At 38.9% G+C, this 144179-nt stretch overlaps 5 protein-coding genes across 9 annotated transcripts in view; 3 read left to right on the top strand and 2 right to left on the bottom strand.

Annotated features, from left to right (window-relative positions):
* Positions 1-5780, top strand: part of WASHC3 (WASH complex subunit 3) — a 16829-nt gene extending 11049 nt beyond the window's left edge. For 4 of the 5 annotated variants that reach the window (XM_080363623.1, XM_080363624.1, XM_080363621.1 and 1 more), the window contains 2 exons: positions 621-685; positions 4008-5780. In XM_080363623.1, coding sequence (XP_080219749.1) covers positions 621-685; positions 4008-4092 — 150 coding nt within the window. In that variant the 3' untranslated portion in view covers positions 4093-5780. Of the gene's footprint in view, positions 1-620; positions 686-1546; positions 1716-4007 lie in introns of those variants that run through there. The other variant, XM_080363622.1, reaches the window with a different exon arrangement.
* A 25377-nt stretch (positions 5781-31157) lies between these two features.
* Positions 31158-46631, bottom strand: DRAM1 (DNA damage regulated autophagy modulator 1; the record flags this gene model as incomplete). The annotated part of the gene is made up of 7 exons (XM_080362302.1): positions 31158-31202; positions 33599-33691; positions 35054-35112; positions 36157-36334; positions 40058-40200; positions 40287-40354; positions 46474-46631. 7 exons carry the CDS (start codon positions 46629-46631, stop codon positions 31158-31160), a joined length of 744 nt encoding a protein of 247 aa, XP_080218428.1.
* An 11935-nt stretch (positions 46632-58566) lies between these two features.
* On the top strand, positions 58567-105178 carry GNPTAB (N-acetylglucosamine-1-phosphate transferase subunits alpha and beta; the record flags this gene model as incomplete). Its single annotated transcript, XM_080354478.1, has 21 exons — positions 58567-58683; positions 63618-63703; positions 69371-69490; positions 71417-71458; positions 72023-72228; positions 72892-72956; positions 73226-73360; positions 82502-82663; positions 84419-84598; positions 85689-85859; positions 87516-87639; positions 88409-88612; positions 89860-90968; positions 92163-92362; positions 92626-92845; positions 93900-94013; positions 96601-96686; positions 98408-98506; positions 102177-102344; positions 103379-103469; positions 104620-105178. 21 exons carry the CDS (start codon positions 58567-58569, stop codon positions 104695-104697), a joined length of 3777 nt encoding a protein of 1258 aa, XP_080210604.1. The 3' UTR covers positions 104698-105178.
* A 4246-nt stretch (positions 105179-109424) lies between these two features.
* On the top strand, positions 109425-119235 carry SYCP3 (synaptonemal complex protein 3; the record flags this gene model as incomplete). Its single annotated transcript, XM_080344106.1, has 8 exons — positions 109425-109663; positions 110733-110808; positions 111836-111870; positions 114190-114307; positions 115143-115242; positions 116065-116163; positions 118938-119042; positions 119182-119235. Exons 1-8 carry the CDS (start codon positions 109534-109536, stop codon positions 119233-119235), a joined length of 717 nt encoding a protein of 238 aa, XP_080200232.1. The 5' UTR covers positions 109425-109533.
* On the bottom strand, positions 119217-141680 carry CHPT1 (choline phosphotransferase 1; the record flags this gene model as incomplete). Its single annotated transcript, XM_080344090.1, has 9 exons — positions 119217-119261; positions 122574-122684; positions 123213-123338; positions 125420-125578; positions 125962-126093; positions 127699-127783; positions 131257-131398; positions 132445-132592; positions 141438-141680. The coding sequence occupies 9 exons, from the start codon at positions 141678-141680 to the stop codon at positions 119217-119219; spliced, it is 1191 nt and encodes a 396-aa protein (XP_080200216.1).
* Between the last annotated feature and the right edge of the window lie 2499 nt (positions 141681-144179).

Genomic DNA, 144179 nt, shown 5'->3' with positions numbered 1-144179 from the left:
TTTTAACGCGTACATAGTTGGCTAAAATCTGTCCACAAGTCATAGAAGATTCGAGCCTGACTGTACAAGCACTTGCATTCAGAGGAATCACTTTTAAGTTGTGCTTCTGTTCTCATGTCCTGTTTTCCTTTTTCTGCATACTTTTTAAAGACTTTTTCAGTATTTAGCACTACCTTAAGGTATCCTTCTGGAGCTCTAGCAGGAGCACTTGCTGGTGTTCCTCCCTCTTTGGCTATACCTTTAGCGTGTCCGAGTCTTCATCTTTCTAGCACAACTGTTCTCTGCTGCCTTTGTGCTGCTTTGTGCTTTCTTCACAGTCTCATCCATATACATAAATTCAGCTTCCTGGTTTTGTCTGCATGAATTAAAAACATACTGTGCATTCCTGATTCCCTGTTCTCTCCCTGCAACTTTCTCTAGATATTTCGCCGTAAATATAAGGATTAAAAGGGCCTTTGATCTCAATCATTTCTTGCCTCTAGGTTCATACTGATGGCAATTGCTCCGGCTCAACAAGTGACATGCATAAATGTGTATGAAAGTGTAGCCTAAAAGAACCTGTGGATTTTAGTTCGCCTGTTTGTGTCTGGTAGTTTCATATTATTCTTCCTCCTACACAGGGTGTTCCTGTAATGGCAATACGCAACAAAATGATTTCTGAAGGGCTAAATCCAGATCTTCTTGAGTAAGTAATTTGTAACTTTCAGTAGGGCTGGAATGCAACCATGTGCTTAAAAAACTTGGGAAAAAAAGTGTTTAGAAAAGCTTGTTTGTGTTATTGTGAATCTAAATTATCAGCATTAAAATGGGTTTTGAAGTCTTCTGTGGAAGGCGTTTTTAGCATTTTATAGGTCTGAAGAGACCCATCAGTGCTGAGGGAAGAGGGATGCAGTCCCAAGCCTCAGCTCTTTTTTCAGTATTGTCTAGTTCAAGGCAAGGCCAGGGAATTACAGAGACTGGTACATAAATAGGTAGGTACTGCGCCCTCCCGAACCAAAAGCTGCAGGACTTTACCATTCAGACTTGAGAGGAATAGGAAAGGCTTCTTCCAAGCCAGGCAGTGATGGTGCAGTTGAAGGAAAAGGATGTAGCAATGACAAGGTAACCTTTGACAATGTGCATTTAGTGATGAGGAATTGAATAGTACAGCAGTAGCCATTTTCACTGTACTGTTTAGAGTAGGAGGTTTTTCCCAGATGTTTTCTTCCAACGCTTCAATAACAAAATGTCTTTGTTGTGGAATAATAAGAACAAAATGTATTTTGCTGGATGCATGAGAGACAAGGTAGTTGTCTTCAGGTTCCAGTAGATGGAGCATACAAATTGACTTCAACATGAAGTCAGCAGTTCGAAATTGTGACTTTCGATTGGGCTAACCTGATGTGAAGACTACTAAGAATAGATGCTGATTTTCAAAGCTACTTTTCTGGCCTTAAGCATGAGTTTTAAGCTGATTTTACATTTGACACGTAATTTAGTTTTACTGCAGTATTTCACAGAATTTGTTAAACTGATGAAAATATGAACTTTCATTCTTACATTGCAGCCACTAAACTGTCTGAAACACTTGTGCATCCTCTTCAGAAACTGTCAATGTATTAGAAAGCCCGCTACTCCTTTCCAGTGAAGTCTTCTTACGTTTTTGGAAAGGCTTATTCTGAAACTAGCAACTTGTTTAATAAAATGAATATAGGAAAACCGAAGTATCGTCATATGTTGAGTCTCTATCTCCGAGGTACTTCCTGGTGTCTAAATAAGCCTAAAGCAGTTATCCATCATTTGATATTTCTACTGATCAAATAAGAAATGATAGAAAGAACACAAGTAAGAACCTGTGCAAGTCTGAGACAGGGTTATCAAACATGGTTTTACTGTATGTGTTAAATGTGTTGTATTTCTTAATGTGCATTTTTAGTCCATACCTTTCTGTAAATGCTGTTGTTTCTTTGTGTTTGGGTGGTTTTTTATAGTAGATAAAAAGAAGAAAAAAATTTCAAAAGCTTTTTAAAAAAAGTACCTGCTTTTGAATTCTTCATTTTGGGTTAAGACAGAAACATTATTACTATGGATTTGGGCTCACATAATATGTTTGGGGTTTTGTCTCAAAGTTCATCTTCAAAGATTCTGTGCAACACAGAACTGTGTGAAGGCAGATTTTCTTTAAAACATTATCGATTTGAAAACTGTATAGAAAATATACTAGGTTAAAAAAGCTAATGATGTGGCAATGGAGATAATGCCTCTTTGAAGAATTGGTATTATTTTAACTAGTTTTTTAATATTTTAAGGATTACGGGGTGACTTTTCTTTTATTCTTACTGCTTTCTTGTCTGTATATCAGAGACTTCTTTTTTAAAATGTATTTTGCCATTCACGCCATATTTCTTGGGTCTTCAGATTACTGAGGCCTGCTTGCTCAGTCCCAGTGGAAACTGGGAAAATATAGATATTGCTGTATGTTCAGTCTCTCTACTGCAGACTCTTCCAGCTACTTGCCAGTGACTGAGCATCATTTTTCTGTGGCTGCAGAGATGGTAATTCTAATAATACAGAGGTCTTTATACTCTGTTCCTTTGACTGTTCTACTTCTGTTATTGCTCCTTTCTCATCTTTTTACAGAATGTGAAAACTGCCTATTCTATCAAGCTCCTAATTTATCTATTTTTAACTTTTGATTCTTATGCTTCCTCTCTTGCCTGTCTACAGTTCCAGGAGAGCTTGTCCTGCCCTCATGAACTGAAGGAATTTTTTACCGTCTTCCTCTCCTTACTACTGGAGAGTTTTTGCGCTGGTCTCTCCAGATCACATGTCTTTGCACGGCTCTTCTGTTTTGTCATTACCACAGCAACAAGCAATAATATTGTGAAGTGGTATTTGCATGAGAAAGCAAATGCTTTCTTAATTTATTTTGGAGGTGTGCAGTGGGGGAAAGGGCAAAGGCTCTCTTACAGTTCTTTAAGGCACTTCTCCTTTTTGCACCCAGAATGTTTAGAAGCACTATAAAGGTGCATTAGGGATCTCCAAAAGAGGAATTATAATAAGCAGAACTGAAGTTAGAAAAGAAATTCTGTGGCATGATGAAAAAGGGTAGCCCTAAGATAAATAACAATGGGACAAATAATACAATTGGCAGCTTAGTTTAACACGTACTATTTTACCAAAAAGAGCAGTTAAGTATCATACAGAAAGCTGGTTTCTGTGCAGATCATTCTTCCCCTTCCCCAAATACAATTGCATGTATATCTTTTACCTTGGTTTCAGAATTTACTAGTCTTGCTTGTATTGTCCAACTCATGACATACTAAGGAGGGAGACTCCGGGGAGAGCCATCATCTTCAATCAGTAGTGTTAGTTACTCTTTAGATGGCTTGCTTCTCTCCCACTTCTTTCCCAATAGATTCCCTGTGCAAATGTTTTGACACGACGTTAAGATCCATCTTAAATATTCTCTTCAAAACTAAACACAAGAGATCTGATCATTTATAGTCAATAAAAATCCCAGTGTTCTAGCCAAATTCCACTCTGAGTAATTCTTTTTTGCTTCTCTAAATTATCCCTGCAGTTTTAGTTGGATACAATATTGTTCATTTCCTGTCTTTTTTTTTTTTCATGTACTATTTACACTGGTTAATGGTGTACAGCATGTTCCTTTCAGCCCTAGAACCTCTGAAGTTTGAAAAAAATTTAATTAATCGATGTTGCCTGCATTCAGCTCCACTTCTTAGTGATCTGTCATTATTTCCAATAACCTCAAAGGTGTGCATTCAGACTGATGTCTGCAGAGTTTTGATGCCCAGTGAGTTACAGTTTCTAGTGTTTATCTTTCAGTTTTAAGTGAAGCAATACCAACAAGGTGTGAGTTTGTAAATAGTTAACATGTTAAATGCTCTGGATATAAACAGCACACAACTTCAGTGAAAGGGCATTATTAGCATTATGTGCTACATTGCTTGTGTTCTCAGCCGCCTTCCAGGATTTATAACATACAATATTATTGTTGTCTGCAGGACCCCAGATGCCCCTGTGCCTGCCTGGGGAGATGATGGGAAAGCAGAAGACAGTTCTGATAGTGAATCTTCATTTAGTGACTAAAGAGACTGATTTTGGAAACCTCTGTTCAGTGCTAATGTGTTTGAAGCTTTAGCAGACAATGGTCTGGTGTGGGTCACATGGGTGACGTGATTTATCTGACAGCATTTTTAAGAACTCAGATTCTCCATGTTCTCTCCCAGAAAATTCGAACACGCAGCGTATTTCAATGTGAACCTTTCTACCATGAAAATTAATTGTGAGATCCTTGCAAATTTTGTGCTGCATCATTTCAGATTCCTTTCTGATTCTTCCGATTCTGAAGTTACTTTGTAAAACTCTGAAAATTCCACACCTCTAAACCTCCAGGTCGTAAGACTGCATTGTGATCATTACTGGATTTTCTGTGTAACACTTTTAACCTTATTTGCTGTCTTTTGGTTCCATAATGTACAGGAAAAGTAGCTTTTCAAAATGAAATTGTTTAATCTGATGAACTGCATTATTTTCTAATATACTATATTCTCAAATGACTCAAAAATAATTACACAGAAGTCAGATATCTTATGGTGATTGCAAATTAGTAACACTGTTTTGAAAGAAACTAAAATGCTAGTGAAAAATATATTAAAAATCAATCTAGATCTGTTTTCAAAGTATATACCGCTATTCAATTTTATGTTAGAGTCTGTACAAAGTTGTTAAAGAAATTCCTGATCTGTAGAAGAGTTGATCTCTCAAATTGAGGTTACAGTGGTGTATAAAGCTACACATATTGCAAGATTGGTTTGAAAACGACACTGTGAAAGAAGCAAGTGTCTGGGAGATTATGAGTAGAATACCAGATTCTCACTGCTTGTTCCCTGTCAGGTAGGTCAGTAGAAGCCACTTTTTGATTGTTATTGGGGTTATTCCAAAGGAACTGGGGCTGAGCAGTTTGCGTAGGATAAGAAATCATCTCCAAGTTTGTGGCTTTGCTGATAATTTCAGCAAAGAAGCCAAAATTCAGCTTGACTAATGATAAAACTACCTTGCTACCTCTTGAGGTGTGCATTGGGAGACAATATGAGGAAATCCACTTGGAGTCTGAGTGGCTCTGGAGACTTCCCTCCAAAGTACTTAATCTACTCCGTGAGTCAAAAGTGACTTTATATTCAAGAATCTTCTTTAACATAATTTGTTTCACATGAAATTCTTCACTATCTATTTGAATTCCGCAGATTATTGTGATTATACCAGAATGCTGTGGGTAAGGCAATCATTCGCTTTCTGGTATTTGACATTCTGCCTGAGACCAAAAAAAGACTTAAAACTGAAGCTCCAAGTATATAAATTTGTTAACTTTTATGACCAAGTCATTATCTTCTCTCTTAGTTATTTATGCTACTTTAGTAGGTTAGCTGCCTTTTTTTTTTCCCCCTGTAATTTAAGCATGGCTCCCATTTGAGTCTAGCAGGCATATTTAAGCTCTTCATAACCTGTAAATCAGAGTAATACCTGAACCCCTTTGAAAGCATATAGGCACTAACAAATGTCTAGAGATGGCATTTCAATGATGAGTGAATTACTATTGATCACTTAAAGAAAAGCATTTTATATTTAACACTTGGTAAAATTAGACAAATACTAACCTATTAGCAATAAGTATTTCGCAAGTAAATGTTATAATGTTATTTCAGAGCGCATATATTAAAACACTGATGACTTCTTGATATCTATATTTGAAAACTCGTTGAAGCAGTCTGTATAATTAAAGCTATGTTTTGTAAACTAAAGTTGTGGTTCTATTTTATTCCCATAGGTTGTTTTAAACAAGACAATGAAAATTCTTCTAAAGTCTCTGCAGTTCATGTTTACCCAAAACTGGTTATGCTAAAGTTGTGTCAATCTGCTAGTTGAAGGTGAGAGTTTTGAAAAGTGAGGATTGGAGTTTAACCTAAGCCGTGTTCACACTCTGACTGGACGAGAACTGAACATCCCATAGCTGCTATTCTAACACCAGCATTTAAGGAAGACTGAAATGAATGAGGACTGGATTTTCCATACTCTTGAACTGATATTGACCTATGTAAAGGAAGTAGCACGAGTTGACTTGAGACACAGTAGTTAATTCTTTTTTTAAAGAAATAAACCAGGTTACCAAAACACATGTAAGCAGGTAGGACTTCCATTGCTCATTGTTTTGAAGAAGCTTTTTGTATAATTTTAGTCTGAAAAACCTAAAATCAAGTGTCTTCATACCACTACAGATCTTTCTTTTTATGTGGAAAGCCCCTAGCCTACTGCACTTGTTAAAATGAGGGATAATTAATTGCTAATTATATATGTCACAGAATAACAATTTCATTAGTAGGCATTTAATTGCTTAAGACTTGGAGGTTTTTTTCAGAGTAGTGTTTTATTTTGGAGTAGTGCAATCTTGGAAGGCTTGCAGAAACATTTCAAGAAGTTGTCTCCTCTCCTGCTTGAGTGGTGGGACGTTGCACAGTAAAAATCCAAGTGTTTCAACTGTGAGGAACCAGGGAGAAAAAGAAAAAACCTTCCCTTTTTACCTTCAGTGCACCAGCAGCCATAACACTTCCACTGCCGTTGGAACATCTGACCGAATTAAGCTCCGCTGTTGCTGCCAGTCTCATCTGCTACACACATCCCTGTGCACTTAGGTCATAGCCAAGTTCAATCTGAGATGTTTCAGCCTCAGACACATGCTGACACAAGAAGCTATTAAGTACGGGAAGGTTGGTTTGAGACTGAATTATGTAGGTCATTGGGTGAGGACAGATGTAGCCTGAAACACCCAGTTTGATTTGGATCTTTTAAAAGAAGTTAAGCCAGTGTCTTCACCTTAAACAAGTGGATTATTTTCTCATTCAGTGTATTTCCCATTTTTAGGTAAATGGGTGGAAAGGAAATTTCTGAACAAACATTCACTTTGCAGATAGTTGTGGGGTTTTTTTTGGCATCAGACTTCATAACTGGTACCCTATGCCTGAAGGAACAAAATGTTAAATGATAGTATTCTCTGATTTAGGTAATACACTTTTTGTTTATCAGGCTCTTGTATCTCCTAGTATACAAGCTTGTACTTGAAAGCTGTCTACTCCATCGGAGGACATGCTGTTCCCTCTACACTAGATATCCCTTTTATTGCTTTCTGTCCTGGTCTGTGGCATCAGAAGTTGTAGTAAAGTGGATGCTAGGCCTGGGACCAGTCTTTTACTGGGAAGAGCACTTATCTGAGTGCTGGAAAGGGTGGGTCAGAAGAAAGGTATCTTGGAATAATTTTTCATGTTTATATGAGCAGTTCTTTTTATAGGTGATTACCATGAACTGTTTAATACTTTACACTTTATGACACTTGTAGTAGTCAGAACTTGAGTACACTTGAATTACTCTGCTGTGAAGAATGGGACAGTGGAAAAAACTTGTAAGACTCATTTTAAATGATAACACTCGTAAGAACTGGGATTATCCTTTTTGTTTTCAGATGAATGATCTCTAGTGTCCAGCTGAATATGGGCTCCAAACAGATTCCATAATCCTTTTGTGGTTTCTTGTAGTGCCGTTTACAGCATTTTTCGGGGGCACGGGGAATTGTTCCACAGTGAGGGTTAAGCTGTTCACAAGTAACATCTTACGGTGTTGATTTCTCTATACGGCTTCCAAACAGCTCTCTGAAAAGGAACACTTTTATATGTGGAGATGATCATTTGATCTTCTAGATCCCGTTCACCTACTTTTAAAGTAGAGTAGAAGTAGGGAGGGGAATAAACAGAGAATATGAGTGTATTTTTCTCAGTTGTTTCATCATGCGCTTTTTCTTCAGTGCAGTGCTTTTAGGGAACTGCCAAATAATAACAACAGTGATTTTTTCCAAGAAACCTTGAACAACATTGTCTCGTTTGCCCAGCATGATGCCTGGCATCATCAAAAGCAAAGGGTGAAATAGGCGGCAGCCAGTATTGTTGTAATAGTGGATTAGGTGAAAAATGGTTCATAATGCTTTATCACGTGTTCGGTGTGGTTTAGGGAACCGATGTCAAAAGCTTGCCTGCCTACACAGAAGTATGTGTCAAGAAGACAATTTCAAAGCATCTGAATATAGTAAAAATATCAGGGGTGGGGTGGTGATTATTAGTATTTTTCTTACTGTAACTTCTCTTTGCCTCCGACTTGGCTTTCATGTAAGCCTCCTCTTCTGTTGTAGATGTGAGGCTTTGTTATTGTTCTTCCAGACTTCTGTCATCCTTGCTCTTTAAACATTGTTGGCTTGACCTATTACCATAGTTTAAAACCATGCAAGTCTATCTTTTGAGCTCTTCCATTTTATAAGATGAATCTGCAGTGCCTTCTGCATAACATTTTAATCGTGGAAAGTGTTTCAGCCTGATTTACTGTGAAAACACCACTGCTTTGTGCGTGTGTCTGTCCTTAGTTTTCCTCAGCTCTCAGAACCTACTGCCCATTTTCAGTCATTTTCAGTAGGAGAGAGAGGAAGACGCCTCAAAAACCAGGGTCACTGTGCATTTGATGAAACTAAGCAACTGGGTAAAAAGAGAGATAGTGTAATAGTATCTGAGTTGAAGAAAGGCTGCACCCCTGGCTGAAGCCCTCTTAGACCCCAAATGGTCAATGTCAGAGTTACGAAGTACCCGTTTATGCTTTTCCTCTAAGGTTAGGCCCTCGCATCCCCCAGTAGCCTTTAGGCCTCTCTAGTTACAGCCCTATCTCTCTTTATTCAGGCAACGGGTCAATCAGGAGAACAGCACAATACTGATAGATTGCCAGTGAGATTATAACCAGTGGCAACCGGTCTGCCCAGCCGCTAGAACCTGAGGTTCACTAAGCATGGTTTCCATTGTCTCTGACAGATTTTCATGAGCTTAAGGGCTTGGTCTGAAGCTCTGCTATAGGAAAGGTAGACATAGAACTGGCATCTTAGAAATGACAGCCAGTCAGGCACATGCTCGAGCTCCCTAGGAAATCAAATTCTGTTCATTTCCCTGAACTTCTTGCTCTAAGTATACAGTTACCAGAAAATATTTCAAAATGTGACTGGCTTGGATGAAGAGAGATGCCATGCTTTTGTGACAACTGAAGCTTTGGCAGAGGGGACAGGAACAATAGGACAGTTCTCTTCGGGAATTACTTACATTGTGCTCACAAGTGGACCGTGCTGTGCTAGTGTTGTGTAAGGCAGTCCTCAGAAAATCAGGTGGGAATACAAACTTTCCTTTTGCCATATAAACAGGGTGGGTTGCATAACCAAACTTATCTTTCTCCTGTTCTGGACATTCTTTGCCATTTCAATTATTATGTCTATATCATCATACATATCGGCACACACTGCACTAGCTGCTTTTTTTTCCAGGACCTGCCTCTCCTGGGCATCCATCCCTTTACTCCATCACACGCTGTTTCCCTGCACAGGATTTCCAGGCCTCACGATGAACCTCAGCCCCCAGCAGCACCAAGTACAGCTGCCCATCGTCAGGCCCCAGCTGGCTGCAGCACAGCGTGCTGCTAATCCCCCCTCTCCCGGGGACTGAATTGCTCAATCTTGCCCAATTATTTGGCACTGGATTCTGTCATCAGATGCCTTCACTAGGGCAGCGTGATAAGTACTGGACGTGCTGTCAGTAGGAGGGTTTCACAGACTGTATACAATGGGGCTCTGCTGACTCAATAACCTGACTCTAGGAGCCGTGAGCCCCACTTTACACTGAGAGGGCTTTCTTTTTACTTTTTTAAAAGAATTTATATTTTTTTTGTTCTTGTTGGCTTTTAGTATGTCTCTGATGGGCACCTTACCTGCCATTTTATTCACACACTGAGCACACAATCAAGCTATAGCCACAATTAGTGTCACACGGTCAGTTCAGGTACTGTCCGTGCAACTTTGAATGCCGTACTTTGGCCATTTTTCAGCATGCATCCTTATCATGTGAGACTCCTTATCACACAGGAATCACCTGCCAAGTGAGACAAACTTATGATCAGCAGTCATTTTGCTCATCGCTTCCAGGTGTCGTGTCTGTCAGTTGCAAGCAGTTGTCCACCAATGCAGTTTATATCCTTTCTCTCTTACTTAGCTAGGAGATAGGATTTCTGATTTTAGGTTTGCATAGCAGACTCACTTCAGTGCCAGTCTTCACTTAATAGTTTTGCTTGATCTGTTTTTCTCTAGCCTGCATATGAAAACAAAGTGAACTATGGAGAAAAAGCATTCATTGATGGTTGACTTGGTTACGAGCAGTCTTGATCCTTAGATTTTGAAAGTTTTTATTATAAAAACTCTTCCACTACACAAAAAAATGCATCCACATGTACGCATTCTCATGTACACATTCTCACGTACATACTTCTAACTTCACAACATGTTTATATTTTTCGTTCCAATTTGCAACACTTCATTTGTTCCTGAGCAATGCACATTCTTTATTTATGTCCAAGACTCAAGTAAACAGAACTCCTTCAAACATCTTTCTGAATTGGAGGAGGGATAACAGTGAAAAAAAGCAAAACAATTAAATTCTCTCCTACTTAAATGAAAATTTTACTGAGGTTTGTTTTGTTACACAGTGTTATAGTGAAAACAGATGATATTTGAAACTTGGCTTTGACGCAATCCTCTCTTCAGCCTCCACAGGCAACCAGACATTCCCTCTCTGCTCATCACTTCCAACAGCTCTTTAGTGCAAAATATTTCCGTGTTTATCCTCCAGACAAATTATAATTGCTGATCTTAAGTCATTTGTGTACTAAGAAAATGATGTGTTGTCAACCCCAAATCCCACTCTTCCTTATAAATCATTTACTTCTTAAAGAAGTAAATGAAAACAAGAGGGAAATAACTGCATTTATTTTATTTTAAAATATGAGTATGGCTTCAGTGGAATCGGGTCATCTGTGGAAAGTGCAGTGAGCAGTATGTGTGATTAGCCTATGTAATCTGACGGACCCCAGAGCGCTCTGGTAGCTTGTGTATTGCCCAGGCAGAGGGACCTGAGGTTCAGCAGGGCTGCTGACACTAGAAGAGCAGATGTTGGATATACCTCCCCTAAACTGTGTTCTTTACAAAATGACTGTGAACCATTTATCAAAATGTTTAGCTTGTTTTGATAGCTGGACTAAATTGTAAACAAATGGTAACCATATGTTATTTATGGCAGAATAATTTTGCTTTTTTTGGTCTTATGACAGCATTTATACAGTATTTTATGCAACCTTAGTGACCTACATAAGGTTTTGGTCTACAAGTTATACTCATTTTCTGAAAAACCAAACAATTAACAAAATAGATCATGGTAGGATTTGTTTTTAACCATAGCAGCTAGTAATTTGATGGGGAAAAACCCACTAAGCTTCTTTGGTGTTTTCAGAGATCAGAAATTCTCTATTCTGCTGTCCCAAGGGCCTTTAAAAATATTCAGGCTTCTTTCTGAAGTTCATCAAGTCATAGAGTGATAACAATACACATTACCACCCCTAATTTCAACTAAGGTCCCCTAATTCCTGCCATCACAAACCATTTCCTGGCTTCTCCTCACCTTGCTCTGAAGTGTTTTTTGCTTTGGCTTATGAGGTTTTGTTACTCAAGATTTGGGAAGAAAGGGGAACATTGTGATGAAACCTTCTTCTATAAAATCACTGAAATCATTACACCGCAGTTACAGCTCTGGTCTATTTGCCTTTAGGCACAAGCCAAGATCAGATGGTTCTAGATTAGCAAAGAAGAAATGGGGAAGGGAAAGCCACATAAAAGCTTTTCTCCTCCTTAGCACTTCCATTCCAGAGTCCCAGAGGGGAATCACAAATACATTAAGTCAGCCTTACAAGAATCGTTCTGTAACAACACACAGTGAAAAAACAAACAAACAACCCCACTAGGCCATGCAATATCTGAATTATTTCATAGTAATGTTGGAAAAGTAGTAGCTGAATAATTTTGTAGCTTGATTGTTGTTTCAGGACAGTTTTGTAAAGTTGCATGAGAGGGAACAGAAACCTCTTGGTTAGGATTTGTAAATAGAAAACATCCTAAGGTTGCTGTCCCTTTCCTCTTCTTCTGGATTATTACTCTAAGGAAGCCACCTGTAATTCTCTTTGTAAATGGTCTGTGCTGCATGTGAAAAAAAGGAAGGAAGGAAAGAGAAAAAAAACCCAAAACAAAAAATCCCAAACACAAATGACAACAAAATTTGCTGAACAGAACACAGAAAAGTAAGTATTTTTTTAAATGCTTAATTTTCCAGGAGTGATGTCTCCAGTTTTTGGTTCTCTGGTGTGTGGAGAGGGGAAAGTTACAGCTGCTTTAAGCACTATCATCTCCATTCTACTGCCAAGATTACCTACTTACATGTGAAGTGCAAATATAAGAAACACCAGTGATAGTATCTCTCAGGGTTGCTCTAAGATTTTTCTATGTTATATGCACAAGATTTTTCAGTGAAAGGCAAATTATTTGATAATAAACAAAGGCTTTCTTTTCCCCGTAGTTAAATCGGTCACTGACTTTAAACAAAGGAGTCTGAGTTAAGAGTCCCTTTCACTTCTTCTACCCAGATTAGCGTCTTGACTTACGGGCTGTCATATTCTTCATTCCTTCTAAACCCTTTCTGCATAACATTCATTTGCAAAAACAATCCCATGGCAATAGCAGGAATAATATTTAGCTCTCTAAACCAGAGCCTTGATCCATGTTTCCCAAAAGTATGTCAGCTTTGAGTGCAACTGGTCAAGACGCCACTTGAAATTCCTGCCTGCTGTCTTACACCATGATGGTGAATCTGAGCTGGTTGCAGCAGCTGTAAGTCAATTTTCAGCTCATTTTCCTTTCGTAGGAATGACTGGAGCTCCCGGGAAGACTGACCTTCTGCTCCTTTTGCTTCCTCTAGCTCCTTCACGATGCCTCGCTGACTTACCCAGTCCTCTCTTTCCATGCTTCTCCTCATCTCCTGCATCTGTTTCTTGCAAAACAGCACAGAAGTATTTATAAGAATTTCGGAGTCACTTTTAGACCTTCCACGTTTCAACCATTGGGGTGAAATGTTCCAGAGCAGGTGCCCTTCTTGGGATCATTTCTTTCTGAAAAGTTGCATACAAAACGTCTTCTTGAGAAAGTTAGGGAGAAAAAGTCAGTTGGTGGGTTTTTTTCTGTATTTTAAAAAAATGGTATTTTTGAGAAGCTTCAGTATCCTCACATTTAGATCAGAGGGGAAGCCTTTGTCAGGGAGCAGCAAGGGCCGGTTCCCTGCCCCTGAGGGAGGGCGAGCTGGGGGCGGTGGCTGGTGGCGAGGCAGGAGCAGGTCGCAGAGCTGGCCACCATGGGCACAGTCCCACAGCCCCCAGGCGAGCTGAGCAGAGGGCGTCCAGTTTGACCAAGAGTCCAGATCACCAGACAAGGTCCATAGTGATGAGATACGTTTGAGGTTAAGGTGGAGTTTGCAGTTCAAGATCAGGTCCAGAGACGAACACCCTGATCACTACACAGCCCAGTGATCACCAAGCATGTTCGTAGTGTGGAGGCAAGTCTGAAGTTAAGCTAGCAAATGAGATCTGAGGGTTTTCCCAAAGAGCTCCAAGACTAGTGATTGGCCTTCTCGATTATCTCTCTCCTCCCAGTGAGGTCCAGCCCCACCAGAAATTTACAACCTTCACTAAAATCTTTGCAAGCCCCATTTCCCCCTTGTGCCGAGTGGGGACGATGCCTGTAACAGCACCCAGCCCAGCACCACCACACGCCAGCGTGGGAAGGACACAGGACATGCACAGCAGCCCACAGCAGGGATTTCCCTGACCATTTCGGCTGCAACATTTTCTGCTGAGCTTCTCTCAGCCTAAAAGCATCAGAGAGACATGCAGAAACCATGAAAATAATGGCTGCCCTGCACCACTGTCCAGGAAAGATAATGAAACAGGAGGCTCCCTATGGAAATACAGAGCATAACTACAAGAATGCCAGTACACTTGCAGGGGCAGCTCAGATTGTGCTGTTGCACAGGTAGCTTTAAAGCTGACAATTTACAGCTTGCACGTTTGCGGGAAAAGAACACATGACAGTTGCAAAACTCAGTTCTGGCCTGAGATTTTAATACGTATAAGCAGCAGAGACTAAGAGAAAAGGGTTGACTCATTCTTCTTGTGTGGGGAGGGATAGTGTGGAAAAGATACCAAATAACACCTAATAAAAAATAGGCAGTGGTGCATAGAAATTAGATGTTGGGAAGAGGTCCGGTAGAACTTTATTTTTTGGCACTAATAGCACACACCAAAAGGCTCTCTGAATACTGGAGGGGTTTATTGAAAGAAAACTGAAAACTCCAATAGTAATAAAAGGAAATAGTTTTCTGACAGAGCAGTAAAAAGGTGCAGCAACATATGCCCTGATAAACATACCCAGTTGCCACAGGCACCTATAACGCATCCTTTAAACATGTTTTTTTGGCTGGAGAAGTGGAAAGAAGGGCAAATCTAGGATTAAAGAAAATTGCATCCCACTTCAAATGTCTAGAGAATGCCTGAATGGTATAAATTGTGTATCTTGGCCATCCCAAAATATATAGGCAAGCACTTGAGGAAATGAGTTAGAACTGCATTCCCTCAGAGTCAAAAATCCCTTGCAGCCTTCAGTGAAGTTGTATTTTTCCATCTAACATGGTTAGTGACTTGTATTCCTAATGAGAAAAAAAGATAATAGCGAGTAATAAAACACAGAAGTGGTGACGTATGTCCCATAAAGTAGCAGGTTTTCTCCAATTAGTTAGGTGGAACCATAGAGATACTGAAAGTTAGTTTTTCCCTAAAAAACAAGCAATCTAGTAAAATAACATCCAGTATGGCTCTGCGTCATTCATTTGAGCTCTAGGGGGGCCGTAGCTTAAATTCCACAAACGCAAAAATGTTCTTCTGTGTTTGTGTTTATATTTTATGTTCAGCAACTGAATTCAATTTATCTGACAAAGTGAATGTTTGAATGGAACGATCTGGAAAGAACATTTTTAACCAGTTTTCTGATTTTGAAAGGCTTCAGTGTACTTGGAAGGAGGTATAACTGATTTGTATGAAACAGTGATTTTTGTCACGTTCCCTTTGGAATATTATGAATCTTTATGGCCAGTCAGAAATACGTGCGTAGAGCTGCTAGGATTGCCTTAATGAAAATATGATGTATTTTGTTCTTTTTATGTGATTCTGTGAGATGTTTTGGCTTTCTTTTTGATCCCAATCCTGTCTTAAATTTAAAAACAGGAGTGGAGAGACTCTTGCTTCTTCTACACGGGTAGCTTTAGATTAATTCATGCTTAATCCAGGAGTATTTTATCACCAAAAAAGGAACTGATCAAGAGAGTTCATAATTTGTCTTATATTTAAAACATGCAAATAGGAAATATCATGTTACATGATTTTGCCTATTTGAAAAGCTGTCTTTCAAGTCTTTGTCAACATCATTAGTATGAGATTGTTAACATCTGCTTTTTGACTTCCCTAGCATCCTCGCAGTAAAAAGACTTGTCGTTGCAAAAGGACGGATTGAATTGCATGCTAGATGTCATTTCTGGTTGACAAAGTTCTACCAAGCGCCGCGTTTGTTCCTTTTCTTCTCTATGATGTACATGATTTGTACACATGGGAGAGAAAGACTCAAGGAAAAAGCAGGACTATGTAAGAGTGTGTTGCAGGTATGAAATTCCTTAGACCAGCACAAAAAATATTCTTTAAGGTCCCCAATAGGTATGAGTAGTGCAGAAAGTGTGAGCTCCCATTGAGAAAACCTTTGCCCCACACATGTGGCCAAAGGGTGGCTGCTCCAAAAATTTGCTTGGCATCACCTGATTTAAAACAGCAAGTATAATAATGCTTAAACTGTTGCAAAAACATAGACATCCTACCTAAGTAGAAATTATCACCTCTGACTGCTGCAATACACTTAGCTGAATATATGACAAAATGTGAAATTCTAAGTATCATGGGAGGCAGGAGCTTTTCTGCTGTCAGATCATTGTAAGGTACTTTAAAAAGATTTAATATGTTAAAATTTCAGTTTTGTTTTCCTTAGATGTCCTGACTTGGCAGCATTCAGTTCCAAAAATGTCTGGTTTTGGTACAAATGACTCACAAATAAAAACTTTTACTGTAGAAGCTTTAAAGCTGGCGCAGTTTTCCACAAAGCAAAATCATAAGGAACTTATTCTCAAAGTGGTAACACAAATACTAGTGTAAAAACACAGGCGGAGAGTGGGATGGGAGAGAGTAAATCACCTTAGTGCAGAAAGCTAAATTTAAAAGGTGTTTGGTTTTTTGATTTTGTTTTCTTTATTGCTTCTTTTAAAAGCAAACAGTCCAGAAGTGCTCAAAAATAAAATTCAATCCAAACTATTTCAATATTTAAAATATTTGCATTCCTTCATTACGGTTTGAATCCTAGATACAAACCTTGGATCAAGGACACCTGTGGTGAGCGGTGCCAACAGAAATGTGGCAGACTAGCCAGTAAGAAGGCTTTAGCGATAGGAAGAGAATCACATTTTTCTGCTTTATGATAATAAATGAGGACTGAAAACAAGCCACCGTATAATTTCAGATTTTCCACATTTCAGACCCTTCTAGACAGTTTATGGGTCCTGCACTCTGTTTTCTGCTAAAAATAACAATAATTGCCTCCCACTGATTTTGATCCACCAAAGGCAGGAAAAGCCGGAGTTCTGCAAGCAGAGGCTGCAGGCACTTGCCAGAGTTTGAGCTGCCATTTGGTCTAACTTGTTGAGAACAGAGCTGTCCCTGAGATTTATATTGCAGTCGTGCCGCTTAACCAAACTAAGCCTTGTCAGCAAGACACCGAAAACTGAGCGAGCAGGAGCAAGAATGGGAGGTTATAGGAGAAATATTCTCTTGTATGCCCAGATTATTGCAGCAATGAACTGAAGTCTGGATGAGGACAGCAGCAAAGACAACAGGCTTTATTTTCTTGGTGAACCATGACAGGGGGATTTTGTCCCCCTTGTGCTCAGCTTTCGCAGATATCACGAACCTTTCTGCCAGCCGGTGTCTGCCCCAGCCACCATTCTATAGGAGCCCACTGGAGACAAACCCACGTTGGCTCCTGCCTGTCTGTCTCACAGCGGGCTGCCCGCTTCTCTGCTTCTCATCAGCTGCTGCTGCTGGCCGGTCGTGTTTTCTGCTTCTTTAAAACCACAGCTGAAGCCTTGTTTTGGTGAGCTAAGATAAGGTAAATGTAGTGTGGTTCCATCCTTCCTGCCTCTGGTAGGCTGGCCAGATGTGGAAACACCTGTCGTCCTTCATATGCCAGCAAACCTTCGGAAAATAACCGCACTGCGCACTAACTTGAAAAAAAGGCAAGTATTCAGAGAGAAAATTCTCTTTCCAGTCAAATTGAGTGAATTACTCAAACTTTCATTTGATTTTAGCTTTTATATTTACTGATCTGCCAGTATATTAACATTTTGGAAATACACTATGTGAACTTTCACTCATGTTTTTAAAGAAATTATGTAGACAGTGCAAAACAAAGCCTGTTTTCTCCAGGTAAAGCATTAGTCACTCTTGAAAAGCTTGTCTTATTCCTAAATTTCCTACATGCCATTTGCAATAGCCGATTGCATAAAAAGGACAGAAAAATACACTTCCTAAATGACATGCTGTAGATTAAACTCAGAGTCATACCTAAATGACTGCAGAAAGAATATGTTTTTCTGAAAAAAATAATTGAGAGAAATATTTTTCCAAGTCAGTAATAATTTAAAAAGTTAAAGCGATGAACTATTGTCAACCTTCAGATTTTGTCCTTGTGTACCTGGAGCCTGGGGCATCGGTGATTCTGAGGATGGCTGTAGATGACCAGTGGTCCACAATCTCTGCTTGGGAATCACTTTTCCAAACTGTTACTGAAATTATGACAACTTATAGCTCCAATTTGGCTTCTATATGAAAGGCAGAAATACGACATCACTGTGCAATTGTTCACGTGTTGTTTAGTTTTTTGTTTTGGCTTGGTTTGTTTTTTTGTGTGTGAGTCCAAGGACAACTGACATTCTGGTTATTTCCCTGATGGAGTGTGAATGAGCGCAGTGTCTGCAGCTAAGGCCAGGTATCAATTTATTCAGATATGGAAATATGGATGGACTTGACTTTCCTTTGAAACCTGAAGAATGCTAAATCAGCATTGTGACAGCTGTGCCTCTGCTCACGTTTTAAACAAACTTTGTTTTGGATTCCTGGGCCTGAGTGTTTTGGATTCCTGGGCCTGACTGCTTCTTAGCTTTATATTTATTTTAAACTTCAAAGTTCATCTAACAAGATAGGTGCTTCTTCCTCTTTTTTCTCCATTTTGTAATAAATAAACAAATCTCAGCATCATACAAAGTTCATGGAGTTTACAGATTGATTTTCTTCATTTGGTTGGCCTGCCTCCACAAAACAAATAAATACTTTATTTTTAAGATCTTGGGTTTAGGTGTATTCTTTTAGAATACACCTAGCCTGCCCAGGCTGTTACCATTTGTTCCTCAAAAAGCCCAGAGTAATTCCTGTAAATACAGCTTTCCGCTTTCATCTCATGAGATGTAGCCTGGTGTATGGATAGATAAAGATGGTGGTATTGCCCTAAACTCCTTCATTTCCAGGCAAGACTTTCCTCAGCTTTAATAATTAATAAGAATACTAAGACAGTGCTTTTTCTATTCTAATCTAATTGAGTTCTGGTGACCAAGGGTGTAGATTTTCCTAAGAAGTTTTTCACCTATCTTTGCTTACTTCTTTGCAAATTGCTGCAAGAACAAAAGGTTTGGTATTGAATGCCGTTAGGTTACGTGTGATACAACCAGGGAGAATTTCTTTATTGCCACTTCCATCCTTGTGCAATAGGACTGGAAGATCTGTTTTCTGAATGAAGGTGTTAGTTACCTCTTTCAGAGGTGACACCTCTGCCTGCACAGCAAATGTACTCCCTTCTGAGACTGCAAGAAAGCTTATGTGCTGAGTAAAAGAGAAAGGCAGCTGTACTCTTTGGGGTGCTCTCCCAAATAAAGGCAAGTGCTTTGAATCCCACCTACTCAGCAGCCTCCAAGGGCTTCATCCTCATGGATATTGAAGCCTTGCTGCCCCGAATAGCTCCAGAAGACAGGATCTAGCAGCTTTGCTCAAGAGTTTTGCCTAATCTAATTTAATAACAGCATTAGGCTGGGGAGTTCATTTTAGCCATCAAATCTGACGAATGCTTGATTTATGGCTATCTGTTCTCTAGTTTTCTGCCTCCGTGTAGTATAGAATAATTTAAAATAAAGGACTGGTTTAAAAAAACAAAACAAAACACGAAAACACACACACAAAAAAAACCCACACACAAAAAAACATTTGGAGACCACTTCATGAAAACCAAGAACAAACGTCTACTGATTAGATTACAACAGATGGAGGAGTATCAGCCATTCAAAAGGATGTTATGCAAAGGTACCTTTGAAACTTTCCATCCAGCAGTTCTTATTGCTTAATCTGGTACATGATCCAAATCACATTTGCATAGTTCTGATTGCTACCTAATGAGGTAAGGTATGTCTTTTGACACTATTCCAACAGCCAGGTCAAAGATGAGGTCAGATTTGCAGACTGGACAGATGAAGACAGTTGTCCAAGGCTTCTACACCTGCAGCCTGATGAATGCTAAAAATGAACCTGCCAAGCATTTCAACACTGCTGCCATAAAGGTACCAGCAAGCTCTTTTGCGAAGACTGTGGTTTTTGGCAGAGTGTAAGTGAGCACAGAATTTATGTTACCTTTGGCTCTGGGTTTTCTTACAAATGAATATGTTTTTATCAGTCTTGCTTTACATGAAGCACCATTTCTGGGTAAGAGATTGAAAATGATGACAAATGGAGTGGCAGCTGTAATCTACTTATTAACCCAGTGTGTCAAGGTGGATAGTTCAGGGTGAATAGTGCCATCCAACCTCATCTCTGTGATACCCTTAATGTTATATCATTGTATAGCACAGATAGATAATTCTCTTCAGGAGAAGCTCATATTTATGTGCTGTTTCACAGCACTGCACCGAACTCATGGACAGCCATTCAAATGTACCTGAGTTCAACTATAAACACGTATGTATTTGCAGAACTGAAGACAAAATTTAGTTAATGCATTCAACTGCTGGACAGGTGGTGACAAACAGGAGATGCCAATTATACAGACCAGCCCCACCAGGAACATGTGTGCACTATTTCAGTAGTCAATAGATAAAAGTGATACCAGTGACCACTGCTGTTTACCTGCCTCATAAGTTACTGTCAACCAAAAATAGTAAGTACGGTCTTTTTTTCTGAAAATGGCTCTGAAAGGCCTTTTTAAGGTATTAAACCTTGAGCAGATAAGCATAACAGGAACAGAATGTGATTTAAATCCAAGCAGAGTGGAAAGATTCCACAGGACTTTGGTGGTGTTGAATGAGTTGTCTCATAACCAGCCTTCATAACACAGCAGCTCCCATGTAGTGTGGTTAGGAGACCTCATTTTCCTCCTGAGGCCAAATTTAAGTACCCCCAGTATCTAGTCCTTCTCTCCAGTTAATCTGAAAAGGGCGACTGCTGTATAGCCCACTGCTCAGTGTGGCTCTTCTTCTCTCATAATTGAACCATTATCACCCATAAGGAACCCATTAATGTGGAAGAGGTTTTGAAACCAAAGCCTTTCTTTTCAGAGCCCTGATCTAGGACTGCTTTAAGGGTATATGCCAGCTCAAGAATCAGATTCATTTTGGTTCTGGGAATCAAACCACAGCCTCTGAAAAACAATGGAATTCACGTCTCATTCCAGAAAGTTAAGCAACAGCCTCAGCTTTTTGCTAAACGAAGGTTAATAAGGTTTGATGTAACATCAGAGGAGCAAATTCAGATCTAATAACAATACTTGTTTTTTGAACACTTTAGCCTTAACACAAACGATTTCTCACTTCATTATTTTCCTTCCTAGGGCCTTCATTTGGAATATCTGACAGGCAGATGTCCTGCTTAACAGCAGACCCCTCATATTCTGCCAGTTTCCAGCTATGTTTAAGTATTTACTGACTGAGAACATTTCAGCCATCAGGCAAAGAATCCTCACTTTTTGTGTGGCTGCAATATGATCTACAGAAGGACACTCTGTCTTAAGGCTACCTGGGCAGTAGTGTGATGGGCTTGCTCACTTCTACCTTCTTTGAAACAGCACTGTCCCTGTTTAGAAGTAGATGTTAGGAAATAACAAGCTGTATACAAAGCAGCATGTTATGCACAGAGTTGAGTGGCAGAGGAAAACTGTAGTTTACAGTGCACCAGCAGAAGAATTATCAGGAACAATATGGAGAATCAAAAGCAGCAGCAGACCTGAAATGGTCTCAAGGGAATGGACATTTCAGAATACGATTGGATTTGTATCTCAAGTTTAAGAGGATTCATTACAAAAGCCTTTGCTCCCATCGCTATAAATGTAGGTGCAAGAAGCAGCCAGGTACTCTGACCTTTATAAGCAGCCAGGAAATACCATAAGCCTAAATCATTCCAGTTTGTTCTCGGATCTTAAACTGGAGTTCTGATAAGGCACGGTAGCAAAATGGGTGGGGAATATATGACGCCAATTGGTATCCTTTAAAAAGAAGTGGGTTTAAAAACAAAGTAAAAATACACTGGGGTGGGGGAAAAAGTGACAAAAATGGCTAGGTTTCCTAATGGGAGATTGCACTGGAATTCATGTCCTGTTTACAATATCTGCTGTAAATTTCAGCCTCTGTAGCTTCCTGTTAGTGTCCTGCACAGTCCTAGTGTAGCTGTGCACAGCTGAAACAAAGCTGAGCTCTGTGTGCCTGCTCATGCACAGCATTGGGAGGAACAACATAAGCTGTCAATGAAATTGTTTTAAGAACAGGTTTTGTGATTATACTTTACTTGCTAGTGGATCAGCTGGTCTCTGTTTAGATTTGTGCAAATCTGAGATGAGTAAGTTGGTTAAAAAAATATTTTCAAATCCTAGGTAGTTAAAGGCACTGAAGTGGCCATAAATAAATGTTGAAGAGTAAAACTAGATGTTGAAAAACAGACTCCCCAGAAAGGCTGGACAAGAGCCTACAAAAGCCTTCAAAAGAATTTTCTTCAAAACACTATGAAAGTTAACAGGAAACGCTCTATAGGAGACCTCATGATAATTACAAAGATGTTTGGCACTTTCTGAATAATGTGTTTCCCTGTTTAAAGAAAATGATACTGATAATTCACAATAGCCCAAAAATAAATTATCAAGGCAGCGATAAACATATGCTAAGAAATGAGTTCAGATTAGCAGTATTTTATCTTAAACGGTGGTTTAGCAGTAGGCTAACTGAACTACGCCCTGTGCGGGGTAGCTCTGAGATGAGAATTAATTCCCTAGGTTTAGTTGGATGAAGTACAACAGCATATTTGATTGATCCTAACACAGCCCGGTAGAAACACAGATAAGACGAGCCTTCTCCTCCCTCTTCTGCTGGACTGTCTATGCTCCATCTTGTCAACAGATGTCTTAAGACTTCATTACATATTATTTGGTGAGTAGCCACTTACCTTGTGCCTCTTCCCATTGCACCAGCATAGTTCTCTGCCCTTTCCTCCTCCCCATATCAGTATTGGTCTATTAGACTCACCAGAGGTTTATAGTTCTGTATCTTTTCTATTTCCAATCTCATTGTTTTTCTTTCCTGTTTTTGTTTGTTAGTTTTGGTTTTGTTTTGAGTGATGAGCATGTGGCTCCTGACTTAGGTTTCTGTTTTCCCATCTTGTGATGTGAAGGGTTCTTGTGCATTGACTCCCTGAGATGTATTTCAGCCATCACTTAGCGGCTGGGAGTGGGGAACCCATCACAAGGAAGCAAACCCTCACTGCAGCCACAGTGACACTTTTCAGAGTCTCCCACATGGCACTGGAGACAGGAGCAGATCACCACAAAGATGTTTTCCTTGTAGCTCATTCCTCAGTATTTCAGAGGCTCTATTCCTCTTCTAATTCTGTCATTTTACTGGCAGAAAACTCTCCTGTGTTCCCTGCAGGACTGCCAAACAAGCTGGTGTCTTCCCACCAGCAGCTACATGGGGACCTTCACAAGCAAGCATGATCTCCTGTTATCCTAAATTCTATACCAAAAATCCACAGATGGGAGAAATTCTTCTGACTCTGACTAATCTTTTGCAATCTGTGAGCAGGTACCTCCTCTCCAGGTCCTGTGACTGAAGTTGCAACATAACTTTGCTCCTAAGAAACCTACCAAGATATTGATCCTCAGAATCGGGAAATGGGAGAAAAAAGTGCTTCCTGCTCCCTCTTTGTAATCTGCTGTCATTGAATGTAATTTATCATGTATTCGCTATAGGATAATAAAGAGTTCTTTATGTTTTTCTTCATTTCCACTGAGGCCAGCAACAAAAAAGCACGTTCATTTCCACAGGCTTTGAGGCAAATTCCCATAGTCCTTTTCTTTCCCCTCTTACCTGGGGACTCTCCACTTTCTTACCTATTCTTTCAGTTTCTAGACTTTAGACATGTTTCTGAGTCTTCACGTCTTGAGAGTAACTGACAAAACTGCCAAAAACACAGGGGAACTGCTGATTCTGTCATAAGGTCACATAATTTAGTATTACAGATGATAACCCATCTGCAGCTCCCCTTGAAGAATACTGGGAGATCAAAAATTCCCATTTTGCTATGCCATTTAACTCCTACTGTGATTTATGTGATGCTTTCAATTGCCCATCCATGATATTGCCAGGATTTTTGTTTCCGAGATTTCTATTTTTCTAAAACCCGAAGGTATGAGCAAAGGCAGTGTTTCTATTCTTTCTAGAAATCTGGGAGAGACTTATCTGTCCCCAGCCCTGAGCTGAATGCTTGATGCACGGCGCTTTCTGCTCGCCGAATTTAACTGGGTGGTTTGAGAGTCAACCCCCTTTCATCCTTCAACCCATACTCAAAAAGCCTCAGTGGTCTGTAGGACTGTGGTTTTACTCCAGATACTGTTTTTTATTTGTCCGCTTGTGTGTTTTCCCATATAGAATTTTTATCTGACAGTGCAATGAACAGATGCCAACCCCGTCTTTCTTTAGTTTCCTCTCACTCCTTTTTAGTCCTAACATTGTTAAATATTTTTGCAACCAGAAGGTATTTTTGGAGTGAATATACTGCCATGACTTTCTGTTTTCAATGGCAACGCTCCGTTCTGGCTTCCATGAGCAGACACAAGATGCCATGTAAAACTGCAAGTTGATTTAAAAAAAATCTGATTATATAATGTTGTACCATTCCTTTTGGTTGAAATTCCAGGAAAGTAGCAATAGGGATTTTATATTGTCTACCCTAAACAGCAAGCATGTTTTAAATTCAATTCAAGACTAAAAAGCTACACTGATACAACAATAATGTTCAAATTTTAAAGCTGTTTGGCAAGGGGAGGTACTGAAAAAAAGTCAGCTTCACCCTTTGACAGCACTGGCAATCATCCTTTAAAATCTGCCATAATACTATAATTACCTTAAATATTTGGTTTAAACACTTTCAAGCGGAGCAGCCATGCCAGCTGTAGGCAGGATCTCAGTTGGCAGTTGATTTTGGTCGGCAGTCAGGTCAGAGAGCACCCATGACTTACTACCTGCATACGTTTAATTCCCCAGACATCCAATTGAGACCACAAAATGGAGGAAAGTAAGGCTAATTTGTTGACTGTCATGAAGAAAGATGATTTCTGGAACAGAACCAGACAAACCACATCCTAATACCAACATACTAGGAGAGCCATTTGCCAACACAATTTGTGTGAATTGAGTATTAGGTAACACAGAAGGACGGAGGACAAAGGGAGAAATAAGAAATGGCGCCATCTCCGTGCCCTTAAAACCAAGAGGAAGGCATGCCAATGGAAAGCTTCCATGCTCCTGAGAAAACCCGTGCTTGCTCAAGCCTGGCTCCTGGTTCCTCAGTGGCTTCTAAGACTGGTACAGCTACTTGGGGGCTTCTGAGATCTTGCCACAGCGCCACGCAATAGCTTTTGCACTGCATTTTGAATTGAATATTGTTAAGAGGCTTAATCAGAACTACATCCTTTTGCAATCTGTGGGTTTGGTTCTGATACCTCAGGTCTAAACGCTTCACTTTGAACACTCCATTTCCATTTCTTCAATAAGAAAACAAGTTGGGTTTATGGAGCAAGAGAAGAACAAGTACAGAGTCTTAGAACTTGATGTCTCTTTCAAACTGCTTACAGAGAAATTACTTATTTTCCAGATTCATCCCCAAGTTTATTCTGCTGGCTCCAGAAGCTGCCCAAGAAACATCCCTATGCCCCATGAACAATGTACGCACTTGCTGAACAGGGCAAGAAACACTAACACTTACAGCCAGTAAAAGGCTTATAATCTGATTTTAGTTCATTAAAGGTAAGAAGATAATTTTTTCTTCAAGTGCGGGTTCTAATCTCCTATTGAATTTGGATCTTCAAAGATTAAATAGCTGTCCAAAAGAACAGAATAATATTGCATCAGGAGGAATTTTTGAACATTACAGCTTTGCTTTAAGATCAAGAGTTTTGGTCGAAGTCACTTCTAAGCAGTAAAGACAACAAGATTTTATATATAATCCCAGCAAAAGTCCAAATCTGTATGAAATTCTATTTACAACTTTTTAAATGAAAAAAGCCCACCAGTTATTTTACTATAAAAAACTATCCTAGGGAAAAGATTAACAATTGCATAAAACAATATTTATGCTAACTCCCGAATAATAGTTTTTTCTTTGCCAGACACCTGTATGAATTAAATCTAGCATAGATTACTAGAAAAAACAGAGCCAACCTAGAAAGGGTGGGATATGACAAAGCCCAGCTGCCTAAGCCCTTTTTACAGATCATGTGATTGGAGCATAGTACAAGTTTTTGAACTCTCTGCATATTGGATGTTAAAAGCAGCAGGTTGATTTGAACAAAACAAATTCCTTTGAATTGTACTATTGCTCAAGAATTGCTTCACCCTCAGACAGAGAATAAATAGTTCCAGATTTTAGCTAAAATGACCAAAGATAAAAAAGAGCCTTTATATACGTGCTGTGACCACCTTACCAGTTGATGTTAATCTGTGCTGCCACCACTCTCCTTCTTCCAATTGCCACTGCAAAGTATTATGGAATAATTCAAACCAAAAGAAAAAGATACATGAAAATAATTGAATGTTTTTCAACTATTTGATGCAGTGAAAGAGGAAGGAAAGATACCTCTTTGCAAGGAGATCTGTCAGATGCTGATATCTCTAATAAAAGTATTGCTATAGAAAGACTGTTCCTGCAGATCTTCTGATGAAAGTCTAGATCTTCATCAGAAAAACCTTCTTTTAAATGTACCTTCCATTCACAATGAATTTTGTGAGTGTGTGGTGGCAGAGGAGTCATGTTATGGAGTAATAAGGTTCAACCATCTTAAAGATGTCTGTTAATAACAAACTCTTCATACTTTGTTAAAGCACTTTCTATATTTATTAAAAAAAAATCCATGCAACATTAGCTGAGAGTTTTTAGAGGAATATGCATGCTCAGTGTAGCTTATATAAGACCGAGAGTGCTGAATATGTATAACTCCAGGTGAAACAATAGATATTCAGAGGCCTGGATTATTGCTACACGTCAGAGAAGACATGCAAAAACTGCTAACCAAGTGTTTGGTTAAGCAAGGAAATAACTGAAACCAAAATTATTATATGTAAACTAAAATGGATTTTAAACAGATAATGTAGCTGCCTTTGAATTTTTTTCTACAAGCTAACGTCACTGTTTCTGAATGGCTACAATTCTGAAATGTTAAAATCCTGTTCTTTTTATATTGTTGTCTCACAAAAATAAGGTCTATATTGTCTTCTGATGCTCCATTGCAACCTCTGAAAAGTCTGTTGTAGCTACTGAGTAACATGGACCTTCTTTGTAATAGCGCAGGAAAAACTTCCCAAGGGAAGTGGCTTAATAATGCCAGCTGAATTGCAGCTTGTGCCAGTGCTAACTTTGATTTAGGGAAATTAATTTGAATATTGAAGTTGCTATGAAACGACATGTTGCAGTAGCAAAACATATTTACTCAGATTAAGGCAAGAAAGGATGGCAAGGAAACTTAGATCTGACTTGTTTTCCACAAAGGCGTAATAAAAAAATCATTTAACTGGGTCTCCAGATGACTATTAAAACCAGTTAAAGCTACCTACAAAACTATTGTACTCACTAGCCTGAGCAGGGAAAACAAACACTGATCATGTGGTCTGCTAGTGCCATCTATTGTGTACAGGGAAAAATACAGACAGCAAATGTAAAAGTTGCCTTTTTGATCTTTAAAATCAGATAAATACTCTTTCTGCATTACAGTACCAATTAGAAAACAGCCAAAGCTCACTTCTGTTTCTTGTAAAATACAGCAATCATTATAATTTATGTATATTATAGAAACATGCAGGACTCTAACCACCGTCAATCTTCATCATGCCAAGACTGTTCATATGTGCATGTATGAACCACATAAGCACACACACACAATTGTAGTGAAAGACAAACCCATGTGTGGTATTTTTAGTCAAAGATAAAGAAATCTTTTAAATTAAAACCTACTCCAATTCCTTACATTATGTCAAATTTCTCCCAGATAATGAAGATTACCCCTTCTTAAAATCCAAACACCATGCTGCCTTTCACCATTTATTGTATGAGAACAACTCTTCCAGCTTCTTCCAGAGAGAATACTGGTAGTAGGTGTAAACCTCTAGGTTCAGCTCAACACCAAACACTTGGAAGTCTTCAAGCAATCCCTCCAAAACCTAAAAGCTTGTAAGAATGTAATGTCAATATCGAGGCAAAGACTCTACAGAGCAGTTTAAAATACCCAGCTACTGAATTCTACCTATTCATCACACTGAAATGTCCAAAACTTACTGACATATATTACTATAATCCCCCTAGTCTACTTGACACCAAACAATCAACATCTTGCCACTCAGATAGTTTCATTACTATCAAACATAGGCTGCTGCCAGAGATAAGGCAGGACGCCAAGCAGATCAGAAATAAAAATCTGGAATATTTTGTGAGAAAAAGCAAAGGTGCAATATATGGTGATCCCTGGCTCAGCACATCATGAGAGAGAAGAGCAGAGACAGTAACAGCATCCTAAGTCATAGTGGGTTTTAGGTATTTTGAGTTGACTGTGTTTCATCCTTACATGATTTGGAACTGTGATAGGGACTGCAATGGTAGTATTTCATCAGATCAAACTGCACAACCTAGAAAATCGAGACTCTGTATTTTGGGAAGGGGTATAGAAATGATTTAGCATAATCACTAAAAATAACAATAACTGTCATGTGATTTACTGTTGTTTATGCAAAAGAAGTTTCTCAATCGCTCACGATGTGCTGACAAATTGAAAACATCATGTGGAGTAGATGCTGCAAAATTTCCTAGCATAGCTCCCAAGAAGAAATAGATATTTCTCATTGCTAAGTGTTAGAGGGAAAAAAAAGGGCCTGTTTCACAAAGCAACAGAAGTGTGCTGTGACATCAACTGTACTAACCTGTAGCGATCACTTAACTGTAAAAAATTAAATATCGTTATTTAACAAGAGTCATCCACAGCTGAAATGGGGCAACTGGCTAGAAGAATTTTTTTCTACAATTGCTTGCAACCTTTCAGCTCATATTTCAACTGAAAAAAAGAATTAGGATCTTGATTGAAAAGCTGCCTAGAGCCAGAGAATAATCCAAGTGTTTCCAATAGTTGTTCACTGCACAAATGAAAAGGTAACGATCCAGTGTCTTCATCTGCATCTTGATGCACGTTTTTGGCCTAACAACTTAAATAAAAGGCAAACTGTTGGTGACACATTCTTTTGGTCATGAATGTAACTCATATAAAAATGTACCATAATAAAGCTCAGAGAAATGAGAAGGATTTCATTCAGTAGTTCTTCAGTACTTGAATTAACATGTTTATTTCACCAAACAAGATTATCTTGATTCAGCCACTTTCTCTGAAAAAAACAAATCAGTTTTGTTTTATTTTTTTCTCTTTAGGACACTGTAAGCACTGTAAAGGTTGGGGGGCTGGATATGATTCTTTTGACGAGGACAGAGTTACTAAAAGATTAAATAAGTGTGAATTTGTTTCAGAAGCCTTGTATTTGGATTACGATTTAATGTTTTCTCAGTGTTCTCCCACTTTGAAACTTGTGAAAATTATTGTGGTGATTTCCTGTTTAAATCAGAACAATAAAAATATGGTTTTTTCCCATTTTAGTGTACTCAGATTCACTGTAAAAACACGCTAATATATGTTAAGGCTAAACTTCAAGTTAATGTAATTTCTTTTATCCATTTCAAGGGTTTAGTAAATTGGTGAGCTGAAATCTGATATCATTTGAAAGAACAACTTCAAGCTCCTTATACGTTAAGAAAGCTAGGAATAAAAAGCAATAAAAGAACAATACACAATGCACTTAGAAATATAGTCCTTTCTTAACATGGCCTTCAAGATAACAGGATGATACTTTTTGTGGTTGGCATTTCTCTTCTGATCTTCATTTGAAGAAACGTGTGCCCCTTGCAGGATACTTAACCAGCAAAACATACATCCTGCATTTAGTCAGTACTAGATTTGATTTTTAACATGATTGTAAATGTAAATCTTGACAAGATAACCTAAATACTGTGGAAAGGAAATCTGCCAGTGAAAAATATTCGTAATATTCTTCTTTGGAAGAATTTATAAAGAAAACATGGACTCTTTAGGTTGTGAAACAGCTGAATTTAATACAGTTTAAAATACACATTAAAGGAAATATCAACAGATGACTAGTCTTAAGACATCACTCTCCAAAATACACTTTTTTTTTTTCCTCATGGAATAATAGCATCTGAAAATCATCAATATTTCCACATTAACTGTGACAGAGCATGGCAAATATAATTTTCGGAGAACTTGATTGACAGCCAAGTGGTTAATGCACTAAATGGAGGTAGTGAATCAGTCCACTAAAGACCCTTTTGCCTCCAGATACCTGTAACATCTGACTTCTCAATTAGTTCCTTTCCAAGTCGTCATTACAGAAATAAGTTTATAGCAGCAAATATGCCATATCTTCACTACAGGAGCTCTCCGAGACTTTTTTTTCAGTTTTATATACATGTAATATTCATACACATGTAACTGAACACCTGAGAACTACCAGTGCCTCTTCTTGTTTCCCATTTACCCTAAATGACTTTTTGGAAGACCTCTTCATTCCACCGTTGTAGGTTAAAACACAGGCGGGAAAACTTCTGCTTTGTAGTAACCACATTGCAGTACGATTTCTCTTCAGTAGATTGTGCAGAAATGTAAATTTAGTTTCTAGTCCCACTTCAGTTTTAAGCTTCCTATGGCCAGCAGTACATAAAAGGGGGGAAAAGGGTAGATTGCTACAATATACATTGCAGTCAATGATTAGAAAACATTTTTTCAAGCAATATACTTCAAACTTCTCCTAGGATTTGTATTTGTTTACAGTGCCCACAATTAGAAACAAGTAGCATGGAGTTGCCATCTACTAACTGTAAATTTCTACTCTTGAAACAAAGACACCCACTTCTGCTCACACCTTCCTCCACGGTTCTTGCAACTTAACAGGTAGGAGGAATTCAGCCTTAGTGTTTTCCACTGTCTTTAGACTTTCCTAATTGTTTGCAGAATGTACTTTCTCAAGTTTAAAACTGATGTTGCTAATCAGATTATAACAAGTAAAAAAGTATGGATATGTCCAAAAGGGAAGAGCTGAGGAGATCAAAAGTCTTGGAATGACTTTGAAGTGCTTCTACAGATTGCTTCTATTTCAGTATTTTTAAATATCAAACAGTATAAAAATTACAAAATATTGCTAAAAGGTAGCAGGAATATTGCTGCGAGTTTTTAAAATGTTCTAGTGGATGCTGTTACAAACATTACTAAGTTAATGCAATGAGTTCTTTACACAACTTTGAAAATCCCTGTCCCTCTGCAACATTTCTTATAAGTAAAAAGAAACCTAGAATATTCATATATATAAAAAACATAAATTTCTCCACTATCAGGAGTCTTCGTGTATTTCTGTTGATATCCTCAAAGAAACTCTCTAAAAGAAAAATAAAACAATATCAGCTTAAGTTCTCTAATGCAATACAAGGAGATAAATATATAATGTGAAAAGTTAAAAAAAAAAAAAGGAAGGCTTATTTTTCTTAGACTCTGGCGGTTGTTTTTTTCTGAATTAATAGTTTAGCTTTATGTGAGCGCTGGTTAGGACAAAGACGACAAAATCTTTAAAATCTTTGTCATTGTCAAACATTAACATTGGATTTCAAGCTATTTTATATCTGTGAATTTAAAATGTCTGCATTTCTATTTAGGTAAATTCCATCACTTTCTCTAATTTATTGTGTTCACAATATTTATATATAGTTAAATTCTCAGTGTTCAGCACTTCAGGATCTGTGATCTGAAGTGGACTTATCAACTAATTTAGTCGCTCTGAGGACTACAGCATCGTCTGCAAATATGCATCTCCAAGGGAAGAGTTTGACTTTTGATAAAACAAATAGCATCATATATGGAGACATCAGAGAGCAACGGACTGGCAAGAAATACCATTACCCCAAATCTCCCAAAATGGTAAATTTAATGCTGCATGCATTCCTGAATGATACTTCAATGTTTTTGTAAGGTTTAGAAGGCAACTATACGCCCTTAAGAGAATGCATTGTGTAATATTGGACAATTACTTTAAAAAAAAAAAGTGTTTTGTTCTGCAGAACCTAGCTTTTGCCTTTTTGTTGTTGTTGTTGTTTTTCCTTTTAATAAGGCAGGGATGTCACACTCATTTTCACCGGGGGCCACATCAGTCTTGTGGTTGCCTTGGAAGGACCAAATGTAATTTTAGGACCGTATATAGGTAGGAGCAGTTACATTTATACAGTCCTAAAATTACATTTGGCCCTTCAAAGGGAACCGTGAGGCTGACGTGGTCCCCAGAGAAAATGAGTCTGACACCCCTGTAATAAGGGAAAGCCATTACAGACATGGTCTCTTCAGTACTGTTAGTCCAAAGAAAAAGGTATATAAATGTTTGCTATCAGATAGTAAAACATATGTTAACTCTGAAACCTCAGTTGAAAATTGATTTCTGTATATGCTTATGAAAGTTATGTACAGATTATATATAAGTATTGAGCACTTCCAAGCTGAACAAGAACGTGAGTAAAGATGCAAGTAAATTAATTGCAAAGTTTTACATGATCTGATACCAAACTTCAGTTATATGTGAGATAACTTAGAGGGTTCTCACTATTTTTCCTCCCTTCCCACCTCCATGAATTCTGGATATGGTTTCCAGCAATTTGTCACAGCACCAATTGTCTCACATATGCGATCTTGATTATTAGTTCTACAGTTAAACAAGTGCTTGGATCTAGTTTTTGACTTTCTGGGACTCGTGTGAGGCAAAGGTGTATATGAAAGATCTACATATGGCACACGACACCTACAGTACCTACAAGTGAGTTAGTTCATCTTTGTAATTATGGTATAAAGCAGCAGTTCTCAGTTTTTTCTGCCTTAGGCTCTCTACTCCAGTCCTGCAAAGATCCAACTACTTCAGGGTGAAAACAAACATCCAGAAGTCTGAGAAGGATAAGGAGAGCGAGACCCTCCTAATACCTACAGTAATATCCAGAAGGTTTTGTCCTCAAATGTCTGCAAGTCACTTGCCCCAAGCAATGTTGTTTTTATTTTTTTACAAGGTCTTTTGTCACAGTCAAGCCTCACACATTGGTATTTTCAGCAAAAAAACCCCATGAAACATTGCAGCTAGAACATACTGTGTAAACAACAAGAGTTGGCAAAGCAGAGCTTGGCAAAGTAATTTCAAGGCATGCCTTTTGCAAATTGTAAAAAAGTGTTTTCTTTTTAACTAACCTAATATTTTGTCTTCCTTAAAGTCAGGCTTGATACATCACGATGTTCAGCTACTCAGACCAGGAGGTTTTGATGTCAATACTTTCCAAAAAGTATTTTATGTTCTTTGCATTGTGAGGCAACATACATCAAAATGTGTAGTTTTTATAAAGAAAGGAAAAATCTATGGTTGAAATGTGTTGGATTATTGTGTAAAAGCCCTCAGGTAGAAAGAAATGAAGTTTTAGTTGCATCATTTATTTTGGTATTACGTCACCTTTAGAGGGGCGTTCTCTACAAAAAGATGGAAAAAGTAGAGGATATTAATTTACTGAGTGATTTTAAAGAGCAGATACCTATTCAACTCACAAACTGATTCATAAAACTGTTTTTAATGTTTCAAAAACTGGGGGAAAAATATTCATTAGGTAAACAGAAATCAGTTCTGTGACTGACAGTTTTTTTTCTGTATAGCTTTAGTATATCTAGCTGAGATAAAGAAAAGTAATTTTCTATTGCATTTGTCGTTATACAACTCATAGCACTTCTTAGTCACTGTTAAAATATGTAGATACCAACCTGAAAATCTCTAATGAACGTCAGGAAGAAGAAGATAAAACCAAAGGCCACCGTCCATTCACAGATCGCACTCAACAAATGGTAAGTATAATCCTGAAGAAATGAAACATAAAATGAATTTTCAGATAAAGCAGCTAAACAAATATATTGTGGAATGCTATAAAAATAGACCAATATTATAAGACTTACAACTCATCATCCCAATACCCGGTTGTATAGAAGTCAATTCAGATTTAGTTTTTACAGAATAAGTATAGTTATCAAAATTCCATATGTTCCATGAAGCAATATCTTGTGTGCTAACATAAAAAATAGTACAAGAAAACTACAACTAGCACAAGATCAAAACACAGCTTGAATATAATCTGCACCTAAAAAAATTTAGTTCTTATGTGAGGGATACAAAAATGCCCATATTCAAAACTTCTACTCAGAGCCACTGAGTTTAGTAGTACTATCCCTTCGAGTAAATTCTCATGATGTTTTAAAAGGTGGGGCTACCCCTGTATGACAGTTCCTGACAAGAACTTTGTTTTTAAGTAAATCATGATAGAAAACTACATAGTATGACACAAATAGAAAGTAAAGTAGTTCATAACGTGCTATCAACAAATACGCCATCTATTTCAGTAAAACCTTTTTCTCGTCCTTGCATCTCAAATGAAAAAAAAAAAATGAAACCAGAAAAACAGCACAACAGCAACAACCAACCAACAAGCCAAGGGGCAGATTGTGAAGAATTATCTCACAGCTGCCTTGCCACTCTTTGGTTGAAGTACATTTGCCAAGTTTGCTTCTATTAAGCTCTTCAAGCAGGATACACTGTCTGCATTATTTAACTCACCTTTTTAATACCTCCCTGTGGAAAATTTGTCCAAAAAGAAAACTTGCCTTTTATAACTGTCAGTCTGAGAATACTGAAATCAATTCAAATACCTTATATTGATGTTATTATGCTTCAGGTCAGACCCTCAATGTTTATCACAACTGTAAAGACTATTTAATAAAGAATGGTGAGAAAGCTGAGAAAACAGATGTTGTAAAAACCCTCAAAAACCTCAGAATCAAATTGGTTCACTTTTGTTTCATGTATGAAGTTCATTTTCCAGAAATATGACTGTAAAAGGAAGTAGAACAACTCACTTCCAGAGTATTTTTTTCTACCATTTGTTCTATGGGTAAGTTTCAAATGCTTGGTTAAAATGAAAGTCTAACTCTCTCAAGACTGCCCCATCCATCACAAGTTTTGTTACCCAAGCCACAGACAGTTTTCTAATGAAGAAATGACAGGAAACCAGCATTGCACAAGTTGGTGAGATTTTACAAATCTGTTCACGATAATACACTACTCAAAGTCTCTGAAGAGTCTGTGATGATACATACTTTTAGATAAACATAACAGCATACCCCAAATAATATGTTACCAGGAAAGATGGCTACCTAATGAGGTTTTACCTTTTCACCTGGAGTCCAATCAATTTTTGTCATGGAAATTCGTGAAGCAAACACAATCACTGGGAAAAACAGTGTAAAGGAAACTATAAAAGTCTAGTAATAGTGAAAATGTCTGCTTATAAAAAAATAGCCCATCTTCCCATTTTGTAACACAGGTGGTCCTGAACAACCAAAATATCAAATCAAATATTATGAAAACAAGTAAATGAAACACATTATTGAAAGATAACTGACAGCAGCAATCAAACCAAATTTCTGCACAAATACACGTTTCTGTGAGGCCTTCCAAAGTACAAAGCGTAAGGGGAGACACTCCAAAACTTAGATCATATTCTTGATTGAGAACTGTGGGAGCAGAGTCTGCATTGTTGGAAGTGGAACCACATTGGTTTCTATTGGTCCACAATAGGTGCCTTGGTATATTTGTACAACTTTCTCTCAGGACTGGGGCCCTCTTTAAAAGCCCTTGCACAACTGCTGAAACTAAAAGCAGGCTGTAGCTGGCTGGCTGATGTGATGATCTGCTGCAACCACTTTTCAACACTGGCAGATCACTTAAAGACCAATAAAATAAATGGGATGGTTCTAATTTCTGCAGGCTGTGGGAAAAGCCAGTAAGTGTGCTGAATGTGTCTCTAGGGGAGGCATTTAATGAAGCCAAGCACTGACCAACATGATCAAAAGCATCTGCTTAGAATTGAAGGAAATCTTGTGTATGACATCTGTATTTTATATGTCTGTGTGTCAGGTTCATTGTAGAAGCAGTGCCCTCTTTTGCAAGCCTTTCTCCATACCCTCCTTCAAATAAATGAGGTTGGATAGTTGGTCTAGCTTTATTATCATGTGATCCTATGAAGAACATTGGGGCATTAGATTCAAATATAATACTGAAAGAAGATACAGCTTTTTAGAAGACCCTGAAACTCTTCATTATGTTATTAATGGTGTCTCAACATGTTATATGCATTATTATAGCAGAAATATTACAGAGCCCTAAGAAAAGATTATAAGCTCATTTTCATACTTCATCAGCAATAGTTTAACTTAAAAGGAAAATCATGAACACATAAAGGGAAAATTGTGGGATACACCATAAAGGATACTAGGAATGAAAGCAATGCATGATATTACAGATATGGCCATCCTCATGTGACACACAAAATAAGTGTTCCATTGTGGACAGGACTTGTAGGAGATTATAGACTGCAGTGTAATATATACAACACCGGAGCCAAATGCCACCAAAGCTCCTATGTCATGGACACTGGGAACAGCCAGCTCCTGGAAAGAGAATCAGCACAATGGTTAGCTGCTACTGTTTGTAGAGTGGTAGGAATCAATATGCCCTGAGAAGATTGATGGCCACATTACACTGAGCGTGTACAAGCAGTGGGAAACAGACCCTTCTCCAAACGGTTTACACAGGGAAGGTGAAAGCAAACAGAGAAAGAGTAGCTCAGAGAGGTAAACTAACCATATCAAAAGCCACCAGGTTATACTCCTTTCTCATGTTCACATAAAAACATAGATCAGTTTTAGTGCTGTTCAACAGTTAGTCTATTACCACAAACAGGAAATGGCTTATGTTTTTCTTAAGAGGTTCTTATACCTCCTTTTTCCCTTTACCCTGCTGATTCTTTTGCATTAAAAGACTAATCTGCATTTTGTGGCCATATTCTAACTAATGGTAAAGTTTCATGGGAGCTATTCTAAATAGTGACTGCTATATCTCTGTCCTCCACCCTTCAGTGGCCAGCCACAAAGCTCCAGGAAGTAAGTCCACAGAAAATTAGTTATATATTTAAAAAAAAAAAAAAAGTGTTACTTGAAATAAGCTCTTAATACAAAGGTCTTACACTGCCAGTCTCTTGAATTATTCAGCCCTTCTACTCACATTCAGCCTTTTCACTCACATTTACTCCCCACATCATCAGACACTTTTATTCAAGTTCCACAACAGGTGAAAGTGTGTATAAAATTCCAGTATCACTATAAGTGGCCTATTTTTTGTAATACCCTACCTACGGAAAATTGTCTTTAAAACACAAACAAGTAGAATACCCAGTAACAAAACTGATGAAGGTTCCAGAGAAACTATTGTATTCTAAATGCTTTAAAAAATTACAAATACAAAGTTATGCCACCTGTGAATCCAATATCAGACAAGTAAGCTAGCTTTAAAGCTCCTTTCTGTCACCAGACTATAGCAAAACATGTTATGATGTGACCTACTACAGTTCTATTATAGTGATTCACGGAAACACATCTACATCCTTTCATTACATAATTTAACATCTTTCCTGCCCGGAGGCCACTTTTATCTCTGTCTTGTAATGGTGAATATGTTCACATGCTCTTTTAAATTATTTTTCCCTGTGCTTTTCTTTCTGTTCTTTCCATTTTATCTCTCTGATATATGAAGTTCTGTCAGATTTTAAAGCATGCTCCTCACAAAGGTATTTTAAGTGGCATCTCATCTATACTTGCATTTTCTTCTCCTCTGTTACACGTTTTCCCTGCCATATAGGAATGACAGGATTTGGTATAGAAAGCATTAATCAAGTTTAACTGGTTTTGCTGCTTAGCTGCTTTTGCACTTAGTCCCATGCACAATACACAGAGCTTTTCCAACATGGCTCTCACGATTGCTTCTATAAAACTGCTACAGCTTCCCTAAAAAGCCTACCACACTCAACCCCTACAGAACCTGGGAAATGTTGTGACTTCCGCTATGGTAAACCTCCAAAGCTTTCTAGTCAAAGACAGGAAGATCTCTCTTTATTCACCTGTAATGTTTAACAGGCAAAAATAAGCCTGCTAAGACCTAGCTTCTCACTTTGCCTTATTCATTAAGTGCTATGGGATTTTTCCTTCCATATCCAATTATCTTCTTAAAGCTAACTCTCCACTGTCTTTCATTTCTGTATTTCAGATACTGTGTTATTTAGAATAGAGAACAAAGATTTTATTCATGACCATTACTTATTTTCTCAGAAACTCTTTCGCTTTCAGAGGACGCACTCCTAGTGTTTTCTCCCACCTCGTTCCTCACTTTTGCTAAGTGTTCAGAGACCAATACCATTAAAACCCCATGCTACCTACAATATCTTGAGGCAAAAACAGTGAAAAAAAAATCCTTACAAATAATTATGCTACTTAAAAGACTTACCACAAATTGCACTAGATTTGAGTAAATAAAAGCAAACCTTAAATATTTCCAGTAAAATTTCACACTGAAGCCTTTTAAACAAACTAGATATTTTGCCTTGAGGAAAGAGAAAATGAATTGATGCCCAACAATGTAAATCAGCTCTATTTCAGGACGCAGGTATGGTCTTAGCTTACCTGCTGGGGAAAAAAAAGTATAAAGGAACAAACAGGTAGGGCACATGAATCTGAATTTTCTGCATGATCCACTGATCAGAGGGACTAGACTTAATGCTAAAGAAATAATTCCAGCTTTGCTTTGGTCTCCTGACTTGAAACTATCACTTGACCTTGAGCAAATCTCACAGCCTCTTCATTTCTCAGTTATTTCTACTGGTAGATGGGGATAAGAGTGTACTGTTCACTAGTTGTACATTATGCAGTTAAAAGTCTGAAGACTTGTAAGCCACCATTTCCATCTTCCTGGGCATTTAAGCATGCTCAAAAATCTGCTAGGTCAGATCCTTAGATCATTACCATGTTCTGAACTCTTCCTACGAACTGCACCTAACATGGAAAGTAAGATCAAAGCAGAGGAAAGAGAAATAAGGTGAGAAAGGAGTTTATGAACAGGTAATGAGAGACAATAGAGATTCAAGAAGAATCAATGCTAGAACTGTCAGGGGGCCCCTTTGGAAACTTTAGGATCAAAATTTCTGCTTCCTTTAATCTCCCAAATTATTTTGCATTCCTGATTTTTCTTTTCCTTTTTGAAGCTCAGTTTGTTTTCTATTTCAGTCAAGCAACTCTGTTCCCCATCATCTAACTTTTTTTATGCCACATATAAATCTAATCAACAAGACTACAGATATTTAAAGTAGATTAGCATGCTTAGAATAGACTGTAGTGCCTGTAGTGTTTGCAATCCACACACACTGCCTGGAGGAAAAAAAGAGCAAGATATCAGAGTAAGGCAGAATTTTGTGTCTGAAAATACCATGTCAATTACATGCAAAATTGTATTGGCAGCTGAAGCCCTGACAATCTTTATTTTCAATTTCTCTGTATGTTGTCAGGTCACTATATTAGCACAACAGTATTCACTAAAATGTTCCTCAAGGAAGACCATCCTTTAAAAGAAATAATTCAGCTGTTTCCACAGATTTAAAGGGAATATCTCAAACTACATGCCAATTAAACTTGACTTGATTATCAACTGAAGTTTTCAGTGCAATTGTCCTAATAATTCCCTGTGTCAGAATCTATAATGAAATGTCTTATCCTTTTTGGCAAATTAATCAGGAATTCTATGTGTCTCTATCAAAAGACTTAACATGTTGTTATGCCATCTCCTACAGACTCAAAACAATGAGCTAATATTGTGTTCAATGTTCTAACCTGTCAGCTAAGTCTAGTTTATTCTGTAGAAAATGCTGCTAATGCACGTGTCATCATTCAGGTAACAATACAGGTGCTTTTGCTAGTCCGACTTATTCTTCCCTACCTAACTGTAAGCAAACTAAATTGTGAATAGCAAAGCGTTTTTACAGTAAAACTTTCATAGTAAAATTTTTTACAGCAAAAGCATCTGTATTAAGTTTTTTTCTAGTACAGACATGCTACAAGACGAGCACACACCAAACCCCTTACTGACATAACTGTACAAGCAAAAAATCTAGTTTACAGAGAGAAAGAAAATCTGTCTTTTTAAAGCCACTGAAAAAAAGATGAAAGAAACACATTTTTACTCCATTTGACAAATACCCACACTGGAATAATGTGAACTACTCTGATCTATTTGATTTTTTAACTGGTAAAACTGTAGCTTCATTTACGATACAAAATACATGGTCATACCTGAAAAGTTGCAACTATGCCCATTCCAGTACAGCCCATCAACCCAATACATAATGAAAACATGTTGCATGAAGACCCGACAAAGTGTGATGACTCATTTTGCTTCTCTATTAATAAATATCTGATGCACATTGTAATTACAGCTGAAAAACAAAAAATACATATTGTGTTAAATGATCATGTGTTTTTTACATATTAACACCTTTGCTCTATCCAAACCAATACATACCTAAAAGTGCTGAAATATTAATCATAAAACCAAAGATACCACTCTCTGGAGGTTTAGTTCCAGTGTCACTAAAGCAGGAAGAGAGAAGAAATTAAAAGTTAATGGAGATCTGTGAAATATAAATGAGACTTACAAATGAAACCCCAAGAGAAATGTAACCTGACTGAACTGCTGCTATATGCATAAGACATTTAAACATATAAATTGGAATGTTGCCTGCTGCACATTTAAGCTTCATTTTTAGTACTGATGTCTCCTTTTAGAAAGAAATTGTATTTTTAGAGCATACTATTTGAACTATATTTCTTCCTTTTCTGTACACAATATGCAGAGATGTGACGGATGTGACATGGGGTAAGAGTGTTGACCTGCTTGAGGGCAGGAAGGCTCTACAGAGGCACTTGGACTGGCTGGATTGATGAGCTGAGGCCAATTGTATGAGGTTTAACAAGGTCAAGTGTCAGATCTTGCACTTGGGTCACAACAACCTCAGGCAGTGCTACAGGCTCGGGGAAGAGTGGCTGGAAAGCTGCCTGACGGAAAGGGATCTGGGGGTGTTGATCAAAAGCCGGCTGAACATGAGCCAGCAGTGTGCCCAGGTAGCCAAAAAGGCCAACGGCACCCTGGCTTCTATCAAGAATAGTGTGGACAGCAGGACTAGGGAAGTGATTGTCCCACTGTACTGGGCACCAGTGAGGCCCCACCTTGAATCCTGTGTTCAGTTTTGGGCCCCTCACTACAAGACAGACATTGTAGTGAGGGAGACAATGAGTGAGTCTCTTGCTGGAGACAGTTCAGAAAAGGGCAACAAAGCTGGTGAAGGGTTTGGAGCACAAGTCTTATGAGGAGCGGTTGAGGGAACTGGGGCTGTTTAGCCTGGAGAAAAGGAGGCTGAGAGGAAACCTTATCGCTGTCTGCAACTACCTGAAAGGAGGTTGTAGCATGAAGGGTGTCATTCTCTTCTCCCAGGTAACAGGAGACAGGACAGGAGGAAATGGCCTCACGTTGCACCAGGGGAGGTTTAGATTGGATATTAGGAAAAATTTCTTCATGGAAAGGGTTGTCAAGCACTGGAACAGGCTGCCCAGGGAAGTGGTTGAGCCACCATCCCTGGAGGTGTTTAAAAGACACAAAGATGAGGTTCTTAGGGACATGGTTTAGATGTGGACTTGGCAGTGCTGGGTTAACAGTTGAACTTGATGACGTATAAGGTCTTTTCCAACCAAAATGATTCCGTGATTGTATGATGATTCTACGACAGAGCAATACTTTGTTCGTGAATGACATAAATGATGACATAAATGATATTCTAGAAATTAAGTTTCTTTTATTTGCTAAACTAACACTGTGATAGAGTAAACCATATCTAATGTAATTCACTATCCTAATATGTGAGAGAATTTGGCTTAGTTTCCTAATTTGTTTGAAAGGACTTTACCCAAGGAGAGCAACTGCATTCCAATTCCTGGGAGCATTCCTAGGCACTGTTTAACTTACTAATGTAGATACAGCTTAAGAGTACTCTAGGTCCAAGGTGTTGTAATTATTTTCTGCTGAAGCAATTCACCCTCACACGGGATAATTAGAAGTTCATTGGCGAGACAAAGCATGAGTGTGAGAATATCTACAGAACATATACATACATGCATACATCCTATGAAAAACATCATATACACAAAATATATGTTATATAGGAAATGGAATGCCTTCATCATAGAATCCTCTTCCCTCTCTTCTTTACAGATATGCAAACACCTCCACAAACATCCACACTGGAGAATGTCCTTTCCTTGCAGGAAGGACATATTCCTGGGAGTATGTGGATTCAACTCCCCTCAAGCAGGACTCTTCTATACAAGGTGAGTGCTCTGTTGAGATAAGAATACTGCAATGCCATCAACTCTTTACACTATTTTTTCTTCTCTGAAGTACACTGAGTTGAGAATATCTATTTGATCAGGCTCTGTTGGTCAAGCCAACGGAAAACATGTAGCTCACAAATCTTTACAGAATTTGGTTATTATTGTAACTAGTACCAAGAGGCACAATTGTGTATGTAAACAGAGACACTCAAGGAACTCTGCTGTCAGGAATGTAAACACACAGGGATTTTAGCTAATGCCAAAGTTCAGTGGAAATCATGCGAAGATCCTGAGAATGAAACTTTCTCTTAGGTGTATCATGGGACAAGTAGGTACTTTTTTTTTTTTTAATGTGATGCAAGAAGATGAATATTCTTCATTCCAACAGTGAGGCCAGATTAGTTTCCAGTGGTAGTGAGGCCAGATTAGTTTCCAGTGGTAAACTTCTGCACCTGCTACCTAGTGCAGCCAAAATTACAAGTGTTCAGCATGAATGCCTCTGTTCCTAACACCCATAAGAGAAAGCACTCTCTACAGAAGTAATCGTTCTTAATGAATTTTTGACAATTTTGTTAATTTCAAGCCAAAAAAGTATGACCACATCAAATTTTTTTAGAAATTATATTATCTTACAATCCCCTTCTATGTTACAGAAGCATTTGTGTCATCAGTTGCTAAGAATGCAGGGAAGCTTAGGGCGAAGGGAGAATCCTTTTCTATGAAAAGCTCATGCAAAAATAGAGAAAAATCTTGTATTTCTTTTGACTAGATTGGTTCCAAATTCTCAGACAACAAAAGCTTGGATCAGGCTTTTAGACAAGTCTTTACAACTTCTCAGGCATTGAGAGTCCCTATTCATCTGTATTTTCTTGCTCTAGTGCTTTCTGAAAACCTGCTCCAGCTTGTACTCTGTGTTAGTCCTGTTGTTCTTTGATAGTGGAATTGATGAAAACGGTACAGTAACTCGAATTATTTTGTATGCCACTTCTGAAAATCATCTTAATCCATTTTTCATTTAGCTAATTTTTTAACCTTGAACGTCACACCTTTTCCTCATCTTTCTGGAGTGGTTTCATAAATCTGACAAAGGACTCCATTTAAAAAATAGGCCTCTTGTGACAACCTTGAAGGACTTTTGCAAATCAGAAGCTGCTCTATGCTAAGTACAGGACTGTGATCACTTCAAAGCTTTTGGAAAACTTTAGGTGAGAAGAGAATTGAATCGGCACATGCAAAGAAAGCCATCTGCAGTTCTTGAAACACTTCACATCATAAGAGCAATGCAAACAGCCTGAAATGGCACTGAACTCCATTTGTTTTTTAATTAAAGCTTTTCTCAAGCTAAAGCTTTACAGGTGAATTTTGCTATTGTTGATTTTTAAACCAAACAATCTTAGATACATGGTTTCAAGAAATTTCATACCAAGAATACTGTATCGTAGCTACAATGTATTTACAAAGTATTGCACTGTACTTCTAAGGACACAAACTTTGTAATGCCATATTTTCCACTAAAAAAATACCTGGAGCTAAATTAAGATATAGGTACATTTTTGTTCTACTTCTGGTCTGTTGCTTTGGGAAAAAAAATAGCATTTGTGACAGTTACTTTCTTTTCATGAAAAAGAAAAAAGCAAATGGCAGGTATGAAACAAGAACATGTGCTCACTTATTTGCAATGGTGCATAGGTAAGTACAACCACCATGGAATAGATGAGGAACCCTATATGAAAATGACAGCATTTGTGTCACTGTGTCGGGTAGGTGAATTCTACAGTCAAACAGCCTTCTGAAGAGTGGAAAGACAAGAAGTAGAGGAGACTGGGAATAAATATTTTACAGCCTGAAGAGTCAGTATCATTATATTTTCTTCATAGCCATCATAAACTATTTATTTCCAAACTGAAGTCCCAAAATTTTAACCTAGGAAGATTATATTCTGCCTATGGGGATCCTCATTGATCCAGAGGTACTAACTGGCAGCAGATATCTTAAGGAAAATTCCCTTTGCTCTTTCACTGAGAATTCAAACCACCGAACATGCATCTAGCACAGCCAAATTAGTTTGGATTTTGAGTAGTATGAGCAAAAGAACTAATGTGGGCACAACTTATAATCATTTAGTCCTCAGCTGCTAGAAACCACAAAATTATATTTATTTTTATCTACCCATAAATGTATTTATATGGTTTACTTGAGACATTAGCACAGTTTCAATGACAAATTTAGATGTGGTCTTTCACTGTGATAGCTGTTACATGGTAAATAAAATTAACAAGTTATCTCAAAGCATACACAGGCTACTTGAGGAATGTAAACAAGAATTACAGAAATGTTGAACTGAAATTGATCAACATTTTTCTCCTTTGTGTAACTGGAATTTCCCCATACAAGCTCTACTTAATTTTTATAGTTCATTTTAAGAGATTGCACAACTGAAATGTTGCAACATTCTTCCTCTTTCTTTTTATCAGTCTAAGTTTCACTAAATCACGTTCTTAATCCCATGATTCAGATGCTCAGGCTGAAGCAATGACTGCAAAGTAATATGAACTATGTTTTGACTATTGGCCTGAATACTTAGAAGGAATCACCATATTAGTCCCAAGTGCACCTTCTACGAAGATCACATGCTTAGACCACGCACATTTAGAATTATAACAGGTTGTTCACCAACAGCCAATGTATGTCCTTAGTCCAAATGTTTTGTTAAAAGGATGTAAAATAAACAAGACATCTGTCTTTTGAAAAACTTTACTAGCAAATGCAGAGGACCTGAAACATGAATGGGCTGGAGATTTTTTTCATCACTGACACAGCCTCATCTGTCTTGTTGTTTTTCTAGGGTATTGTGATTACTTAGTTAAAGGATAAGAATGACTTTTTCAGTGAGATGTTCAGTTACATTGATAACTATGGCAGCTGTGATACATTAATCACTTATGCATCTGTGATGTGTAGGTTTAGTCTACCTCTTTTAAAAGAATGACACAAGATATCTGGGCTGTCAAAAACTTGACTATAAACACAATTATACAGAAAAAAGCCTTCCTGTTTTCTCATATATTTTATTGAAGAACATGGATTCAACATAAGAAACATCATTTGTCAAATGTCTTACTACAGGACCTCAAAATCCTTCTGAGCACAAACCATGTATTGAGCATGGACACAGTTATATCAAATGGTTTCTTTTTCTTGGTTAAAAATGCATAAATGGCACTGGTTACCAGCACTTTTGTGTCAGTAAAACTGTGTATACAATCAAGGAACATCGTGAGTACCACCACTATTATTAAGGCAATAGGTTATTTGTGCACGTACAAGAACAAGGCTTTCTGAGTCCAGATTTGGGCAATCTTAAAAAAATTTGCTAACGTAAGCATGAAGCCCATCTTTTTTTGGCTCAGTTTGAATGAAGCTCAACTTCCTTGTGGGTCGTGGTATCATTTGCACCATCTCACTTGCTTATGATGACAGGCCCTGATTTTCAATCAAATTTATGTGTATGTACAAATCAGGTTAGAAGTCTTCTAAAATTATGCACATCCATTAAGCCCTTCAAGGATTTAGGTCCAGATGTATCTTGAAAGATGTATTTGAAAGTCTCTTTTTAGATCTTCTATATGTCAGAGACCAATCTTGGATTTCTGGTTTACTTAATCTAGGAAAAGCTAAATACTAGTAATTTCACAGTTTAAATGTTAACATGAGTAATGTATAAAAAATTATTTATAGAGAATTGTGCTTAAACAACTAAGGTTACAGAAAAGAGATGCCAGCCATCTCTTGGGAGCCATTTACACGCATTGTTCCTATGCTGAAATGTTCAAAAAGCGTGTTTGTGGGGCTGCATGTCCTACAAAAGCTATTGTAGGGTTTCGAGTCCTGTCACCATCTGGTGTACTCTGGCCCAGCTCTTGAACTACACAAACAAAACTACATTTCCACCACTTACTCCATCAGTTCTGCTAGGAATTGGGCCTCCAGGATACTTCGACTCCAGCAGAAAACAGTTTCAGCTCCTTTCTACCACATCTGTCAGTGTTCGGGTCCCGTGGGTCTCAGAGAGACGTGGGTGCTACAGGTAGTGATGGGTGACAGGAGCAGGTCCCTGCTCTGCCCCCCCTCACGGGGAGGCCCTGCCACCGCTGCTTCTCCTCCCCCGGGGAGCCCCACATCCGTGCCGGGGGCCCGTACCCAGCAGCGGTGGGAAGGAACCGCGGAGCCGTCGGAGCGGGAGCCCCTCAGCACCTCCGGGCTAAGCCGCCGCCGCAAAGCCCCCGGCCGTCACCCCCAAATCCTGCCGTCACCCCCCGCCTCACCTGATGTAGGGGACGAGGGGCTCGACGTGCCCGGCCAGCACGGCGATCACATAGGAGATGATGAAGGCGGCCGAGGACCAGCTGACGAGCAGAGCAGGGACGAAAGCCACGCCGGGCATGCAGCACAGCATTGCCGGCGGCTGCGCTCCCCGGGCCATTGGCGGCTTGGGCGGGAGCGCCCGGACGGGCTCTGTGGCGACGCCCTGAAGTCACGGACAGTGACCGAGGACTTGCGGGACGCTCACACACACACACACACACACAGACACACACACACTCACACGGGCCGGCTCTCACCCTCCCGCCTCACACGTGTCTTCCCCCGCCGGGCAGCACCGGCAGCCGCGGAGATTCCCCGCCGTCCGCCGCCGTCCCTTCACTTTCGTTTCTCCTCAGCGCTCTCCCGGGGGGCAGCGACAGCTCCCGCCCCGCCCCTCCCGCCGCGGCTAACGGCTATAACGGCCCGGCTGGCTGCCCCCGGCCGCGGGGGAAGCGGGGGACCGGCCGCTTTTTCGCGGCAGCTCGAAGCGATTCGGAGAGTTTCTTGTCGACGCCCGAAAAGCTTTCCCACAGTCCCAGCCCCAGGGGGCTCTGTCGCCACTCGTGGGGCCACGGCGCCGGAGGTGCCAACTGGTTCAGAAACCCTGAGGTGCGAAGGTCTCATTGTGGAGTCCCACACGGTACAAAGCTCAGCCAACTTGGACTTGGATTTAAAGCACATAATGTAGCCTTGTTTTGCACATCTTCTGGAGGATTCACTTTTTCACACGCTTAGAGGGAAACCACAGTTCAATTCTAAATCGTGCTGTGTTCGCATTTTTGCTTGGGTTTAACCTGAAAGCCATAGACAATCTGTCAAGGTTGTTTCTGTTTCCTTTGACTGTTCATATTTATCTGCTTTCCAAACTCACATCCAAATGCATGGTCACCATTCTGAAACACAGTTTAATATGTGCATACTCCACATCTCTCCTTTCGTCTCCTTGAAAATTTATTGTGAGTCTTGTCTCCGTACCTTCAGTAGAATGTCCTGAGTTGGAAGGGACGCAGAAGGATCATCGAGTCCAACTCCCGTCCCTGCACAGGACAACCCCACAGTTCACACCATGTGTCTGAGGGCTTGTCCAGTCTCTTCTTGAACACTGTCAGGCTTGGGGCCGTGACACCTCCCTGGGGAGCCTGTTCCAGTGCTCCACCACCCTCTGGGTGAAGAACCTTCTCCTAATGTCCAACCTAAACCATCCCTGGTGAGACTGGCACCTTGTATGTACGTACATATTCCCTGTGGTAGAAGTGTACTAAGTTAGAAGGTGAGTACTTTGCATGCCTTTCAAAGTATTGGGAAATGAGGTAGAAATTTATTAAAAGGACTTGAGATTGCGTACATTGGTGGAAGTACTGAAAAGTAACCAAATAAATTATTCTACCGATAACACTGGATGTACTCTTCACATTATACCTTTTGGCAGTAGCATGGTGCTCACATTCTTAATGTATAACTTGAGTCTAATAATTCACTGCTACTTCATGAACTCAAGCACTTAAAAAAAAGCAAGCCCATCTCTTTTCATATTGGCTAATACTTCTGTATTGCTCTAAAAGAAAGATATTTTAGGTATAAGGAAAGCAAAGGTTTGTGAAAACAAAACAAAAGCAACACAAATTCATACTTGATCTTTCTGTAGGTAATCTGTCATCTAGTAATTTAAGTAGCAGAACTTTATAGCTGACAGAAAGCATTCATTTCTTTTCAAGTTAGAAATGCAAAAATAATGGAACAAAATTTCTATTTAAGCTGTCTTAATATTTGCATCTTTGTTTTATTCCCTTGAAACAGCAAATTAAAAGAAATACTATACTGGCACTATATCTAGTCTCTTTGCTAAATAAATGGACGGCAGATATATATCAATGTTCACCAGATTTATGGAAGTAGCATTTGACAATGTTTTGCCAGTAACATAGTATTCCATTTTGATTCTTTGCTGAAAGAGGGTCGTATTCACTTTATTTAGTGCATCAACATTTAAGTGACATTGTTGGAAAAATGTTTCATCCACCATTCTGCAAAATCACATTATACTAACTATAGTTTTGTGAGTAGTAAATAACTCACTCTTAAGTGAGAGTTCAGTACTTAAATTCTTCACATGACTTTTTGTAGTGCCTGGACACTATTTGGAGTAAGAGAAAAAGGCATGTCTTTGGCTCAAGCAGGTGGTAACTTAGTGTTTGGCAATCACTCGCAAAGGCACTTTGTTGCTATGTAAACATTCGTTATAGCTCACCTGATGTTTCTTTATACTTTTATTGTAGAAGGTAGTCCAGGTAGTCCGTAACAACATATAATTTGAGCAGTGATTTTTTTTTTTTTTTTTTTTTTTTTTGTCAGCACCATTAGTACTTTGTTCTTCAAAAGATCATTAGGAGTTTCAAGGAGTAACAAATACAGGCTACTCATAAACTTGTGGGAAGTCATTTTATTTGCTGGTCTTGAGAACATTAGTGTGATTTTCAAAGAAGGTCAATATATTTTGATTTATTGTGCTTTAGACGAATTATATTAAAACACTTGGCAGTATAAAAATATAAAGTAACTATGGGCTTTAATGTAGCTTCACTGGATTTTTGTAGATAAAAAATTAGATAGGAGCCAACACACATCCCAGAAGGCCAGTCATATCTTGGGCTGCATCAAAAGCAGCGTAGCCAGCAGGTTGAGGGAGGTGATTCTGCCCCTCTGTTCTGCTCCACTCTGGTGAGACCCCACCTGGAGTCCTGTGTCCAGCTCTGGAGGCCTCAGCACAAGAGAGACATGGACCTGTTGGAGAGGGGCCAGAGGAGCCACAGAAATGATCAGAGGCTGGAACAGCTCTGCTGTGAGGACAGGCTGAGAGAGTTGGGGTTGTTCAGCCTGGAGAAGAGAAGGCTCTGGGGACACCTTATTGAGGCCTTTCAGTACTTAAAGTGGGTTTATAAGAAAGATGGAGAGAGACTTTTTACCATGATCTGTAGTGACAGGACAAGGAGTAATGGTTTTAAACTGAAAGAGGGTACATTTAGATTATATATAAGGAAGAAATTCTTTACAATGAGGGTGATGAGACACTGGAACAGGTTACCCAGAGAAGCTGTGGATGCCCCATGCCTGGAAGTGTTCCCAGGTCAGGCTGGACAAGGCTTTCAGCATCCTGAGCTAGTGAAAGACGTCCCTGCCATGACTAGAGGATCTTTAAAGGTGCATTACAACCCAAACTATTCTATGATTCTGTGGTTTAGCAAAGTGGTCAGACTACTTTCTATATGTTTAAAACATTTATATAAATTTATGCTTGTCAGTGTAATATCATATCATAATAATTAGAAAAATAGATGTGTCAAGATATTTAAATAATAACATGTGTGTCAGTGATTTGAAAACATATGAAGGTAAAGGAAATGTTGTGGAAGAGACCTAAAATAGGCAATGCTGGTGGTACTTGTGTTCCCACTTATCTTCGATTTTACTCACAATCCGGTTTCCATGGATTTTATATATATATTATATGTGAGTATTTTCTTTATTGCATTACTTTCTGAGGAAAGTCAGGTAATTTCAATTACCTAAGGAGCATAAAGAGATCTGTGCAAAGTGTCATGTAAGAAGCTCATTGTTTTGCTCTGTCACCTACATAGCACTCTTCAGTTTTCAAAACATTGAATAAATTTTGTCTGGGCACTTCCCATTTGAGAAGGGTTATACACTGTTTTTTAAACTTATCTCTTTCCCATTCTGCTCTTCTTACTATTTTAACCTGTATCTGATTAAAAAAATGCACTCATTACTCAAATGCACTCCTGATGCCTTCTGGGTGTGTACACCATGGACTTTTCAACTGCTGGTGAAAAGTTTATTTGTTTTTCATTGACAGGCATTTTCTTTCTAACAGAAAACACAGGTAGGTAAACCAACTTGGGAGGAAGGGCTGGTTTGAAGGCTCATGGACTGAAGCAATAGTGGGGCAATCACTTTTTCTAGGTACATAAGCACCTCACTTTGAACACCGATAAGAAGAATATTCAATAGTACCTTTTAAATCTAGACAGGTTACTTGCACACTTCACTTCTCTGGTGTGTGTCTATCACATCTAGATAATTTTTTAAATCTTTTTCTCAACATCAGAAGTGGCTAGTGGCTAATGATGTGCTAGATCCAACAGAAAACCTCCTGGAAATGGGGACTACCTACTGCTGAAAAACCTGATCCTGTTTTCATTTGTTAAACTAGATTTGCCACAACAATTTACAGATGTTGGTTTGTCTGCCTTTACTGCAGCATATTGCTAAATACAGCGCATGCAGCTATTTCATTCTGTTTATACCATGCTTTGCACATTGCTGGCTGCACCACTGCTTACTCCTTTCAAAAACTGCCTTTTTTTCTGTCTGGTCACTGTTGCCATCAAGGTCTAACAAGGCCACAGACACCAGCTACATATGCTTCAGGCTAATATTACAAAACCTCTTTATCTTGGAACTGTTTGTCTCAAGCTGATACAAATGTAACAGACAGACTTACTTAGTATAATGTAATTCTACAAAACCTAAATATTTTGTCCAATTTTGTCTTTTCAGTTTTAACAAACTGTGTTTTCCGCCCTTTCTTAGCCTTTGCCAATGTCCTTCATAGTTCTTTTATATCAAAGATTTGTGCTACTTAACAACTCAGATAAGACCACAAATAATATGAAATAAAGTCAGAAAGTTTACTCTTGTTCAGTAAAAGTGCAGTGAAATCAGTATCATGAGCCTTAAGCAAATGCTCGGCTTTGCACCCTGCACTGTGCACTGTGATAACCTGTGGGAACAGATCAGCGCTGTTTTCTTATTTGGGGGAGGAACTCTGGGTGGAGGAAAAGCTGGTGCAACTCTGGGAGTCCCAGAGAAAAGATTATGAGCTACTCCTGGGTCTTGTCTGTCTGGGTCTTGTCTGTACCAGCTTTTCCACACTCACAAACAGCAGTGGCGGATAGAGGCATCAGGTTTTCCAGTGAGTGGTACAAGCTGTGCATTGTTGCAGCCCATTATCAGGGTTCAATGGGAGGCTGAAGTGGTGCTAGGGGCAGGAGAGGCCAGAGGCTGCCCATTAGGACCCACCTGAGTGAGTCGCTCCATCTTATAGGGCCATCTGCCACTGTCTTGCTGGAGAAACCCTCCCACCCCGGGTCATTCTCCCTGGATGGGCCCTGGGGGATTCTGATTGTTCCTTGGAGGCTCATGGAGCAAAATTTCAAAGTCTAGTTTTTCTGGAGATAACAGTAATTCACTGTAGGTGTAGGGTACAGGAAAGTAAAGGACTTGTGATGAATTCTTACCATGTTCTGAAATAAAATAGACATGAAGAACAACAGTTAATAGGGCTTTCCAAAAAGATCCTGTAGTAACTATTTCCACTCTACTCTCTTTGTAGTCTCTTAAGCAATTTTAGACATAAAATCTATATTTCCAAGCAACAAAGGAAGTTGTTCATCCTAAACAGGTCCTTTATCTATTTCATCCTTCTGTCTGATACTGTGATCCATATTGGGTGATTGATAACTAATAAAAATTAAATGTTCTTCTAGGGTTCTGACTCTCCATCTTACTACTGTCAGGTAAAAAGAATGTGCCATTTGATACAGCCACAAAATCTTCTCGAGCACTCCTCATCATTAAAGGCGCCTCCAGTTCTTTCTGCTAAGTGTGATGCTGATTGGATTTAAAGGACTACTCTGCCCATTCTAACCATCAAACACATGCAGTCTGTTCTCTATGCTATTGCAATTTGTTAGGATTAACAAAAGGAACATAAATTCAATCACTATTCTGTAACAATGACAACAATGTACTAAAAGCCCTGTGTTTTTAGTGTTAAAATACAAAATAATACCTTTTTACTCCTTAGAATATTCAAACATTTGAGAGAACCAAACTTTACTCTGATAAACTCTATTCTACTCTAAATACGGTGCATTCTAACTCCCTGTTTAATTTAACTCATTTCAGTACTTGATGGCTCTTCATTCCATCTTCCACAAAAGACAGAGCAGTTGATATTCTACAGAAGAACTAGACCATACCAAGGTGACTGATAATTTAACCACAATGACATTGTACATCTATCTGCAAGGTTTCAAAAGATTTATTCTGGGTTTCTGTGGGCCTTTGTTATTTTACTTTGAAGTGGTCAGAAAATAATGGGATCTTTCAGAATAAAATGTTGGCAAGTATTATGCTTTGAAAATTTGATTTTGGTGCCAGGTGCATATGCTGCCTAACCTTCATCTAGATGCTTGCTTTCAGAGATTTTCAAAATGTCATTGTTCCAATCCTTTGCTCTTCAGTCACTGCCTTTTTTTTTCTCTGTTTCAAATATATTATTGTTTTCCTTTTTTCTTTAGTTACACTTCATATCTATTATACCAGCCATGCTCTTCAGCTTATTGCAAATATCCTTTGTAGCATCTGCACAAAGAAAAAAGTAGTGAAAAGGGTAGGATTTCTGTTTAAGAAATAATAAAATGTTTTTTCCTGAAGAGAAATGGGGCCAGTAGAGAAATGGGGTCTGAAGAAAAAAAAAAAAAAAAAGAAAGAAGATTCTATAATCTGTCAACAAAATTTTCAGGTAAGAAGTCATACCTATCCAGAGGGTTAGGAGCTGAATATCTGAGAATTTTCAAAACTAGTGAGACACCGAAGTACCGAGCATGGTTTTCAAATTTCTACTTTTGCTACAGTATTACCTGAAAACTCTCACTAGCTGCATATAATCAGAATGCATTCACTCATGCTGCTAAAATTACTTTAGATACTACTGATTTAGAGATAATCCATTACAAGGCATAACCTCAGGGAACAACATCATCTCTCAGAAACTCATCACTTGTATTCAGTCTCTATTCTAGAGGTAATGTCAGTGGCACAAAGTCTTATCAAAGGCTAAGATCTCTACAAATGGTGAATCAAAATTAGATTTCTTTTTTGAATGATGTTCAGTCACCGTCTTTTACTCTTTTATGTTCTGAAAGAGTAATGTGATTTAATTATTGTATTTGATAGATAGCCGTAATACCAAATTCATTGTGCTGTACTGAGCTAGTCATTCCAATATGCCTAAGGGTACTGCTTTAAATTTCAGAAGTGTAGGTATTAACATTCAGATATTGGTTTTTGGTGGATGAAGAGGCAGAAAGAGAACTCCTAGAAGGCCCTACTGTCTCCCATTTTCTTTCCATAGAAAGTGCTAATGCAGATCTTCAAAAAACTGATAAGCACACCAGCCTGTTTTGACTGCTGTTTAGGGCCTAGCCCTCTACAAAGTCCTCTGTTGGTTCCTAGGTGTGCAAAAGATACATAAATTCTCAGAGGAGCTTGTCCTTAAGAGTATGTTAATATAGTAAATGATCAATGCAAGTGTACCAGAGAAACCTTTCATGGGCTTTGGCAGGAAAGAAATTGGCCAGAGCTGTTGAGAGGGGCTGTAGGTCCCTGTTGGTGGGTCAGCAAGTGTCCCCAGATGCCAAAATGTCACGCTACAACTCAGCTAGCTTTAACCCAGCTGCTACAGATCATATTAGTTGTGAAGACCTTGTAACGCAGCTTTTGCTGTGAACTATTGACTCGCATTCTTCTTACCAGGAGCTCACATAACCTGCCCTAAGTCCACACTGGCAAGGTTTCACTATTACTCATCTTCTGCTAAACAGACAAAGCTACCCTGGATACTTACACATGCTATTTTTACATGCTATGGAGATGTAATAGCAATGGTATGTATTGACAACCAAGGAAAAATCAGGAGGTTTTCTAAATTATGTTTATGCTAATAAAACTACTTTTATTACTTTTTTTTTTCCTTAACTGCTACTGAAAAGAGACTGCTTAGACCAGATGTACAAAGATAATTATGGAATAGGCATTTAAGCAGGTGTGTAGATTATGACCAAAATCGACAGGAATTTAGACACTTTTATAGGAGCTTTTGAGGATTTCAATCCTTCCTGAGCATGTGCATTACAAGAGCAAGTGGTGAAACAGTTGGCTAACTTTTTCTCCTCTCTGTCCTTCAGTGTATGGGGCAAACATCTTCACAGCTGCGTTTTTACAAAAGCTCTTAGAAAATCTCTTGTGAATAGGGAAGGAATAGAAATTATGGTTCCATAATTACAATAAGCAAATGCAAATTGGCCTCTGCCTCTCCTGCAAAACTCATCTATCATGATAGCCAAGTTGCTTCAAACTTTCCACTGGTAAGTCATTACCTCTGTGTTCTTTAGTTTTGCTTGCCTGACTTGAGACACCTCTGAATGCTCAGAACTTCTGAGTATTCACAAATGCAACTAAAGTCCGTAAGAGCAAACTGCTGAGCCTTTAGAGTACTACCAGTTAGGTCCTGTAATGTGAAAAATTGCTTCTAAAGTCAAAGCAGGCATAAAACTTTCTGAATTTTGTCCTTGCCTCTATGCTCAGTAATATTTGCTTCACATAAGTGCTACAAGATTAATTCATGTTTGTGAAACAGACCATAAAGTGATGAACATTGGAAGTCTATGAGCATGTTTAATCTCTTTGCTCTAGTGCAAGATTCATGGAGTGTGCAGTGAATATTATTCTTGGCTGAGACACCTGAGATACTAAGTTGACTATTTCTGGTCTTCTGCTTCAACCAAAGATAATTACATTATTGCCTTGGATATTTAGCTCTTACTCTTCTCCCATCACACTAAATTAGAATGTAAATGATTTGCAGAGAGTATTCTGCAATACTTAGCTTTTCTAAGGAAGGAACAGTGTGAGTGATTGTTGTTTTCCCACAGCAGACATGAAGAAGAGTAGCAGCAACTCCTGCTTTCCTCAAGCCTTTGAATATTACAAGATATCCAGTCATGTTTAAAAGAAGTAGTTATTACTTCCCTTTTGAAAATAGCTTCTACTCCCTTTCAGAAAGAAGGTCTAACCGTAGTAGGAAAAACATCTCAAATTCAGAGAGCTTTCCGAGATTTAAGAGATGTAAAATGTTGGTGAACTTGCAGAAAATCAGGATCAAGATAAAGTGCGCTTATCATTATTTGACTGCTTATTTAGTTTAGTTCATATTCCACAGAAGGCATATCTTTAAGTCCTGCTACATGCATCTTCAGGTTAATGCAAATACAAGTACAGGGAAGTAGATTATTCCAAGAGCCCAACAGTTTACATGGATAGTGATTTGGCAAGGCCCTTCAGTGCATGTTTGATTATAATGGCAGCTCCTAATTTTTAGATATCCTGACACCTAGTGGAATTTATAGCTCCAATCAGAATATCTGGCTTCATTTGCCTGTACAGTGACTGGAGAAAATGTAGAAAGTTAAGTATCCCATTCTTGGATACAACAGCAAGATACTCACCTGGACAGCTGCCTAAGCAATGCATCAGATAAAATGTGAAAAAAAGAGAATTTGGGCTGAGCCCTGCCCCTTTCAGAGACATTCTCATAAAGCTGGCTGCAAAGTGATGCAAGGTCCCTGGTCTGGTTTATGATTTTCAGCTTGGAAAGAATTTCTCGTGACAGATGTACAAGGATCCGAGCAACTTGGATTCAAATTGTTGAGAAAGGGATTTGAACCTGCAAGTTACAGGGATGTGTACCCTGTAACTTGCAATTAATTAGCAAGATGAGGGTGGCCTTGTTTTCATCTGTTTTTCCATCATGCCTTTCTGTGTTGCATGGGATAATTAAGCCCTTGGTGGACTGAAGATCGCAATAGTGTATGAGTCCATGGCAAAATGGGTATATAGGGGAACATGTGGAGTAGAGAGTCCTGTCTCCTGTCAAAAGCTGGCTGAGTGCTCTCTCTCAAGGCTTGATAGGTATTCCTGTTATTCCTATTTCAAATATATTCCAGGACCTGTTTTTATATTTTTGTTTGCTTGCTTGTTTTCAGTTTATTTGTTTTGTTTTAAACGGGTGACAGTGTTGCATTTAGTTTAAATAAACTTCTGATCTTCATTAATGTCATGTGAACAAGACAAAATCTTTTAGTGTCTTCTCAGAAGGCATGACCTTGTTGTTCCTTTTTGTGCATCTGTTTCAGTTAAAATATATATTCCTTGAACATGAGTATTCTACAATAAGGACAGATAAAGTCACATCATGATTTGTACAGTAGCTTTTTACATGTCTATATCTGTTGGAATACTTTGACTGATAACTTATAGGATTATATAAAGATTATGTGAATTGGTGTTATACTGAAGTATTTATTAGTCTGTATAAATGTATCATCCCACACTTTGCACTAATTATTAATCCAGGCCTTGAAGTAATTCAGTTTTCCCTGACTGATTTTCTGCTTTACTGTGGTGTTATATGTCTCAGCTTCATCAGGCCACACCTGGAATAGTGTGTTCATTTTTGGTCCCCACTATACAAAAAAGATGTGGACAGGCTGGAGAGGGTCCAGAGAAGAGCCACAAAGATGATCAAATGATTGGGAAGCAGCCATGTGAGGAAAGGCTGAGAGAACTGGGCTTGTTCAGCCTTGAGAAAAGAAGGCTTAGGGGAGGCCTTGTCACAATGCTCCAGTATTTAAAGGGTGGCTACAAAGAAGATGGAGACTCCCTTTTTAGAAGGAGTCAAGAGGAAAGGGTACAGCCAGGTGCAGTCCTCTCACACCACAACTGTGTAAATATACTAGGACAAAATTCTGGAAATGGTCAGGCATTGTTACTTTACACAGGGAAAAAAATAAGAACATGTGGGTGATGTTTGTTACTCATTGAGTTGTAAGAAATACTTAGAAGTTGACCTTCGGATACAGAGATAAAGGACTACAGAGACAGGTGCTAGCGTCCATGGCCTCATGAGGGCCTCTGGCACCATTTTATTTTGCTCTGGTAACCAGAAGTGCCTTTGCCTGATTAAACTTTTGACAGTGGTGATACCAGCAGTGTCCTATGTAGGTGGCTGAACTTCATGGCATAAAACAAACCGATGCAGATGAAGGATTTGCAGAGTCTGCTGTCAGCTAGTGGCCTCCAACTAGTTTCTTGTGATCATGTTTTTGCCTCAAGAACAGTTCCTGAAGAACTCCACGAAAAACCTTCTTCTAGCCTAGTGGTTCCCTTTTGATGAACACAGATGGAAATGCTTAAATGAAATCTCAGCATCTAGTTCTACTGTACCCTTGTGATATCCAGCGGTCCTCCCTCTCAGATAGGGAAAGCAAAATTGCTTTGCAGCATATGTGGTAGCATGACAGGATGGTGCAGCTCTGCTGGCCAAAGCCGGAGAGGTGTTTGCACACGCAGAAGTATTGTTTTGTGGCTAAATAATGTCAAGATCACCTAGGACATTACACATCAAAACGTTTACATTTTATTCTACAGCCAGTAGATACCAAAGGAAGAGTTACAAGCACAATTGTGACAATGAAACTGGCGTGGTTTTTCATTCCTGGGTGCATGTTCTCACATGCATCAGCTCATTTTTCAAATGTCTGGGGAGAGGCGTTAGAAGAGCACTCAGATTCATACCACCTGGCATATTTTGTGGCTCACCTGCTGCAAACACAACACTGGATGCGGGTTTTGTCATCTGGGTGATTTATTAAACAACTACAGGGCCAATCCAGCACCTCCAGCAGGTCGGTACCACTGACGCACCTTGAAGCCTTGAGCACTCAAGGCCATAAGCGAGGGGCCAAAAAAGTAAAAAATCCTGTAGTCTGACCCCTTACTGCCTTATAGCGCTGGGCCCTTTGGTCAGGCAGAGGAAAACCCCGAAACAGCGTGAGTCGGCGGGGGGCCATCCCTGCCCGGCGCCTCCACAGCCGAGGGGAGCGCGAAGCGGAGCGGAGCGAGAGCCACTGCGGCGCGGGGGCGGGGCATCCACCATCGCCCCGCCCCCTCCCGCTCGCCCCGAAGCCGCCGCCAGGTGGCGCCGCGGCGCTGCCGGAAGCGGGGCGGGTGCTGCGAGGCCGCTGCCCGCCCCGGCGCACGGCAGCGCGGTGAGGCGGGCCGGGTCGGGCCGCGCCGCGCCGCTGCAAGGCCGCGCCAGGCGAGGCGGCGGCAGTGGCGGCCACCGGCGGGCCATGCTGCTAAAGCTCCTGCAGCGCCAGACCTATACCTGCCTGTCGCACAGGTATGGGCCCTGCCTCTGCCTCGGGGGCCTCGTCCTCATGATCGTCTCCGCCCTGCAGTTCGGGGAGGTCAGTACGGCGCCGCACCGGTGTGGCGAGGCTGCCGCCTTCCCCTCCCTTCCCTCGGGCAGCCGCGGCCGTGCAGAGCGGTGCCGGCGGGAAGAGGCACGGCACGGCACGGGGAGCGCGGGTGCGTTTGGGTTCGGGGCTTTTTTGCCTTTCGGGAGCCGGGTAGTTGTCATGTCCTGTGAGCAGTGAGTTCCTGCAGCGGGTAGCTTGGGCGTGAATGCTGATTATGTACATATATATGCATTTTTAAGACATAAGGGAGAAAACGTGCTTTACGTTGGTGGTGCTTCCTTTTTCTTTTCTGGCATATCATCACGGCTGAGGAACAGGAGCATTCCCGTGTGCCGTGTTTTGGGTGCGTTGAGCGGTGCTGGCTGTAGGACGACTGTGCCTATATGGGCTCTATCCCTCGCAGCCTGGAAAGCGGCTGTGTGGCAGCTCCCCCTCGGGCTCGGGCGATCTCCTTCGCGCTTGGTGCGGCTGACGCCTGAAGAGCGCCCGTGCGGAGTAACGGGACTCTCCTGCGAAGGGCGGGTGTGAGGGAAGAGCGCAGTGACTCCCAAGGGGTGTTAGGGGGTTTGTGACAGCCTTGGCGGGCCCTGGCAATGGAGAGCTGAAAAAAATCTGCTTGCTCCAGGAGCTCGTGTTTTCTTATCTTGTGCAATTCTTTCCATTTCCCTTATCAGGTGATTTATTAGTACTGGATTTTTTTTTTTTTTTTTTAATTTATTTAACTATTCTAAAGGGCGTACTGCATGTGACGTTCAAATGGCAACAGGGAGTGACAGAATCCTTCTCCTTTCCAGAGTTTAAAGTGTTAAAGTCGCTTCTCCAACATGCCTGCAGCTCAGCAGAGTTTGTGTGACATTGCTTGCTGCTTATTACTCAGTTTCCCTGTTATTTTGTAAATGATGCAATATAATTTCTACTTTTCCTAGGTATGATTTTCATATAGGTCTATAGTATATTTTAAAGTTTTGTTTCATATTACCCTATGTATTTTGGAAATCATCAATGAAAGAATCCGCAGGGGAAGAAAATAATCCTGCTTCAGTGTAATGTTTGAGAATATAGTAAGTATTCAGGGAATTAAAGAAAGTATTTTTGTCAGTGTAAAAGGATGTCAGTGTTAAATGCAAGCAGACTGGTATTTCCTGATTTCTAAATTTCTTAAGTTTCTACTTTTTGTGTGTGTGTGGTTTTTTTCCTCTTTTTCTTTTTTCCTTATTTCTCCCTGTTAGATTTGGATGGCTGCTTTTAGATACAGAAAAAGATGAAGTGCCATGAAGAGTATTACCTGAAACTCTCAAGTGTGGCACAATCAGAACTTTATTTTGTGTAGCTGTACATCTTCTTTGCATAAAGTACTTCATCCCTGCTGCCTTGTAGTGTTCACGAGTTCCTGAAACACTTCATAGCCATCAGTGAATTAATTAATCGTGTTGTACTTTTAGCCACTTGCTTGTACATAATTGTCAACTTGGATTGCTGTAAACCTCTTGGTGCCGTGAAACTTTGAATATGCTTTTGCATTTCTTTAGAACAAGGTCTTAAACCCAAACTCAGTGTTCCATAGAAGTCTGAAGATTTTTTTTTTTTAAAACACTTTGTTAGTTGTCCAGCTTATGGCTGATTTCACTGAGAATCAGTCAAAATCGCTGCTCAAAATTATTTTACCTCAAAATCTTAGTTTGCTGTTAAGTTTCCAGCCCTCTTAGAGCTATATGGAAAGCTTGGATACTATGTAGTGAAAAAAGAACTGGCAGATTCATGTAGGAGTAAACTTTCAAAGTTATATGTTAAGAAAAAAGTGACCAGTAATGTTTAAAAAACATGAACAAAACACCAACAAAGCCCCCACCCTTTATGGAATGACTGTATAGAAATACATACAAAACTTTTTTTTTTTTTTAACACTATGATGGTAAATGATCATGGTGAGAGATGTCTGTATGCATTTTATTCTTTTATGATTTGGAGTGGTGTGTTTTGGTAAATGGTGGTAGTTTAAGGATTTAGGAGAGGCTAGACTTGTGAGAGCAAACACTATTGGACCTCTTCTGATAACTATAGTGGGAATGGAAAACATTTCTGTTCTTCTATACAGAGTCCACAAGGCAGCAACCAATAAATATATATGACTGTTTTGAAAATGAAACCAAGAAATCTTGCTTATAATTATCAGGTCAACCATTTTTAACAGTCTGTGGGGAACTGTCAAGCCATAAAAAGAAGCGTGAGGGAACGCTTATCAGATCCTGGTGTCTGAGCAGAATTTGCAGTTCTGCTTTCTCCCCACCTCAGAGCCAACTTTCTTTTGTAGGAGGCAAAATTAGATCTCCTTGCTTAGAGTTATGCCAATATAAATATTAATGCTGGCATAGAAATGGATGGCTGGGGCAAATAATTTGGGATTAGTAACTATGCCCTCACAGCCTCAAGGTCAGGAAAAGCTTGGTTTCAAGAAAAAAACTTGAACTTCACAAAATAACAATGCGTTAAGCATGATTCAGGAGCATTTCTGCAAAAACACATAGGGTAGCAAGGGCTAAACCAGTGCTGTAATCTAGTTGTAAGATGAGCTTTGAGTTTTAGGACAGTTTAGTTGCAAACCCTCCTTGGCCATCTTTCTGTAGGTTGCTCAGCTTTGTAAAATGTTTTATAACTGGAGTATGCCAGAGCTCTTGTTATCACCTGTCTGATATGGTATCTCCTAGTAGAAGGTGTCACTCCCCTTTTTTAATGTTGTTCCATTAGTGGTTTTATAATATCAGTATGTAAAACTGAAGCGAAGTGCAGCCTCAGGGCGTTTTTGCAACACAGATAATGAGACAAGAGGGAACAGTTACAGGGGGGAAAAAAAATATCTGTCAGGTGGGAAGGACTTAACATTTTTCCTGAACGTGTTTCTAAAGAGAGCTGTCCTGGGTCTTTTTAGGTACAGCTGCACAAAGCAAATGTGTGAATGGTTAATGTTTTTCTTCTAGAGACCCATATTATTCATATAATAAATCACATTCTTACTCAAATACTTCTGCATTTCTTCTGGAAGCAGATCAGTGTGTGTCAATTCATCATTATCAGTTGTAGCAAATGTTTCTGAGTGGTTATCTTTCTGCTTGTACTGAATTAAACTAGTGTATTTGGCAGAAGGACATAATGACTTGTACATGAAAAAGAGTACTACTGTGCTTTTGAGACACTTCTTGACTTTAGTATTTAAGGAAGGAGATGTTATGTTTGTCTGGGAAATCATGTGTCTTTTGTATAAGGAGAATAAACTTGTACAAATGTGATCTTGGTTACAAAGAAACTGTTTGCAGCTCTGGCAGGAATTGTGTGTGCTTGTCATCCAGGCGCATGATGGGGCTTCCCTCCTTTCCAGAAGGCTTTAATTTGCTTTAGTGGGTGTGAGGGTATAGAGATGTGTATCTTAAAAGGGAGGGAGGTAGTCTTTGTGGTATGGTTTTGAATGATATCTTAGAGAAATGGTATATATCATAATTCCTGTAATATAAGAAATAGGCAATAGTAAAATTTAAATCTAGTAACAGTGGTGTAAAGTACGTACTATTCTTTCCTGGTATTTGGTTTTTTTTTTTCCTCTCCAGTACATATAATTACATACTTATCCATGTAAAATAAGCCACTGCACATTTATCTCTGAAGCAATACAAGATGCCACTGTAGTATTTAAGACTGGGCTTTCACTGTAAAGGGTATCATAGCAAGTTTACCTTGGAGTAGAACCTAAATATTTTGTGTTAGTTTTGTCTCAAATTACTTATGCTTTTTTGTTATATCAAAGCATATTAACCATTTTTAATGTTGAAAAGTCTCTTTTTTTTTCTGTTAAGAACAATGATGTCAGATACTTTGTCAGTAATGGAAGCATAACTATGTGCCTTTGTTTTCTGTGTATATGTGTGCACTTAAGAATGGAAACAGAATGTGAAGTTGTAGTTTCAGAAGTAAGAATTGTCTTGTGATTGGTTTCCCATATAGCTAATTTATGAAAATGTCCAGGAATGGGGATGGCTGGCAAAGGGCATTTAAGTGGCACGCAGCTTGAGGTTTTAGCTAAGCAGCCTTTGTGGCTGGATGGAGGTGGGGAAGACAACCCTGCCTTCAGCTATGCATTCTCATCATTGCTCCTCTGGTCCAAGAACCAAGTAGAGGAAGATTGAGCACTCTGATTTATCAAGGTTTGTCTTTCTGTTGGTTTAGCTCTGTGACTTGGCTCACTGCAGGGTCAGGTGAACTTGTGTTGAGCTAAAGCTGGGAGGAGGCACAGAAGCGCAGGGAGATGGCAGAGAAGCTGCAGCCTGCAGAAATACTTTGCTGTTGGGTTAGTCTGGCTGCAACGTAAGATGTCGCCAGTGTCAGGAAACAGCTATTGTGCTTTAAATTTGTCGCCAGGTCAATTGGCATAATTTGAAATGCCCTGACCTGGCTGTTTGTTTGCAAAGCTCAGATTTCAGAGGTGTGTATACTTCAATATGTCCTATGTGAGAATAGAAAGGAAGACAAGAAAAAAATATGCTGGGGGCGATAGGGGTTTCTTGCTTGTTTTGAAATATATTTGGTTTAGGTCTCAGTTGTGGGAAGACATTCCTGAATTTTTAAAGGCTAAGTGATGAGGTGGAGGCAACCTAAATGAATAGTAGCTTAAAAAGTGTGTTCATAGAACAGGAAATCCCGTTTTGCAGAGAAATTCATTTAAATCAAATGTGCTCTTAAGTTCTGGGTCTCATTGCTGGCTCAGTGTAATAACTTAGTTTCTGTTAAAGTCTGGTCAGTTGTGCATTAATGCATAGACCAATTTGAATGAAATTGATACTGATTAAACATTTCAAAAGGAGAAATTTAAGTGTCTAATTTTAGAAAGTGGTGACATCAAGTGTTTTGTTTTATTTATTTTTTTTTCTTTGCAGGTTGTCTTGGAGTGGAGTAGAGACCAGTATCATGTTATGTTTGATTCATACAGAGACAATGTTGCTGGCAAATCCTTTCAGAATCGGTGAGCTTTACTTGCAAGTGACATTATTGCACATTTTACTGTTCCAGGAATTTTCAAATATTTAAATGAAGTCTTCCAGATACAGTAACCTACTGTTGAGTAGGTCCTTATTGTATGGGCTCTAAATCTGCAGCAGATTTTAAACTTACTGTTTTTAAAATTTTGATTTAGTTCCCAGGTTGGGAGGTGTTTGGCATTTGGAAGCTCTGGTCATATAAGAGAGTGTACATTTTAAATGGATTTAATTAATCCAGTCTCTAATGAAACATCAAAATGGTGATAATGTTAACAATAAAAGGAAGACATGACATGTTTTCCATATTAATAGAGGAAAATATAAGTGCTGTGCACTTAAAGTTCTGATTTTCAGTGTTTTGAAACATTATTTTTCATTTACCTTGCATTTTCTGTGACATCTCATGAGGGACACTAGTAGAGAAGCTGCAAAGATAGTAAGAAGAAGCTTTTTAAGGCTGAGTGCATGGGAGAAGTCACTCACAGAAAGCTGGAAACCGAGTCATGTGGGTCATTTGTTTCAGCTGTGTTAGCTGCTATGTGACTTCTTGTGGTTTCATCATTCATCTCTAAATAGTCGTGGGGTCTGTTGTTCAGGAAGTCAGTGGACTGTGAATTGGTAGGTGGAAGAAGCTACTAAGGAGATATCATCTGACTGTTAAGTGTTGATGCACTCAACTGGAAAAAAAAACAAAACAAAAAAAAACCAGCCTTGAAAGCAGATGCTTAATCTGCCTTGAGTTTTGTTGAGTCACAGGACAGCAGAAGTGATCAGATCAATTTGTCACGCTTTAGCCAGTGCAAGATAACTCTGTAAAAGCACATGGAATGGTGTCAGTGAATCCCTCACTTTCATAGTCTCATCTCCCCCTTTTTCCGAAGAATGACAGATGAAAACAGAGTGATATATGATATAGCTCATATGGATCATTAGCTTAAAATTCACATATTTTTGCAATGCTGAAATGAAAGCATGGTAGTTCGTTCCTGTCAGTACCCAAATGCCTGACTGGGTGATAATGAAGTAGAGTGCTTTTATAAAATGATTTTGTCCAAAACAAAATCTCAGATCTTACTGTTGTGATGTAGGTGTAGTCAGTTCCCATTTCTATATTGCATTTTCTTACTTCATTTTTCTTGTGTAAAAGCACTCCTTAGCTAGTGTTGATCGCTCTGAATTACAAGCAAAAAATCCAGCGCGCTGGGGAGGACCTATTGAATGCCTGAGGAGAAGCTTAAGGTTTTCATGGTGGATGCTTAAGTTATTCCATTTCACCCATACGCCTTTAATACTCTTACGTCTTGCCCGACAGGGAGGTTTGTTGTGATATTTGTGTGCAGATACCAACTTCCCGTAAAAATTCATACCAACAAAAATTCTTTCTAGAGATGTACTTTTAGGCATCTGTTAACTTTCAGAAGTCCCTTGTCAGGGATTCAGTTTGTTTTTATCAAACTTTGAAGGCAGTAATGTATTCCTTCTTGCAGTATTCATTCTACTAGTGATTGTTCGATGGAATTTTTAAGGCTGATATCAATACAACATGTGGGATGTGACATGGCTTATATACAAACTGAGGATTGTGGACTTCCAGTTTTGGTCCTATCTTATCCATGGATTTTAATCAGTTCTTATTTTAGTGTTAGAGTTAAATATTCAGAATTGGAGAACCAAAAGCTTGTTGGTTTGGAAATTAAGCAAATATCCACTCCTTAGTGGAAAGTAAAAGCTGCATGGCCTTTAAGAAATTTTCATAGACCTTCAACCGAATTAAAGTAGTATTATCACTTAGGAGCTTTGCAGGAAAACATCTCTGTTCTTGTCAAACAGTTGGATTACAAACTTTTATAAAGAAAATTTCAGTGTAAAATGTAGACAAACTTGTGCATATGGGCAAGCTTCTCATGATTATAAACTCCAAAAGCTCTTCTTTGTGAGTAACACAAAAACAGTGATGTTGCCAGCATCCTTAGTTACACCTATTGAATGTTGTTCTCTGCCAGATGAAAGGACACTTCTTTTTTTGCCTTGAAGTTTAGCAATTGCTTTGCTTTTCCCTCTTGTCACATGTTTTTTGGCACCTCAGCTGTTGCACTTTCCAGGTCATCACATCAGCTGCTAAATTGCCTACTTAGGTTGCCCAGGCTCTTCAGCAACTTGAAACAGTGGAGCAGAAATTCCAGGGCTTTTTACCAAGCCACCTCATCCAAAGCCATTTTTAAAGACGTAGTTAGTTTTGGTATGAAAATAAAAGGGAGAAGAAGGAAACTAGATAATGGAATTGCATGCATGAGAGTCTTGGATGAGAACTGTTTTATTATTTTCCACCAGCAAATTCTGCATTTTGCCAAATGCTGAAGTGTAATTTTGCTATTCCAGGACATGGCCAAATCATACTTAAAACTCCAAAACACATATGGAAACAAAATGAGAAACAAAAGCCTCAGCTTTTAAAATGTACAGACTGATTTCAGTATGGTACAGTGAGAGCTGTCAGTGACTGGGGAGCCATTAATTGTTGAGCAGAGTGAGGCTGAAGAGAGAAAAAGATGCACAAATTAGAGAGCTGAGGGATACTGGAGTGGAAATAGCAATGGAACATTTGAGTTGCAGCTGATGGGTAATTACAGAGATGTAACCGGCAGCAGGGCTGGAATGTTTACAGTGGGGAGCTTAAGGGCGTGATAGACTTACACTTGTTCATAAAGAGGCTCAGCAAGGTTGGAGATCACTGTGTAGTCACTTGGGAGAGATCCAGAGGCTGCAGTATTCCTTCAGCAACTGTGGATGCTGAGACAATGAGGCTTTATCATCTTAGCTGCAACCTTGGCCGTGAGTGTGACTCTTGCGGGTAAACAGATGTCACGGGTACAGAAAATACTTCCAAGCACGTGCATAGAAGAAGCACCATGTGACAGGTCTCCTGTCCTGTCTGGGAGACCTGGTGGCACGGGCTTTGTCTTCAAGCAGGATCCTATTGATTTTTAGTTTAGGTTTGCAAGTGAAAAATGGGTACGTTTTTGAAAGAGGAAAATGTAGAGGAGTATCCAAATAAGACTCAACTTATTAAATGTCTGAGACTCTCCAAGAAATTTTCTGAAGACCATGTTTGCCCACATTAAAATCAGTAGCAAATGGGAAAATGGATGATTTTCTGTAGAAAGGTGTTACATAATTCCCATTTAGACAGCTCATCTTGGGCTTAATCTGTTTGCCAGGCTGGTATTTTTGATGAAGGCCAAATGTATAAATCCACATAAAGGAGAAATGTACCTACAGAATTTGAGGGAGAAAGTTTTTGATCTTTTCTGACCTTGAACAATTTGCAGAAGACTCTTTGTATTAAAAATAGTGTTTGAGAAGGATAATCAGAAGTGGCTCTCCTGTTCCCTTTTAAAGCGAAGTGCCACTACCTGCTTTTCAAAATAAAATCTCTCAGTACTTTTTAAGAAGCCATGAAACCAACCAGAAAGCTTTGGCAAGGACCAAAAAGGTGAATTCTTAACACTGTTACTGATCCTAATTGGGAGCAACAAGAGTATTCAATCCAATTTGTGTATATGGTTTTTTTTTTTATTATTATGTTTAATAATCACTACTTTTCTCAAACAATGTATGCTGTAAAAATGCATTAAGAAAATTTATCTATTTGGATAAATTTTAAGTAATGAAACTAGTGGATCTGCAAACAATTCACTTTAGTCACATTTTTTACTAGTCTCTAATGCCACTGGCAATGAAGAATCAGCTTGCTATGCCAGGGTTAATTCAGAATTGACGTACCTGTGTCTGACCAAAAATGCCTTTCCTCTGTGGAGTTTATTAGCGTTCAGCTGTTTGTGACAGCATTTCAGTGCTAAAAATTAAGTGTAGCAGAATACATAGTTGCATGTGCTGTTGCACAGAAACACATTATTTGTAAATGATAAACTGGGGAGAGGCTTCACAGAAGTCAAAATTGGCTCATATCCTAGGAAGAGTTACAGTTGAGGCTTTTTTTTTTTTTGACATTTCATGTTCTTCAGTGAAGCCTGGGAAAAATACACTGTGCACTTTGCCCAGAAGACTGAGGGTTGGGTATTTTTGAAATGAGCTGACTTGAGTCAGGTGCTTCAACCTGAAACATTCTTGTCCTAGCTGTAGCAATCAAGGGACTGTCAATCCAATCATTTAACTACCCGTAACAAATGTAGAAAGGCTGAAAGATCTCCTGCTGTTGAATTTCTGCCCCTGTGGAAGACTTTTTAGTTCAAAGCATGCCTTGAGTTGCACATGTTAATGAATGAGAAACTAGTGACAACTCCTGAGAAAGACATGAAAGAATTGATTAGAAGGGTAGTTGCATTCAGTAAATTGGCTTCTTTTGGTAGTTGAGAGGGCAGCCTCCTTAGGGTTGCAGGTCAGAGGTGACAGAGAGTTTCTGTCCAGGTGGTGCTGCTGGGGAAGGCAGCACTTCTTAGATATTCGGACTGTCTCGGAATGATCCACCGTTATTGTCTACGTGCCATAGCTCAGTTAGGAATAGTGATTGAGTACAAGATGGTCCTGTCTGTTGTGGTGTGACCAGTTGCTAGCTGCCCTTTTACCAGATTTTGTGCTTCAGTTACTGAATCTCAGCCAGTAGAAAATTAAATTGCCTGGAAGTTGCCTGTATGTCATGCTGTGCAAGGGAAGGTGGAGGAGATACTCACCTATAGTCTCTGTCTCTTTTTGAAGGATGTGGTGAGTGGGAAGTGAATGCCCTTCCCTGAAAACCTCATTGTGTGACTTCCCTGGATCACAGCATTAGAGAAGTGATCAATGTTTGCTAGGCCATCTGCAGTTTAGGAAGGTATACCATAGGTTGGCACTGGAAGTTTTGAAAATAGTTGGGACATCCTCCTGCTGTTTGGGACTGAGAGTTTCCCCTATGGCAGCAGCCTGGAGTACCTGCTGAAACAAAGCTGTGGGCCTTGGAGAGGAGATTATTATTAAAAGAAAAAAATAGATAAGTACCCCAAATAATTTTTTTCTTTGCCTTAAGTATGCTAGGAAACCTGTAGCTGTCCAGGAGTAGCTCCAGGGTATTAAACTGTGTCAAGAATGAATTTGACTGCTGTGTCTAGAGTTTGAATTCATGTACCCTACTTAGGCTGTTGGTTTATGAAATTCCCTATTATTATTATTGAAGAGGCGTTCCTAGGACAGAGACCTGGACCTGCTGAGCTCTTGTTGGCGTTGAGCAATTAGTTAACAGCAAAGTATCATTTAAGTCTTTATACTTTTGTTCTGTCCTGTAGAATGTAGTTGGTGAATTAAGGACGTGTCTGCATGCTGATACTGGTTTGAGAAATATTTTATGGGTTTGAAGGATTTGGATTATAGGTTGATGTCAGTGAAAACTAGAGCATAAAGTTCAGATTTAATTTAGTTACAAAACTGTTATAGCCACTTTACATCTTTTGGGGTTTATGTCAGTGCTGTTTTATCAAAGACTTGTGTATAATTAAGAGATGATATATATAGCTAAAGAGAAGCTTTTTGCTTTGTTTTGTTTGCAGCCCAGACACCAACTATTTCTGTTGTTAGACAGAAATTGCTATCATAGAATGACACAAACACTTATAATGTAATATTAAACAGCTCATGTAGTTTTCATTTGAATTATGTAGGCTTTGTTTACCCATGCCGATTGATGTGGTATACACCTGGGTGAATGGCACAGATGTTGAACTGATCAAAGAATTGCAACAGGTCAGAGAACAGATGGAGGAAGAACAGAAAATAATGAGGTAATAATCTTATGTATTTTTTTTCCCTTTAACCAACAGCAGCAATCTAATGCAGTACTAGCCCTCTTTGTTTTTTCTCCCCTGTTACTCAACATGAAAATTCAAAGCATATTTTCTCACTTCATGAAACCTTTTTTCATTTCTACATTTAGCTATGAAGTACTGTTTAATCAGAAGACTAAGGGACAAAGCATAATAATTTAAAGTAATTAAGGCTGTTCTATCTTGAAGGTGTAAAATGCCATGCAGATAACTGTGCTTTGCATGTCACTTTGTACTGATTTCTATAACTCAGTTTGTTAATTACAGTAATAATGCTATTGTATTGATTTCTGTAACTCAGTTTGTTAATTGTAATAATAATAATACCGTATCTCAAATGTGTAACCTCTTTTCATCCCCTTCCTCCTCCTCATTCTGCCCCCCAGTATTTCTTTTTATAATGGATTTAATAAAATCTTAATCATACGTTTCTTAAGGCTTGTTTTAAAGTTAGATTTTTAGTTTCTCATACTCTGAAACTGAGAAAGAGGAAAATAATTTATCCATGAAATAAATGTATGAGTTAGTATTCTAAATAAGGAGGGAAAGGCATATATTTCTGCATTTGTTATTACAGATTGTACTATACTGATCTAAGGCTTCAAACACAGGCGTCTGCAGATACCTTACATTGTGTCTTGTAACCATTGATTTAGTTTTTAATAAGCAACTCTGTGGTCACGTGATCTATTTTGGTCAGAAAATATGCTAAATGGAAGAATGACTCTGTATTTTAAGGGTTGTAATAATTTAATTCAGAATAATCTGAAATCCACAAGTGAGCACATTGATCTGATTTTTTGCGTGTTATAACTTGCAATCTAGGTACCACTGACAATGTAATCATAAGTGAAATTGTGGATCTTTGCTTTCCTACCTAAACAAATAATTGGTAGATCTTTAAATTCATTGAATTTAAGGATCTTAAACATAGGGATGGTCTCTGCTCTGAAAAGCTTTCAGATTTATACTAATCTTTTCCTAGCAGTTCACATAGCAAATGTTAGTGGTTTTAGCTGTGTCATCACTCATGCTGTGATTCCCATTTTACTTACTGTTTTTTTCCTTAATACTGATTTGGAAATTTGGTATCAAGCTTATGAGTGAGACTCATGTTTATGCCACATTCGTTATCTACATGAGCAGCTCATTCTCTCCCTTGTGTATAACTTTTTCATGTACTTTGAAATCAGTTAGCACTGTTACAAAAATAACTGTTTAATGAGATCTAGATATTAATAACTGCGGAAGACAAAGATGATATAAATCTCTAATGAGTGTATATTTTGTATTGCATAGCAAAACTAAAGTTGTAACTTTCTTGTTGATATGTCTGAAGTGAGCTAGTCATGGTTCAGGTGCTTTATTCTTCAGTGGGAGAGAGTAGCTTGATGGATGGTGGTTTTCTTTCTGTTCATGTGTGTGGAAGGGTACTCTTCTGGTAGTAATTATCATTTGTAATCAGCACTGTACTACCTTTTACATTAATCCTCATTAGCTTCTACATGCACGTGGCAAATGCATGATAGACCTTACCAAAACATGTATGTTAGGCAAAACAATCAACTCAGCCTAGTTTCGGTTCACTTCATCCTGGTTGCTTACCAGTGTTTTTCATATCAACATTGGTTTTGTTAAGTAATATAATAATAACCCCTGGAAACAGCTGTCTGCACAGCCAAGATTTTTTGAGCTATGCTGCATGAGAGTGAACAGTGATGGGCACCTATGTCAGTCTGTGCTTGCTGTGGCAGGGCCATTTTATAACTGGGTTATAGATGTTCTAACATTGTGTGTCTCACTCTGTTAACATCCTGAAATTAGATTAAATTCCTTACTGTCAAGTCAGTGTTATTTAATGTAGTTGTTTTAATTTTGTAATAGGGAAATCCTTGGAAAGAATGCAACAGAACCAACAAAGAAGAGGTGAGTTTTTGCGATTTGGGGCATAAATTGGAATAAACGATGTCCTACTCATTGTTAGCTGAAGGCAGATGCTGGTTCAGGAGGTTGTTTGGTTTTCTATAGCCTGTGAATGCTTTTTGTCTGTGTCACTTCAAAAGAATTTGACAGCATGATAATATATATGTTGAATAAAAGTAATGTCATTGTGACATTTATGAATGAGTTTCTTAAAATGTGACTATTTCTAAAGTTCAGAAAGCATACCCTTGTCACTGGTTAGGCATAGTTCCTATTCCGATTGTGGATTTTTAACGCTGATGTACTTGGAATTTTGTAATTAAAACTTTGAAATCTTGGAAACTTCTGAAAAAACAGTTATGGGAATGAGCTAAGCTGTAACAGTCAGATATTTGCCTTCTACAGCAAAATAAGCATGCTCTTAGTAACTTCTCCCTCCTCCAGCAGATGTTAGAAATAATCAATCAGATTTTGCAAAAACATATCTTGTTGCATCTATCATTGATTTTTTTTTTTTGTCTTAAATTTTCTCCTTGTATTAAATATACCTTTGGTATTTTGCTGTAGTGAGAGGCAACTGGAGTGTTTGCTGACACACTGCATCAAAGTGCCAATGCTTGTCCTGGATCCTGCGCTGCCTACCAATGTCACCCTGAAAGACCTGCTGTCCATTCATCCTGCTTTACAAGCTGCTAACAACATGTTCTTTGTAGCAAAACCAAAAAATCCTTCTACCAACGTGACTGTAATTGTTTTTGATAGCCCTAAGGATGGTAAGAACATATTTGGTGGATCCCAGCCAGTTTTATAGAGCAAGCTTTTCAGTAAGCTGCTGCAAAATAGGTTTTTTTCCCCTCCAATACTGACTCTGCCACTAATTTTCTGTTTGACTTTGGCAAGTCATTCAGTTTCTCTCGCCATCAGTCTGTTCCTCTGAATGATGACATCAGTGATACTGTTTGCTTACCTCCTAGACACCTGATTACAGATGATTAGTGTTCCATGCTTTAAAAGACTATTGCAAAACAGGTTTGATATCTGAATATCTGTGTTGCACTGATAATCTCAGAAGACTGAGGTCTAGACTGAGGAAGATTAGTTTTAGAAATCCTCTTTTAATTGCTGTGAAGTCTAGTTTGAATGTTGTGAAATAAGTTTTGCCCTTGCTCAAAGGATTGCATACCTTAAAATTATCCATGTGTTCAGCATATGTAAGTAGGATCTTAGAGCAGGTATGGGCTTTTTATTTTGTTTAATATCTAGTGCCTGACCACTACCACCCACTAGCCCAGCCACTGGTGTTTACCAGTTATAAAGACAACTCTTCACAACACACATATCCAATCTTTTTAATTAGCAAAAACACCTTAGTTACTGGAAGTGACAAAAGAAGTGACTTGCAGTTTTTGATTTGCAATGCGTTTTATTTATTCTAGTTGAAGCTGCCCATTCTGGAATGTTAAAAGACAACAGCAAACACATAGTATGGAGGGGTTACTTGGTATGTATTTTTAAGATCTGTTGATTAGTTTTTGTATATGTTAAACTTCTTTTACATCTTCAGAAAATGTTTCTGCACTATTCTCTTTGCATAACTCACATGTAGTAAGAAGTGAAAACTTTTCTAAATAACCCTTATTTCAATTTTGAAGTTTGGGTTAAGTGACAAAATATACACTATTAAATTTGGCACCTGATGAAGGATTAACAGATTAATGTGAATAACTGCAAGTTTAAATAAGTCTTTATATCCTGTTTTCTTGTTTTTAGACTACAGACAAAGAAGTTCCAGGTCTAGTATTAATGCAAGACTTGGCCTTCCTTAGTGGATTTCCAGCTACATTCAAAGAAACAAATCAGCTACGATCAAAACTACCAGAGAGCCTGGCCTCTAAAGTAAAACTGGTAAGGGTCTGAAGGAAAGAGTAACTTGTATTGATTTTTTGGAATGGTTCACATATGGGATCTCACCCACCTAGGAGACTTAGGATGTTTCTGATACTAATGTTTTTCTGTGTGACTCTGTTCTTGAGTTGTGAAGAATAGTAAACAGTGACTCAGATAGTTAAGTTCAAAAGACCAGTTGTCCATTCTGTGACTGCAAACTATTAGGTATTAGATTTGTTAGCCTGCAACTGATTAAAACGTACCAGCCTTATCAGTTTCTCTCAGCCATTTCCTATTAGCTCTTGTCTTGCTGAAGTATACTATAGCACTGGCTTGTTTAATGTGACAGAATTTTGTTTATGTAGCTGCTTAGCTTTTTTTCTTCCTTCTTTGCTTTTAAAAGAATTACCTTAATTAACAACCCTGGATTGTTTCACAGCTGAATACTGTATTTCTCTCTGCCAACTACTCTGTACGGCCTTGAGCAAGTTGCACTTGAACTTATCTGCCTGCAAGTTGTAGATCACAACTTGTATGGCTGTGCTATCCATTAGCGTTTCATACATTCTGTTCTGCCCTGCCATTTGGACACCTTTTCCAGTTACAGCCAGGTTTAACAGATAAGTAAAAGTTTCAAAAGTCTGTGAAAATCAGTGACTTATGTATTGGAGGGAGATATAATTGGTAGTGTGAAAGGGACTGAGGCCAGGGAGCTCGTGCAGGAGGAGAAGTTAGCAGGGATAGAAGGATGTCATTGCATAAGTAATCTGTCTTCTTTAGTCTGATGCCCACCTATAGGATTTGCGAATTTACTTTATGGTTTCTTGGTGCCTGAACAAGCATGACTTCCTTTTCTTGTCTCTTTTTTTTTTTTGGCAGACTGAGTTACAAGTCATGTATTCTGCTATTGCAGAAACTATTATGTAACCCCTTTCATAGCTTGCATTACTTTGAAGTGTGACCAGCCTGAATTTCTTCTTTCTTGTCTTGACTTGTGTTAACAGGCTGTCTTAAGCTCACTAATGGTATTGTAGAAACCTTCTGAAGTAAACATATTTTACCCCTCTTCCTACACATGCTTCAACAGCTTAATAGAGAGAGCTCTTAAACAGTTACTTAAGCTTAAACAGCTCATTTCTTTTGCCTTTGTTTACATCTGTCATCTTTTCACAGTATCACAGTATCACAGTACGTTTGGGATTGGAAGGGACCTCAAAAGATCATCTAGTCCAATCCCCCTGCTGGAGCAGGAACGCCTAAGTGAGGTCGCACAGGAACATGTCCAGGTGGGTTTTGAATGTCTCCAGAGAAGGAGACTCCACAACCCCCCTGGGCAGCCTGTTCCAGTGCTCTGGCACCCTCACTGAGAAGAAGTTTGTTCTTAAATTTAAGTGGAACCTCTTGTGTTCCAGCTTGATCCCATTACCCCTTGTCCTATCATTGTTTGCCACCGAAAAGAGCCTGGCTCCATCCTCGTGGCACTCACCCTTTATATATTTATAAACATTAATAAGGTCACCCCTCAGTCTCCTCTTCTCCAAACTAAAGAGCTCCAGCTCCCTCAGCCTTTCTTCATAAGGGAGATGCTCCACTCCCTTAATCATCTTTGCTGCCCTACGCTAGACCCTCTCCAGCAGTTCCCTGTCCTTCTTGAACTGAGGGGCCCAGAACTGGACACAATATTCTAGATGGGGTCTCACCAGGGCGGAGTAGAGGGGAAGGAGGACCTCTCTCGATCTACTAACCACCCCCCTTGTAATACACCCCAGGATGTCATTGGCCTTCCTGGCCACAAGGGCACAGTGCTGGCTCATGGTCATCCTGTTGTCCACCAGGACCCCCAGGTCCCTTTCCCCTACACTGCTCTCTAATATGTAATTTCCCAACTTCTACTGGAACCTGGGGTTGTTCCTGCCCAGATGCAGGACTCTACACTTTCCCTTGTTTCCTTTGTTTCCCTTGTTTCCCTCTTTTCATAGAGAGTGGCTCTGGCTTTTCATCCCACAGCATTTACTCTCCATCCCTCTCATTCTTCTGACAGCCCTTCTCTGCCGTTTCATTGTGGATTTGTCTGCCTTCAACACGATTGAATGGAATTTTGTATCGCATTTTAAAGGAGGCATCACGAGAACTTTTAACACAGTGAAAAATACATAGTACATAGCTAACCCAAGGCCAGCAGACCATCAGAGACTGCTGTGTGCTAGATGATGCTCATTGCAAACAGTGCTACCACCATTTCTACATAACCTCCTTTGCATCCTTCCTCTGCTGTGTATTGATGCCATTAATAAAAATTGTCCCTTGCTATTTTGAATCTGTTGCTAGTTTGTGTGAGTGATGGCAGGTGTGCTCAGGACTGGCCAAGGCATCCTTCCTTCTTTCTTAGTGGCACATTGGCTAAATAGCTGTGGATATTAGTATGATCAATCTACCACTCTCTGCTTGTTTTATATGCTATGGGTATTTTTTAATTGCTTTAAAGAAATCATGTTTACTGGTGAGAAATTAGGTCATTATCCAGCAGGAGATGGTACTTCAGTTTTGTTGTCTGAGATGCGAGGTTCTTCATTTCAAGTTTGCATGAGGAACATTGTTGTTTGAATGCTTTCTGACTTTGAGCCATGTGAAGAGTCTTTGAGTGCAGGTTCATGCTTTTGGGTTTGGAGCCTTTTCCAGTTCCCTCACCACAGCTTAAATTACAGGTTCATGATAGTTTTAACACATTTGACTTAATGGAGCTGAAGAAGTCAGAATACCTTTGACTTCAATTACCAGCTATTTTCACTTGTTAAACTTGCCATTTAGCATTCAAGAAATTTAGTAAGATGTTTCTCATTTTTTTTTTTCCTATTTCAATTTAAAATGCCTCAGCTTGTATTTTCCTGACCTAGGGTTATTTTCTAGGAGCAACTCTTCTGTAATGTTCTGATTAATTGCTAAATTGCTATCTGAAATAATATTGCCTTTATCAGTTCAGAGCATATTTGGTGGAAAAGAAATCTGACTGCTTCCATGTCTAGGAATATATTGGAGCACAATTCTAGGCAATGTTTGTTCTCTGGTTGAACATCATAGATATAAGTTCTCATAGTAACATAGTTCTGAGGAATGTTCCCTCTCAAACAATATTTGGAATTTCAGTCTCTGTCTCTCAGCAAATACTGCCTTATGCCCTTTTTCCAATAGATTTTGACTTAAATCAGTGCTTTTATCCATAGTACTCTACTATTTATTTTATTTTATTTTATTTTTAAACTCTGGTGCCTTGTGTCATTAATACTTGGTGTTCCTTCGTCAGAGTAACTTCAATGTGTCTGTCTTGGACTCTTCAGTATCTTTCCTTCTCTTATTCCCTCTGATGTATGGTGTCATGGCTCGTACTAATATTTTTGCTGCTAAAATATACTTTTAGTATAAGAATAGCTTGTTGTGAGTATTTTCTTCTGTGTGGTGTTTTTTTTGATTTGGTTTTGTGGTTTTTTTTTGTTTTGTTTGGTTTTTTTTTTTGTTTTGTTTTGGTTTTGTGGTGGTTGTTGTTGTTGTTGTTCGGGTTTTTGTGTGTGCGTCTGTGTTTTCCCTTGCTCCCCAGCTCTCTTTGTGCAACTTCTAAATTCATTATTTGTGGTTATTTCTCTAATTGCATTATCTGTTGTTCATGTCAGCATTGATGCTTTTTCTCCTTAACACTCCTGTGTGGATTTTTGCTTCCAGCTCTGAGAAGCTCATCGTTGTCTCCAGGATTTCTGCTGTAAATCTGTCAAGACACATACCTTATTCTTAGACTAGCCTGTGTCTTTTGTACTATAATAGAGACCTTCTGTCTTTCATGGACACCTCGGAGGAATGAAATACCCAGATTTCTTCTAATTGCTTTTGAGCCACCTACTGGTTTTTATTATCTGTGGTTTTTAATACTTGTGGAACGATTCTGCCTGGACCTTAATTTTTTTATGGCAGTCATCTTTTTTTCCATTCCAGTAGGATCTCCTAGCTGTATTAGTCCAACGAAAACCATAATGGAAGGATTCTGTGTTTCAGCTTTTCCTGTCTATGCAGCTCGTGAATCTATTGCCTGTATCTGAGCTGATCACTAGCTTAACTCTTTAGCAAATCTTAAAAATGTTGTAGTTTCTCTGTGGTTTTGTGTTACTATCCAGACAAACATCTTTCAGGTGTCTTAGATATGTCTCCCATCTTCTCTTCTGTTTTTGTGGAAGCAACATCCCATGCCTGTTATCCTTCTACACGATTTTTCCTTACTCTGTCTTGGTTGTGTTTTCTCATGGCCAGCAGTCATGTGTCATCTAGTTGATGTTTGTGCTGGTTGTCTTTTCCCTCCTGTGTTCTTATCTTTGTGTAAACATTACCATTGTGATCAGTTTATCTGTTCCAAAGAGCTCCTCTTCTGCAATTTGGTTAGGCACATCTCCATATAAAAGCAGTTTTTCTCAGCTATCCGCATAGTTCTGCAGTTTCTTCATCCAGGCATAATTGCTGTTTGTGTGTCTTTTCCTGGTGGTGGGTGATTTAGAACAATAAAATTTGGGTTATTGAACCCTGTGTGGTCACAAGAGCATATTCTTCCCCAACTTGTTATCTACTCTTGATAGCAGCAATTTATACATGTTATACCTACAATGGAATATATGTATATAAATATAGGAAATGTTTTATTTCCAATGATAAAAAATTTAACATCTGAAATGTGGATGAGGTTGTTTCTATAGAAGCATTTACTAAGATCCTAGCTCAGAATCAGTTCTTTGTTCAGTGGAAGTTGTAGGGTAAGCAGTTATGGTAAACATAACCAAGTGTGGTTTACTCCTTACCAAGGAGAGAGATGTTACAGTTGAGAAAGGTTGATGGTTTACAGTCTCCACTGAAACCTCCAGCAATTACTGTGCTGTTATCACTTCTGTTATCACCTAAAGCCTGTGAAGTGGTGTGAGATACCAGGTGGAGAGGAAGAAATTTGCCCCTGAGTTTAGGCTAGACTTGTGTCTCCTAGCCACCTCCTGACACGTAATGGGTTTCTGCATGCTCTAAGTGGCTGTTCCTTTAGTGCAATGCTGGAAGTAAGTAATAATAATTATTAAAAAAAATCAACGATGCTGTTATTAGAAAGGAAGGTGAGAAAGGGAGGTATGTAACCATTAGTGCATTTGTGTTGATGTTAGTAATGCTGCTTTAATTTGTTTGCTTTAGTTTGTCTGATTGAAACCACTTCTGAATCTAAAGACCAAAAATTGCTCTGAGATCTGAGCGAGGTGTTTCTCATTATAAGAATCTCTGAGAAAAGCAGCTGAGCTCAACTAGAGGGTGAAGATTTTATATATAAAGTATCAATTTCCAAGGTGAATTATGTATAATATGTTACGGTCTACTGAAATTTTGTGCTTGTGGCCTGCCCTGTGGTATAATGATGTGGAAGTTTATTTCCAAATGAAAGGTAATCAGTAGTGTGTCTGCTGATCACATTTGTTGTTCTACATTGTAGATGTTATGACAGATGTGGTTGAAAATTTCATTTGGCTGCTTTTTATTTTCAACACTTCCTTAACAGTGCATTAGTAATCCACTAGGTGGAGGTGTTACTCTGGTTGTGCAGCTGCAGCTAAGCCATATTTCTTTAAAGGCTGTAAAGATGTGACATTGTACCTATACATGAAGAACAACAACTTAAAAAAAAATATTCACTTTTCCTTTCCCTCCTTACATGCATTTATAAAGAAAACTACTGTTTTTCAGCCTAAAAGAGAAGCTTCTGACTTAAAAACTAGGTAATGATATAAAGATTGTCAAGGGACGTATTGAAAAGGCAAGGGGATTTGATTTGCTTGATTTTGTGTTTTTGAGCCTATCATGCTAACAGTGTTTCACTGAAATATAGTACAGAGTAGTGAAAATTTTTTGGACAAACGTGAATTTCGTTCAAGGTTTAATATTTTGATTGCTTCAGGGGAAACTGAGAGCTTGCAGATCTCCTTTCTTTGCAAAATATTGTTTCCTCTTTAATCTGTATATGCATACATATACACGTATATGGGCAAGTTATGTTGGAAACTAATGGCTGTAATGTATCCTAATGACCTCGTCTTGCTAATGGAAGAAAATCCACATAGGAACATGCAAGCACAGTGACGCTGGGTGTTTACTGTCCTCACCACCATGAGGGTGTGGGGTCTGGGATTCTTACTGCTGCTCTTGTCAGTGTTGATGGAGCAGACAGGTGGCTTCAGGAGCTGGTGTTTTATGTTCACACAGATGTAATAAGTAAGCTTTGTAGACCGGGGGGCGGGGGGGTAAGAAAGAAAGAAACAAAAACCAAACACACACCCCTCCCTGCCCCAAAAAGGTGAAAAAACAAACAAACAGAACCAAACCCCACAACCAAAAGAACAAAAACAAACAAACAAAACCACAAAACAAAACAAACCACCTAAGGCATTTGCATTGGTTTTGGCTCGGAGGTCACCCTCCCACTAGTTACCTTACAAAGGGAACTTGATAACTTTGTGAAGACAACAGTATTTTGTATTTGTAAAGCTTTTTGTAACTCTTTAATGCAACACATGCATCTCCCTTCCCTTGCATATGAGTTTTCCAATTATCCATACTGGAGCGTGATAAAAGGAGCATCTCATTTCCGTAACAGTCACCTTTGGCCATTAAGATGAAACATAATAATTTAAAGATTGGTTAAGAGTTGCACCTCAGAAGAAAAATTCACTCTTGAGGCCTCTTACCTTAAAAGCATTTACTTCTGCATGGGGTGGCTTAATCTATCTGCTCTACCTCTTCGCCTAGTAAGTCTGGACACTGCCAAACATGCTGGTTCCAAACTGACCCTGCATTTACAATTACCTGATGGGTAGAATGCTATTTTCTTGTCTTATTTTCATAGTGCATGATGTAAATGTGCACGAGTGGTTGTCTGTGTGTGTGCCTGCGTGCCTGCCCGGCATCTTCGCAGCCCGCTTGCTTTATAAGCAGAGGCTTGCCTGATTGCACTGACTCTGTGCGTCTACCTGCTTGCTTTTCTGTGCTATTTTCATAATACCTTTTAATCTGCTGGCCTGTTTTGTCAGGATGAGGATGATCTCTAGAAGATAATATTTCAAGGGAATGGGCAGTTGCATGCATCCCCACTGAGAGGAGGATAATACCTGTGAGAATCAGAAAATCTGACAGGGGAGAAATCTGTTTTGAATATGCCAGCAACAAAAAGCTCTGAGCAGAGCTTGCGATTTATTAGAATCTAGTTAGATTTTAATGAAGTTACCTGGTGATATAACTAACTTTATTGGTAGCTCTGCTTATGAAAAGACTTTTTTCTTAAAAAAAGGTATTGGCGGAAAAACCACTCATGTAATACAAATAATTTATCCAGCGTACGGTTTCTCTTAATGCTGATCAATGGAGCACATTCTTCTGCTACTTCTTGTTTGTGCTTGCACTGTTAGATATTTAAAAGACTGGAGCATATATGCTGTATTGATCAGGGGGAAGGGGAAGCGTTTGTTATAAATCTAGTTAGGAATCTGTAGTACAGTTACCTGTTAGTTTGAATTTGGTGGAAACAAATTAAAGAAAAACTAAATGTTCTTAGATGCTTTCAAAGCTCTAGAATGATAATATTTTTGGTTTGTTATACCTATGTTTTAAATGACAGATTCTAAAGGACTGTGTGACACTGCTGTATTCCTAAATAAAGCACATACCCACTGGTGGCAGCTTAGCAATCTGCAGCATTTAGATACTGATATTTTTGGAGGTTGCTAGCTGCAGCCCGTAACTATACCTCAGCCATTTAGCTACTGAAGCCATCCTTTCCACCCGTAGGTTCAGATGATTCCCTGGAAGGTCTGAGATTTATCAGATTTTTCTGATGGCAGGCCTCATAAGTCAGATTGAAAGATCTCAAATAGCATATGAGTCAAAGCATCAACAGCTTTAAAATGTCACAAGTGGGACAGCTGGTCTTGCTAAGGGAAGGGGTGGTAACTCTGGGACAAGTGTTGTCTTAAAATGAACAGAAAGGGTCAGATTTAATAAAAAATAAATAAAAACACTTAAGGGTATTATGAAATAAACTCTGAGTTTGCTGGCTTTGAACATTACAGTATTCAAATTTTATTAACTTATTAATTGCTTTTACAGATTTTATGCAACTGAAAATCTGGTAGGCGTGCTTATTTGTCTTAGGTTGCATGAAGGAACAAAAATTAAGCATAGCATCTAATATTGTTAATGACAAATTGCATTTATTCTCAATCTGACTGTTAAATGCACGTGCTTGGAGAATCAAAGTGCAATTCTGCATTTAGCTTGTGTCTGCTTATGCTACTTCATGTGGCAAACACAGCATTTTATTGGGTTATGCTCTATTTCTAATGAAATGTTTTGATGCCCTGCAATTTGTAAGCTATACTAGCTGTTAGAGAGGGCATGTAGTGTGAGCCCCTTCTTATCCTGTGCATTATGAAATCTGATATACAGACTTACTAGTGGCAAGAGATAAAAAGAGCAAACAGATCAAACGGTCCCCAACTAAGAAGTGACCTTAACAGCATATTGGCAACCATCATTAAGGACTTGGAGACCCACATGGATTAGTTCTGGAGCCCTTTGTATCTCAGATTTCTGAGCTGTAGGTTGATCTGTAAACCATTCTGAAAATTTCACGCTTCTGATGGCAATGATGAATTGGTGGCCTTAATTTTCTGAAAAAAAGCATTGCTTGATTAAGATGGAAAAAAGCATGATTATTTTAGTCATATAATAAAGTTGTAAAAAAGTATGAATTTTGTTATTGGAGGGGGAAGAAATGGATAGAGACTTCCTATTCACTTGTTCCAGAAATGTTTATAACATGTCCAGATTTACTGTTGCTGGATCGTTGTGTAAAGAGAGGTATTTTTTTTCAGGAAAGTGAAAATTAAGCATCTAGAAATGTTCTGTATCTTTAAATGTTTTTCACTTCCAATTTTACTACCTCTTTTTGTGTTCTTACAAAATTGTGGTGCTTTAAAAACAGTGTTTACCAGTTGTTCTTATTAGTAACTCTAGTAAAGAAAAACAACAAAAAGGTGGAATTGGCAAAGGAAGAGCACTGCTCTGGGTGCATGCCAGAAATTATTCTCTCTACTTGTATAGTTGCAGCTCTATTCAGAAGCCAGCGTGGCTCTCTTGCAACTGAATAACCCTAAGGGTTTCCAAGAACTGAGCAAGCAAGCAAAGAAGAACATGACTATAGATGGAAAAGAACTGACGCTTAATGCTGCTTATTTACTGTGGGACCTCAGCTCTGTTAGTCAGGTAAGTAAATTCTGTTACAGCATGTAGAGGTTGTAGTATTTAAAAATGGCAAGTAGAGGCTAATGAGTCAATGACAAGGAACACGGGATTTTTTCCAGAAGCATGGAAGCGTTAAGAATATAGTATTTATTATGTTGTTAAAAAACATCACAAGAACACTGTCAAATTTTGAAATCAAGGAGGAAGAAGGATCAGAGTGACATTTAATTGAAATTAATTTTTGTATTTTCAACTAAGTGAAAAATTTTGCCCTCTGCACATGTTCTGATAAAATCATGTGCAGTTGAGTCCTGAAAGGCTTAACTGAATCTGACACTGGAAGATAAGCAGGCATCTTGCGTGGGGGAGACAGAGGGCTTTATTAACAAATGTGATTATCTCCTTTCCGATATGTTTCTTAGACAATTTTTGCTTTGCAGCATCATGTATGCTGAGCAAATGCTAATTACTTCTCTTCTAGAAATTCTCTGGACCTGGAATACAGATGTCTGTATGGAAAAGAGGTTTATTTTGAAGGCTTTTGATACAAACAAGGATGTTTGGTTTAGCAAAAGGAAATACAATAACAAGATGTCTGTTTCAAGATAAGATGTTCTAAAGTTGTTTTTTTTCTCCTGCTAGAATTTAATTTTACAGTAAACGTCTAGTGGCATGGGTAAAGTAAATGTGCCCTCTCCAGTAAAGCTTGCAGTGTCTCTTTGTGTTCTGTGAACCCGGCTTTTGGGAACACTGAACTCAAACTTCATACTTCCCCATGTGGAAATTATGCATTCTTTTGTAAATGGGTAACTAGCTAACAGATACTGGTGTTGCTGAAATGTTTTCAGTTGTTATGTTTTTGAGAATGTGTAAGCTGTGTTATTGCACATGTTAGAAAAGAAGGAGACTTAGATACAGTGTGCACAATATGCAGTGAAAATGGTAATTGTTAAACGTTCAAATTTTTCTTGAGTTTCCAGTTTCAGTTGGGTATACTTCTTTTAGAAATGTTCCTTTTAGGAAATCTTAATTGTTGTTTTTTGAAGAGGTATTTAAGCTCTATTAAATGGGAAAAGAAACCTGCTACAGTGTCATGTAACCTGATTTTTTTTTTTTTTACTTACCTGAAGAGCTTCTGATTACAAAGTTGTCTTTTTAACAAAAAACTTGTGGAAATATTTAGCTATTCGATCGTGAATATTAGGCTCAGTTTTGTTAATTTTCTCCTGCTCAAGTTCTTTAAAATGAAAGAGCAGGGGCTAATTGGAGAGCTGCTACATCATGACGCTTGCAGTGTATCTGTATCAGGTGACATTTATATATGGCTTATGATGCAATGTACTTGCAAGGCCCTGCCTCTTAAAGCTGCATTTCTGAAAGGCAATGTTACAAATTTGAACTGCAATTTGGCTTTTGGTCAAGATCAGGAAATAATTGAGACTAATCATCCAGGAAAACAGGAGGGTGTGTTTTATCTGTAGCTCTTTCTTCAAGAGCTGGGATCGTACAAGGTGCTGTCATCTCACACTGTGGTCAGCAGACAACCTAATGCTACCAGGTGGTCAGCTATTGATGTCAGAAGATTGTATTGTTCACCTTGATAATTCAGAAGAATATGATCCTTTAGAAGAATAATGGTACTTGATCAATGTACTTGTTCTTTTTGAGTATCTCAAATGCTTATGCACCTCTGTGCTAAAGCACACTGTTATCTAGCTGGATCAGAACTTGAATACATATTTAAAAATTACAAAAAAGATTTTTTTCTCTTTGTAGTCTAAACAAGATGAAGATATTTCTGCCAGCCGTTTTGAAGATAACGAAGAGCTGAGATACTCATTACGATCAATAGAGAGGCATGCCCCTTGGGTACGACATATTTTCATTGTCACTAATGGACAGATTCCTTCCTGGCTTAACCTGGATAATCCTCGGATAACCATAGTGACACATCAGGTAAAAGCCTAACAAAAAACCCTACGAAAAACCTGAAACAACCATGCCAGCAGGAGAGTGCCACTAGTAGAGATTTTGTGTTTGTTTTGAAATGTAGTTATGCCCCTTCATCTAAAGGTTACATTTATTTGGAAGGTAGAAGTGACCACCCCTTCCCCCTGTCTCATGCATGGTTTTATTAAGCCCCAATATGTTTTTATATTTTGGCCAAGCAGATAGCTGAATATATATCAAGCTTTCATTTAGTCCACTTTTTTTAAATACTGAGGCTTCAGCTAACATATACTCATGCCTAATTTCATTATAAAGTCTGTTTATAAAAAACCTAGGGAGAAGAAAACCTAATCTGCATCCATAAACAGTCTCTCAGGGCTAGTAATAACCTAATAAGCTTGTGTTGAGACAAGATGGATTACAATTACTGGAACTAGGAAGGGGGTTGCCAAAAAAAGTAGCTGTGCATTCTAAAAGGCTTATTTAAAAAGAGAAAGGGAATCCTTCAAGCTTCCTGAGTAAGTGAAACAAAAATACTTCAGTAGGTGCTTATTATGAATTTGAGAGCAATTTTGGCATCTGGACATGTGGTAGGAGCCCTGAGCAATCTAAGTGGTAACAAGATACTAATTCAACTTCTGTTGCTGTCTGCCTATGAAGTTACTTGAAAGAGATAGAAAAATCCTGACTTTTTGAGTGCTTGAACAGGTTCAACTTGCTTTAGATTTTGTGCAGCCTATACTGCATGAGAAGTATAAAAGTGTCCACTGGGCCTGATCCAGTACCCAGTGAGAGAGGAGTTTCTGCCTTTGCATTGAACCAGGTGCAGTTTCTTAGTTAAGCAACAGACTTGAAAATGGTTTTGTGTGGGAAAATGAGATAGCAAAGTTTGGGTTTTTTTCCTAAGATATTTTCACTTTTTTTTTTGTCATTCATGTGTCATCTTGGTCTTGATAAAATTTTTTTTTTTTTTTAAGTAGATAAGTATCAAATATATCTGTTGTGCCTGACCTTTTATGCTTTGTGTTTGTTTTATTTTATTAATTCATTTTTGCCTTCTGAAACTATTTTGGGTTGTTGGGGCTTTTTATTTTAGGAAATATTTCAGAATGTGAGTCACTTGCCTACCTTCAGTTCACCAGCTATTGAAAGTCACATTCATCGTATCAGTGGCCTCTCTCAGAAGTTTATCTATCTCAATGATGATGTTATGTTTGGGAAGGATGTTTGGCCTGATGATTTTTACAGTCACTCTAAAGGTCAAAAGGTAAGCCATTCTGAAAGGATTTTTTTACCAGAAGTAGGTGTAAAACTTTTCTATGCTAATATGATGAAAATCAAAGAAACAGCGCTTTGAAAGGAAGGGCGAATATAAAAATAATAAAATTTGCCTTCACTCCCCCTTTTACCTCTAAAGGTTCATTATTCTTAACCAGACAATTTTTTGCAAAGGTGCAGGGTGGGGAGAGCTCTGTCTTTTTTTCCATGTGTGCTGTGTTGATATTTGGGTTGCAGAATTACTTTTGTTCATATTCACTCACAGGTCTCTGGTAGTATAATGGTTCCTCTGTCAGCCTTCATGCTTTGGTTTATCAGTGTCTTCTTAATTCATCCACTTTCTGTTGTAGCACTGGTAAGACTGATGGTTTGGCAGCTGTCAGTCTTCCCTCCCTTGTGAATTCTTTTTTGTTTTGTGGGAAAATTTCGAAACAAAAGAGAATCAATTCTTCCATGGGAACACCGAGGTCAGATGACATTTAAGCTGGTCTAATATTTAAATTTACCGTTAGTTACCTCTATTTCAGACACCCGTAATATGTCTGCCCAATCTGTATATAATCATAAATATAATTATTTACTAAAAGATATACTCTTGGATATTTATGAGGATCAAGTAATTTAGTCTTTCGGCAATCCTGTTATCAACGCCTGGGATTAAGCAAGGAAAGCAGGATGAGGGAACATTGGTGGTTGTCATGCATAAAGACTGGTTGCCAGCAGAGTTTTTGTCTGTGAACTTGATCTACAAGAGCGACTTGGAGGAAAAAAATAAGATTTACGTTTATTATTTATATTAAAGCAGTAAGTAGAAAAGACACTAGAGACCACTGAATAAAAGACTTCGTTCAGGCAGATGTGCACACTTGTGTACACACACAGAAGGGTTGTACAAAATTAGTTTAAACTACCCTAAAATTACTGTTTCTTTACTTGAGGATGTTACAAGGCTTTTAGTTGTTTTAAAGTTGTTTTCATGCATTTCTGTTGTTCTTCAGTTATTCTTCTCAGTTACAACCATAAAGTCAGCTTAGGTGCAATGTGGTTTGTGATCAGTAGATGTTTCAATAAGAAATGTGCTGCTAGAATCTTGAAACTATAAGACCGAAAGGAAAATGTGTGTGGTTTTTAATGCCTCCCCAGTTGAAAATACACCCCCGCACTACTTTTTTATCTTGGCAATTCTTAGAATTAAGTCATAGAGGATCAGATGCTTCAGGGATTATGTTCAACATGTGCTGCTTATCTCATGATGTTTAGTAATGAAGGAACATTTTGAGTCAAGAGAACAAGTCAACTGCAGAGCAATTTCAGACTTTAAGTTCCCCCTTCTTATCTGATAAAAGACAAAATATTTATTTTCATTGGAATATGGTTTGTGGAAATGGATTTGGGAAGTCCTGCTTTCTGTTATTGGCTGTTACTGCCTTACTCTATGGCCTTGGGAATTCTTCAGTTCTTCCTTCTGTTTGAAAGGGATAACATTAACTTCACAGGTGGTGGAGTTTAAATGTTCTTTGTAAAGCTTTGTGAATGCTTAAGGCACTATATGCAGGGAAGTATTATTTTAAGTCTCTATATTCCAAGAAACAAGCTGAGTTGACCTGTTTGCCAGCCCTTGTCTCAGACTGTAATGTTGTTCCAGGTTTACTTGACTTGGCCTGTGCCAAACTGTGCTGAGGGTTGTCCGGGCTCATGGATTAAAGATGGTTACTGTGATAAAGCCTGTAATAACTCAGCATGTGATTGGGATGGAGGCGATTGCATTGGTAAGACAGCAATGTTAAATCAGAAAAAGTGAACTGTTTTGTTTTGGTTATTTTTCCTAAGAATAATTCCGTAATTCATCATTCTCCTGCAACTGCAAAATTTGCCTCCTTTAATAATAATTAAAGAGTTGTCTTACATATTATAATACCTTGTTTCCTGCAAACTACAGATCTCTATGGAAAAATGACAGCAAATAGTAGAGCACAGGAAAATTTTCCTTTGTGTACCAAATTTGACTAGTGAAAGGACGGTTTTTGATATTCAAATTATTATTATTATGTATTATTGTGTAGTATATAGAAAAGATTATATATTATTTGGACTCAAAATCCAAATAATAACAGGACTGTGAAGCTGCACCGTTAGTTCCTAGATCAAATTTTCAGGACTGCAGGCTAGGAAAGTGAAGTGGTGCTTCTGGATTGAGGAAGTGATACCACTCTAGGGGGACTGTAAAATCAAGCTTGCAAGCGTGAGAAGTAAATCAGTTTTCTGCCTGCCTTTTGGAAGCTAAGACAAAACATGTTGGAGTTTTTGTTGCAATTTAAGTTGGTTCCTAAACTTCTACAGTGAGATTATGTACACTGTACATTTCACACTAATTCACAGTGGTCTAGTTAGTATTTGCCCAATTTTAATTTCACTGGTGATAAATAAGATTGTCGACTCTTTGGTCTAGCTTAACACTATGACTTAAAACATGCTTTTCCTCAGAAATAAGAATTTCAAATCGCTGGGATTTTCTGTTTTTCTTTTCTCTCTGTGTAGGTAACAGTGGGGGTAGTCGCTATGTTGCTGGTGGAGTTGCAGTTGGAGGTATTGGGAATGGACCACCATGGCAATTTGGAGCAGGAATAAGTGGTGTTTCATACTGTAACCAAGGCTGTGCTAATTCCTGGCTAGCAGACAAATTCTGTGATCAGGCCTGCAATGTCCTCTCCTGTGGATTTGATGCTGGTGACTGTGGTCAGGGTACGTAAAGCACATTGCTGATAAACTTTCTGTAGGATTCTCTTGAATTGCCTCATTGTTTTGGTTCATCATTTCTCTCAGGTTGGGCTAATGTGCCTTGTATAGCAGGGATGTCCAACTCATTTTCACTGGGGGCTACATCAGCCTTGTGGTTGCCTTCAGAGGGCCAAATGTAGTTTTAGGACTGTATAAATGTAGAAGCAAGTGAAAAAGGGTTTGACACCCCTGCTGCACAAAGTCATGGGAAAGAGCTGCTAGCAGCTGAAGAAGAAAGATGCTTCTTGTATTCACTAATCCAAACTTGAATCAACATTGTATGCTGCTTTATTTAATAAAACCATTTGACCAAGCATGGGTGGGTGCATGATGCATTATAGAGCAGCAAGAGGCTTACGCTTTAAATGGAAAAATTATGTTTCAGCTATGCGGTCTTTACCCGAATAAGGAGAGCTGACTTGATGATGCTCATAGTGGTTTGAGAAGTGAAAGAACCAATCTGATGCTGACAGTGTGACCTCAAGCCTTGCTCTGGTCTCTTGCCAAAAACCTACTTTCAGTCACCTGTGAAGCTGTCTGAAGTTTATTTTGAAGTAGAAGACTAGAAGGAGTGAGTGGAATGATTGAGAGTGCTGTCTGGTATAGCAGGGGAACAGAAATGGAAGAATTTGGCCTGTTTGAAAGAGTAAAGGCTCCGCTGCATCTCAGCTCAGACAAATGCATTACTGGCAGTTCTGTTGCTGGCAGCAAGGTTTTGTTCATGTGAGAGTTTACAGATAATACATCTGCTGCTGTGGGAGGGAGAACTTCAGTTCAGCCTATCTGATTTTGGAAGTCTCACTCAAATCAAGATGCAGTGGAGCAGTGAAATCCAACCGTTTTAACGTTAATCTGCTAAAATGTGACAAAAACATAGAATGGGCATGTTACTTATGACTGATACATAATTTTAAGTAACATGATAATGAACCACTTAGGCTTTTCAGGTAGAGGCTGGAAGAGTGATAAATTATATTGGCTTTTACATTTACCACTGGAATGTCTTGCAGTCATATATGGGAGTATGTTCTAGTCATTCATTATTAAAGATAGGTGAACAAGAAACTGGAAGCTACAGGAATGTTCTTTCACAAAGAACTCCCTGCTTACATAGTGAATCTAGTTGGGCATGTTAAAATTTAAAAAGACTTAAAGAAAAGTGTTGCACTGCAAATTGACAGAAATTTGTTTTGTTTCTTGTTATTTTTCAGATCACTTTGAGGAGATGTACAAGGTGACGCTTCAGCTTAATCAGACCTACTATGTTATTCCCAAAGGTGAATGTCTGCCCTACTTCAGCTTTAGCGAAATAGCCAAGAAAGTCACTGAGGGTTCGTATAGTGATAATTCAATTATCCGACATGCTTCAGTTGCTAACAAATGGAAGACTATCCACCTCATAATGCATAGTGGTATGAATGCAACTGTGATCTATTTTAACCTTACATTTCTAAATAAAAATGATGAAGAGTTTAAAATGCAGATAGCTGTCGAAGCTGATACTAGAGAGGAACCAAAACTGAACACAACTTCCATGCAAAAATCCAGCTCTGATTTTAAAATGATAACTTCAATACCAGAAGCTGAAATGATATTTGAAGATATTCCTGAAGAAAAACGCTTTCCAAGAGTCCAGAGACGTCGAAATGACACAAAAGAAAGTCTACATGAAGAGGTGATAATACCATCACTAAACGTGTCTCTCCTTCCTGAAGATGTTCAGCTAGCACTGAAGAACCTGGACTTAAAACTGCTCAATGGTGATATAACTCTGAAAGGCTTTAACTTGTCCAAGGCTGCTCTCCTGAGACCTTTCCGGTTCTTAACTACAGCAAAGAGTGTTACAGATCTGGAAATGAGGGGCGTGCATAATCATTCAGAAGATCAGAAGAACCATACCAGCAGGCAGAAGCCTTTTAGGGTTGTAAGTGATGGCAAAATAAAAACAAGAAAAGCAAATGAAGAAATTCCTTCAAGGCTTACAGGAACAAAGGGGACTGTTGTGACAACAAACACAAATAAACCTATTTATAAAGTAAAGCCTAAATTCACACTTCCAGCCCAGAGCATGGGAAATAAAAATGAAACTCGAGAAAAAGTACTGAATGCGCTCATATTAAGGGAAACCCAGAAATCAAAGCATACTGGGAATTTAGCTACTGGAGAAGACACACAGGGAGTGGAAGAAGGAAAAGGGCATGTGCAGGTGGACAGAAATGTAATGGAAGGACTAGTGGGAAGAAAATTACAGTCGTATGCTGGAAGTTACCAAGGCTTTTTGCCATGGGAGAAAAAGAAGTATTTCCAGGACCTTCTTGATGTGAGTATCTTAATGACATTGCTTATTGGAATAGTTGCGTCTTTCTGCATTTAGTGGAATACTGTTAATATGATCTATCCATTTGGAATGTGTCTTGCCTTCGAGGCAAATACTGAGTTTTTTTGAAAGCTCCTTTTGACTTTACACATAACATTTTATTTGTTTATGATCTAGGCCTCTCTTAGCTAGGTGGCAAAAGCTGAATAGGCATTTCTGTTCCCTTTCTACTGCTGTTTTTAATGTCAGATTCACTTTTTATTCATTGTATGTTAGCACAGTGCTATTGTTCACATGTAGTACTACAACAGAAAGCTTACATTTTGTTTTGATTGCATTTATGCAGGTATGGATCTAGTTTATTAGAAAAACATGTACAAAATATGTATAATGGTAAGTACTTGGGTTCTAGAAGTTAAATTGAAAATCTACCAACAAAACTGAATATCTAGACCACGTCAAGAAAATGTGTAGGAAGCTTCCTGTGCTTCCAGCCAAAGCATTTTGTCAGTTTTGAAAACCTCTGTTCCTGGAGTTTCAAACTCATTTTCACCAGGGGCCACATCAGCCTTGTGGGTGCCTTCAAAGGGCTGAACATAATTTCAAGGCTGTATAAATGCAACTACTCCTACATTTATACAGTCCTAAAATTACTTTCAGCAACCATAAGGCAACCATGAGGCTGATGTGGCCCCCACTGAACATGAGTTTGACACCCCTAGGCTAGGGTATGATGCCAAAGGAAGATTTTTCTTTAAGTCAATGCAAACAAGACGGCCTCTCTGTTCATCTGAGATTGGATTTTGTGTGAAGGATCTCTGTATTCACAGGATTTTGTTTCATCAAATATGGATGAATAATCAGAAAAAAAAAAAGCAATATTAGAAATAAATCTGATAGCAAACAGGGACTTAGTGTGTGTGTGTGAGGAAGGTGTCAGAGCACAAAAACTAAGGAAGTTTGTATTTTATAGACTACTTTTTCTCAAAGCATGAAAATTTTAAGGAAGAGATTACCTTTAATCTTCCATTTTAAAAGGACGAGCTAGGGAATATGAAGAAGAGTATTCAAAATTTCTCTTCCCATTTTCAAATATTGGAAATAGTTGGCACCTGGCTGAAATGTAATTTTCCATGTGTGTTTAATGTTTTGGGTCTTTTTTGGTAATGTAACCTTGATTTATGTCCTGATGTTTAGGAGGAAGAGTCATTACTCAAACAAATGTCATACTTCACTGATGGTAAACATTTTGGGAGGCAGCTGAAAGATACATTTGCTGATTCTCTTCGATATGTTAATAAACTTTTAAACAGCAAATTTGGATTTACATCTCGGAAAGTCCCTGCTCATATGCCCCACATGATTGACCGCACTGTTATGCAAGAGCTACAGGATATGTGAGTATGTGTTTGGAATAATGTAAAACTGTAGTGGGTTCTACATTTCTGTTAATGTTTGCTATGTCTACTTCCAGTGTGTTGGTCGCTACTCATTAAAATTTTATTTTGCAAAGGGAGGCAGGGAATTTATGACAACATGATAGTTGTGCTAAAATAAGGAGACCTTACAGGACCTTTTTAAAGTTCTAGATGATAATTCATTTTTAGGTAGGGAATGTTTAAGAAACTGGAGTACTAAATTAGTTTACATTCTTACACAGGTTTCCTGAGGAGTTTGACAAGACATCATTTCACAAAGTGCGGCACTCAGAAGATATGCAGTTTGCTTTTTCGTATTTCTACTATCTTATGAGTGCAGTCCAGCCTCTGAACATTTCTCAGATCTTCAATGAGGTTGATACGGACCAGTCAGGCATTTTGTCTGACCGAGAGATTCGCACGCTGGCCACGAGAATCCACGAACTACCGTTGAGTTTGCAGGTACTCTTCCCTTACCAGTAACTTTTAGAGTAACTGCAGTTTTAAAGTCCAAAACTGTTAAAGTAAAATGAGTCAAGTCTGTCTTTATCCATGTTTATAGCATCTGTAACATTTGACAATTTTTAAATTTTACCTGAAGAGTATAACATATAACGTATCTATCAGTGATACATGGAGTCAACAATTGAAATGAGTTCTAGCAACATTAGAAAAATGGCTCACCGGTGTCCAAATTCAAGAAAACAGTTAGTATGAGGGTGTCAGAAAAGATGTTCGCTGGTAAAAGCCATTGTGAAGACTGGGATCCTGCTGTGCGTACTTTTGTTTTTGCACGTAGTAAAAGATGGTCCTTTCCCTGAGGAACGTGTGGCCTAAAGAAAGAAGTCAGAAAAACGGTAACAAAGAAGTCATACTAGTAAATACTATGGCCATATACAAAGATTCATATTTCTGTGGTTCTGGAACCTGATAAACAAAGAGACATGGTCTTTGTAGGACTTATGCTCCTAGAGACAGTAGAGAATGAAGTGTACTATTTGTGCTTTATGGAGAGGAATCAGCACAATCCAATAAAATAATTTGTTATTGAAATAGCACAGAAAATCATTTGTATAGCTGGAACGCAGGCCTGCTTTAGTGTTCCTGACCTGGACCTTAGGCAGAAAAACTTCTTCCAGTTCTTTCAGTTCACTTTTCTGTTTGTTTGCTTGATTTGGGATGCACTATGCCACTGCTGGTTTGGGAATTCTGTACAGTCCTGACGTAATCAGTAAAGGTGTGTTTTACATTTTTAGATGAAAATGACACTAAGTCATGCTTTATCTGATCTTAATTCAACTATGTGCTGAGCATTTGCTTTAGGTATATTGGGAGTCCCACTGACTTTGACAGTTACTGAATTACCTTCTACTGAATATTAAGTCTTCTTTTTCCAACAGAAGCATGGAAATTTGTTACATAGATAATGCTAAATATATCTGTGCACCCATGATTTTTAGAATTATGTCAGTGAGAAAACAGGTTTATCTTTTTTTTTTTCTTCCCTTTCTGTTAGGATTTGACAAGTCTAGAACAAATGCTAATAAATTGCTCCAAAGTTCTTCCTGCCAACATCACTCAGATCCATGTCATTCCACCAACTCAGGAAGCCTATTATGATCCCAATCTGGTAAGAAACATTAGTCTAAAAAATGCTTGGTTTCTTTCCTGAGCGTGTTTTTACTGTGCTTGAAAAGCTGGTGTGATTTCTAGAATGAAAGTATTTACAAAAATTTCTATTTGTGTGTACATGAATTGTTATAAAATGAAAATTTTATGAGCTACTTTATAACTTATAAAGCCATTAATTTCCTTCAAACACAGAGAAAAACTGAGCTTTAGAATGTTGTTATACATGGGATTTAAAAAGTCATCCTTGTTTAGAAAATTCACTGTTGTGAACAAAAAAGACAGTAAGCCAAATACCACTCTGAGTAGAACTTTTTGATAATTCTTTATCTGAATTGTAACTTGTGTCTTCAACACAAAACACAAGAAAACACCAAAGCATCAGCTGAATGTCTTTAGAATAACTCTTCCTAATATGAAGGCTTCAGACTAGGTCTGTTTAACATCCAAAGATGGGCTGACAGGAACCTCAGGAAGTTCAGCAAGAAGAAGTGTGAAGTCCTACACATGGGGAAGAACAGACCCCTGTACCAGTAAATACTGGGGGCCATCCTGCTGGGAAGCAACTTGGCAGCAAATGACCCAGGGTTGACACCAAGTTGAACATGAGCCAGCAGAGTGCTCCTGCCACAAAGGTCGCTGATGGTCTCCTGAGCTGCATTAGACAAAGTGTTGCTGTCAGATTGAGGATGGTGATCCTTCCCATCTACTCAGCGCTGCTGAGGCCACACCTGGAGTGCTGGGTCCAGCTCCAGGCTTCTCAGTACAAGGGACATGTGAACATACTGGAGAGAGTCCAGTGAAGGACCATGAAGGTGATTAAGGAGCTGAAGCATTTGTCTTAGGATAAAAGGCTGAGAGAACTGGGGTTTTTCAGCCTAAAGAAGAGTAGTCTTAAGGGGAAATCACATCCATGTCTATAATATCTGAAGGGAGGGCACAAAGAAGATGGAGCCAGGCTGTTTTTAGAGGTGCCCAGTGACAGGACCAGAGGCAATGGGCACAAACTGAAACACAGGAGGTTCCTTCTGAACTCCAGGAAACACTTTTTTTACTGTGTGGGTGACCAAGCACTGATGCAGGTTGCCCATTTGTGGGCTGTGTCCATCCCTGGAGATATTCAAAAGCCATCTGGACATAGTCCTGAGCAACTGGCACCAGGTGGCCCTGCATGAGCAGGCATGTTGGACTGGATGAGCTCCTGAGGTCTCTTCCAACCTGAAAGTATCTGTGATTCTGTGAAAACTGAGGCCTTAGGACTAGATTTTTCTTAAGGATTTAAGTCCTTAATTTATATTTTAGTGGTTAAATTCTCATTAAAATCTGCTGGAATTTAGGATTTAGATCCGATACTAATACCAAAATTTATTTTACAGTGAGAATTTGATTCCTGCATCAACCTTTGCATTAAAAAAAGAAAGTGTGCCCATACTTTGCTAAATTGATGACCTAGTGGTTTATAACTTCAAACCAATACTGTATCGAAGCAAAAATTATTTTAATGAGTACAGATGGTGACCTTTTGGATAGTGGAAGAGTAGTATTGATCCTCAACACATGCAGTTCATAGTACAGAGATCTACAGTGTGTGTGTACATAAATGTATATGGGCATTGACTATTTTGTCTTCTTTTTCTTCTTTTCCCTCTGGACATCTATCCTGCCTTGTATTCTTATCAGGTTATGTCACAAGGTTTTAAAAATAGTTTTCCCCTAAGTCTGAATTCCATCCAAGTTTTATATAAAGCAGTTCTGATTTGAAGAAATGGGAATGTGGGTTTGAGAATCCTGCACAGTCTGAGGACGTTACATCCAGTATAGCTTTACTTCATTTTGCCTTTTCATGACTCTCAATTCAGTTTGCAAAATTCTGTGAAGAACTTTGAATGCCATTAATATATTTTAAGATGGAGTTAAAAATAAGTTTCTGTGGTGGGGTACAACATCAGATTAATGTTTTTTGAGAGTTAGTAAAATATTGCTAATCTAAGCAGTAATGACTAATGTACTTATTGCTCGGTTCAAATAGTGAAAAAATAGTGCTTGTGTTTAGCACAGATGCCTAATTTATTTCTACTTCTGTTGTCTGCAACAGCTAAATTTCTTGCAGTGAGTCTACTCCCATAGAAATATCCCTTAAGAATGAGGATTTTATTTCCCAGAATTGTTTCAACTTAGATTGTGGTAGAAATAATGCCTTGTGTTCAGCTGTTCTGCAAAGTTTGCCTGGCCACTGTAACTGGTGACCTCTACCAGAGGAAAGTGAAAGACAGCTGTCAAATGAGCTACAATTTCTGAATATTTTAGTGAGGATAAAATGCTGAAGTTGCAATGTTTTTTGCCAAAAAATAATCTGTAGTTTTATATAATATTTATATACGTAGGAAATTGATGTTGTGCACCAGTATCATATCTTTGTTTGATTTTCCCCTCAACAGTTGGTCAAGAAACTATTGCTTTTCATTCCAGGAGAGTAAACCATGTGCAGGCATTTCTAGCTGTAATATAAGTTTTTTCTACAAAGTACATCTTCATAACAGACTTTGTCATTTTCAGTAACATATAATCTAAGCAATGTTATCTTCCAGCCTCCAGTAACAAAAAACCTAGTGACTAATTGCAAACCTGTGACTGACAGAATTCGTAAGGCATACAAGGACAAAAACAAATACAGGTATGTTGTTACAGTCTTGTGAAAAGCTATGCTAGGTTTTGTAAAGCAATAAAAAGTAGTATGTACATGACCAAAGATTGAATGTGTATGTTAACAAATCTCATCTCATTTTAACAGTAAAAGGGAAGAAACATACTGATATCTGCTTATGTTTCAGTATGCAGAATGATGTGTGTTTTTTCACAGTTCCTTATTTAGTAGGCTAAATATTTCCATGCTACTCCTGTCATCTTGAGTCAGATCCTAATTTGTGTTGTACAACAGAAAGCCAGAGTATCTTTGGATGTTTATATAAGTTGACTATCTGTAGGGAGTGAGGGCATTTAAAGTAGTGTAAAAAAGAAGAAACAGCCTGTCCTGTACCTAGAAGTTGTAAATCTGCTTTGTCCTTTTTTCTACCAAAAAATTAAAAAAGAAAAGAAAAGAAAAAGCATTTTAGCCCTAACTACCTTGTAGTCTTCCTGCAAGGAGGAGTGACAGGAAGAGCGGGAGAGGGACAGGAAAAATGTTTCCACCCTCTTTGGAAAGGGCAGGACTAAACCATGATCATGACTGTGGGTTTGAACAATTGTATTTGTTTAGATCCACCTGACATCATATTCTATCAGATCTTTCTTCTCTGGAAGCTGCATGTCAGTGAGTTGCATGTCAATGAGGCTGTTTGGTGGTGTGGAGCTGACAGCCTTGTCTCCTGCCCATTGTCTCTCCAGTGGTGGGAAGTCTCTGAAGCATGCAGGTGTCCCAGGGTGGCTATGGAGTTTAATAAAGCTGTAAAATGAAAGAGGGTTACAGATGCTGCTTAGGGCAGCTTTTGGGCATTATTGTACATTAATTCATAGTCCTTCAAATTGTGTTGTAAGCTTTATAAATAATTTTCTTCCCAGGAGAGTTTAGGCTAAACCCGAAAAGCTAACACAACAAATGAGATTGGAAAATGCTGGAATGGAGGCAAGGATTTGCTGTGCTTAATGATATAAATACATTATTATAAATCAGTTTAAGATATAAACTACTCTTCTGTTGAATATTGAATAACTGTATCATAAATTTTGTGAACTTAATAAATGCAGTATGTTCTCAGGTGAGACTTCAAGGAGTGGGCAGGGTCTTTTCATATATCAAGAGGTAAAAAATGTAGTGTGTTACTACTACGACTGTTGAAAGAGCATTGACCCCCTTTTAAACTCAAGATATTCTTCAGAAGTTATATGTTTCTGCATTTCATATATTTATGTCTAGGTTATTGATTAGGTGGGTGGGAAAGGTTTTATTTAAGGCTGTAGTTTTATATATTCTTCTGTAATTTTATTCTAAGATTTTTCTGGGATTGGTGATTGGATAATAAGAACATATTTTCTGATGTCTGAACTGTCATTATAAACTACAATTGTAAATTTTGTTGGTTTTTTGTGTTTTAAAAAGAGCCTAGTAAGTGTTATGTCTGCTTTCAGATTAATGCCAAAACTTGTAGTTTACATAATTTGTATTAGCACTCTATTCTGAGGTTTATATGTGGCTGCTAATAAATCTACAGAAAATTGGTTCTGTACAAGAGCATTAGCTGGGAAATGTAATACTGATAGAAATCAAATTAGAAGTTCTAGTGAAGGTTGGGCAGTCAGATTAGAAATAAATTATTAAATTAAATATTAAATTAATATTTATTCAACCTGACTTTAGGTTGTTCTATTAATGCATAATTTCTTTTTTTTAACAATAAGGTTTGAAATCATGGGAGAAGAGGAAATTGCCTTCAAAATGATTCGGACAAATGTTTCTCATGTAGTTGGTCAGCTGGATGACATACGAAAAAATCCCAGGTATCCTGTTTCTTGTTCTGCATGAAGCTGTGAGGTGGTTTTAATTTTCTACTTCAATTGTTTAAACTGTGCATTGAAAAAAAATAAATTATTGCTGTGTATTTCTACACTGTGTGTTACAGGGCAAGACCAATTTTAACCAAAAGTACTTCTAATTTTTTCCATTTAACCGAAGATAAGTGACTGCACTCTCTGTTATGCTAGGTGTTATCTTGTTAGTTTCTGTTAAATTTGTTTACGTATCTAAAACCGTGGAAAAATGGAAGATAAACTTCAGCACTTTCATTCTTGTTGTTCTAGAAGGCATACAATTTATATTGCAGGTAATTTTATTTTAAAGGAAGAGCATTTTGATCTGCTTTATGTAGCAATTTAAAAATAAAACTTAGGTGTGGATTATTTTGTTACAAAATCAGTTTTGCGTATCTATTATGCTTTCATGTTCTGTTATAACATGGCAAGAAGTATTATTATTTTATTTTTTTAAAAAATATTTGATGAGAAGCCATCCAAAGCTGGAAGGTATTCCTCTGTTTCTCCACTCTGCAGTGGTCAAAGGCTTAGATACTGAGATCTGAGAATAAGCTCTCTAGTGTTGAAATGGGCTTTTGAAATGACTGTGAGAGAAATGAGGAAAATAGATGTCCTGCAATACATTTCACAGCAGTCACCTTGCAAAGCAAAGAATACTATATTTGAGACTCAAGTCTGAATGTGCTTCATAGTAGCATTTAATGTAGTCCTGAGCCCATTGCATAAGACTGGGGTTCAACAAGACATGGTGAGATAATTTAATAGCCCGCTGCCTGAAAGTGAGACAATGTGTCCACCCAAGTCTCCCCTTCCTTCCTTTCAGTTGCTTGCTTTTATCTTGCATCTTACTTCTGTCTTCAGAAAACTAGAGAGTTCTCTGCCAGTTTAATGAGTTTGGCCTCAAGGAGGGTTCTGACAAGTGTCAAAATACAGAGGAAGGAGTAAAGTATGACCAGGTATCTTGGGCCAGGGAAAGGGAAACCTCTTCTTGCAGGCCACAGCAAGCTATTGGGGAATCTCAGCTGCCTGTGAAACTACACCATTATTTGCATTTCTAGATAAAGAGCAAGTTTTCACTTGCCTCTTACACTGATAGATCATTCAATTACAATGGGGAATGCTAGTTTTGAGATATTTTGCAGCTGAAGATGGCTTGTATCTATTGTTCCTCTTTACAACAGTGCCTTCTGGCCACATAACTCCTGTATTCTAGTTTCCACAATTACCCAGTTCAAAAGAAAAGTGAGCAGTGCCTTAACTGATCCTGGCATTTCCTCTTCCTCCTCCATTTCTTTGTATCTGCTGGCTAGGACTTTTTTCTTGACGTGTAGGTGTGATTTCAAGCCTTCTTTTAGGCCCAAGGAGGGCATGTGACATGAGTTTCTCACCGTCAATGTTCAAGTTTGTGCTTGCAATCACTGGCTTCTTACTTTGGTTGCTGATGTCAGACTTGATCCTGACACTGTTGGTTGTGCTATGAGTATGCATACTGGATTGAGGCTTTCTAGCAACTTAAAATGGAACTGCCTGTGGAGTGACTGTATCCTTAAATGAGGATGCATTTGAGTAAGGGTGTCTAGTCTGCCTCAGGAACCTCAGCAGGCAAGATGAGGCAGGTGAGCTGATCTGTCTTGAATCTTCCCTAATTTTCATAGGATGTACTGGCATGCTGTTATGGACTCAGCCTGAGACTCTGTATATGCATACCCTTTTTTTTTTTTCCTCTGAAGAAACAATAGTGTATTTTAGTCCCAGAGTGTTGGCTGGTTTGAAAAGTGAGGTTGAGTTAATTGTTTGGGCTGTGTTCTGCAAAGTATAGCGCAGTACTGTAGTCATATCTTGTTAGCAAAGGAGAGCTGTCAGGCCTATGTAGGCATGGCATTTCCTTCTCTTCACTGTGTTTTCCCTCCACATAAAACAACATAATTATTCTATACAGTCATTAAAAACAGGTTTTCAGTGCCTGCCTTGGGATGAACTTAAAGTATTTTCAACTACTGGTCTGCCTTAAGTGTTTGCTTTGCATCCTTAGGGAAAAGTGAGCCTTAATCATCTAGGTATTAATCCTGGAATATCCAAAGAAATTTCAGATTTGGTTTCCTTTGGATAGATTAAAACAGTTTTTTCGTTTGAAAAAGGTTGATATCCTTGTCACTTGCTTTGGTTTGCTCTGTGCAGCAGCTTGTCAGTTTGTAAGCTGCATCTCTTTCAGATGAAGCTAAATACGGATGTATACTCCAGGAGTGCAGCTACTGCATTCCCAGGGCTAATGAGCTGCCAGTCCAAGGGACAAGGTCAGGGATAGTCCAGAGTGAACTCCTAAAATGCTTATAGTGTAGACATATGATTGCCATAACCAGCTGCTTTGCATAGTATTACTTGATAGTGTAGACATACACTATCTCTTAGCTCAATAGCTCTTCTTTGAAGAGGAGAGGCATATTTTGTTCTTCTCAGATGTAGCAATTTGAATGATTGATTGTCCCCTGCACACTACCAATTACGCCAGATTCAGTAGAGACTGAGGAAAAATGGTAATGCCCTGTGTAGGCTGATTCACATGCTCTAGAGTTCTGCTTATTTCCAGCTTCACGTAGGAATTCTGAACTTTGCTCTTTGAAAGTACACACCATACTATAGAGAATCCAGCTGACCAGAACTACTTACTTATAAAGGTTAATGATTACAAGGCATATGTCACCAGATATGATTTCTCCCTCTGGGGAAAATGTAAGGGTCTTGTATCTCACAATATAAATAAAGCACATAACCTTGCCCATGTGTGGGAAAGGGAATTTCTGTTGTCAAGCACTGGGTCAGGGTGGCCAAGGGTACATAGCAGCCTAGCACACTAGCTGCTGCTTTAGTTTCAGTACTTTGCAGTAACTTAGATAGTTCTGTGTTTATTACATGAGAAATAACTCTAGAAGAGGCATTATTGGGAGCATGCTTATTTAGTTGCAGTGGTTTCCATGTAAATTCTATTCAGGTGGTGGGTGGTTGTATTTTGGTTGATTATTCAAGTTCAGCTTTGGGTCTATGATTCAAGTCATGTTCTGCCCAGTTTATATAGTGTTCTCAGTAATTCAAAGCCTGGGGATAAAGCTTTGTCTTATCTTGTACAATCTTCTATAGTTTCTATGTTGACTTTCTCTAAAGAATGCAGCATACACAGTAAAATATTAATAATTTAGTATGTTTACCCCTATAGTGGAGCTCACTTTGTTATTGAAGATAATTTACTTAAGATAATTTATTTAAAACCCTTACCCAAATCATCATGCTGTCCACCTAACCTGTTGTCTGTGTCCAGTGGTGGGCCCTGGGATGATGCAAACCAGTGCCCATTAGATGGCAGCATTATGCAAAGAGAACAGAGAGAAAGGTGGTTTGTCATTGGGTTCCTCAGAGGTTTTGGCTCGCAGTCAGCCTTGGTGCTATTAGTATTAAAATCAAATTAATTTCAAATAATGCAACAATAAGGAAACTGATTATTATTATTATCTAATATATCAGTTTGGTTTTAAAAGGATACTGTTTCAATTTTGTTTAAAATGATTCTGCTTGTTTTCTTAGTTTGCCAATATCTTTGCTATATTATTGAAGAAATATTCTAACATGGCTTCTTGTTTTCTAGAAAATTTGTTTGCCTAAATGACAATATCGATCACAATCACAAGGATGCTCAGACAGTGAAAGCAGTGCTTAGGGATTTTTATGAATCAATGTTTCCCATACCTTCCCAATTTGAACTGCCTAGAGAATATCGGAATCGTTTCCTTCACATGCATGAACTCCAAGAATGGTAGGTTATGCCTGTTCTCTTCAAGTTATTGTAGTCCAGTAGCATATAATTATAGAACATATTGATAAAACCATTTTTTCCACAGTATTTTAATGACAGACTTAACAGTGAAAATAATGTGAAAAGATTTGAATGGACTAAAATTTGAGGTTTGCAGGTTAAGTTTATCTGGTGCTCATAATGGCATTAACATTTCATTGATTGGCCCTAACCTACTTCAAAAAAAAGAGGTGTTGTGTTTTTTTTGTATGCATGTGTTTTTTCATTTGTTTTGTTTTTCAAAAAAAAGAGTAAGTCAGGACTTCTGGCTTGCTTTAAATCTGAAAAAAACAATATTTTTGGAGTTCCTGTTGCACAGCAGCAATATAAACTTAGTTTTCTCACTAAGAATTTTTTTTTAATCTGTCAGACATCTGGATGATCATCACAAAAGATCCATGTGAAATTTTGAAGTTTATTTACCTCTTACCATTTATACATAATCACTTCAGAAATTGGGGTAGTTAGCTTCAAAAGAACACTTTATTTTGACTTGTTTGTAACCAAAGGAGATTTCTACCAGGGTGGGTTAGAGCATGCTGAAGTGCTGGTGGAAATCCATGTTGATCAAAATGTTTGAGAGAATCATAGAACAGCCCAGGTTGGAAGAGCCCTCGATAGATCATCTGGTCCAACATTTTGTGAGAAAGGGAGCCTAGATGAGATTATCTATCACCCGGTCCAGTTGTGTATTGAAAAATCTCTGGTGGTGGGGACTCCACCACATCCCTGGGGTCATTGTTCCAGTGAATTATTATTTTTTTCTCATTTTTTCTCTGTAAAAAAAATTTCTTATATCAAGATGAAACCTCTTTCAGTCCAGCTTGTACCTGTTGCCCCTTGTCTTTTCCATGTGGCTCTTAGTGAAAAAAAGAGCCTCCATCCTCTCTTTAGCCACCCTTTAGTACTGGAAACTCTTCCATGGAAACTTTTTAAAGTGTATATATTTGCATTTATAATATATGAAGCTGTTTTTCTTTTTCCTTCTTTCTCAGGAGGGCATATAGAGACAAGCTCAAATTCTGGACCCATTGTGTGCTAGTAACACTTATTGTATTTACAGTCATCTCATTTTTTGCTGAACAGGTAAAATTAAAATCTTCTTATCAAATCTATAACACTTAATAGATTGTATCTTCAGGATAACATAAGATGGATGCTTGGAGAATAGCTAGGATTTTTCCTTCATAAAGGAAGTGAAGATGTTACATAACTTATGATTGAGTTACTTCAATTTTTAAGTCGTCATGTTGAGATTCCTTGGAAAGAGAGTCATACAAGGGGAAGGAAAGTGGTATTTCCTTTTCAGGTGCCTTGTGGCTGACAAGTCCATCGTCAGTGTGCTGAATTTGGATGCTCAAAATCAGTAATTTTTAAAAAATTCTTAGTCTACTAACACACATATTGGCAAAAGTGCAAAGTAAGTTAACAGGAAGAAAATTTAGGTAATAGCAATGCTCTAGTCCTGAAGAGAATTTTCAAGTATTTAGAGGCCTTATCTAAATCTTATCCCTGAGTAATTGCAAAGACACCTATTGAATTAGAAAAGTTTTGAATCCAACTCCAAGGAAAAAACCCTTCATTTCTGCAAGCATAATATTGCTTTCTTGAACATGATTAATCCTGCTAACCTTAGAGGGAGTCAATGGAACAAATCATATGGGTAATTCTTTGCAGGTTGGGGCCTTAAGTAACCCTTTCCGTGGTCTGATGAAGAGGGTGTAATTCTTGAAAGGTTGGCTTTTGATTATTATTTTTTCCCACCTGTAACTTTTGCATGAATCTTTCCCTTGATTTTCAGCCTTTTGTATATATTAAAAAACTTGCCCTCCATTAGTAACTTGGTTTTGGAAGTGATACTCAACGCTACAGCTAGGTATATAAATACTGCTATAAGATGCCAGCTTTGTGTTGATCTTTTAGAAGTTGAATGTAGCTTGGTGATAAATTAATTTTAATACACAAATTAACCTTAAAATAATCAGAATATAGGCATACTGTATTTTTCACTTTCTGCTTATATTCTGGTTATTGAGAAGTCCAGTGGAAATGTGCACACCTAACAAATGACTTTGAGTAAGTAATTTTCTTCCTGTGCAGTGAAAAAGAAAAAAAGGACAGTGTTGCCTTAATTATTGTGGATGGTACAGATTTTGTAGTTCTTAGGATGAAAGCCTGACCAGCTATGCACCGTTAGACCAACAGAGAACCAAATACTTTATTTTTCTCTCCTCAGCTAATTGCACTTAAACGGAAGATTTTTCCAAGGAGAAGGATCCAAAAGGAAGTTGGTCATGAACGAATCAAAGTGTAGAAGAACTTTATTTTAGAGATCAGTCTACCTCAAGATGTGATAAGCATTTAATATCTCTCATAAGTGTCTTGTATGGTTTGACATTTAAATATGCTGATATGAAGAAAAAAAAAAATCATGCATCTACACTTAGAATCTCCGCAGTACTCTTGACGATATGCAAGCTGCTGGAGCTGTGACAATGCAAAACAAGAGAAATATAATTGTGGAAAACCTGTACGTAGGCAGTTTTCAACAGATCTTACTTTACAACTGTTAGTTCATGGCCATGTTATCCTTTTTTATAAAAAGGGTTACCTAAAGAAATGTAGCTGCATTTATTGCAGTAGATGTTGCCAACTAGATAAAATGTTGGAATGCAAAGTTGTTTGGGATCAGCTTAACAGGTCCTTGATCTTGCATTCCAGAACATTTTGCAAATTTCTGTCATTGCTGCTTTTTTTAGCCCTATGGGAAAATTGAGAATTATGTATCTTGTCATTTAGATTTAGTATCCATTTATTGATGTTGACATTCTTTAAATCACAGTAGCAATTCATCCCCCTATTTGTAATATTTAATTGGGATTGGGAAGAAATGTATGCTACTAAAAAACTACAGAGTAAAAGAACAACTAATAGTTATTTGGACAATACTTTATATCAGGTGTATTATATTCCAAAGAATACAATGGTGGTGTTTCTTGACTTGATTACAAAGAGAGGGTTGTAATCAAATGAAAATGATCAAGGTATATCATTTTACAAGCATTGTAAATATAAAAGCAAAAGTGCCTCTCTATCTGAATGGATAACAAACTGTTTTAATTTAGCAATGTATGGGAGCAGTGTTTCACTCTTTCTACTGACATATAAAGCTTTGGAGTTTTTAAATTTAACAGGGTTTGGCCCTGTATTTTGCTGAGACACCAGAATATTACGGTTTTATGTGGGAAAGGATGCTCAATTTTTCAAGCAGAAATTTTTGGTGGTGTATCTTCAGTTAATTATATTTAATTATATTAGCAGTATTCAAAAAAGCATTCATTTTTGCAATCAGATGATGTACAAAATGTATGTGCATATGTATTGTAAGATACTTGGTTTGCTTTGAAATGAACTAAAATGTGATACAAGTTTTGTCTCTTGTTTCTGTTTTAAAGTAAACCAAAACTTGCCCATTTTGATAATTCAGCCATTAATGCTTATGAATGCTTACATTTAAAGTTCTTATTTTTCCCTTGAACTTCCAACAGTAACAATTTCATATCAATCTGTAGCATGAATGTATTCTCAAAGTACAATCAAGTTTTTGAGCATTGTAAAAATGCAAGCACTTTTAATTATTAAGGTTATATTTCATGCTAGCGATATGTATTATGCTGAAATGTAGAATATAAATAAGTAGTTTAAATCTGCATTACTTCAGATTAGCAGAAAATTAGACATTTCAAGAAATACAAGCAAGCTTTCATAGCTTCTTACACTTCAAACTATCATTAGGTAGATTGAAGTTTGACTAGGATATGTGGCTTTCAAAATTATATTTGGCCTTCTAATCAAAACAGTTGGAAAAGCTTGGTTGACATTTTAAGACAGTTTTTCTGCTGAACTTACATATAAATAAACAGCTTGTAAGAAAGGAAGCAAGGTGATATATGTACAGCATGGTGGTGGCAACTAAGCACTCACCGCTCACTCCGGCCAGCAGGATGAGGGAGGGAATTGGAAAAGTATCTTGACCCACAAGCTTCTCTCGCTTTTAAAGATAGTTTAAAAGTGATGGAGGAGGAAGAAACAAAGAAACACATCCAAGTGATGCCGAGGGAGATACTGTGATACTCTGCCTGCCAAGAGCAGACCCTAATAGGTAAAGGATAAAATACCTCATTTACTGAGGACAGAAAATCCTGTAAGAACAGCAGAAAAATCTGAAACACAAAGCATGCCGTTTGTAAAATTAATTTGACTGGAGGAACAGTGCCTGTTTGCATTGACTTAAGGAAAAATCCTCCCTCGGCATCATACCCTAGCTCAGGGCTGTCCAACTTATTTTCAGCGGGGGCCACATCAGCCTCGTGGCTGCTTGTAATTTAAGGACTGTATAAATGTAGGAGTAGCTACATTTATATAGTCCTAAAATTGCATTTGGCCCTTCGAAGGCAACCGCGAGCCTGATGTGGCCGCCGCTGGAAATGAGTTGGACAGCCCTGCCCTAGTCTCATACACCATAACATGTTTTGCCTCCTTTTGTTGTTTGAATAAGAAATTAAAGCCATTTATCTTAAAAAAATAAATCTGCGGATCTGCGCATGCGTCCCCGGTCCTTAGTGCTGTCCGACCGGTTTCCCGCCTTTCCTGAGGGCTGGGAGCAGCTGAGGCGGCCCCGTGTCATCTCATCCCCGTCAGCCTATCGCCCCGGGGCCCCCGAGGGAGACTGAGCGCTGCAAGAGGCTCTGGTGCCGGTGGGGGTGAGGGGTTTTGGGTGAAGCGGTGTCCCTTGCCGCCTGCGGGAGGGTGTAAGGAGCCGTCTCCCCCGCGCCGCCGGTGCGTCCTCGCCGTGTGAGGTGGCGGCTGCCGCGGCGGGCGCTGCTGTGCGGGGGTGAGGTGGGGAGGGGGGAAAAGAGCCCATCGCAGGGCAGAGGGATGAAGGGTGGTCGGGCGGGGAGTAAGGAACTGGGTTGGGACACCGCAGTGCCCCCACAGCCTTTGACACTCCCGTGGCTTCTCCCCAAAACCTGTTACCGCGGTGGGGAGGTGCAGGCTCAAGCCTCTCTCAGTGCTCTGAGGTAGAAGAAGGTGGGCCCCCACAGTGAAAAGCCCCACATAGGAGATTCGCACAAATATTGGTTTATTTCACATCTTTTTTGGGCAGAGTGAAAATAAGGAGGTGAATTTCCCTGAAAAATCCTTGTTAAATACACATTTGTGGACTGAAGATACTCGAACTGACTGAAGCAGGTATCTCCACAGGAGGGGTGAAGGCTGGATGGTGGTGGGAGGTGGCAAGATTGTTTGGCAGGGGTGTCAAACTCATTTTAACTGGGGGGCCACATCAGCTTCACAGTTGCCCTCAAAAGGGCCGCATGTAATTTTAGGACTGTATAAATGTAAGAGTAGTGGCTTCTGGTAAAAATCAGTTTGACAACCCTGGTCCAGAGAACTGGAGAGTTCTGCTTTGTACACTGATTTTCAGTGCAAAGGAAGGTGCCTCTATGTGAGAAAAATACATGTAAATAAATACCTGTTCATGCTTCCAGTTTAAAGTTGAAGCGCTTTGTCTGGCAGCAGAGAGATGCACGGCCACATGCCATACCAATACTGTCCTCCTTAAATCAGGTTTTCAGCAACTACAGTAGCTGAAAAGCAGAATGAGTCTTGAAAACTTCCTCTCATCTGAGGACGATTTTAATGCAAGAGCTTTTGATTTTCCAATTAATAATTTAAAGGTGTTGTGTTTGGTTGGTTGTGGGGTTTTTTTGTTTGTTGAAAGTAACTTGTAAGCTGTAAAAATATATTATATATGCTACATATATACTAAACCATACTATGTAGAGAAGCATCAACCACAGGAAGAACTGGGTATTAAAAAGCAGTTAGTAGATCAGTGTGATCACATTGTATGTAGCCATGTAATATGTGGTTAATGAACATATTTTCATACCTACAGACAACTAATTCAAAAAAACAGAAATGGGAAACTGAGGTGTGTGAGGCAGCTGTTAATGCTGGGGGAACTTCTTAGTCTTGGAAATTCAAAAGATCTTTACTGGAGATCTCAGTTTCAGTGTGGGAGCTTAATTTTCAGGTCTATTTTTGCCTTTGCTTTGGAAAACTTACTGATACTGGTAACTGTGTTGAATTGTGTCTAGAATGAGAAGTTTATCCATTGCTGAGTCACATCTTGCTCAGTTTGGAAAATAAGGGTATTTACAGCTGATTTTTCTTTCTGTATTCTTTCCATCTTCCAAATAATCCTGTTATCTTTCGAAGGATTTTTAAAAGTATATGTTCTGTGATGCTTTACTTGAAATGCTTCATACTTCTTGCCATCAGACAAAGAGAAGAAACATTTCAGGAAGGATTCAGTAGCTTGCTATTTCCCGTTGTATTTGTTTATTGTTTCTATTGATAAAGCGCTAAGGAAAAATGATTTTATTTTGTCACTCATGTGTTTAATGATTACAACTATGCTCTTTCAAAGTAGATATTTTACTCCTTAAATATTTATAAAAATACACAGAATACATAAAAGTTAGTATTACTAAAGTAAATTAATATTGGTTTTTTTAGGAAAGCAGTGTATTTGTAAAAAATACACAAACTGCATTAGTTGCATTACAGAATGCAGAGGCATAACAGCTAAAAATAAAGCTAATTCAGAAAGTGAAAGATTACCAGGATTTTTTTAAAATGATATATGTGTGTGTATATTTGTGTGTCTAGCATGGGATGGCTTGTAGAATTAGATTGTTCTTTATGGTTCATCTTCACCATATTTTATAAAATAGAATACTGGCATAGCTTTTTGGGAATGCAGTACCGGATATGACAAAATACATAAAAAACATTATGGAAGTTGAGCAGGCAGGCACCTTAAGAAAGTGCATAATTTACACCTTGTTTTTCTGCAGAATCAAGTATGTTCCTACTAGCCCTCATAACGTTTTTACTCCATTCTTCATCCTGTGGATTACCTCAAAACTGAAACAGTTTGACTACTTGAATATCCTTTCAGGGAGAGACTGTTACAAGGGTGTCCATAACAGGTCAATGTAAGCATGAAAACATATTTACCTTGAAGTATTGTGGGAAAAGTTATGTAACAAATACACCATTTCAGTAGGAAGAAAATATTATGGCACCATCAGGAAGGAAGCATGGAGGAAAGGCTGGTAAAACAGCACAGGAAGATCAAGCCATTCCTGCCTATGACTTTCAGGAGGAAAGAAAAGAGCTGAGTGGATCAGAGGAAGATATTAGAGAAGGTGCTTAAGTGTTTTTTTATTTTATTTTATTTTATTTTTTTAAACATGAAGTTTGTAGTATTTCTGACTATTGATAGAAATGAGACTTTGGCTTCAACAAGTGTCTGAGCAAGCATGGTTCATAATGTTTGTGATGGCTTATCCTATCATATAATTTGGATTGGTAAGAAAAGACAACACAATAGAGTAGCTGCGTATTGTACACTGTAATGTCTTAAAATTAGAGGTGGAGTCTTTAAAAGAGTAGGATTTTTTTTTTTACACAATTTTTTTTAACCTTATTTAATGCCATATCCTTCTGTCACCTGGCTGCATTTAACATTGTGAGATCAGGATAAAGCAGAACTCCTCTGCTTGCTTGTGTGAAGTGCTGAGTCAGGTAGGGTAGTTGCTGGCAGGGTTAAGAGTACTTCAGAAGAATCTGAACTGAAAAAAATAAGGAGGAAGAAGCTGAGGAAAAAAGAAAATAAGTCAACCAAGGGATTCTTGTTTAGTTTTGAGGGAATGTCATGAAAAAGTTGGTTTTGCCTAAAAATGTAGTTCTCATTTATCGTGTGATGTAAAGTTTGATGTAACTCCATTTCTGGATTTTTGTCTTTCAACCCTCTCCCCCGCTTTGTTAATAGAAAGGATTTTTTTTTTAAGAATATAAAAAAAATATTTATGAATTTATTTTTTTTAAACATCACAGTACACAATTTTAGTACTTATTTTACAGTAAAATGAAATTCTTACAGATTGGGCTTTCTCAATATTTAGATTATTTTTACCTTTCAGATGGTTTTGAGTTGGGAGTAATTGTATAGTAGCGGACACATCTAGAACTGGTTGAGACTAGTCTAGAGGAACACTAGGCAGTGCCAGCTCAAATCCAGCATTGCAGAGTAATTCATCATCTGTCAACTCCAGATTCAAAGTTTTAGGAGCTGCATGTGTTACAGATGGGAAATGAGACCCATGAGACATGTTCAGAAAAGTGGCATTACAGAAAAGTAATTACACTTTTAATAACTCAAATGACCCCCACAAAATATATTTTTTTGTAAATCTTTTTGAAACTTGTATTAAGGTGAAACACCAGTACTGGACAAGCATGGAAAGAAAAGACCTTTGGCGACAACTCATGTGGTTCCAGATGATGTGGGGTAAGGTTATGATATTTTTTTTTTCCCCCAAAATAAGCAAGTCTGAAATAGATACTGAGTTCGGTTATTGATCATGCTTGTTTTGCTTGGGTTGGTTTTATGGTTTTTTGTTTGTTTGGTTGGTTGGTTTTTGGCATTTGATTCAAAAATCAGGTGACAGATAATACATTAGTTGCACTAAAATTATTTTTTCTTTCAGGAGATGATTTAAATTTTATCCTAAATTTTCGATAATTTTATTCCTTTTTTCCCTTCTGATCTTAGCTGTTTGAAGATGTTAACAGCACTTTAAATGATCCAACTACTGCATGAAAAAAATAAAATCTTTTTACAAATAAATCTTATGAATTTCAATATTTATGGGCAGTGTAATAAAAAAGTGTATATTGACATTGTTTTAACAAGCTTATAGCTGTTGAAGAAACTGGGGGTTTTTTTTATCCTTTTTTTTTTTTTTACTCTTTAGAAAAGAAAGTGATATCCTGTGGAGATGATATAAGACCAAGATAAACATTTTCTTTATTCACCAAGTCCCATTTTGGACTTGTCAGCTATTGTACCACTGCCTTACCCACTGATGTTATCATCTTAAAACTGTTGTAAAAACAACCCTGATATTACTTGTCTTGGATTTTACTTACTGTGCCAGTCATGCTGTATGCAATGGACTTGTTTTCACTTGATGTTCCAAATACCTTTTGTCTTGTCTTTTTGTATAGGAAATGATCAATTTTGTTTACTGTCCTCCTTCACTCAGGGGCCTTTAAATGCCTAATACTGCCTTTTTACTGGGGAGTAAGTGAATAGATTCTAGTAACTTTTTTTTAAAAACAGCAAATTAGCCTAAAAAAAGAGACCTCTCAAAGGAGGACAAAAGGATTATAATTTTTTATCTTGTAGAAGAGTAGCAGCTCTCAGTGCTTACAAGCAATAGACATGTGACTAAGATTAGTTTTAAGCAGACACAACAGGTCTTATTCTTAAGACAGAAAATGGGCAAATAAAATTTTTTCACGATATTTTGTAGGGGTGAAGTACAGAATATGCTGGAAAGATTTGGAGGTAAGTACGTTTACATTCTAATAAATTAAAAAACAATTCATGTTTAAGTTGCAGAATTGGCAGTGATTCCTTACCATAAAATAATTTTCAAGATTTACGTAAAATGACCAGTCTTTCTAGCATTCTTCAGCATTTCTGAAAAAAGCCAGTTTTGAGGAAAAAAAAAGTTACAATACATCTAAGTAGAGCAAAGAGGAAAGAAGGGAATAACCACATTTAAAGTGAGATGGAAGTGTTAGTGTAGCTAATTGAAAAGGAAAAAGAGAAAGAGGCATGAGTGCTTTTGATTACCAATTCCAATTTTAAGATGAGGTATAAAAGGTGAGAAAGGGACAATGTGAGTTAGCTGTTTTTCTGACTCCATTTTTTTGTTACAATGACATAGAAGAAACTGGGGATTGCAAGACTTGAGTAAGAAATTAGGGGCATGTAAATGTTAAATAGAACAAGTAGTTCTAATTCCAGACAAGGTATTTTGGAAGTAGGTTGTAGTTAGAATACAGAATGACCTAGGAGGTAGTATGTACTCCACACCTTCAGAAATCTAGAGAACTTGAAAAGATAATTTCAACAATCAGGAAGGAGAGTACCAGTTTCTAGAAGAGCAAAAGAATGAGGGTAAGTAAGGCCAGTCATCTAGTGATGACAGATTTATGCATGTCACCTGCTTGGATTTAGTTCAGTCATCAACAGACCCTCAGATGACTTGACTTATAAATTTCCCGCTAAACTCCAGGTAGCTGACAGCTTAGAGAAAAAACACATTTCACTTGTAAAGAATTTATAATAGACATCACAGTGCAAAAAAGCATCAAAAAGCCGTGAAAGGAAGGGAAACCATCTTACTGCCAGTATTACACACTCAATAGGTGGTTAATACTTGCATTGTGTACATAAGAAAATGCTGTACACAGTTACTACTTGCTTGTAAATCTTAACGTGGAAGAGGAGTTGAAGGAATTCCCTAATTCACGAATTAAGACTTTTTGCTGTTAAGGTATGTATTGGAATGCTGTTGTAGATGTAGCAGTCTAGACAGGAGGAGGATTTTGGCATTAAAAAGCTAGGATTGCTTGTGATTGAAGACTCAAAAATAGGACAGAAGGAAGGAAAAGTAATGGATCAGAGAGAGGATGCTGTCTGCTCAAAAATGATAGGTTGGGCATTAGCAGGGGCAGATGCTTCAGCAAATTAGAGAGGTTTGACAGATGTTTGCTGAAATCTACCGTGAGAAGGAAAATAAATTACTGTATTAACCTTAAGCTGTGACTTGTTTGTTAAACTCCAAATGTAAATTAAAGTGAAACAAACATACTAACTTACATTAACTTGAATACTTCTTAAAAACTTAAAAAGTACTAAGTTTCTCTGAAGTATGAAAAATAGTTTGTCATCCATTCAATATGTTCTTAGTGATAGTAATCACATACTACTTTTATTTCTCAAATCTAAGTAATTTGAATATTACTCTGAAATGTGTGTTTTTTCTAGAAAAATAAAAGTGTCAGCATTACTAAATTCCTTGAGGGTCTGCAAACTCTGAGCTGGCACTGCAGTCATGCAGCTAAACTAATGAGGATTTGACTTAAATATTATTAGATACTAGAGAAAAGAGGGAGCTGTCTGTGCTCAGTCAGGTTTGTGCAAGGCAGCTCGCTCTGCCTTTGAATGGAGAATTTCCAGACGGTGAGATGTACAAATACAGTGTTTGAAGATACACAGTGTGAACTGATTGGATAGTGCTTCTAGCGCTTCAAGCACGTATGTGTGGTCATTGTATGGATGATATGTTAGACGTGCATGCTGGACCATAATAATCAGTAGGGGAACACTTGACAGCAGCGTGTAAGGAGACAATTTATACGTGGCAGCACTGCAGCCACCCTGGGTTCAAACCGCTGCACAGTTTCAGTTCACCGTGTGTGTCTGTTGGGAGCCAGTCTGACACCACCCTGCCCAGTGTGAAAGGAGCTCAAGCTGAGTCATGTCATGATAGGTGCTGTTTGGTCTGGTCCCTTAGAGAGATGGGACTCGAAGCAGATGCTGGAGGAGTTGGTGGGGCTGGGCAGTGAGTAGTTGTGACTCCAGCAGCCAGGTGTCGGTGAGGGTGTATGGGGGGTTTAGGGAAGCAGCACTCACACCGCTGCCAACAGCAGGTTGAGGGACACTCTAAACACAGCAGCCAGGAGCCCAGATGACATCAGCTTCTCTCCATTAGAACATGCCTCACTTGCTTCTCCAAAGCGTAACTCATCAGCATTTTTAATAAAAGGCACAATGTATCTTGGTATGCTTAATTTCTAAATATTTGGTTTTTAGCTGACATTAACAAGGCTCTCTTAGCTAAGAGGAAAAGATTAGAAATGTATACAAAAGCTTCACTCAAAACCAGTAACCAGAAGATTGAACATGTTTGGAAAACACAGCAAGAGCAAAGGTAACGTTTACCCTTGTTTTTCAAACCTGTGAAATCAAATTCCTTTTTGTGTCACAGCATGGATAGTTGGTCCATCTTCTTGCAGTTAAATAGCAAGTAGTGTATCTACTAGTTAATAATGTGCTCAGGTCCTCTTGTTTCTGCTGCCTCCAATTGTGTCCACTTGGTTAAATTGACAGTAATAGTTTAGCCTAGTACTTTCCCTTTCGATTTGAGAAGCTTAAAATTTGGCATTTTGCGAGAAAAGTACCTTAAAGAGCTGGTTTGACTTTTACCTTTATTTTTGTCTTTTAAACTCCTCTTGCCTCTTAAGGCATATTTAATTACTACAACTGATACTACAGGTAAAGCAAACCGAAAAATGAGACATCTGAAAACTGAAAGTCAGCAATACTTGTAACTGTCTTGGTGTTATATATATATATATGTATATATCTATATTTGAAACTTGCATTGACAAAATTTAAGTTTACATAGAGCAACTAGAGCATAATGAACTAACAAATGCACTAATCAGTTTTCATTCTAAACCCCTTGTGTTAAGGCCAAGATCTGTAGTTGGCTTAGAAAAACAGTGAATCTCAGAAAATCTGGCACTGTATTTTTCTTTTACCCTGAGTTAAAAATCCACATTCACTCTGAAAGTATGCACGTGTATGTATGTGTGTCCAGTTTTTCAAAATATACAGTATTCATTTATGGCCTGATGTCAAAATAACCTGGTTTTTAATCTATGCCAGCTCCTTTTAGTCTGCCCCATGTACATGTTGAACCTTAACTTCCCCTGTAATTCTTCATAGCATTTGTCATACTTACGGCTAGTGTCTATTTATAGGCAGAAGCTTAATCACGAGTTCTCCCAGCAGTTCCTGACTTTATTTCAGCAATGGGATGTAGATGTGCAGAAAGCAGAGGAGCAGGAAGAAAAACTGGCGGTGGGTTTCCAGCATGCCATGTGTTTCACCATATTTTCAGAGAGGAAATATTGTTGTTCAGACACTCGAGAAATGTAAAAACACTTTATGGAGTTTAAACAAATATATTATTGTTTGCCTCGATTTTAATATTTCCTTCAAGTTTGGTGGCTCTCAAACTGTAAATGTTTAAGTTTGGGGATATATTTTAAAGTGAAAAGAGGTGCATTTTTAAGCTTTAGTGCAAGTTTATAAATGGCAATAAGTGATGCCCTAGGCCAGCTTGAGAAAAGCCGAGACCATTTAAGGAGAAGAAAAATGTGTGCCGTGCATCTATAGTATTTGGGTTCAGAGAACAAAGGAGTAAGAGAGTAGTTGTATTTTAGCATGCATTGCTTAAAAATATGCTTGCATATAATATATGTATGAGAATTTGATAAGGGGATAGGAGGAAAGGGGATAGGAGCGATACAATGGAATGTAATCCCATGATGATGCTGTATTTGTATTCCCAACACATTTGCAAGTTTTGCTTTTCCCCAGGCAGCGCATTTCCCTGGCATACCCTTGAGAACTGCGTTGACAAGCAATCCTCATAGGATCTCATAGGGACAATTCAGATGGGAAGGCACTTCAGGAGGTGACTCAGGGCTTAATCCAGTCTTCAGTCATTCTTTCATTAATAAGAACAAGGATAACTCTCCAGGCAGAGATCTACATTACATAACCCAGATATCCAGTGAAGGCAGAATTTCTGATTTTAATAAATTACAGTAGTGTTACTGTCCAAGGGCTTTTGATTAACTAATGTGATTTTTTTTTTCTCTTTTGCTTCTGCTTCAGAATATGTTTCGTCAGCAACAAAAAGTTTTTCAACAGGCAAGAATAGTTCAAAGTCAGAGACTGAAAACCATTAAGCAACTCTATGAGCAATTCTTAAAGGTACAGTAAATTTTCTTCTTAGAAGGTAGCTGATGTGTATCTCATCCCTTAAGAAAGCTGTATTAATACAACCTTTATGAAATACAGAGATTTAAGGATAAAAACAGCCTTGCATGAATGTTAGTATCTTTCCCTTACTTAGTATCTTTCCCTTGTTATGAACATGGCTTGTTCTCACTATACCTGCATACACATTGCATCTGTTTAATAAACAATTTAGTTAAATGTGTTCTCCCAGGGATCTGACTGGCTTGCCTGTTTCAAATATTTAACCACAACCCACATAGTTTCTACACAGAACGGAGTTTTGTACTAGTTTAGGGGATGCATAGGTCAGTTAAATCATCAGGATTTTTTCTTAATTCTTCCCTTAGATTTTTGGTATGTATTTTAAAAAGTGAAACTTGAAGATATATTAAAAATACATCTTAGGCTGCAATTTACTGGCTTTTATTATTTCTGGCAGATGCATCCCCCATAATGAGAATGGTACAATTTTTTCTTTCCTGTCGTTAACCTTTCTAGCTATTGCTATTTCATGTAAGGAAAGCGACCCTTAAAAGAAAATCAACTGTAATTCCCTTAAAATTGCCCAGGTGCAACTCTCTTCATCTCTTCATCTCTTCCTAAGCAACATTCTTTAACCTGATATTCAAGGTGAAATGTCAACAGGAAGAATGGGGTGGAGGTAATGACTGATGCTGAAAACAGGCCCAGCTGGATGGTTATGTGATCAGTCCCCTTTATCTTTCCAGTTGCTTTATGCATAATTTTTGTATTTGTTGGCAGTCCTTACAAACACTATTTTTTTGACAATGCTTATGGAGCATATTGTATTTTAAACACAATACATACAGATCAGCCATGGTAGGTTTGGGTTTTCTTGTGTGTATGGTTTTGTTGTTGCTGTTGTTTTTTGTTTGGTTGGTGGGGGGGGGGGGTTGTTGTTGCTTCTTTATTTTGTGTGTTTTGGTTTTTTTACAAAGTAGCTAACATAATAGCAAACAAAAAATGATCATGAGTACAACTACTCAAAAATTTGACTTTTCAGTTAAAAAAGTTTTTCCCTGTCATTTTATACTAAGAACAAAATACTGGATTCCCAGAATTTCCTTCCCCACTAATTTTCTAAGTAAGGTATTAGTAAATAAACTGAGAAAAATGAAAGTACCCTAAACAATTGGTTTTCTAAGGAATGCAGAGGTACAGTACCATAGATTCACTGAAGGGCTGAGATTGGAAGGGGCCTCTGGAGGTCATCTGGTGGTACAACAGGTCTACCTAGAGTCAGATGTGCAGGACTTCCGCCCATGTGTTTTTTGAGTATTTCTAAGGATGGAGATTCCACAACCTCCCTGGGCAACCTGTTCAGTGCTTGCTCACAGTAAAAAGATGTTTCCTGATGTTCAGAAGGATCTTCTTGTGTTTTCAGTTTATGTCCATTGGTCCTGTTACAAGGCCCCTCTGAGAAGAGCCTGGCCCAATCTTCTTTGCATCCCCCTTCAGGTTATTTATGCATAGATAAGATTGTGTGTAAGTAAGATCCCCCTGAGCCTTCTCTTCTCCAGGCTGAACAGTTCCAGTGGTCTCAGCCTTTCCTCCTAAGAGAAATGCTCCTGTCCTTTCATTATCTCCATGGCCCTTTGTTTGGCTTTCTCCAGTATGTCAGTGTCTCTGCTGTACTGAGCAGTCTGGAACTGGACCAAGCCCTCCAGGTGCTCAGCAGTGTTGAGAAGAGGGGATGGATCACCTCCCTCAACCTGCTGGAAAAACTTCTAATGCAGCCTAGGAGACCATCAGCTTTCTTTGCTTCAAGGGCACACTGCTGACTCACGGTCAACTTGGTATCCACCAGGACCCCAGGTCCTTTGCTACCAAGCTGCTTTTCCAGCAGGCTGGCCTCCAGCATATACTGGTGCACGGAGCAGGTTCAAGTCTCTCAGTTTCCGACAAACTCTAATTTCTGTTCAAGTCATTTTCTGACTGATCTCTTTTTGAAATTTCAGTTAGTTATGATATATTTGGATTTTTTTTCAAGTCTGGTAGCTTCAAAAATTAAATCTGAAATAGAGTGATTCTTAGTTTAAGAGTATAGTAAAAAATTACAGAGGATGTTACAGAAGCATAAATAAAAAACTGTTCCAAAATGTCAATAATGTCTTCATAAAAAATGAAAAACCTGAACAGTGGGGTGAACTATTACTTTGATTTTTCTCCTCAAAGAAGATCAAAAGGGAGAAACCAAGCCTCAGATAAGCTTCACTAAATACAAGTCAATGAAAACACAACTACACACATATATAGAGTTAGGGATAATTGTATGTACAAAGGGAATACAGGCAGTGCCTTCGCCCGGCTTATTTGGGGAAGAAGTATGAAAGAGGAAGAAATTCAATGTTTTTTTATAGTACTTACCTCAAGTCTCCAAGGTTGTCATAATATTAAACTGTACCCCTATCATTCCTGACAGATGTCTGTTTAATCTTGTAGAACGCTTATCTTTACTGAAATGCAGGATAACTGGCTGAGACTTCACAGATGCTGACTGGAGGGGACTTTCCTTCCCAGGGCTTATACTGTTTAAACAGAAATGTAGACTGGAGTACAAAGTCCTAAAAAAATTTGGTTTTCAAGTTTGTGACAAAACAAATCAATTATCAGTGACCACAACTGCTGTAAAATTAAATTCTAGTCTGAGTAATGGTTGGTTGGTTTGTTTTAAATTAACCCTTTGACATTGAACAGTTCTGAATTAAGATTATTATTAACTTCAGAGCATGGAGGAGTTGGAGAAGAGCAACGAGAATCTTCTAGCTGGTGCACAAAATGAACTTCGCAAAGAAATGGCTATGTTGCAAAAGAAGATTATGATGGACACTGTAAGTATCAGATCTATGAAGAAGTCAGTTAAATGCAAAAATGGAACATTCTATTAAAAAGTCATTTGACATTCATTTAATTAGCTCAAAGGGATCATATTGATATGTGTTCAGTATTTATCTCCTTTTCTTGTAACAGCAACAGCAGGAGATGGCAACTGTTCGCAAGTCTCTTCAGTCCATGTTATTCTGATGGCTCAATGGAGAAACAACTTGTACCTAAGTAACATGATACAAGTATAGGCATTAGCCATAGAAAAGTATGTTAAGATTTACATGTTTTACAGTTTCTATTAAACGCTTTCATAGATTGTTCTAATCTTGTGTCTGATAATGTTGTAAGAGTGTATATTAGTAGGTTTATTACTTTGGCAGGGTATGGACCCCAAACCATTTACTGTCTGTCCAATTAATCTTTACTTAATACTCACTTTCAATACCATTGGACTGTTTAAATTGTTTCACTTTTTATAATGCCAAATTGTAACAATGGGCAGGATTAATGAAAAATGCATTACCCAGATTGTACATAATAACTTTAGGCCTTTAGGCACATTGTACAAATAGAAGCATTTTTCACAAGATGCAGAATTTAAGATTTTCATAGTTTGAACATTTAGTCTGCTGGCATATCAGCAGTTATAAACGCTCACACAGTATTACATAGCTCATGTAACATTGTTTAATGATGTGTATTATGGTAAAATTAAGAAAATTTTGTTAACTTTTTTTGTTAGGTTAGGTATTGTAATACCTTTGTACTAGTAAAAGAGTTATGAAGTTCTGTAATTTGTCCAAAAAGCAGGTTTCTTTAGTTGAACGATGACCTGACTATCACAGCCTTATAAGACACCTGCTCAAGTAAGCATCATTAAAACATTAGCATTTTGGGGTACATAGTTCTTGTAGAACCACTGCTAGAAGTAATCTAGCTCTTTTATTTAGTACAAGCTGTAACAAGCTGTTGAGATGGAATATTAACTTTTTTGCAGTTCCAAATGACAAGCAATTTAGGGAAGCCTAAGTTTTAAGGATAAAGCATTTATCTTTCGTGTATCTCAATAGAGTACATCAGTATAAATTAAACAATCATCTTAGCTTGCATGCAGTTTTACAGAAAACCATTACACCTCAATATCCACTTTTACAAATTAGGTAGCTCCTAATATATTTAATGCTTAGATTTAATACAACAGTATATAAAACACAAACCAACCACACACCCACACACGCAAATGTGATGTTTTCATAATGATGTATTTCAAAACCAGTCCATACAGACTCTTCTCAGCTTACTAGCATTTTTAGTTCAGAATCAAATCACTTGATGGTTCTCTGGTTCTGGGGGCCAGATGAGTGACAGCTAACTTACAGAAACTTCACTACTGGGTTGCAACTGAAGTTGAACAAACTCTTTTTGTTCTCTGTCTGCTATGACTCAGGGAAGGAACAAACACAGAAGTTATGTTGCTAGAATGATGTGTGAGGCCATGCAGGCCTCTCGTGGGTAACAGATAACTACACTAATTTGTAATTGTGCTGCTGAGTCTCAGCCCTCTAAGGACAATTAGCTAATGCTATGAAATAGTTAAGTTTTTGCTTCCTAACTTCAATACTAGGTTAGTATTGCCTCATGTTTCTGGTTTTCTTAACAATTTCTGCACTAGTTTCTGTCATCTACATACCTCAATCATGTCTTTAAAACTACTTAAACCTACTACACGACATATTTTTGAGCCTTCTGGGGAACCAAACCTTCTCAGTCTAAAAGAAAGTTGCCTATGTCTTTTCATCAGGTGGGTAATTTGTTGACAGTATTCAGGCAAGCTGAAGTGGTCTTTACCATCTTCTGTTTGCCCAAGGGCCTGGGTTCAGGCTAAGTTCACATGTAGATGCTGTGTTTTTCCCAGCCTCAAAAAGGAATAGTAGGATTCCTTTGAAATTGATATTAGTCACTTGGAGTGCTAGTTATTTGGCAGTAACTGTTACAGTTATCCCTCAAGTGTTTCAGTGTACCCTTCTTAGGCAGGAGTGTGATAAATGATATTGTATTCCCTCCAAATTTTACAGACAATACATCACTTTTAAAGTTCTTTGAACACCTCAGTAAGTCTTTTTGAATTAACATGCAGCTAGGAAGCTGCAGTGGCAATATTTTTTTAAACAAACCATAGCATTCTTTATTGTACAGTTCAGGAAGGACTTCATAAACTCACAGCTTGGCTACATATCAGCAACTGAAAGTGATAACAGAAACTTACATTCAACAGCTTTTTACAAAAATAATATTCAAATAGTACCTCCTTAAAGGAGCTTAAGCTTATAGAGTTTGTATGCAAGTCATAATTTGCTCATACAAATAATAAGCTACTTTCACCCAGCTTTTCTCTGATGACAACAGCCCCTCAGCTGAGCACATTATGTTAGCCAGGGGTTCTGTTCTTAAAGAGAGAGAAAAGCTGATGGTGGGCCTGACATTCTTTTTTAGAAAATTTTACTATACATGATGGTTTAGGTCCATGGAGTTTTGTTTGGATAAAGTACAGTGATAGCTACGAGACAAATGAAATTATAAAGTATATGAACACAGTGAGAGCAAACATAACTTCAGAGGGAATTACATATGGGTGCGTTGCATTGTCACAGTCAAACAGTCACAGTCATTTAAGTTTATCAATTAACTTTGTAATTCCCTTGTGTAGTTTCACAGATACAAGTTAGGAGAAGTAAAGTTAGTGTCCTCAAAGTACACAACTACCTATAGCCTAGCTAATGATGGAATAGGATGAGGCAAACCTTATTATGACCACAAAAGCAGAAACTGGCCTTGGAAGAAAATACAAGCTACAATTGTATTTCGTAACAGTAAGTTATATATGTAGAGAATGCATGAATCCTAAAGGCACTCGTAACAGTATTTTGAAATAGAAGAAAAATTTCCTGAGCTGTACCTCCTTCATCCTACTGTTCCAGTAGCTTTTTTTTTAGAAATACTAGAACAGAGATTAACAAGTAGTTTTACCTCATGGATGCCTCATTTTACCAGTCTTACTAATGCAGTACTGTATTCACTGATATCTCTGACTACCACTTCACAGCAGTTCCAAGAAGACTTCAGAAACTAGTCACTTGGTCTAGGGAAAAGTAAAACTCCTCTTCAAATTCTGGTTGGTAGCACCTTGGTTTGCAGTCTATTATACATTCACCAGACCAGAAGTACAGAATGATGGTTACCTAACAGGAAATGGCAGCAATTTCAATGCGGAATTTATGGTATGAAATAACAGCTGCAATGTCTAAAACACCAGAGGAAATAAATCCTGGTGCAAAAGTACTGATCACACTTGAATCTGCAGGACTTTGTATTTAGCAATTCTAACATATGGTTATGTCTGGGACAGAGTGACCTTTCTCATAAAACTGTTTTCTTGAAAAGCTTAATCTGTCTTCCCCAGCTGCTTCATTCAACATTCCCCTAACTGCTTCTTCTCTTGTCCTTGACCTATTTAATCAGTCATTATGGTTTTGAACCTGTTCAGGAGCTTGATGAGATGAAATTCTGAAGACATGTATATGAAGATGAGCAGCAATCTGTAGGCATACACCAGTGGCATATCTCAGCATATCAAACAAGGATATGAACTTCAAAAGAACAAAACAAAGCAGGTTAAAAAAAAACCAAACTTCTTCCTACTATAAATTCAGCTATAATTTAATCAGAATCTATCCAAGTGACAAATTTAACAAGCATTTTAACTTATAGATATACGGTGGTCTAGTTTAGAAGAAAAAAAAAAAAAAAAAGAAACCCCAATATACCACACCCAAAATACAAATCCCCCAAACCCAAAAAAACAAACAGCACTAAACAATTACAAAGTCTGATTAAAAAAAGTTAGTCTGCAGTTCACAGAATAACTTTAAACAAACCACCTAGACTAAAACATAATTACAAGAGAGATCTGTAAATTTACTTTCACATCTCTGTTCCAAGGAAAGAAAGCCAGTCAGCTCCCAAAAATACATGTTTACATGGTGTCGTGGCACTGCCTCCGCAGTGACAGCTGAAATCTGAGCAAGTCAGAAATGGCAGAGCAGAGTGACAGGGACAGTTCTCAATCCATTCCTTTTAGTATGCTCCAAAGGAAAAGTATAAAATGAAATGCTTACCAGTGCTATCCATAGAACAATATATTCATCAATGCAACTGTTGAAGTACTGGTCCAAAAACAGAAGTCCTGGCCCAATAAATGCAGTGTCCTGGAGACAGATTTCACTTTTCGTCATGTGAGCCACCTATGTGAAAAGAAAAAAAGAGAAGGAAAAATGACACACAAAAGTGCATCACTGCAAGATGCTGTCCTTGGCCAGCCACAGCCTGCTGGCCCCTGTTCCAGGGCAGCAGGCAGGCCAAGGGCTTCACAAATGCTTCAGGGCCTGCTGCTCCCTGAAAGTTTTCTTCCCAAGGACAAAGTAACCTCTTCCCAGGTTACTCAATCACTACAGAGCACTTTAATCAGTGATAAATGCTGTGTGATTTATCAGTTGGTGTTTGTTCATTTTATTTATATAAGAAATGTGTATGTCCTTCAATGTTCTTTTCTAAGTTCCAACTATACCAGTGCATTTTAGCTACTTGTAGGGGTTCCCCACTCTTATTTTGTCAGTGCTGTATTTGAAGGGTAAGACTATACAAGTGTATTACTGAAAATGAATACTATTCATTTGAAATGTTGTTCTCAAGTCTAACTTGAAAATTTTGGCTTTACTTAGCTAAAAGCTAACCAGAAACCAGACTTTTGCTTAGGTGACAAGACTTGTTTTCACTGTTTAGCAGAGAGAGCAATGTATGCACAGAAGCACTTTACAGAATGATGAAGAGATTACTGAGGGTTAAGGGAGGGAATCCATTGCCTACACACACCTTGATCCTTCCATATTTAGCACTCTTAGAGACAACTTGAGTTCACCTTTAACTCAGAGCCAGAAGAAGGGTTTTTTTGTAAGAAGTTGGAGACCTTATAGAGGACATATGAAGAATCCATACCAGGAAGCTCAAAAATGGCAGAAGGAAAGTAGCCTGGGTGCCAAGTTTGCTGTAAGAACTCACCCATTCTTTCCTTGACACTTGTCAAGTATTATTAAGGTATTGAGAGGTTCCTATAAATAAATTGGTCTCTTGGCATAATATACATCAGGTTCAACTCTACACTGGACAGCAAAATTCACACAAAAGCCTGTGAGTGTCATAACTTAACAAACCACAGCAGCTTACATCCAGAGGAGAGATGACAGAGGCTTCCACTCCTAACCAGCAGAGGATGCATCTCTGCTGCTAAAGGAGGGATTCCTGGCTCACATCTGGCACGACATACAAGAGCGACACAGGATTAGTGCCCATGGACCAGTTCTGGCACATCCACACAAACTGCACAGACCTCAGCTCATCTCTCTGCTGGGCCTCCCACCTGGTCATGCCTCAAGTTTTTACTGCACTTCGCTCACTCTGGGGTGCCTGAAGGACAAGGCCTCCTGAAATAGGATCAGAAAACTGTGAGAGCTAAACTCACAAAATCCCTTCCCACTACCTTTACAGATTTGCCTCTGGAGCAGACTATCCTCAAACCTACACATAAAGCGTCAAGGGAAGCCTGGGATGCTCAGAAGTGTCCATGAATGAGCTGAGGTACATGCAGTGATGACGGGTGGCTACCAGGACCCAGGGGTCCTCTGAATGACCAAGGCAGCCAAGGTGTTTGACAGAAGAGATGAACTGCTTCAAGTTCCATCTTAAGGCTCATTCTTACCAGCATTCTGTCTCTCAAATCAAGCTAGTAACCTGTTTAGCAAGCAAGTCTGTAGAATACCTGTTTGTGTTTGAAAAATGTCATGCTGGGGATAAATAAAAAGAAAGCAGCTGGCTAGATTACTGTTGTTAGCAAATACATAGTAAGGCAGATCCCTTTTTTTTTAATCCATTGATGAGGTTTTATATTACAAAAGAGATAAAGATGTAAAAGTTTCTCTCTTCAATGATTAAAGTAAATTCCTTTTTCAGATAATTAAATCATAAGTCACAGTACTCTTAGTAAGGCTTGAGGGACCACAGTTATGATGTTACAGACAGTATATCCCTAGGAGTAAGTTAAAGCTGAAAGTTCTAACCAATGCATTCAACAATAAGTATGTGTTTGCATCAGTGTCATAAATAATGTCTCTGTAGGAGCCTGAGTCTAGTTCAGTGTCTTGGTCATAATGAAACTGGTAATACAGTGGCAGAGCAGAATGGGAAAACTTGCAGTGCACTGATCCAGCAAGCGTTAAGCCAAGAACTGGTTTATTTTTAGGAGGTTTAGGACTGAAATAAGATTCCTTACCACCAACTTCTGTGAGATTTTAGCATTCACAAATCCAAATGTCAAGACATACAGGCAAGAATGTTTTTCAAACAGCTGAGTTGTAGACTTTTTATAGATCATAACGGCCAGCGTGATAAGTAGTCCAATGTGCAGGCCTGGTGAAAGAACACTTGTTCCCTGAAATACAAACAGACAGAAAGTTTATTTTAGGCTTCAGTCACACAGTAAGGTCCAGATATGTATTGCAAATCTCATTAAACAAAACCAGAGTTGTAAAATCTCAGGGGCAGTCAGTTAGCATTATGCCAATGCTATTAGTATCCTTTGCAATGACCACTAATCACTTTTGTAAGAAAACACATTGCTGGTTCCTGTGACACAAGAAATCCAGTAACAGGTAGGGAGAAGGCAGATAATGAAGTCTTTGCTTTAGCCATCCAACACTCATATGCTTGTCTGCTTAAATGCTTAAACAGATAAAACCTTTATAATAATCTGAAGTGCAATAAATTATGGGCATAAATTACTCAAAGTTCATTCTGATCTTTAAAGCAACTTACTGCTATTGTAGATCCATTCTTTCCAACCCCTCCACCAAAGATGACACGAAAGTAATTGAAACAAGAAAGTGCTGTTCCACATAGTATGCCAAGAACTGCAAGGAACTTCAGCTCTAAGCCGACAAAAGGGACCTTAGCAGGAAAAACAAGAGAAAGGTATTAAAAGGATAACACGCTTTTTAGCTGGTATCAATAGCTTTTTTAATCACTCTTTAAACAATTTTATTTGAGCTCTAGATTTCTTGGGAATGAGTTCAGGAGGACAGTGTGTGAAATTTATTAATTTATTGACTTATTTGGGAGATGACAAATTTCTTTTGTAATGTTTAAACTCAACTTTTGAGTACTTAAGTTCTGGTCTTGAAATTCAGGTAGATCTTCCTGTGTTTGTCCTTACCATATTCTTCAAATATTTTTACTACATAAGCAAAAATGTGACACAGGATACTGCACCACCAATGCACGGGAGGGGGAAGCAGGATAGTTCCTTCTATTTTGCTGGGTAACACAATATCGAACCACAGGAAACGCAAACACCATCTGCCTGCTTTGTGTGTTGGTACATATTGTTTGTATGCTGTATCTTTGCATTCAGAATAGTCTCCAGATACAAATTTTAATTAAACAGTTACCTTTCAGAATCAACTGCAGTTTCAAGGAAACTTCCAAAGGCAGCAGGGGATTTAAAAACAAACAAACAAAAAGAAATAGTAATAAATTGAAACCATTGATTATATGTTTGGCTGTAGATTGTTTTGAGATACAGCATAAGTACCACAGATTTTAATATTGAAGAAAAAAAAAAAAAATCAATCATAATTTAAGTCTGCTTTTGTGCCTGCTTTATTTTCCAACATGAAAATAAGCTGTTTGAATATGGAACAAAAGCACCTTGCAGGATAGGGAAACAAAGTTTAGCTAAATATTTCTTAATTGCTGAGTAAACTCGTGAATCAATATGAATTCCTCAGTGGTTTATGTTTACATTTGCATTGGTTACCAATAGCATGGAATGGTCTCAGCTCTTTTGTGAGCTATATCCAGAAATATACAGTTCTGCTTGTATAAAGACCCTAGAAAGGATGAAGACATTAGTCTAATATACTTTTGATGTCATCCACTAAAGTACCTCTTTAAAGATCAGAATAAAAGACAGTGGTAGGGAAATGCTTTCGGACAAAAATTAATTATTTAAATATAGATATTTACATTTGTGTCGGACCTGACATAAATGTTAAAAGTCAGCACGCGTATCAGAACATAAATATGGATTACGTAACCACAAATCCCCTAACTTCATCCCACGGTTTTGTTAGATTAAAGCGGGGGTGTCAAACTCATTTTCACTGGGGGCCGCATCAGGCATCCTATAAATCACTTAACTGAACAGAAATGTATGTGTCTTAATATACACAAGGAATAAAACTAGAACAAAAGCTATTTGTTAAAGCTTAAGTATCCACAGTCTTTGTTCCAGACCAGAAGTTTATTTGTGGCAGATGGGGTCTTTTTTCCTCTACGTAGCTCTAAATTTGTGCATGGGAAGTCACACCATCACACCTAAGTTAACTACAACATAAAAATAACCGACGTTTGTACAATAAGCTAAACCAGAACACTGGACAACCAGTAGGTGTTGATGGTACCTGCAAAGGATAACATCATATACCACAGGAACTGCAACACTTAACAGGAGCTGAATACTCAGTGGGAATTCTGAACACTTAACACACTTACCTTGTAGTCCCATATTGCTGTTCCATCATATGCAGATATCAAGAGCAGCATTGTTATGGCTAACTGAACTTCAGTTACATCAAATCTATGAAGGAAAAAGAAAGATTTAGTTAAAGAAAAGGTCTTTTTGCTGTAAGAGTAAGGCGGGGAGCAGAGCAAGGGGATAAAGCAAAACAGAACAGTAACTTTATCTCCTTGAAAGTATTTCAAATTACCTCGATGTATATAGAATATGATTTTCCTTGACTGAGAAGGGCACTGTATATGAAGCAACACAACTTTGGTTCAGATTTAAAAATAAACCTATACTCTGCATCTAAAGCAACCTACATATAATTTTAATGTGGGGAAAGCCTTGAATGAATACGTTGTTAACTATTTGAGAACTTTGTATAAATTTACAAGTGTTGCTGTGTTAAATATCAAATCAAAGTTTAAGGCAAGCTCACAGTAAATACAATCAAACATATCCATTAAAAGCACATCATACAGGAGTATAGACCAAGAGGAACAGGCTAGGACAGAAGGGATTTTTTAAGCCATCATATCACGAAAACCTCACAGATAGAGCCTGTAAAACATACAGGTGGTACTTTGAGGAGGGAGTCAGTGGATAGCTAAGCATCTGTCCTGTTTCAGAGGACATATCGTTGATATCTTGTTTTTTTCCTTAAAAGCATTTTATAAATAGGTGTCCTTGTATGCCCCCTAAAGTCTAGACTATTCCACCTTCTTTGTTCTCAGACAAGACAGTGAAACTCTCTCTTACCATATTTGATTGCTGAAATGTTTTGAGAAGACCTGAATATATAAAACCAGTTAAGCAGAGGCTCAAGAGACAGAATTGATACTTTCAATAAAGCTTTAAAATAAGTAAGTGTACACATCTAAAGTACCTTTTATGCCACCAAAGGTTTTGAGACAGGCACCTGATCTTTGTACTGAAGTGACAGTGACAATACAGTGCCAATGGATGTTTAAAATGCAACATTTTTTTAAGCGGTTAGAATAAAATTGCTGTTTTATGTTATGACCAAAGGCAACACATATCATTATTTGCTTAGCATGTGAACTGTTTGCAGAGGAAACAGGGTGTTTTGAAAGGGAGACAGGAATCAGCTCTTGGCTAATGGAAAACGTTTATCTGATCATGATAATCACAGTAACATTAAACTCTCAGAAAGATCATGATAAATACACCAAGTTTGGTCACAAGCTTCAGACCGTTAGTCTTAGAAGAGCCAAAGCTTAAGCTGCAACTAGACGACATGCTGAGGTGCTCATCACTCTTCAAAGCCATGGGAATGGGCAGTCCTCTCATCTTTATGCCCTTGTGCTCCCTCATCTGTACTGGCTGTGGTGCTCATGGGCCTGTAAGGTGGACCAGGTCAGCTTGCCAGCCTCACATCACTTTGTCATCTTCTGCTTGTTTCATAAATTGGCTTGAAGTCAAGTGAGTCTGTGCAGGGGGGAACGGGACAGTGCTGCTGGGAGGGGGCTTTTCTCTACCAGGGCTGAAGTGTCAAACCTGCCCAGTCGCTGCTGCAGCCACACACTGAACTTGGTCAGTTATGTCATGTAAAACCATCCATACACAAGGGCAAGTGTTCAAAGTTCGCACTCTTATACTATTAAAGCCTATTTCTAAGCTGTCCTGCGCTTGCTGTTGTTGGTGGCAGGAGGAGGCTCGAACTTTAAGCTGAATCATATGTGCCAAAGTTTAGTACTTAATTTTACAGAGGCTTAGACAGCTGGTTGCAACACAACCCAAATTAGAGTCCAAAGATTTTAATCAGACACTGTGCAGTATTCTACACAACCTGGCGGTGGCACAGTACCCAGCTACTCTGATTCTTCCTGGCCATCAGCACTAGGTACCTTATATGTCATTTGACTTCTAAAATGAAGTGCCGCTAATTCAGGAACAGCATCCGTGAAAGCTTCAGTCTGTGTTACTAAGTCTTATCATATTTAGAGTAATATACTGTTGCCTTCATCTAGTCTCTCACCTCTATACTCAAGAGAAATAAAATTGTGAGCCTTCAAACAACTCCAATCTGTTCTCACTAAACAGAAATAAGTTATCTTGGAGAAAAGTTGTGTCTATTTAACTTCAAACAGTAAGCATGGAACACCAAGCCACTCCGAACTGCTTGTACTATCACTATCACTATATTTAGTGTCTTCCTGATGTAATGGAATTATTCTCACAGTTTATGCAAGAACAAAAGGCACAGAAAATCAACCATTTATGCAAAAACCCAGAGCTCATGGCATAATCCATCTCCCTTCACTGTACTCCACTGTCACATAAGGAAATTATCATATTTCAGCCATCTGAAATCTCTCTCTCTTTTTGCTTGCAGCACAAGATGTCCATTAAAAAAAGCAGGATGGGTAGGTAGCTAGAAGAGTTACAGCTTTTGTGGTAAAATGTGTTATCAGCAAATAAAAAAGAGCTCTTAGCACTATCGCAGAGACAGCTTTCTTTTGATACAGACATTAGACAGTACGCAAGGACATCTGACCACTTGACCATGAGCCTGCATGCACAGTGATGCTCAGATTTGCTAAGGTGCTTCTTGCAGGTCAGAGTTAAGTAGGGTTATAGAAAGGTGACTTAGCAAGTGACTGGGATTATCAGGATAGTCTTCCTCTAGCACATATTTCCAGTTTTGCTGCTATGGAAATCTCTGATCTTTTCCTCAGAAATCATTCCTGAAGTGCAGCTCATTGTTTAAAAACAGCAGAAGGCCATGCCTAGGCACCACCAGAGCTGCGAGAGGGTGCAGCAATCTCCACACTATCAGGAGTTAAATTGAAATTAGTATCTTCTATATGAATGTCATGACTTCTTCTCCTGTGCTGCAGTGAGATGAAATTTCTACCAAGTCATGAACAGCATCACAGTGATCACTAGAACTGTGATGCAGTACAAAACCTACAGGACATCAAAACCAGTATGAAGCACCCACGTAAATCTGGGGTAATTCTTCAAGCACTGCCATAGCTCTGTAGAAGTCCATGCAAAAGGATGCAATGGATGCAAAGAGCTCATTCAAAGGAAGACTGAAGATGTCTATGGAAGGGAAACCTATTAACAGGGAAATTTCTCTAAAAAAAATGCATATGGTTCAGAGTCCTCTGGGCTGAAACTGTTCTGTGCCTGGGAGACTACGAAGGCAGGGACTGTAGATGCTTGCTCTGTTTCTACTCCTACACAGAGCACTTGTTTATACTGCAGGCAAGATCTCTCTGGGCTGAGGTTGCATGGTGCTTGCATGAGTTCCACAAACAAATCTGCAGACAGAAGTATGAAATGCATGCAAACAAAACATATCCAGCTAACGCCAGCTGGTAGAAGGACAGGTCCTCTGCTCAGTATTATGCAGTTTTAAAATTCTGGCCAGGTAAGACACAGGTCTGCTAGGGCAGAAGGGAGATAAGGAAGAATGTAAGAGGAAGAGAGAGCAGGGAAAACAACAAGAAAAAATGGAAGTCAAGTAGCTAGCAGTCTCAGACATTAAGCCACATGTACATCTAAAGACATCTACTTACTTTCCAAACCTTAGTATGCCTGATACATATGTCTGCCAGTGAGCAGAATAGAACATGAACAGTCCCACGAAACAACAGAAAAACAACCAGTCAGGGTGCGTTCCTAGTCGGATTGCTATGCAGGATCCAAGGACAACAAAAACTGAAAAGTAGAAATGAATGTGTTAGTCACAAACCTTCTTTTGCAGCGAAGAGAAATTAAAAAAAAATAATAGATCACATGTCAATTTGCATCACTATAACAAAGTACTGATATGACAGATACTTTACTGAGTAGCTACCTTGGGGACAGTCCTGGCAAGGAGACACCAAAACACAGGACTCCTTTTCTTCTAAGCAAGGCCCCCACTTAACCTGCAGTGGTCATTCTCTCTTCTTCTGGCCTTGTCCCCTCATGTTCTTTGTGACACTGACAGCTTCACCTGAAGGGCCCAGCTCAGACTGGTAGTTGCACTGCTCTGGGAAGTGAGGTGTAAAGAACACACCAACTCCCAGGACAAATATTTCAACCATTAAGCTTTTACAGAAGTACAGGCATTGCCAACAGCAGCTAAGCTATGGGAAGTAAAACTGAGCAAGGGTTACTTGTTATGGAGTACAAATCAACTTTTATTTTAAACTTATTCTTCTAAGAAACATAAATTATCCTTCTCCCAAGTGCCAGGCTAGATGCCCTATTACCAAACTGATATTTCGGCACCTCACTCCTACAGCAGAACCCTTAGTTTCACATGGCAGCATAAGCCTTTTAGGTACTTAAAATCCTTTAGTAGGCATCATTTGTACCTTACTGGAAAACACAGGCTATGTACAACAAAGAATCTTTAAGCACACTCTTACAGTTCTCCGTTCAGCACTTAGCTCATTCAAAGAGCACTGTATGGGAAGATGCACAGCAAGAGCAAGCAGAACACATGTTACTCATCACCTGCCAAAGGCTCCTCTGAACTATCCTCCCTGACACTGGTCAGGGATGCAAAGGTCAGGGGCAGCCTGGGGTGGAGTGACCAGGAGATGGGGGAGTTATCCTGAGAGATGGGAACATGCTGACCCCGCTCTGAGCAGGAGGGTGGGCTGGGTGATCTCCAGAGGTCCTTTCCAACTTCAACAAATCTGCGGTTAAAAGGCTGCTCTTGAAAACATGTAACTTTTTTAAAACTAGAATGAGTAACAGTAGGTTGAAGCTACCTGTGGAAATAGAGTCGCAACCATGATCAAAGAGTTCTCCTAGAGGAGAACTGCTGTTTGTTCTTCTGGCTTGCTTCCCATCAATGGCATCCAGAGACTGGTAGATAAAAAGTCCTAATGCACCCAGGATGTATGCCCAAAAAGGTGCCTGAAAGACATTCACATAAAAAGTCACTAGGGAGTTCCCAATTTCTTAGCTGACAATCTATTTCATTAAAGGCAAAATATTGTTCAGCACAAAAATATACTACATTGCGCTATTTGTTACTTAACGGACAAACTAAATTCTGCATGCTAGTGCCTACATGAATGGTAGCAACTACTATAATGAACTACTCCAGATATACCAGTGAAACACAGGTCCTTCTGTTTATTAAAAACAATAACAAAAACCAAAATCAAACAAAACCCCACAAAACCAACCAACAAAAGCCCCACAAAACAAACAAAAAACCAAGCCCAAACTTTAACCTCTCTTCTGCAACAACTGACTTATTTTTCCACCTTAAAACCACAGTATTTCTACAATTATTTGTATTCCTTGTGCTGAAAAATGTTATGAAAATAAAATTTATCTTTAAAACACAAACTAGTAGTAAGGCACATTAACTAAAATTCTAAGCAGTTTATGTGACAGATGCTCCAATGATTTACAGAATCATAGAATCATTTTGCTTGGTCTTACAACACAGAGATATAAAAGCCCATTACATTTTACTAAATAAATACTTCAGCTTTTAGGGAAAGCGATTTTTCTCAACACAGAAGAATTTACAACATAGATGCTTCGGTCAAGCGTTTGAAGAAATTAAGTCATTCACTAAACAAGGACCAACCATCTACTTAATACAGACTATCAGAGTTTCAAAACAACATTAACACCAGTCTTAGGTTCAAAGGAACTGTCCTACAGTAAGTAGTACCATTCAAATGCATTATTTTCATATGCACGGTCAGTATGTATTTGTCTAGAAATTAGTGTTTACTAAAAATTATAACGCCTTTTGAACAAAGTACAGGTAGCATTTTTGTCACAGGTAGTTCCCAGCGGCATCCTTGACATTGAAAAGCACTGTTCAGGAAAACAGAGTGAAAGTTCGGGACAAATGTTGGAAATGCAACTTGCATGTGAAAAAAGTGACGAGTGGCAGGCAGCCAGAGCTGAATCCTTTCCCACTCCCTGGCCAGCAGCAGCTGACGTGGTCCCTACACCTCCACAATTCCTCCCCCGTAGCACAAACAGACCAATGCAATGACATGGATTTCCAAAGTCTGGGAAAGGCTATTAAGCAGATTTAGAGCACAGATCGAATCTCGATGAGCTGAGATTTGTCCACACATAAGCCCAGTGGCACTGCTGGGGAAAAAAAGAACAATGAGAGTTGCCAGTGAGTTCACAGGCAGGGACAGGAGCACAGCAACAAGAATGCAGATAACGTGAGCTGCTCCTCCAAACATTCTGTTATCTCATCATCATTATACTCACTGCTTTGAGCTAGGAAAAATGTTATGGCTCTGGTTAGACTGATCACAAAACACATCCTTCCCAAGAATCACCGTGCTTAAAACCAAGTTTAGTTCTGAACAGCTTTTTTTTTTGCTGTTATTTAAGATTTCCTCATGTTCTTAAGGCGGGCTGATACACTATGTTATCACTTAGTTTTATACTTTTAATATGGAAACAATATTGTCAGCAAATTTATTATTTTCCCACTACCTAGTATTTGGATAATTTCATCAATAAACCATTTCACCATTTAAAGTCAAATGGTTGCCTGGTTTGCCCAGCTTTGAAGCAAAAGGCAGTCAAAGAATTAGGGACTCCAGCTATAGGCAAGAAGTCTGGATTTGTATGTACATAGAAATCTAGAAAACACAGAAAATTCTTCAAAACTAGCAAGGTCATCTTTCCCTTTAACCCAAGGAAAGAAAGAAAAATCGTAGTCACAGATGATGTTGGAAGCCTTAAGCAGGTAAAAGAAGATGAGTGGATATTCTCATTCCAGTGGACATTTAAAATACTGGTACCTACAGCCCCCCTCAAAGATCACACTACAGAAACGCAGGTGAAGTGATGACAGCAATAAATGTTTGATGCTTAGAATGGAATTCGTACAGTTATTTAGGTTTTTTCTAATCCCTGGATTTTGGCAAGTAAACCAGGTCACACCTGGCAATTCTGCCCAGGACACCACTGTTTTCTTTGATTGCATTTGCAACCATCTACCTATAACTGAAAAAAATGTTTTGTTTGCTTTAAAGTCCTCAGGTTCTTCATATCACAGACAAAAGCAGGCTGTATCCAGCGGTAAGTACGCTAGCCAAATTCCCTACCCACTCTGCATTCACCCCCCCTCAGTGTGAGGCACATCATCAATTAAGTCAAATGCCAGACCGTGGGCAGTTTCTTATTTAATCGGATCATTTCCATAACTGAAACTCCGCTCAGGAACAAAAACCTGTTACGGCACTTTTTTTGTTTATCATTAGCCATAGTGCCTTGTGGTTGGTATTACCACAGCCTTTTGAAATGCAAGGTCCACGAAATAAAACCTCAATTCCAACCAAAACAGAAGGCTTGCATGCTGGTTACTGTAGTCAGTTTGTGAAACTTTCTTCTATAACCCACACAACATGATGCAAGAATTCTTGTTCAAGGTAACAATGTCCACATTTACCTTGCCACAAAACAAGTGTAACACATTAAGTGTAAAAATAAACAAATCAGCTTCAACTCAAAACTCTCTTATTAGGTCTTTTTGACAAAGCAGTGGCTTTTGTTGAGTCGCAGTTTATAGTACAGGTATAATCATTATGACTGCTAATCCAAGACTGTTTGCATTAGCGCCTGCTCAGACAAATCAAAGCTACAGTCCCGCCAGACTCCAAGACTGAAATGTTCTGCTCCTTGACAATCTGGAAAGAGGGGGAGAGTTTTCATCCTCTTCCCAGTAAGGATCATCTGTATCCAGTAACACCTGTAGCGGATGCATCTGTATCCCCGCAGCTGTGGAGAAGGGAAGAAGATCCTTTAAGAACAGGGGAACAGGTGTCTGAGAGAGCTTAGAAACACAATCTGGAGCATTTCATCCCTAGGCTGTCAGCTCAAATTTAACCCAAAGCAGCAGTAACCAAAGCTCACTTGTTATCAATGATTCACTTAGCAGATGAAATGAATGCTCTAAAGTTTTAATCGGTAAAATAGAGTTTTCCAAATCACCAAAGGTGCACAGGGGTTTCTGAAGTTCCTAATAACCATGGATTCTCTCCGCGATCTGCCCTCCCGATACAGCTACAGCTGCCGTCTCCGCCGCCTCCTCACATGCATGGCCCTCCATCCAGGGATGTCCCATGCCGGCTTCCCACGCCATGCCCAAGTAGTTTGTAAATTAGAGAAGTGGAAGCATATGAGAATGCTGACATGGCTGACAGACTCAGCAGAAAGGTCAGGAGGCTCCCAATAATCATCAGCTTTTCACTGATGAGGTGTTTATTATCTCTGCCCAACGTTATATCCTGTCCAAGCAAATGTATTATTTGGCCAGAGCTAGATGCTATTCTCATGGAACGCAAAGGGAACACAAACCTGGGGGAAGGCGGGGGAATGCTTCTCTGCTTCAATTAAAAAGGATGTCTGAAAGATGATACAGCCCCAGAATCTTCTCACACACAGATCTGGTACAGCAGGTCTGGTCATCTACTGAACCAGAGAGTGTCAAAACAAAACCATGTGTATATAGTGTTTGACGGGTATGTGTGGCATGCATCTCCTTCAGGAAAAAGTGTAGGTGGAACAGCAATCCTTATTCTTCTGCTCCTGTGATCCTACCCCACAAAAAAGCACAGACAGCTGCAGAAGACTACACGTACCCAGGAGATCCCTTACTGCTTATTTCAAGCAAAGCTTTCAAGTCCAGAGAGCTCAACAGCCCAAGCTTTTGCAATATGTAAAGATTCAGTCCCCCTTAATTACTCATCACGTTTAGTCATAATCTCGCTTCCTCAATCCACAGCTACTACATTTTGCCCTAGTTTACATGGCCCCTCTCTGGAACAGGTCAAGAATAGAGAGAATTTTTACTAGACTCCCACCCTCTTCCCCCCAGACACAGATCACTTCCCTCACTTTTGTTCAGCACAAAGCACTGTGTACAATTGTACTAATAGCAAGAGGAGGGAAGGGGCAGTTTAAATCTGCATTACAGCAGGGGCAGAGAGGAAAAAAATAAAAATAATAATCAAATAATCATACTGTAGCCCAAGTGCACTCCACACACACCAGCACCTCCCTGCATGCCTTTAGCATCCTCCTTTCCCCAACAAGCTACTTTTAAAAGAGGTCCTGTCCCCCTCTGTCGGGGTTCCTGAACCTTCAGTGTCTTATTTTAAAGCCAAATGCCTCTTTTTCTCCCATTCACTACTGAGTGCTCCGTTCTTCACTCCTGGATATTGGCTGGATTCTCCATCCCACTCAGTGCTTCACACTTCTCCTCTAACAGGTCAGGGCCTTAATGCTTCTTCCTTCACACCCCAACTCCACCAGCTCATACCAGTTGCTCCAGTTCACCCTCTTTCCTACTTCTCTATTCTCTCACCCAAAAAGCTCAGTTGTGCCCTTCCCATTTACATAACGTCACGCCTGTCCACATCTTCCCCTCATTTCTCCCTCTCACAGGAAGAAAACGCAAGACAATCCCTCTTTCAGTTTAAAAGGTGGGCTTTTTTATTTCGTTTGGGGTGGTTCGTTGGGTTTTTCTTGAAGTGAGTTTTTTAAAAAAAGAAAGAGAAGCAGAGATAGCACTTCACCAATGTACCTCTCCCTTGAAACAGTTAATATAGCAGAGCTAGCTGAAGTCTCCTGCTTTTTGGTCTCCATAGATGTATGGCTTTCTAAATAGCATACTTCAGCAAGGTATGGCACCCTTTTATAATTTCACTACACCATTTCTCAAGCAATGCTACACGGTTAGCCATCACAAGCCTTCCTTCCCTTCCTCTGCTCTTTGCATGAGAACCCTTGAGCCCGACTCCTGCCATCACTGCTAAAAACCAACCAACCAAAACAACAAATAAATAAGACATGACAGAACCTAAGAAGCTGAGAGCAAGCAGGACAAGTCTTTGTCAATGGATAAAATCTACTCTGATCAGTTTCACAGAATCACAGAATGTTAGGGATTGGAAGGGACCTCGAAAGATCATCTAGTTCAATCTTTGCCTAGATTTTGCTGCAACCACTACAAGATTTTTTTTTTTTTGTTATTTAAATACACACAAATTCAATAAAAAGTAATAATTACTTTTAGCATTAAATTCTGTCTGTTCTAGCTTCCTATGGTATTTTAGAGAGCCCTGTGGCTGAGCTTGAAGGATTACAAAAGCTAAGCCCCTCCATAAGCAAACAGGAAAGCAGCAGGATCAAAGTTTCCTTTCTCCTTTTTAAATAGACAGAGAATTATGTTTAGTCAATTCTCTTCCTGGTGTTCATGCAACAAAAAACTTAACATGTCATTTTCCCCCAGAACATGAAAGGGTACAAGAGATTCCGGTGCAAATCCTAATGAAGTAACTGCAGCTAAATCAGAGAAGGCAGTTTGCAGTAGACCAGAAGAGTTCACTGTCAAGTGGTGGGATAAAATGGAAATATTCACCCAAGAAGTGCTCAGCCCTTCACAGAACATGAAATGTGCAGGTAATATCCTCCCCAGTACCACACCTAATGTAACAGTCCCATAAATTATGTCTACAGGTTACAGTCCTAAGTTACACAGAGTAGGAAACCTGATAACACTGTACAAAAACCTACACACATAGATTTTAGTTACAACAGCATTTGAGGGATGCAGTCTGCTAATGGCTTAGCTATGTATCAGAAGGCTTATGTTGAAATGTGCATTTACAGGAGACAGTGAGACAACCCATGTTTCTACCAGACAAGAAGACATTAATGAAGCAGGCAATATTTTATGAAGCCAAAACATATTGCACTCGTCAGTAGCAAACTGGCTTTTAGTGGCTACTGATGCTGATGAAGATAAAAATAATAGCACATAAGGAAATAACAACTACACAGTAAGAGAATAAGGTAACACTGTATGATTTTAGACATTAATTGAACTGTGTCTGAGGGAGCAAAGTATTAAATTGTGGAATTCACTGCAACAGGACATACTGGAAACTGAAAGTACAAAGAGGTTCAAAACAAATAATTCCAAAGGCAGTATCATGAGTAGGAGGGTGTCTGTGGGGAAACAGATCCGTAAGTCGCTGTTCTAATGTGTAACCTGTGCAGAATATCTCCATGAGAAACCCCTAAAGCACAGTTTTTTGGCAGTTGCAAGGGTGTACTGGGGAAAGATCTCTTTTTCTAAGCATCTGCCAGCAGCTGCTCTCCAACGGAGACCTGAGCCAGGTGGACTCATCAGGCCTGAGGATCCTTTCATCTGCAAGACTTGGTTTCTTAACAGCAAGCAGTCTTACTTCTTTTGGATGGTTTGCACAAACATCAAGACTTCAGTGTTTTCAACAGAGGACTAATAGAAATAGCCTGCTTAAGACTGGTTAGGGAACAAAAAGCAATCACACAAACCAATTGATAGAAAAAACCAAACAAATACCAAAACACCATACACCTAAATCCAAAACCTGCTTGTTACTTTATTTAAGTCTTCTATACAGAGCTCCTACACCTCCACCAAGAGAATATAACAAGTTTTTGTTAGTCCATGAGGTGATCAAGATGGTAGTTAGGGTGGGAAATATCAGGGGAAAATAGCTTTGTGTAGGTAAAATATTTTGGAGGGTGACAGTTGTTTTTCTTGTATGGAATAGAAGAAGTGGCTTAGCAGTATAAAGAGGTGATGTTGAAATGCTCTACACCATACTACTAGTTCACCATCTTTCTTAGTATCAACCATCTTTAACATGATTTTCAGTTCCACCTTCCCTCTAGCCCTTCCAACCCACGCATTCAAGTCAAAAGTACAAAGTCGATGTTACAACATATACATATAGCACCAAATAGTGTTGCAACAGCTTTAGCTTTTTAAAAAAGCCATCCAGAAGCGTGAAATATTAGATGGAAGACAAGCTGAGTCATTAAAGAAGCAGAAGAGAGATAATGATGCTGATGCCCTAAGTGATGTAGCAAGAAAAAGTGAGGGCTACTCTCACAGTGCAGAGGGAATAACAAAAGAACAAACAGGATAGGGAATCTGGCTTCATGCTACATATTTATAGCTGATATATAGTGATATCTGAACAGGAAGTTTTATCCAGACTGTAGGTCCTTATAAATTCAGCCTCCACAACTTAAAAAACAAAACCAAACCAAATCAAAAAAACAACCCAGTAAAGTTCCTAAAACTCAACCAGAGCTTTCCTGGAAGAAATAATTCCCTAGATGTCTGCAACACAACCTTTTTCTTTTTGTACAACAGACCTCAAGGGAAAAATAACTTAAAATTTACTTTCTCCTGTTCTGTTTTCCTCAATAGCAAAGAGAAAAAGCTAACACAAACATCCAGACACATAGCTGGCACATGATTGATATCTACACCACAAAACTAAGCTGAAAGTAGCAGTATCACAAGCATTTTAATTCTGAAAGCGTCACTAGAAGACACACTGTGGTTTCCAGCCATTTACTCTCATCTCTATCCTCCCTTCTCCAACTGTCTACAATGCCACAGAGTGCATCTACCCGGGGATGTGTATCAGGGAAGTGATTTGAGTAAATCCAAAGCAAAATTAATTTTGATCTGGATCAGTTTCCTGATACGTCTGCCACAAACACCTCTGCCAACGTGAAGGGCAAAGCAACTAAAGAAGGGTGCTTTTGTCAACAAGAGCACGCACAAAAGCATATCCAAGTTATTAAAAAAAACCAACACAACAACCAATCAACCACCACCTCTGCCATTAGGACTTAAGCCCATTAGAATGCAAGAAAAACAACTGTCACCCTCCAAAATATTTTACCTACACAAAGCTATTTTCCCCTGATATTTCCCACCCTAACAACCATGAAGACTCCACACTGGGAAACTTGTAGCAGTTGGGGAAGCTCCAACAGAGCTGCTTAAATTGTCAGAGAAACTGCTGCCAACCCAGTTGAAGCAACAGCCGCATCAGCCCACATTAACGAGCCCGTTCTCCCTCCAGAAGTTAAAGCAATTAAACATTTCCCACACAAGGACGGGAAGCATTTGAGCTGCTGTCAGCTAATACAGCTGCGACACAACTAAACGTCGATTCTGAACTAAGCGATGCTGCAGTGGCATCAGCCATGGCTTGGGGTGAGCTCTGGCCGGCTCTGCCCTGCTCCCTGGTAAATCCCACACCCTCTCACCTGGCTGGCAACTGTTTGTGCCCCCACAGCCCATCTGTCGCAGCCTTCCCCTTAAGAAGGGGGCTGACATAGCTTACATCTCCTCTGCCTGAGCAAGATGGGATGCAAGATGGTCCCTGGCGGAGGTCGAGGTCCCACAGGCCAGGGTGAGCCTGGCTACACCCTTGCTCCGCAGCAGCTGGCATGGGCCAAGCACCCGATCAGAGCCTCATGCCCACGGGGGCCTCTGCCCAGCACAGCGCTGGGGAGGAGAGAGGAGCCCACGGAAGCTCCTCCTTTCACATGATACTCCAACATTTCGGCACTCCAACCTTAACACTCACGTCCAGCTCGACACCTGCTACCCTAAAGCGTGACCCCCGCACCCCAGATTGCTCAGGGCAGCCGCTACCTCAGCGCCCCCGACCAGGGGACAGGCCCGGCGTGCTATGGCGGTGAAGGCGCAAGGGACAGGCGCGGTGGGCAATGGCCCGAGGTCCCGTCAGGAGGTACCGGGCCGACCCGCTCACACTGGCCGAGCTGCGACACCCGCAGCGCTGGAGGGCACGGAGAGCCCGGGGGGCCGGCGGGCGGAGGCGAGGCGGTGGCGGGCGGGGGAAGGGGCCAGGCGCTCAGGGAGCGGCGGCGCCGTGGCTGGCGGTACCTGCTCGGTGGCGCTGGGGCAGCAGGCGATGAGCGGCAGCGCCGTCAGGCAGTTCAGCAGGAGGCCGCCCAGGGTGATGGCGTTGGGGGCCAGCCCCAGCGGGACCTGCTCCACCAGCCAGCCCCAGTAGGGCTGCAGCCACGGCTCCAGCAGCGAGCGCCCCGCCGAGCTGTAGCGGTGCTGCTCCAGGCGCTTCAGCTGCGCCGGGCTAAGGGGCGCGGGCAGAGCCCACAGCACAGCCATGCCGCCGCCCCGCCGCGCACCGGCAGCGCCGGGGTCAGGCCGCCGCCGCTCGGGGCGGGGCTGGGCCGAGGGCCGCGGCGGGAGGCGGAAGAGGCCGACGCCCAGCAGCGGCCCAGCTGGCAGGGAGCCGGCGCCCTGCGGCAGCCACTGCGGGGCGGGTGCTCTCGCCTTTGGTCCCTTCACCTGGCAGCATGGCTCCTTCCCTCTCCCGGTCGCAGGGTCCGTGTTTCTAGGCAGATTGCCCCAGGTGTGGCAGCTCCGCCAGCCTCACCTTGCCGTGAGGGGATGGGGGTTCCCCCAGCGCCCCGGAGAGCCTGTCCAGCCAGCAGCCTGCCTGCTGCCATTTTCCCAGCGGGTGGTCAGTCATGGCCAGTGCTGCGGCCCAGTGCGATGGGCCTGAGCACCTGCATCTCCTCACTGCTGGGTGCAGGCAGGGAGGGTTGAATCCCCTGTCCAGCCCTGGGTGATCCTCCGGCCTGACTCCTTACCCATCTTGTTTTCCTTTTGCACACTTTGTAAGGCACAGCAGGTGGCCAGTAAGGCACTTGGCCAGCGCGAGGTGTGAAGACAGGGCTTGGGCAGCAGGCGACTGCCCTGCCGTGAGCAGGACACCACAGCCACGTCTGCAGAGAGGTGATCCCCGCTCTATGGGCAGTGGGGTCCCCCTCCACAGGCAGGAGACCCGCTGCCCAGGGAGCATCACTCTTACACCTCACAGGGCAGTTCTGTGGCCAGACAACAACTTCCCAGACAGAGTGGTTTCCTGGTATTGAAAGTGAGCTGATTCCCTTGGCCTTATAATATGTTTTTTGAGTAGGTTCCTCTATGGCAAGGGTCGGGAATGCTTGACATAGACGAGAGGGTGGTTTCTAAATCCCTTGACATGCTGTGAGCATCCCAAGTGCTACATCACTCATCTGCAGTCATTTACAGATCACTAAATGCACTGTGATACAGCAATGGGGATTAGTGGCCAAAACAGAGAAGAGAGGAACTGCCAGCAGGGGAGCGGGTAATACATAACATAATGAAGAGTGATTCGATAACAGCCAACTACAGAATGGCAAAAAGGAAATGTGACAGGTAGATTCACAACCAGCCATGTCCCCAGTCCATTGAAATCACTGGTTTTGGAAAAACGCAAAACTGTTAATACCCTGTGTATTGCTGTGGTTGATGAACATAATGGTACTGGTACCTATGGAAGGATTGCTCAAGCTCTTTGTGATACCAAGAGGAAAAGAGAAAAACATTTTTTGTCATTATAAGAGTTATAACTAGATAAGTATTGCATCCATTTCACAGTTACGAACTTAAGCAATTAGAGGCAAAAGAGAAAGGAAAAAAGGGAGGGGGAGGTAAACGGTGTTGAAAATGAGGGCCAAATAAGTAGAGGAAGAAATAGATTCGCTACTGAATTTATCACTCAGCTTGAGGAAGGTTTTTTTTTAATTTAAAAAGTATTCAGCAACAAGGCATAGAACAAGAAAAAGAGAGAGCTGAAATCCAGTGCATTTAGAGTTCCAGTGCTTCTTCAGTATTCAGGATGCACTTTTGCTTCCAAATGCTCTCTGCTTCAGCAAAGCAGCAGCTTTACTTGTCAGTCACGAAAGCAGGCCATGAAAATCAAGTGACAGTAAGTACACTGTGCTTAAAATAGAATGCCTTTTGCTCCAGAATCTCAAAATGCAACAAAAGACATTAATAAAGTGAGTCTCCCTTCACAATACTTTGTAAAAGCTAGCAATATTATACATTTTTTTCCTAAAAGAGGTACAGGAAGCTTGATTTTTTTTCTAAAGGAATACTTTAAAAAATTTCTGAGTGTCAGTAAAGACCTCCTTATAAACAACATATCCCAATTTAAGCATTCTTGAAAAGATTTGCATGTAGTTCTCTCCTCCCCTTTTTGTATTTGTGAGATTGTTCTCACTGAAGGAAGGCTGGCACTGGCCATGACATTTCAATGCAAATGGGGAACTACAATGCCTGTATGAAGCTCCATATACAGCAATTTGAGAATGGATCTACATTTATACAACACTAACATCTATATACCAGATGCCCTTTCATGGGCTTGGAGAACAAACCAAGAGAAGACAAGATATTTTCCTTTGGCTTCTTTAAAAAGACCCTCCTTCCTTCCCTCCCCCCCCACCTTTTCTTTTTAAATTAACGTTGGTTCTTCTTCCTGCGTGTGTGTGTATCTGTATGTGTATACATGTGTAATCTGCCTTCTTATTCCAAGTAATAACTTTCCTTGACCTGTGTAATTCACACTGAACACACCAAGGCAGAGCTTTCAAAAATACTACATTCCTACCAGATATGTGGAAGTGGGCAGAAAAGAGAATCCTCATTAAAGATCCTACTGAACTATAACCTCAGAGTGTACTAGTTGATGGAGAGTGTACATAGCAAACAGATAATACAAATAATGCAACCAGCTGAAGACTTAAACTGGTTTCACATATAATGACACATCAGGGAACACAACTG

This window comes from Nesoenas mayeri, assembly GCF_963082525.1.
Source record: "Nesoenas mayeri genome assembly, chromosome: 1".
NCBI classification, from domain to species: domain Eukaryota; kingdom Metazoa; phylum Chordata; class Aves; order Columbiformes; family Columbidae; genus Nesoenas; species Nesoenas mayeri.
Note: the sequence above shows the minus strand (reverse complement) of the source record. Positions and strands in the feature narration are given on the sequence as shown.